A 144,179-nucleotide genomic window follows, 5' to 3' on the forward strand; every position below is an offset into this window, starting at 1 on the left:
CAGTGTGTTTGCATTGAAAGGAGTTTGAGTTTTATTATTGTGGAAATGAGGAGCCCTTGAGTTTTAAGCAGGGAAGTAGCATGATTCTATTTACGTTTGCATCAATGTGTATTTATTAAGCACCTATTATGTGCCAGGCACTGTTCTAGGCATCAAGAATACAGGAGGAAACAAAACAGGCATAAGTATCTGGTGGCATAGAGATTTCCTTCTAGTGTTTTAAAAATATCCTAGTGATTGCTGATTGGAGAAGGAAGTGGGGCAGACAAGATTATGAGAAGACCAATAAGAATCTGTCACAGAAGTCCCATGGAGAGATGATGAATGCAGAAGTCCAGCTGAAAGAGCTACCTACCCTGGGATGATTTTATGAATAAGAAGATTGGAATACATAGCCCCTGTCTTTTAAAATCAAACCAAGGCAAAGTTGAAAAGTACAAAGGTAGAAAGTAATGTACAATGAAGAATGTACACTGGTCATCAAATCAAGATATACTATATGCAAATATAAATTCCAGATGGGCTAAAGGTCTTAACATAGATAAATAAAACAGTGAAATATAGAGGAATATTTTCCCAATCCTGGGGCCGGGAAAGACTTTGTAAGCGTAATGTGAAATACAAAAACAATAAAGGAGAAGAATGAAAGGTTTGAGTACATAAAAATAAAATTAAAAAACACTTCTGTTAAGCAAAAATACCATAAATATAGTTTAAAAACAAAAACCTGGAGGGCGAGATGAGCTGGCAACACACAAAGGGTTGAAAGATTAGACAGAAAGACCTCCAACAAAGCAATACAGAGCATTGCATAGAAACACATTTTAATTTCTGTCAGCGTTAGCAAGACATATTCCATCCAACCTCAGTGCCTGCTACTGTGCTCATTCAACAAAGTTCCACAAATACTTATTTAATGCCTAACATGTGCTAAGTGCTAGGGAGAGCAATAGGAACAAGACAGAGTGTACCACTCTCTCATGTAGCTAACAGTTTAGATTTGATACATTTAATTTGACTAAAACATTTAATAATAATCATAGATGCTACAGGATCATTTCTCTACATCCCTAATAGTAACAAACAATCTCAGTGTCTTTGTTTTTCTTCCTCACAGTTCTGTAATTATTTCCGTTGTTCTTTGGAAATATAGTTCTCACACTATGGAGTTCCAAAATGGGGTTATGGGTATTTTTTGAAGGAATGCTTCCTGTTTCCTAATTAATCATCTTTTTAACAAATTTATTAAGCTCATACTTTGTACCAGGCTGTAATATATGTTAGGACTATAAAGGTGAGTAGGTATGGTTCTTGCTTTCAAAGAATTTACAGCTTAGGGAGAACATCGACTAATAAATAAGCAAGTACACAGTGGCTGGTACACGCTATGATAGAGGGACATATGGGACTGGATAGGAATATAGAGAAGGGACATCTAAATGAGACGCAGGAGATGAAGAAAGTCCATGGAGGCTTCTAGGTTGATGTGGTAAAATTTAGTCAAAATTTTGAAGGACAAGTAGGTTTCAGCCAAGTGAAGAAGCTGGGGACATCCTCAGCAGAGGGACTAGAATGTGCAGGGGCCACAACAGTGAAACAACATGATGTGTTTGGGAAATTGCTAAAGAGTAAAGTGCTCATGACAATGAGGGCAGTAAATGAAGTTAAAAGGCAGGAAAGCTATGTGGAAGATTTTTTAAAGTATTCTGAAAGCTATGGGGAGCCAATGAAGAAATTTAAGCAGGGGTTTGATAAGATCCATTTAAACTGAACAATAATTACCCTGGAATTAGTGTGGAAGGCTAATTAGGTGGCAGTTGCATAAATTCATCTCAAAAGTGATGGGAACTAAATGAAACTAAGGCTGGATCAGCTGTGACGCATATGAGAAAATCTTAAAACACAGTCAATGATCTATTGGATGACAGGGAGGGAGTATAAATGAAAGAGAAGGGTTTGAAATGACTCCATTTTCTAGGCTTGGTGCTGCAGTGAATAATGGCTCCATTCATGAAAATAAAGCATATAAGAAAGTTTGGAAGTAAAGACAATAAATTCCATTTGGTCACATTGGGTTTAAGGTAACTTAACTATTTAACTGGATATTCAGTATTTGGGTCTGGAGCTCAGGAAAGATGACTAGACTGAACATTCAGATTTTTTATCATACAAACGGTAACAGAAGTCATGGGTTAATACAACACCACCTAGGGAGAATATGTCTTGATAAGAATGGATATATTAAAAGGGAGCCCTGAGAAGTCAACTTGGAGTGAGTGGAAGAAAAGAGTAGCCAGAGGAATAGAAGAGTCAGAAACCTGTAATAACACCAAAGCCAGTGGAAGAACTTTAGGATGTGTCCCTGATACAAGGTAAATGAAAATATAAATTTGTCTTTTCTTTGTGATTTCTCTGAGCAATGTCACTTACTTTCATGGATTTAAGTATTCCTTGTATGTAGATGATTCCCAAGTGTTGATCTATATCTGATCCTCGACTCTTTTCTAACCCTCTGCTATGCATTCCAATTACTTTCTAAAATTCTCCATCTATTAGTCCCAAAGCATCTAAAAAGCAATAGGTCTCAATAATAAGACTGTGGACTCAAGAACAAACCGCCCTTATTTGATCCCTGTTCTTTCCATGTAGAGCTCAGCTCAACTATTTGGCCTTTGTATGCCTTGGTCCCCCGTCTGTATAATGGGTATAATTATGATACCTAATTCACAGGATTGTAACAAGGATTAGACAAGTTAATACATGCAAAGTGATTAAAACAGTGCCTGGCATAGAGTGAGCACACAATAATTATGTACAAAAGTAAATATATCAACTTTTTCCTGAAAGTTCCTATTCTTATATTTACTCTCTAATTAATGGCCTCACCATCTTCAAATCACTCAGGTTGCAATTTTGATGTTACCCAGTGAAATGTGAGCTCTGTGAGGGTTAGGAGCCTGCCTGCCTTGTCTATTGCTCTGTTGGCACCATCTAGAGTGTGCCTCATTCTGATTGCTCGATGAATATCTGTCAAATGAATGAATGACTCAATTATTCCTACCTTCCCTTACTCTGAACACCTCAGTTGTTACAACCTATTGATTCTGCTTTTGTAATATCATTTACTTTTATATCTTCTTTGTTCACTGTCTCTACACTAATTCAGATTCTTGTTACCTTTAGGTTGACTACTATAAAATCTTCTAACTGGCCTCCCTGTGTCTGTTCTTTCTCTCCACCCAGGCTCCGCTTTCTCCTTTTTGCCCTTTCCTCTCACCACACACACATCTCCATGAAACACACTACCACTAGTTTACATTCTTAAAACAGTTCAGACTCAAACACAAACTTGTTACCCTAGAATTCCAGGCCTTTTCTGATACCATTCTAATCTATTTTCCAGTGTTAGGTCCTGAATTAGATCAGAGAACTAAACTGGAAATAAATAAGTACATAACAAATCTTCACTGCAGTGTATGTTAAATGACAAAAACATGATACAGAAGAGAAGTATTATCGTATCTTATGGGAGAGACTCCTGTGGATTCATACAACTGGGGAGTGTTTATAAGAATAGGGAGTTCTGGATTGAGCCTTTAGGTAAGGGTAGAACTCAGGTAACCAAAACAGTGAGAGAAGGGTATTCTAGGAAGACAGAAAGACTGGGCAAATGTAGGAATTCCTAGGGCATGTACATGGACCATTAGCAGATTTGAGATATTTAAAGAAGGCAAGTTAGAAAGCATGGGGTCTGAACCATGATGATGATCAAATGGGAGGTAATTGAAGACGTAAGTAACAAATCAGAGGAAGAATTCATTGATCTTAGTGGTGTATCTAATATCAATAAAAGGAGAAGGAGGAAGCTAAAATGATTTTGAGTTAATGGGAGTACTGATAAATATGGGGCCATGTTGAGAGAATGTTTTTTGGAGGCAAAAGAAGATAAACACAGATTCAGAAGTGTTAAGTTCCAAGAGAGAAGAGCCCAACAGAGATATTCAATGGGGAAGGGTTTGAGCTCAAGTGAGTATTATGGGCTGGCCCAGGAATTTTGAAGACATCTAAACATAGAGGGTTGTTGTGACCATGAAAATAGATATGATGCCTGAGAAAAAATTTAAGGAGAAATTTGCAACAAAAGATGTGCCCATCTTGAGGACTTAAAAGACAAAAGGAATCTCTTTTGGAAGACACATCCATAGCAGTAGAAAGAGAAAACAAAGAGAGAGGAGTTTCATCTATATCAACGGAGAAAAAGAGCTTTGAAAGGAATCATCAACAGAGTCAAAATTATTGGGTAGAGGTGGAAGAGAATAAACATTGGATAGGTCATAGATTGAGAGCCTACTGGTAATCTTGAAGAGAACAATGTGCACAGAAACTAAGTCACGTTCATTTATTTCATAAATAACATTGAACATCCACTAAGTGAAAGACACCCTGAGCTGAATATTAGAATCATAACAGGGAACAAAGTATGTGAGGTCCCTAATTTTGAAATCTTATACTTTAGAGGCTGAAATGGACAGGTAACCAGATAATTAGAATATTATTATTTTATATATATTATATATATTACATTATAGATAATAAAAGGTAACTCTGGATTGAGCCTTTAGAGAAGGGCAGAACAGAGGTAAGAGAACAATAAGAGAAGGGCATTATCTTGTATATACAATAATTAGAATGTGATAGGTGAGGGTTAAGGTAGGGGGAAGTCCATGCCTATGAGAGCCCACAAAGGCTCAGGGAAGTTGTTAGTGTTGTGGTGTCGTTGCTGTTGTGTTGTTTTTTGGAGGAAGTGATGCCCAAGCCAGACAGTGGAGGATAAATTGGAAGGATTTGAGTGCTGAGTTGACAGAAGAGAGAAAAAAATAATCCAGGAATAGGAAAATATGTTCAAAGACCCTGAGGCATGAAAGGACATGATAAGAACACAGAGTGGAGAGACAGGACATTAGTAGAGGTCAGATTGATCAGGGCCTTGTGAACTGAGTTAAGGATTTTCAACCACTTTTTTGTAAGACTAATGAGGAGCTATTAAGATAGAAGAGTGCCACAACTGCACTTGGAGTTCAGAAATATTCCTCCTGATGCAGTATGGCAAAATGTTTGCAGAAGAGTAAGACTGGACAGGGGATGAGAAGCGGTGGAAGGAGAGGCCACTGACTGAGGGCAAATATCGGATTGGATTGAGAATAGAGGTGCATGTCCTAAAGACTAAAAGTTTCAAATAGTGATGGTGGAGAGACCATTATGTTGTCAACAAAGATGAACATGGATTGTATTCTGCTCAGTAAGGGCCCAACGAGTGTTAGGAAACCTGAATGTATAATGGGCTAAGTCAACAAATGCTATAAAACTTTATCCAGCAATGCTAAGTGACCTAAGAGGACTAAGGCTTTAAGCATGCTCTGGGGATAGGGATTAGTATGACAGTCAGAGTGGAAAGTAATGAATCCTCATAGATAAATAATTGTTGGAACTGCCCACCTTTAGCTTCCACTATAGAAAAATGAATTATCTAATAGCTTTACCTGGAATAAAGGTCAAAAGCTGATTTGGGGGAGAGAGGCAAGTGGCAGAGTAGAGCCAGAACAGTATATTCCAGGATGGAAATGGAGGTAGACCAGCAGGACAGAACACGGACCATCAGAGCTTGGTCACTTGAATGTGTAGAAGATCCTGCCATATAAGTTGAGATATCTAGAAATATATAAATGCAAAATATGATGAGGGTGGCAGGGAATTTTATCCGTTTTGTTCACTGATCCATTCCTGGAACAGTGGTGGCACACAGTAGGTTTTAATAAATCTTAGTTGAATAAACGACTGAATTTATTGATAATACTTGACAGAACGTATCTGGGTAAAAGAGCAAAATTACTGGAAAAAAGATCGAGAAGAAGGAAATATTATTTTAATTTTAATTTTGAAAGATAGTGTTATGGACTTTGCTTAGACATGAAGATCTAGGACAGAGAATGAGTCCCAAGGAAATGACTTTTTGAAATAATAATACACAGAATGTGAATACAGCCCAAGAGCCCACAGTTTATCGACACATCTTCCCTTGTCTGTTACGTCAATGCAGAGTATTGAGTATATTTAATCTGAAAGGCACAGAACAACCCAGAATATCTTCCTCTGCAGCCTCATGTGTGTCAATAGACTTTGGCTTTAATCCTTAGTTTTGTATTTTAGCACACAAGGCCTGTTAGGAGACATTTGGCCACATGCAAACAAAGGCTTACCTGTTTCACTGCTACCTGAATATTAGGAATTATAAACATTGATAGTAATCCACATTTCTTTAACCCTTTACATTTACAAATATTCTTCATTTTTATTACTTTATTTGCCTGTTGGAAAAACTCTCTATTTAGGCAAGACTGAGGTGCTTTATAGATGAGTAACGAATACTTAGGGAGCTTACAGGATTTACTCTGGACAACCTGATTAGAGGCTGAGCTGGGACTAGAATTGAGTGTGCCCAACCCACACCAGCATTCTTCCCAGTACCCTGCTCAGACAGATCTCCAACCACAGTTGAGTCACATGTGAGAGTATGGCTATGGCTCGTGGTGCACAAACTTTCAGTCTGGTGATTTAAACGCCAGTTGGCTTCAGTGCAGAGCTTCAGCCCAGTGACCCAGTGCTGAGTCTCAGAGTACGTTGTGGAAATCTGGGTATGAATCCTGAGGCAAACATCGCCCTTTTCCAGAACAGTAGGCACTGGCATCCCTTAGTGTGCATTTTGTCCAGCGAAAGTAATTGCTCTGAGGTCAAGACAGAGCGTCTAAGCCGTAGACTTCTACTGGCTTTCTTTCATAGCACTGGTTCCGGGTAAGATCATCGGGAAACACCAAGCAATTCACCTGTAGATGAACAGTATAAAAAACTGCAAGTAGCCACTCCAAAATTGCTTTATAAAGGACTTTAAAAAATACTATGATACAAAAATAAATCCATTTTTCTATCCTTCCGTTACATATCACAGAAAGCTGATTCAGTCTGGTTTTATAAAGGAAAGTGCATTTTATCCTCTACTGGGGGGCTTGGTTTGTAGTTCTTTGCCAGCCATGCGATTTTGATCGAGGCACATGTTTTCCTGCACCTCAGTTTCCTTATAAGTTAAAAAAAGAGATCTCTTCCAATTCTGTGATGTCATCATTTGGGCATTATAAATATTGAAATTTGATTGAGATATATTTTAAAATTTGAACACTGAAAATATCAACAGCAGAAAAATAAGTCATAGAAACACTGAACCGTGTTAATACCTGTCAAAGCTGGGAGTTAATAGAAATACATTTGGAGGTATGACTTTTCATATCTTTTCTTTTCCACTCTGAGGTTTCTTGGGTCCTCATTCATTTACCCAAGAAAGCTTAATTTAGAATTGGCCTGGTTCAGAGTCTTTAGGATTGGTTAGGAGAGTCTTAAGTGCCACTTAAATGCCACCTTCCATTTCCTGGGCAGGAGTGCCTGGGCTGGCACAGCCCCACAGCCCAGCAGGGCACGGTGGTTGTGGTGGAGCTGCAGAGGGGTTGCTGTTTCAGCCCCTGAAATTAGTGCCTAGAGAGCTGGAAATTCCAGTAGTCTCTGATCAGATGGTCCGGAACTGGAAATAACAGGAGTGAGAAGTTCATGAAAGAGAAGGCTACAATCCCAAGGGAAGTCCACACAAGTGCCCACACTGCTTTCGGCAGAAAGCATTACTACTCCAGCCCTCCCTGGTCTCTACCTCCAACCGGACCTGCCATCTTCTCCTGGCTCTCGATATTTCATATTAAATCATGTAGCCCCTATGTTTAGACCCAGAGAGAATACTGACCCTGTCCTCAACCCAACTCTTCCTGCTTCCTCTTTCCTCTTCCTCACCGTCTTTCTCTCTGTCTTTCTTTGTCACCTCCTCTCCTGAATAAAATATTTACATACCCCAGCAATTCTCACACACTTTTCGGAATGTCAGGCAAGGAGTAGTAAATATAAAGCAAAAATGCACAAACTGAATCTTTAGTTTCTACATTGCCAGAGAAGGGGATATAACTTTGCATAGCAGTTGTCAGTGTCTCATTCCCTAATAAGACCCCAGATAAATCCTACACCTCAGCAGGTAGAGCAGGCAGGTAGAGAGATTCAACCCCTTAAAAGCCACAGGAGACTTCTCTCCCAGGCCCTGACATCTGATGGTCACTCATTCAATGACTGCTCAGGTGCCTTGTGAAAGTGTGATGTTCAAGTAAAAGGGGAAAATATATATATATTACATGTCAGTACCCATAGTCAGTTTCTGCTGAAAGTACCTTTTCTTTTCGGAAGTAAAATAAATTATGAATCTCTAAATTGGTATTCAAAACTGACATACAACCAGCTCTATCAGGAAACTAGCAGCTAGTTATTGCTGACACTGAGGCAAGGAGCTGAGACAAACAGGGGAGACTCTGATCATCTGATTGCCCAGGACTGAGCGGTCCAGTAAGAGGAAGGCTTGGGGTTATCTACATCACGATAAAGAGCTCCAGGAGAAGATTAACCTGAGTCAGTGTTTAAAAAGGGAACATCACTTAACTGACTTTCTTAACTATTTTGAGAGTGTTGGTACCAAGCAAAAGAGTGACAAAGGCAGGAAGTATATCCATTCCTACCAATCTTCAAGCTGTGCCTATACATTCAGGAAAGCAGGATAATCTATAATTATTTACATGACAATGGGAAACTGGTCAAACATTTTAGACTCCCTAGTCATATATCTTATGCTCCAACCGTGTCAATCCTCTTACCTTCTTCAAACCAGCCTGGCCTATTCACGACCCTAAGCTTTTGAATGCACTGTTATCTTCCCTTCTGAAATGCCCTTCTCCTCTCCAGGTTGTGGGGCGCTGTCACCTATTCTTCAAAACCAACCCAAATGTCATTTGTAATGCCTTTTTTTCAACAGACTCCCCTAAGTAGAGATAGAAACTTCTCCATGGAGGTGTCCCACAAAATTGATTTCTTTCCTCTGAGAGAATTCAGCACATTCTGTTATAACTAAGTGTGCACATGTCACCTCTCCCCACATCCCCCCTCCTCACGTTACCCCAGAACTTGAGTTTAATTGGAGCAGAGCCATTTCTTAGCTATCTTGTTGTCTTAGCACAAGTCTGACACATGGTAAGCGCTCAATAGATACTGAAGAATGAGTTGAGGTGCAGCTGAAGTCAAGTTAGAAATGAGGTTGGAGATACCACGGACCCAGCAAGTAAATTCACAAAAGTTCATGGAGCGGGGAGGCCTTGGGGAAAGCTCTCAGCTCTCCGCAATGTATTAAACAATATCTAAGAGGTAAGTAAGTTGTTTGCTTGTGCTGTGAAATTTTGAAGACTATTGTACTCAGCAAAATGGGATGAACATTCTATAACTGTTTAGAAAAATAAAGGCAAAGAAACAACTCCTGAAGATGCTTCAAGGATAAGAAAAGAAAAACTTTACTAGCTGCAGTCTTAGATAAGGACTAATCCCGACTAGTGAATTCTGGGTTAACCCCAAGTTTCCAAAATTCAGGAATGGAACATTTAAGAGGAAAAACAAATCGATAACTGCAAGTGGAGCAGTGATGAGCACTTCACAAACAAAAAAGAATTGTAATCTCTAGTTTTCTGTCTTTTTAAAGAAGGCTTGCAAATGCTTCCATTCTGCATAATTAATGTAATGCCATGAAAAGCTACTACTTCTCACTTCCCATAGTTGACAAGATGGGGAGACGTCCGGGAAGGCTGATAAAAGCCCTGTTGTTACCACAGAGATTCTGGGAGCAGAGCTCTCTAACCCTGTGACTTCACACTTTGGACTTGAGTCTCAAGAGAAGCCTAAGACAATTTCACAAGAGATGAAATTTAAAATTTTTCAGAGAATGGAAAGTAAAACATCATCCTTGTCGAGGCAAGAACACTGAGGCAGACTCAACATGTGTTTATGAACATGGGAATGATAACTTATGCATATTTGGAGGAGGCAGAAATATATTTATTTTCCTTTGCAATTATCTCTAAGTATTTTCTAGGTACGGGGATTTCTGAGCCCTGACACACAAGCAGAAAAAAAAGACATCGAGAAGACAGCAAAACTACACCCCATTCTCCCACTGAGGTATGTGAGCTGAAAAACTGAAGCGAGGACCCCAAGGAGCTGAGTTATCTGCTGAGAGGCACAGGCCTGGCTCTCTATTTGGCTTAGCCGCTCTAACAAGCACTGAGGCAGAACTTGGGAGGAAAGACATCAGGCCTTGTATTCATAAATCCACCCTGGGAAGACGTAGCTAGCTGCAGACTGCTGGTTCATCAGAGGACACGAGGAGGAGCAGGTTTGACAGGAATGGCATTTGCGCTACTGACAGTTCTGTTGTGCTCTGTGCTGTTGCGAGGCTATAAGGGAAGCAGAACAAAGGGGCATTGATGCTTTTTTGGCACTGTCTGAATGAGAGAAAGTTGTGTAAGGGGCCAGCAGGCGGGTAGAATGAATGGCATCATTTAGAGCCAGAAGTCAAGCAGAAGGGATGGGGCAGGAACGTTTTCATTTCTATGTTCCATCCACACAGTCCCTAGGATTGTTTCCTATATACTTGGGAATTTGGTCAATATTAACCAAGAAGAAGGAAGAAACACACTTAGAAGCATGAAGTCCCATTGAGAAATATTGAACGTGAGTAGAGAGAGACAGAAAAAAAAATGGGGGAAGGCATGATCATTTTGAAAGTTGAGGTCAAATCTGTAAACTTTCAGCCCAATTGAAAAGCTGAATCCAGGCTTCTCGCTTTAGGATCTTAAAGCAGCCAAGATTGAGTCAGTGACTGCAGCAAATAAAAGTTTTCCTTTGCTTATTTGTTTGTTTGTTTTCTAATGGAAGGAAAGGGAAAAGATAAGGTCCAGAACATCAGGCATTGCTGAAATTCTATGTTATTAATGAACCAGGGATGTGAAAGGCAAGAAGCTTGTTAGTGGCTTCTGTGGAGGAGTCTGGGGCACTTGATGCTAGAAGGAAATGGAAAAGCTGCCAGTTAACAGCAGGAACATCTAAATCATCACACTTAAGAGGAGAACTGGAAAAACAAGACAGCATTTTACCCTCCACAGAAAAATAATAGTGAAAGAAAGCCTTCATTGAGTATATACACGGAATATCTTAAGTCAGGCTGCTAAATAAGTAGCTCCTGTTGATGAAGGCAAGAAGATAAACAGGCACTCATAATGGTCAGAAGGGCAGGGAGCATTGGCTGGGGGTTAGAGAGCACCTTCAATTCTAGATCACTAAATCTAACATATCCTGGGTAGTACAGACTCAGAAATGGCTGCCTGAGTGCCCCAGAGTCTGTGGCAGATACTAGGTTCTGCCTATTAAAATACAACACGGCATGGTGACCTAGATCATATCAAACAATCAACCCATATTTATTAAACATTCACCATGTGCAAGGTACATGCTCATCACTGTGAGGGGCATATGGAGGCATGCTTCTTCTCAAAGAATTTCCCGTGTATTTGGAGAAACAGGATCTAAACACAGAAAAAGATAACCAGCAGTGCAGTTCCCAGCATAGCACTGAATGGTCAAATGATAAATATTCTAGGGGTTGAAAAGAGGGCAAGATTGCCAGAATGTGAGGTGTTTAAATAACTGTTCAGAGACGGAAGTACATTTGAGCTGAAAGGGAGTTTACAAAGCAATACAAGGGCCGGCCCCATGGCATGGTGATCAAGTTTAGCAAGCTCTGAATCAGTGGCCCCGGTTTGCCAGTTTGACCTGGTTTGGATCCTGGGTGCAGACCGACACCACTTGCCACCCATGCTGTGGTAGCGTCCCACGTATAAAGTGGAGGAAGATTGGCACAGATGGTAGCCCAGTTCAGTGCAATATTATATTTGTGTCCAATACTGTGTACTCTGAGAAGCAGGTCTGTAGAAACCCTAATTCTGAGTGATTGACAATGTCATAAGTAAAAGGATGGAAAAATGTGAAAATAGTTGAGACTAAACATGCCTGCCCTACATGGTTCAAAGGGCATGTTTGCAAGGCAGGAAGACCCAACTCCAGAAATGGGAAGATGTTAGGATGGAAACAGGCATGGATGATGGTTCCCTCCAGACTGTTTAATGGGAAGATTATGTGTTGTACTCGGCTTCATAATGGAGGGAATCTAAAGGGCTTGCTGATGAAATGCTGATGGAAGTGCTCGGCTGCAGACCATTATTTACCTCCTTTGATTCACTAAAGTATAAATAATCAAAATGATACATAAATTTAATTGCCGGTGTCGTATAGTTATTTTTGAGGAACAGCCACAAATCTGAGATCTGGTATTTCACAAACAACTCAGGCTACCTACTCAGACTAAACACATAGTGTGTTTTCCAGGCTGTAATTTTATAAAAACAAAATGTCTTTAGAGAGAGAACAAGCTAGTACTATTGCTTTAAAAATCACTTTAGGAAAAGTTTCCTTAGTAAACTAAAATAAAACGTAGACAACCTAATCCATTTTGCTGGCTGGCCCTGATCCGCCCTGTTGTGCCATGTTATTACCTTCATTTCATTGACATCCCACACGATTGTCCTCCCTCCAATAGTCTCTGGGAGCAGATGAACTTCTCTCTCTTGTGGGCTATGTTTCCCCAAGAGCAGAGGTTTGTAGATGTTTGGGTTCTGGACTCCTTTATAACCGTAACAATTATTGAGACCCTAAAGACCTTTTGTTATGTGCATTGTATCAATTGATATTTAATGTATTGGAAATTAAACATATTTTATAAAATAGCTATGTTTCAAAACAAAATTTAGGGAGAAGAGTAGCATTGTTTCTTATTTTTGCAAATCTCTTTCATGTCTGGATTAACAGAATAAAGCTGGACAGGAGAAGGCCGGATGCAAATTGTAATATTTACATTTATGTTCAGCCTGCTGGGATATGCTATTTTAGTTGAAGCATATAAGAAAATCCAGCCTCATACAGATATGTAGAAAGAAAAGGGAAGAGTATTCTAATAGTCTTTTCAGAATTATGGATATTCTTCTATCTTTCTACTCAAACTCAACTAGCAGTAATTTCTTAAAGATTAGTTCCAGTGTGGAATCTGAAATATTAGCAATAAACTTTTCATATTCTGTTACATTAATACCCATTGATCTATCTTATATTTTGAATGGACCTTTTACTCAGGTATGATTTTATAAAATCATGCCTTGGTCACTTGCAGTTGTTATTATACAATATCTAAAAATCACATGCATCTATGAGATCTCAGTCTTATAGAAAAGTCTTAAAGTATTAGGAATCTTTCAAGCTCACGGTGGTGGATGTGTTTTTCTAAGTTTTGGATTTTGCTTTAAAAGTTGCATTTTATCATTGACAACAATGTCAGTTATTTTCCTTGAAGAGATAGGCTCACTTTGTTCATTTTTGAGAAAATGTGTACCAAATTCTGAATAACCATGGTTTGTCTACCAAACATGCTTTCAGATAAAAATGGTGTTCCATGGAAAACCCAGCTAGTTCAGCCTACAACCCAAATAATTGCATAAGTCCTTTCCCTGAAGATAATCACCACACTTTGATATGTAGCAGAAGTGATCTATGTGTACTTCCCATTAAAAAGATGTGTATTGAAGGGTCAAGACAATGAATTTAGTAATTTATGCTGTTTCAGCAAGGGCAATTTAAGTGAAACTGCTTTAAAAAATATATTTATTTATTTATTTATTTATGTGTTTATTTGTTTCTTTATTGTGAATATTTGGTGGTGAAGAATACAATGAACACTAGCACAGTTTGGAACCACAGCCTTGATTTGTGCTAAAGCACGGACAACATTACCCACTATTGTTTTTGCCCCATCAGTGCAAATGTAACACAGAGAAAAATGCAAATAATGTCTCTGTATTGTTATGAAAATAATTTTGACCTGCCAGGCACCCTAAAAGTGTCTCAAGGTTCTCAGGGGTCCAAGGAACAAAGTTCAAGGACTCCTGTCCTAGAGTACTTCAACTAATTTTATGAGCCAACACAATTAAGTGTAAAAGGGAGACTATCCAAATGGATAGCGATCATTAAAAACATCTTCTTCATAAGTGCTTTATAATAAAGCCAATGAGAATCTCAAGATACAGGAATGTTATATTCTCAAAACAAAACCGGTTTCCCTTGCCCCACAATTCTTGCCCATAACTCTTGATTACTTAAATTTATCTGTGCCTCTGATCTTACAACTGTACAATGGAAATAATAGAACCTATCTTATGGGAATGTTAGGAAGATGGGATAACTTCAAGTCAGGAGAGTACTTAGCATAGTGACTGGCACATAGTAAGTGTAAAATAAATGTTATTGGCTGTTATTTTTCTTTAATCCTTCATTAGCCTTAACTTCTCTCATTGTTGCTCAAAATGGGTATCTTCTCTTACGGACATTACAGACATTTCTTTTTTTCACAGTTGCAAGCTCTTCATTGAGGACATCTCTGACTCATGAGTGCAAAGCTCTTTACAATATTTTTCTGTGAAAAAAATATAACTGTGCTTCTCCTTCTAATAGTGTTCTCACATCACAATGCTGTTTGATAGTTTCTTCCTGACAGATTTTTAAAAATAAACTTAATACTGTCAAAGCAAAACTTGAAACAAAAAGCAAAGAGCGTATACAATTAGTAACTACTATATTTTATCTATAGGCAAAGGAGAAAGGGTGTTTCTCAGCCCTGGTTTTGTGTGACTGCTTACTCAGGATGATGAAGGTTATGGTGAAAGAGTTTGTGAGTTTTGTTATGCAGTTCAAGATTTTAATGGCTGAATGGCATAAAATATTACTTTTGACATGACTTGACATTTTCCTTTATTAGAAACTATTTTTAAATGGCTAAGGAACAACACCATTAGCAAAAATATTTAATTTTGCAGAATATTACTCTGGGGGCTGGCTGGCACAGGATGAGACATACTGCTCAGTACAAATTCCTCGGGCTGAATGAAGGCTTTGAATTTGAATGAATGTTCACATACTTCACAAAAATGTTGCCTTCCTTCTGGCACGGACTTTGAGAAATAATTCTGTCGATGTTTACACAGTTTTAGGAGAGCTCCATGGTTTATGATCAGATTAGCCTATTTTTCTGCTAGTGCATGGCTCCCAAGTCCACATGTGGAAATGTTTCTCCAAGAGCAGTAATAAGCCTGTGCTTCAGGAGTCCCTGCGTCATGAATAATCAAAAGTCTACTAAAGGCAATCAGTTTGAAAGATACTAGATTTGAGATGGGATCTTAGACGATAGGGAGAAAGACTTGGGTTCTTATACTTAAACAATATTTGAAAAATAAATCCCCCCTACCCTACTCCTCTGAAGACCAATAAAACACCTATTTGAGTTTTAGGCAGCAACTGCCGTACTAAAAAGGAAAAGTAGATTGGGTTAGTGCAAAATGTGGCTAAGCCAACTTCTGTGTCTCTGCTACTTGCTTCTGAGCTGCTATTGGCCTTGAAATGGGGCAAAACTGAGTCAATGGAAAGATCCCCAGAGGCTGAGTACCTGTGGTCACATATGAGCATGATGTGTTATCCAATCAGTTAATGAATGTTGAGCCAATGAGGAATACCTTTGATAGAACAATACGATGACGAGCTAAAAACATCATGGATGTCAATGGCTAGCAGATAATGATGGGAACACATCTATGTAAACAGAGCCTGTCAATCACAAAGTCTTAATATTCACTCGGCTGTGATCAATGCTCTTACATACTCATCACCAGATGATAATGTTCATTTCAACAACATTGCTTTGTGCAGATTATGAGGCAAAGGGGGAGCCGCCACAAGAAGTAACAAATACTAAAGGAAGTATGACCCACTGGTAGGGTGCTCTTGGCTAGGAAAGAAAGGGCGGTCTGCCCCATGGCCGAGAGGTTAAGTTGGCACTCTCCACTTGGGCTGTCCAGGCTTTTGCCAGTTCAGATCCTAGGCGCAGACCTAGCATCGCTCATCAAGCCATGATGAGGTGGCATCCCCACATAACAGAGCCAGAAGGACCTACAACTATAACTACAACTATGTACTGCGGGGCTTTGGGGAGAAGAAGAGAAAAAAGAAGAATATGAAGCTTTGCCACCCACCTTAGAAGCAGCAACAACATGTCTTCAAATATATACATGAAGACAAGTAAGTAAGCAGATGAGTTGACAAAGGGATCACAAATAATCCACCAGTAGAAAACCCAGGCATCTTCTGCAACTTGTATAGGTACTGTAATGAATAATTCGCTTTCTTTTTTAGTTTTTACAGCCCCTTGAGCTCAACTTAATCCTTGCGTAAAGTGACAGCTGGAAGTAGTATTTCACTTTTATAACTTTCAGAACATTTCTTGCAGTCAAGTATTTGGTTTTGTGCCCATGTTTGTTTTTGCACCTCCTTGTGCTACACAGCAACCCTGCCTTCTCCAAGCCAAGGCCAGACAGAGTCTGGGAGGCGAGTTCCAAATGGCTGACAGTGCCAGTTTCCAGATATAAGAAGGCATCTCTCCTCTGTGTCTCTCTTTTCTTTCCTGATGATAGGGAGAGTGATCTTTCTGCAATGTGATATTTGAAATTATGCCTAGCTTTCGCTAACGATAAGCAAGCTGCTAGCCCTGAAAGAACTGGGAGGACACAGGATTCAAGAGCCCAGGAAGTGTTGAGAGGCTTGTTCTTCACCCACTTGTATGGTTCTGGTAAGAGCTGACCACCCTCAATCACCCTTTCTCCATTTCCAGGAGCTGGGTATTCCAGTGAGGCAAAAAAAAAAAAAAAAAAAAAATGCAAAAGTAAAATAAAATAGTTGAGGATAATTGATCAAATAAAAGAAGTGGTTAGACTTTCCAGTAAAGAGAGTAAGAAAGAAAACCAAAGACCCATTAGGCTAAGAGTCTTAGGCTGTGTCATAAATGTCAAAATTAAGGTAATATTAATTTTAAAAAAACAGTTGAAGACTCTGTTAAGATTACAGTTTAAAGCTTAAATGTTTACCTCTTCAAAATAAGTTGGCTTCCCTTCTGTTGAATTTACAAAGTATTTAATAACTATGCTTTTGACACTTTATACTGGCATTAAACATAGTAGATGTGAGTTACACTGAGAATTGTGAAAAGTTAATTTCATGAAAACCAAAAGCCATAGTCCTACTGCTTCTCATTTCCTCCCCATTCTTACCATCAACAACAGACTTTACACCATCTCTGATAAATTTCAAATGCCTACTTCCTCCATTCTAATTACCCTCTGCAAGTATCATTTGGATATCATCCCCCTCTTAAATGTCTATAATGGCTTGCAAAAGTTCATCAGTGAAAAGCAAAGCTCATAATCATGGGTCTTCCAGATCCACCAGCTGTTAATTCATTCCTCAAACATTTATTTCATGCTGAATGCATGTCTGGCATTTGAGAGGTGTGGGGAATATAGAGATAAAAGACGGGCTTATAGTGTTGAGTGACACACAGTTTTGGAGGAGAAACCGATATGTGAATGGCCTCCCACCAATCAGTGTTATAAGTGCCATGGGACCATGCTGACAAGATCTCCAAATCCCAGAGGTGAAGAATATGGAAGACCTTCTGGGAGAGATGATGATTAGGTTGCTTTTAAAATAGAAAGTAGACTTTATCCAGGTGAATAAAGTCCATGTCCAGAGGACAGCATGTACAAAGGCACAGAGGTAAGAAAGAATATGGTTCAAGGAACCAAGAGAGGAACAGCATGGCTGGAGTGTTAAGCATATGTGGCAGGTGATGAAACCAGTCAGCAATAAGGTAGGGGACAGCTCACTAAAAGCCCTGGAAAGAGTCCAGATATTAACTCTAATGTAATGAGGTGACATCAAAGATTTTAAGTAAGAGGACAAAAGCATGACAATTTTGGTATTTTATAAAGATTTCTCCAAAAGTTCCATGAAGAATGGATTGATGTAGGGAGACTAATCCAGAAGCTATTAAGGAACCTAGTAGATAAATAACGAGGACATGGATTATAGCATTGACTATAGAGAGGAGAATGTGGAAAGAAAGATATGAGAAAATGAAATTTAGAAGCAGAACTAATCGCAAATTGTAATGGGGACCTATCATTGAAGGAGAAAGAGAAATCAAATAAGATTCTCAGTTAATGATTTTGTGACTTTGCAGAATGACCAGGTCCGGGAGGAGAGACTCAATTGTGAGCATGTTGCTTTTGAATGATCATTGTATGTACAAGTCTATGCTGTAGGGAATGTACCTATGCAGGAGGTACACATTTAGGAGTCATCAGCATATTAGTTACATACATATTAATTAAAAACTGGGAGAATTGATGAGATTTATTTGGGTTTTATACGTAAAACATATGATGAATGATCTAAAAGGTATGTCAAATGAGTGATGTCACAGAAGCCAGAGGAGAAAAGAGTTTAACAAAGAAGTAGTCAGGCGTATTAAATACAGCAAAGGCGTGCAGTAAGATAAAGCCTGAAACCATCCTTGTACATGGCAGCTCTGTGACCTTTCCACAATAGCTTCTTTCAAATGTTAGGGGTAGAAATCAGAGTTCAGGGAGTTGAGGAGGGAAAGAAAGTCCAGGCATGGAGAAAATATAATATTTGAGTTACCTAGGATGAACTAAGTCATGCTGCAGGAACAAGCAACTCTCCAATTTCAGGGACTTAACACAACATAGGTTTATTTTTCATTGTGCTACATGTCCAATGCAGGTCTTCAGGGGACTCTGCTCAACACAGGAGGCTCCACGCAACACATGCATTTACAATTGTTGCAACAAGAGAAAGAGAACTGCTGTGTCTCACATGGCAACTAAGCGCTTTCTCCTAGAAGCAATACATGACACTTCACTCTTTATTTCACTGGCCAAGCCAAGTCACATGACTACACAAGGCAGAGAAGTACAATGCTACCATGTGTCCAAAAAGAGGAGGACTAGCATATCTGTGCACAGTCTTCAAGAAGGGATTAGGGTGGCACTAGCTACAAAGGGTTGTTAAGTTTGAGGAGAGATTTTTGTTTGGTTGGTTTTTAAGATGAAACAGACAATGGCACTGGTGAAATGAACTTGCATAGCTTATACTTTGTGCTCTCAACCCACCCAATAAACACCATTCGTGTCTAACTTCTCTGCAGGAATATCCTTCCTACTATACTGTATTGGATATACCTTCAAAACTCTGCTCAAGAATCACTTCATGCATGAAGCTGTCCCTTGATGAGGATACTTGGCCACTTGTGTCCAATTTTATTTGGGTAAGTAGATTTCCTCATGTTTTCATTGTTCACTTATTTATATCTTTTTCACATGTTTGGAAGTCCTTTCCCTAACCCTCGAAAAGGCCTTTGTTTCCTTTCTTTCCATGGGGTAGCTAGCCACAAGGTAGATACTCAATCCATGATGTTGGCTAAACAATTGGTTTCTCCATGGCCAGAGAAGACTTTTCTGCAAAGTTCTTTGGATCTGACCACCCCTGAGCACATAGAGTTATTTATACAATGGTTTATGAAGAAAACTGCTGCTTGTGTTTTTCCATGGCTGAAGAGGCAGGAAATTGAGCAGCAGTGGCCTAACTCATGGAAACTCCACCCCATGTACTGGCACCATGGTAATTTTGCTTAGTCTGCTTTCTGGGACTTGCTCAAACCTGTTAAGTTCTCACTTTAAAAACTTGCAGATGCATCCACCGAATATTTATGCACTCACATTCATATGCAAAGAAGTTGGTACTGAGATGAGACACCTCATCAAGAAGGCTTACAACTGACTTGTGACAGATTTATTCAGATTTGCCTTCATTCTCTCTTCTGGTCCTCCAGGATCATGGCCATACACGTGCAGGGATCCTCTCTGGGTTCAGAGCACAGTCTGGTCTGTGGGACCTGTGTACTGACTGGCATTCACACATGAAAACCACAGCCTAGGCCTCATTAGCACAATCTAATCTACTGAGCTGAACAACCACAAATATGCAAACTCAAGAGGACTTTGGACGGCAAACAGGTGCACATGCATTTTGGTAAGGATTTCCATTATGCTTAGAGCTGAAAATTTAGATTCAGTCATTAAATTTTTGAGCTGGAGGAGTCACAGAAACCACCTACACACAAAGTAAATAGGTCACTACAAAACCCAGACAGACCGTAAGAGGCTTTTTAAAGAAAAGGGAAAATTTGTGAAGAAATGTGTTTAATCGGAAGATGAGTTAGACAGCAAAGACAGTGTATGATTAGGGAAAAGCTCAGCAACAGCTATTTGGGTGTGTCCTGAGGACAAGTATCTATTGTGATCCAGTGAAGCTACTAAATATCTTTTCCACAGAGGTGAGAAAACGCAATTTTTGGTTCTGCTAATTTCAATTCTTGATTCAGGGCAGCAGAAATACTAAAGAAGCCTTGCAGCCAAATTGTAATCATAAATAATTTTCCTCTCAAGTGAGTTAACTCCAGTTGGCACTTATCAGCTTGCAGGTCAGCAAGCTGTTTTTATAATGAGCCATAAAAGGGGAAAGTGTAGTCTAGACTGGCAGTCAGAAATCCTGCTGCTTTCTCTCAGCAACTCAGCCGAGTCTGACTCTGGGTAACTGGCCCAAACTGATAATACCAGCTCCCTGACACATTAGGTGGGGACAGGATCTTACCTTTAAAGTGGTGTGCAATGTTGTAACAATGGGCAATGTGTACTTCAGGGCTGGGTGGTCTGGGCCACTGAGGGGTTCCCAGCACAATCGCTGGAGCCTCCCTCCCTATCTCTACCTCTACTCACTAAGCACACATCTCTTTTTATTCTTTTTTTCCCCTCCACTCCCACTTGTTCCTATTCTCAATTTTTCTCCATTCTGATACATTTTAGTCGTGCTACTGGTACGCACTACCAAGCTTCATGGAAGGGTTGAAGAGGCTACTGTTACATTATTTAGTGAAGATGCTGCTGAAATGGAAGCTCTGTGAGGACAAAAATCATGTCTGCCTTGCGCATAGTAGGCACTTAATATATATAGACATATAGTGTTCATTATGTTTTCAGTAGCTGAAACACATTTCTCTTAAGTTTTCTGTTGACAATATGTGTGAACATTGTCCAGGTGCTATATCCTATCCCCATTCCCCAAAAATCCTAAAGCACAAGGAGCGGAAATCTGCTTGCTATGGATGAATGTTTGTATACTCTCAAATTTCATAGGTTGAAATCTAATGCCCAACGTGATGGTATTTGCAGGTGGTGCCTTGGCCACCCCGTCTATGGTACTTTGTTACAACAGCCCAAACAGACTAAGACACTGTTTATGGAGTATCAAGTCTCTGAATATTTCCAGCCAGCTTCTCAATCAGTGGTTCTATTTTAGCAAAATCAAGAGAATAGAAATGAAAATAGAATCAGGAAATGGTTTGGATGTCCCAAACTCCTTCACTCATTTAGAACCAAACTTCACAGAATTTTAGAAACTCATGTTGTCACTGTTGTCTTTCTAACATTTTCCCCAGCAGCTAAAAATCTCATGCCATTTAAAAAAAAGGGGGGTGGGGTGTAATTACAATGTGAAGTCTGTAAGAAACTCTGAGGAATGTGAGCCTTTTATCAGAGAGGTGCTGGGTTACAGCTCCGCAGCCTTGTTGAAAGAAGGTAGGTCTACACCGTAATAGAAGGAAGCAGACAATGTTTAGCACTTCTGGTGTATTAACAAGGGGAAATATTTTCCTATTTTACTCTTCCAGTTCCTAATGTCCTCACCCGTCCCTCCAATCTATTGACTGGAAACCACTTACTAAGCACTACTGTGGCCAGTGAAACCCTCCAACCCAATATTTAATTTGTTTATTCCATGACACACTTTAAACTTAGAGACTAACATAGTAAAATCACCTACTGTAAACTCAGACTGTGATTTTAAATTTGAGGCTATCTTTGCCAAGCCCAACAGAAATTTCAGAATAAATCATCATTAGGACAACCAGCATTCTACCCTCCAAATCATCTTTAGGAAAACCAGCATTCTACAGTCTTGCTGTTCTTTGAAAACAGAAACACAAACTCCTTTTATCCAGGAGGGTCTTTGCAGATATACGCCATCCTACAATTTGAATCTAAGTAGAAGAAAATGACTTAGGAAATACAAAGATCTACACTGTCTTATAGTCCAACCAGGTGAAACTGAATCTCCCACCATGTACCAATGGGATGACAAAATATTTTAGCTTAATATCACAACCTGATTTTGTGACGTACTTTTTGGGTATTACATATTAACACAGGTGGTCCAATGGTGCTTTTTCCAGTTCCTGTGTTACCCAGGTATGCCCATCAGAGCCTGGCCCTCAGGGTGAGAAGTTAGTGTTTTCCAAAAAAAGAGAGCCCAACAAAATGATGTTGTGATAACTTCACCCAGTCCCAACATGCCCTCTGTTCAACATTAGATAAACCTTTTAAATCGAGAAATGTAAATGGCCACCTCATATTTTTGCATATTCAGGAATCTCTGAGCCAAAACCCAAGAGCCAAAATTACAAGGCAAAAAATAACCCTTTGTGCAATAACATGAGACCAAATTTTATCTCCTTCAGGCATTATAATTTGAAGAGGAAAAAAACCTAGAAAAGTATTGTAATACTCTAATCCACAGATAAAACATCACCTAAATCATTAGACTTTTCATAAGTAGACATAATATACCCTGAACAATATAATTTTTTAAAAGAATTCTTTTTAGGAAAACAGCTAAACTGATTATTCTGTTTTGCACCCAAACCATTCACTGTGATAAAGACTATGGAATAGCCACTTTCTATTTTTTTAAAAAGTGAGTTCTCTGATTTGGGCAACCTGAAAAATCCCACCTCTCTCTCTTTCTCCTAAATAAATATATTTGCTTATTCTTTTAAAGACTAAAAAACTAAGGGGCTGGCCCCGTGGCCAAGTGGTTAAGTCTGTGCTCTCCGCTGCAGGCGGCCCAGTGTTTCGTTGGTTCGAATCCTGGGCACGGACATGGCACTGCTCATCAAACCACGCTGAGGCAGCATTCCACATGCTACAACTAGAAGGACCCACAACGAAGAATATACAACTATGTACTGGGGGGCTGTGGGGAGAAAAAGGAAAAAATAAAAAAATCTTAAAAAAAAAAAAAGACTAAAAAACTGACATTTTCACTATTAAAACACTTTTTTTTTTTTTTTTTTTTTGCTAAGGAAGATTCACCCTGAGCTAACATCTGTGCCAATCTTCCTCTATTCTGCATGTGGGTCACCACCACAGCATGGCCACTGATGAGTGATGTAGGTCTGCACCTGGGAACCAAACCAAGGCTGCTGAAGTGGAGCACACTGAAGTTAACCACTGGGCCATCGGGTCGGCCCCTAAAACACTTTTGTTATGATTAGTATATGGAATAAAGCACATGCAAAATTGGTTTGAAAATTTTCAGAAAAAATTATATCTGAGTGGTATACTTTTCAAGGAAAGGGAGAATAATTTAAAGCAGCTTAGACTCACTTGCCTATTAAAGATAACCCCATTGAATTTTTAAAATTCTACAAAATCATGACACCAAATTATTAATCAAAGTTTATCAACAGCCACATGTAGTTCATGGCAACATCCTGGTCTATCCTAGACAAGCTTGTAGTTTCAAAACAATCAACAGTAAGGGATGAAGGAGACTGTAATTGCCATTAACCACAGTGAACACTGTGAAACTTTCGTCCACGTCAAGGCAAGGCATGTGATGGCAGCTGAAAGAGCAAGAAGGAAATTACTAGTTGTGAAAGGCTTAATACGAATTACGAACATTCTCAAAAAGTAATCTTCACACCAAACTTTAAAATACATACATATTATTATCCCCATGCAAAATAGGAGGACATTAAAGCTCAAAGACATAAATAATTTGTCTGTCAGTGAGTGGTCAGCAGGGCCTTAATGTCCGTGCACTGTGAACTGTACCACACAGCCTCACCATTATAGGTCTCATCTGTGTTTCTGAGCCCACCCTGCCAACACCAATGGCTCTGTTAGCAGTACTCACATGCTGCAGAAGAGCTCAGTGAGTTTGCATCCAGATCCTGAAGCTCAGCTTTGCACATGTGAGTAATAAAGCTAGCCAGAGGCAAAACTGGGAAGTTGGCAGACATGGTCTTTACTGCCTCCACCCTCCTTCCCCTGAGGCACCCTGATGCCTTGCAGACGTCTGGCCCCTTCAGCTGCCGGAGCACTGAAATGGAGCGCCCCCTCCAGCCTCGCCTTCTCCTACCGAACTGCAGAATGCCCTGAGTTTCAATCACCTGAGTGCCCGCCTCACCACACTCTCCACCAGATTGTGAACTCCTGAAGGACACAGAGAGCATCTCCTTTCCCTGTCTTCTGTGGTACTTACCCCAGCATGGCTGCTCTGTGAATATTTGTAGAAAAAACTTATGAACGTGTCACAACACTAATCAAAATATTCTAGCCCTGCATTTCCACCCTACCATTCTCCAATCTTTGCTTCTTAAGTTGACAAACAACTAATAATATGCTCTGTTAACTTGTTAAGAAATGACTCACTGCTTGACCCAGTCAGATCCTCTGTATCAGCATGGTTGTGTGTGTGTATGAGTTTAGAAGACTAAATTCTCAGTCTTTGCAGTATATCCCCTGGTTACTGTAAACTTGGGCATTTTGACACAGTTTATTAGAGAGGGCACTATCTCAGTAAGATCGACCATGGAACAATAACGATGTCTAGGGGCACAGCCAACATGCCAACGCCTAGGGTGGTCTGGTTAACAACTGTCGGAAACAACAGGCAGAAAGCAGAGTAAATGCTAATACTACACACTTTACATGTTATTTAATCCTCACAACATTCTTTGAAGCAAGTACCATTCCAATTTTAGTGAAGAAAAAACATGAGGCCCAGAGAAGTTATGTATTTTGCCAAGCCCAAACGTGGAGTTAATGGTAGAGCTAGGATTCCGATTTGGCCTGGCTATAGCTCTCTCTTCCTCCGCCTGAATCCCCTGGTCCTCAAAGTTATTGTCCAAGCAGCAGCTGGAGGACTGAAGATTTAATCTACTCCAGAGAAGTTTACTGTGAGGACTAGAGCCCTCAACCCTCTTTTCGTATGACCGGAGAAATCCTGGGGTAGAGAATAAACAAAACCCATTTGGGGCACAATTGCAAAACTCTTGGCAAGGAACCCACCTGACACCCCACCAAAAGCACCCCTTCCTTTTCCATAGAGGTCCTTGCCTGTGGGAACCTCAAGGCTTTTCCCAAAACTGCTCCAGCCAGGTAGCCCTAAGAAACCCTCCCAGTGAGGACCTGGGGGGTTTCTATAGCAATAATCTCAGGAAAGACCCTATTTAATAGGAAATTTCTTTAATACCCCCTCAAGATATTTCTATTCTATCTAAATGTCACAGCATAAAAGTAAAAATTCAACACAATCTTATGGATGATTAAATGGAGACAGTGGAAAGAATGAAAAACTGAAAGACAGGAGAAGGACCTACGTCTTGCCTCCAACACCAACTATGAAATCTTGGGTCATTCCCTAATCATGCGAAACCTCAGTTTTCTCAGCAAGAAGACTGTGATGATGGCACCTAGGTTTTTGTGTTTCTTTTTTAAAGATTGGCACCTGAGCTAACACCTGTTGCCAATCTTTTTTCTTCTTCTTCTCCCCAAAGCTCCCCAGTACATAGTTATAGATTCTAGGATCCCAACCAGCAAAACCATGGGCCGTGGAAGCACAGTGCATGAACCTAACCATTCAGCCATGGGGTGGGCCCAGCACCTAGTTTTTAAGATGCTTGTGAAAATTATATGATAATGTATATAAAACAGATAGTAGAGGTTCAATGAATTATGGCTCTTATGTTGGAAACTCCTATATTTTAAAAAGAGGTTGTTATTGTTCAAAGAAATCTGTGAATACTAAAAGCCAGCCTGAGCTTCACTCAGAGGAATTCATACTAAAAGGGCCTCAGTTATTTCCTGGTAATCAAAATGTAGTCGGAGCCTGTGAGGAATTTCACAAAGTCCCCCATGATTATCCTGCGGGCATGAAGACAACAGGGCTTGTCCAGCTAGGGGGACGCACCGCTGTTTAAACAGCCACATTGAAGATTATTATCTATTAGTCTAATGGCAAATTTCTAGCACTCTGCAACGGTCCTGCTCAACTTTTAGAAATATTGTCTTTTTTAACAATGCAAATAACACATGTTCATTCTTGAGAATTTTAAAATCTTAAACATTATAAGGAAGAAATAAAAATCCCAATATTAACATTGGATTTATAACCTTCCAATCTCTTTTTTACCAATCTCCAAATGTGTGTGAATAAATATATATACAACAACAAATTGGATTTGCATTCCACACAAACTTTTCATAATGTGTGTTCATGTGAAATCTTTCATGACTTTTAAACATTCTTCTAAAACATAATTTCTAATTGCTGCCTCATGTTACATCTTATAGATTTAGTATATTTTATTTAACCAAATTCTTACCTGAAATTTTAATTTTGTTTTTAATATTTTATCATTTTAAATATTAGTGATAAATATAATTGTAGATAGATATTTGTGCATTTTTTTATTATTTTCTAAAATAATTTTATTTTCTATGACACATTTATAAATTTGCTGGTGAAAACAGAATGCACATTTTCATGGCTTTTGATATATATATTATTTCAACATTGTCCCTCAATGTATCAGTTTTGCTTATGAAACTACCCTTTTTACTCAAATCCACAAACTCTGGATATTGTGATAAAAAGACCTACCAGTTTGATACGTAAAAATTTCTACCAAATTATTACTTTGATTTATATTTTCTTTCTGACTTGTGAGTTTGAGTATTTTTCCTTTATTTATTGAACATTTGTTTTTCCCTTTTTAAGAAGTATATGTTCATGAACTTTTCTCATAATTCAGCTGACCCTTATCCATAATTTCAAATGATTCAGAATAGCTCCTAAAAGACTAAGGGTGTAAATCTTTTGGTGGTACCATACACTGAAAATACTTCTCTCAGTTGGTCACTTGAGTTTCATCTTTGCTTAAAGTGTTTTGATTTTTGACATCTATATTAAGACATTTTTCGTTAGTCAAATCTAGCAATCTTTTCAAAATACAAGAAAGAAATAAGAAGATCTATCTAAAACAGATAACCTAAAAAGTAGCAGAAATTAAAAAATGCATTTCAGTTATGACAAAAAATTTAAATTGTTTAAACTTCTTTATTAAAAATTAATAATCTCAAAAGGAGTCAAAAAATCTAAATCCAAATTGATAGGAGACAGTCATCAAAAATACTATTTATTTAAGGTAAAAAGATAGTAAAAAATGCATCAGTTAAGGGCTGATAACAAGCAAATAATGTTTGCAATATTGGTGTAAGAAAAATTAGAATTCAAGGCAAAATAAAAGGAAGAAGACAAAGAAGCACATTTTATATCAATAAGGATACAATCCATAAGAAATATAAAATAGTCACAAAACTCTATGAATTGAATAGTTAAGAAGCAAAATACATAAATCAAAAACTATTAGATATTCAAGGAGAAATCAACAGAAACATAATTTTATTGTAATAACAGAAACTACCACTTAGTCTTTGACAGTTCAAGTAAGCAAACGACAACAATAAGAAGCGAAAGATAAAGAAGATCTGGATGAAATTATTAGTAAGGATGAGTAAGTAGATACAGTCATGTGCTGCATAACAATGTTTCAGTCAACAACAGACAGCAAACACGACAGTGGTCCCACAACATTAGTACCATATAGCCTAGGTACATAGTAGGCTATACCATCTACGTTTGTGTACATACACTCTATGATGTTCGCACAATGATGAAATTGCCTAAGGACGCAGTTCTCAAAATGTATCCCCATCATTAAGCAGCACAAGACTGTCAAACTTTGTGGCCAAAATAAAGTACATCTTTTTCTGCACCCATTTAAAACTTATAAAAAACAGCATTATATTCAAAAGAAAACATAACTTCTAAAAAAGTCGTTAAACTATATACAATCTGATCACAAAGTAATAACACTAGGCACTACTAACAACATATAAACAAACAGAATGAAGTGGGTTGGAGTTTTCTACATAAATACTTCTCAACAAGTTATGTCAAATCAGAAATTTAAACTTTGTTTACCGATTAGATCCAAATTATTGCCAGAGTCAAATCCAAGACTTTAAATGCTTTAATTAGTAACAAGTTATATTAAGCAAAAAGATAAATTTTAATCCTGAATTTGTGCCTCAAATGGCGATTGCACAAGCATAGAAAGGGAATTTTTCATGGCCACAAGCTCAGTAAGAACTTGCACTGTCTAACAATGGACAAAGAAACCAACGCAATCTCGGGCTATATTAAGAGGCACCAAACGACCAAATAAATGCCAGAGATGATCCCCATTCTACTGTGTACAGTGTCAGCCTCCACTCCTCTTCCTAATCCCACCTCAGTGGTAGAAGATATCATGTGGCTCAATGGAGGGAGAAATAAGGAGGAGATACTAAAAAGACTGAGAAGAGAAAAGCAATTTCTCACTTTCCTTTTGCTGCCTGACTTTCAGGGTCAAGACAGCATAAAATATGGTGGGATGAGGTGAAGATGATAGACACCTTATCAAAAGACATAAAGAGATTATCAGTGCTTTCTTCATTTCTTACTGTTATTTCTCTAAGGGATGGTGCTTTTATAGAGACATGCCTTTGAGGTTGGGGGTCCTTCTTATCAGGAAGTTTTGTTGACTTTAGGCAGAGAGGACCATCAGGATAGAGACTGATGAGAGAACACACGGAGAAGCTGGTTACTTGTGAAAACATCCTGGACCTGCTTTTAGGAGTGACAGGGAGAGGGTGTGCTCAAGTTTCCTTATAACTAGTTTATCACGGTGGGAAAGTTAAGAAGGGATTCAGGATAGAAACACAAGCAAAGAAGGAAGAAAGTGCATTCTGCTGAGGTGAACTTGAGCTGCATTTTCTGGGTACCTTGAGCTCAGTAGGTAGCGGGGTGGCAGACAGATGCAGACAAGAACACCCAAGTCATTGGCCAGGCCGTGTCTCAGAAAGGTATTCAGGGCTGGTGCTACATTTTAAGTAGAGAATGTGATAAATCAGAGAACTTCTAGAAGAAGGGGACTGGGGATGATGAAGGATGAAAAGAATGTGGGAATGAAAACCACATTCTATGAGGAAAGGTTAATGTTTAGCCTGCAAAAAAGGTGAATTGCATCAAAGGAGTTCATGTCTATAAGCATATGAGAGGCTTCTATGTCTCTATAGTTTCAAAAGGGTAAAAGAAGGGAGGAAGTGGTACAAATTATAGGGTGGCCACAAATGGCTCCAGATTAGGAACATTGAAACAATTCTAAAATGAAAGCATTGCCTTATGGATCTAATGAGGGCCCAATACTGGAGGTGTCTAAGCAGTGATTGGAAAAGGTTATCTTATAATTCATAAAAAGAAATCAGATCATTCCTACCTTCCTTCGTTCACTTTATCCAGAATCTAGTGTGGGCTAGGCCTAAGCGAGTTGTTGGAGAGACTAAGAAGAATAAAACATGGACTGGCAAACAAGGAGCTCTCATCTTCTGCCTCCAGAAACCAGCAAAAGAAGAACCCTCACAGACTGGCAGGGCTTAAGTTAAGAGGTAATTCTAGGAGATGGGCCATAGAAGAGATGCACCAGGCCTCAAAACCAGCATCAGTCCACCTACCCTGCCTCTGCCATGTAGCAACTGTACAGGCATTCAGTCTCTGGGGAGCAAAGCTCTGCCAGAGGTGGTGGCTCACCAGATCCAGGAGGGTATTTCTGAAAATGGTGAGCTCGTAGGCCTGGAATCTTAACTGAGGTCTCCTCTCAGGTCTCAGCGGTATCGACATATAAATAACCAACTTAGGTATTTAAGTGCCGATGACCTTATAAAAAGTGGAAAATGATATATATGGTGTTGTAAATGTAAGCTCCATTAGATGTCCCTATAGTTTACACTCACCAAAGTGCCAGGCTGCCATCCCAATAACAGTATCTGCATGGGTGCAAGAGGGAAAACAAAGCCCAACTTGATTTTTGACCTTGGAGTAGCATAGGAGGGTACTCTGGCTATGCCAGCATCAGCCTCACAAAAATAACTACGGCCATACAGAAAAGAAAGAAAAAAAATAAGTAGACAGAAAAATAAAAGAAGATAAGGTTAAGTACATATAACCAGCATCTACTTTGAGTCACTATAATATATCACAATTGTTTTCCGTTAATAACATTTTCCAGTCAGATGGTACCCCCAGGGTAAGATGTTAACATCAACAACATGGGTAGATGGAGTTAAACCCCACTGAGTGAGGGCACTCCAGCCCTCTGGGTTCTTGCTCTCAATAGATAGATAGATAGATAGATAGATAGATAGATAGATAGATCGCTCAGTAAGAGTTTGTGGCCTCACATCTTTACACCACTTCTTTGGTCACCATTAAAATGCATAGTATTTGGAAAAGTAACATATTATTCTATCAGACATTGATACTCAAGGGCTGGTAGCCTATGGAGTATCACTGCACTTCGAAGCTTGACTTGAGAGGTGTTGAGGAAACGAGGAGAGAATCTATGTAAACTGATGAACATGGTATTGGCCACATAGTAGGTGCTCAATGGAGGCTAGTTTCTTCTTTCCACAAGCCTACCTCTTGTACCTTGCTTCTCCCCTAAATACGGTAAAAGAATCACATTGCTGGAGTCATGCTAATTCTCCAACTAAGTGGTCCAGGCTTGAGGCTGATGACATGTACAAACTCCTCATGTGCCTGTATTCTTTGCCATAACACATTATCCTGGCAACTATCCTGCCTCTTGGCAAATGACAGGTGTTCAAAAAATACTTATTTCCTCTGTTTCTCCTTCTTCAAGAGGAAATGATCTTTCAAGCCTTGGTTTCTCTTCTATTTAACTAAACTTCATTAAATTCAACTCACAAATATTTAATGTCTTTTGAATACAATATGCTATGCTGGGCTCAGCTACCTGAGGTTAGAAAATGCACAACCATGGAGTTCCTGGACACCAAATGATCCTGAGAGCCGAGCTAAGTGTGGTAGGAGGGTTTCTCATAGGTGGGTCTCACTGTACTCCTCGCTTTTAGCCTGAGGTCCAGCGGGGATGCTGTGAGTCAGCCTTCACTGGGCATGACAGAGTCTTACATATGTGCAGAGTGCTTTTTTGGTTTTATCACAATTCTAGATTTGAACAATACAGCAACATCTTCTGGGCAGCTTTGGAGCCCAGATTAACCCAGTTTGCTGCAGCCATGACTAAGTTTATCTGATATAAAGGATTTGGCAATAGAGACTTTAAAAGGTAGTCTTTTCCCATAAGCAAAGGGTGTGGCTAAAGCTAGAAACCTGCTTTATTTCCAAACATGACTAGCATTTTGACAAATGGGCTCTTGCTTACAAAATTGTCAGCTCAGGGAAGCTTCTTGCCATTCAGGCATCTTTTCCACTGGCCTCCAAACATGTTTTAACTAATGCTTCACTACACATCTCTCATTTTGAAATGTCTTAAAACAATGACAATGTGATTAAGAGAGAGATGCAAGACATTTATCTATGGCAGTTCCATAGTTTTCGACAATATAAAGGATGTGTGTATTCTAATGCAATCTTCAGAGAAGTTAAGAGGTGATAGGTGCACGAGCAGATGGACTGGGCCTCACAAGATCACAAACTTCTCTCACATCACGTACGTTTCCTAGCCTCTCATTCTTGTGGAGTACTTTTCCAGGAAGGCAACATAACACTGATGCCCTATTCCCAGAGCAACATGCCTGTGCCTGTGAGGGGAAAGCTACCTTATTAATTCAAAGATTTCAACTCTTACTACCTAATGCTTACTGAGTCTGTGCCATGTGTCTTGCACTGTGCTCAGCACTTTATGTGAATTATCTCACACGAGACAGATAATATTACTATGTCTACCTTACATAAGAGAAAACTGAGGTTTAGAAAGTCACTGAAGCAATACCACCAGTAAAGGCAGATCAGGGATTTGACCCAGGCCTCATTGAACCTGGAGCCACATTTCTAATTGCTATGTTGGGGTTCATGGATAAAGTAAACTATTTAGAGCTGGAACAGCCTGGCCCTATGATCCCCCATATGACCAATCTCTTTTCTTGTGCCCTAGGCCAGATTTTTTTTGATCAAGTGGAATATAATGTATTCACATCCTTACACATTCGCTTTTCACATAGAAAGTCCCCATGAATGTATACTAACAGCCATATCTTTGAAAAAAATTATACATCACCATACAGGCCTAGTCTAAATGTGAAGTGATAAGATGATTACCAATTTCTCACAATTTGAAGAATTCTGGTAAATCTTTTCTCCCTTCTCAGAAAACTTCACATACTGATGTTGGAAAGTATATTGTATGAGGTCCATTCTTTTCCTGAACATTGCCCTTTTTGTGGTACTCCTCTTTAAATTTCAAATATTACTGGAAGAGTAACATATTAAGTCATGAACAACTTTTTGTAAATAGTTTGACTGTAACTCTCAGTTCCCGTGAGCCAAAGAAGGCATTTGGGGTGCCTGAATGCACAGGGGGCCTCAGCAAAAACCAGAAGAAAAAAATCCAATAGGTATCTAGGATTTGTCTCAGAACCTGTGAACAAGTTTGCAGATTGACCAACACACAAGGAGTGACAGTACATCTTCTATTTTAGGGGGAGCTAGATCTTTCTGTTTTCCAACATAGCAGTGACTTTCTTAATGTGATTTTGATATCTAAGTTATTTTCAAATGTTATTTGTGGCCTCTGGGTATTCTCAACATTCTAAGATTCTATGACGAAAGACTACTTTGCTTGTAATAAAACACTCCATAATATTTCCTGAACTTTCCTAGTGAATAAAAAGCTGGACTTCCACTTTTGGGAGGATGGAGTAGACATGCCTTTCTCTTTATGTCTCACTAGGTACAACTAAAAACCATGGCTATTATATATAAAACAAACAAGACTCTGAAAGGTAGAAAGAAGAAAGCAGACCAGCTATGGGAATTATGACCCAAGGAACAACACAGCAGTCAGTTCTCTGGATTTTCTTTTTAATTCTTATGTCCCACACTGGAAGCTGAAAAAGTCAACAACCCAGAAATGCCAATGGGTACAGATAAAAAAAGCCCCCCGAAAGTTTGCTGTCGCTAGCCAAAGGATCATAAAAGGTAGAAGAAAAATAAAGATAGATAACCTATAAAGAAAGAAAATTTTACGCTTTGCTCTATTCCAGCCAAACATTATAGAAAAACCTGTAGCACCACCCACCCAGCAAAGGCCAAGCGGGAGCCTAGACTTCCACCCTTGTGAGTCTGTAACAAGGCACCTTAATACCCTACCAGGATGCTGTCAGAAAATGCTAAATAGGGAGCTTGAGTTTTCAACTCTACCTGCTAGTAATGAGCTGCTAAGCCCATACAATGTCCATGGAGACCTTGTGGGAAGTATGGACTGCCACCTTCACCAGACAGTAATGAATGTTCCCTCCCTGCTGGGATGGTGTCAGAAGAGGCATAATGGAGTCAGGTCTTTCACCATTGTCCAGAAGTAACACAGTCACCAGGGGTAACAAAATACTGCAGTATCAGTGGAGACCTCATGGGAACCTAAAACTTCCATCTCCATCCAGAAGTAATGAGGAGTCCCCTTCCCCTCAGTTCAAGAAGGATAAATGGAAAACCTGGACTTTTAACTCCATTTGACAACAACAAAGACAGATTTCCCTGCTGGATCAGTGTCACAGAAATAAATAAACAAACAAAACCAGCTAAAATAAAATGTTTATTTAAGATCCAGAGTCTCATAACATAATTCTGAAAATGTTCAGATTTTAAACAAAACCCCTCAACTTATCAACAACCAAGAAGATCTCAAATTAAGTTTAAAAAAATCAGTAGATGCCAACACCAAGAAGACAGAAATGTTAGAATTATCTGACAAAGGTTTTAAAACAACTATGATGCTTCAACGCTTCAATGAGTAATTACAAACTCTTAAAACAAATGAAAAAATAGAAGCCTCAGCAACGAATAGAAAGTCTCAGTAAACGAATAAAAGATATAAAGAAGAATCAAATATAAATTTTAGAAATAAAAAATATAATGACTGAAACTAAAAAGCTCAGCAGATGGACTCAACAGCAAAATGGAGGAGACAGAGGAAAGAACCAATGAACAAGAAGATAGACCAATGGAAATTACCCAATATGAACAATCAAGAAAAAAAACACTGAAGAAAAAAAAAGGAACAGAGACTCAGGGACCTATAGGACTATAACAAAATATCTAACATTTGGTCTTTGGACTAGGAAGGGGAGGAGAAAGAGGGTAGTGCTGAAAAAGTACTTGAAGTGATAATGGTTGACAAGTTCCCAAATTTGACAAGAGATGTAAACTAACAAATTCAAGCTTAGCAAACCATAGACAGAATAAAGGCAAAGAAATCCACTCCAAGACGCATCAGAATTAAACTTGAAGTGGTACCATATTAAAAAGTTCTGAAAGAAAGCAGTTGTCAACCCTGAATCTTATACCTAGGAAAAATATCCTTCAGGAATGAAGGGGAAATCAAGACATTCTCAGATGAAGGAAAACAGAGAGTTTATTAGCAGCAGACCTACGCTAAAAGTACAACTAAGTAAAATTATCTAAGAAGAAAGGAAAACAGTAAAAGAATAAACCTTGGAACATCACGAAGGAGGAAAGAGTACAAGAAGCAGAAATATGGGTGAAAAAATACACTTTTTCTCTCCATTTGAATTTTCTAAATTAGTTCGATGGCTGAAGACATAGTATTAACACTGTAAGATGTGCTTCTAAATGAATATAGAGGAAATATTTAAGACAATTATATTACAAATGGGGAGATAAAGGGATGTGAAGGGAGGTAAGGTTTCTGTACTTCAATCAAACTGGTAAAATGACAACATCAGTAGATTGTGATGTTATACATATATAAAAGAATATTTAGAGTTATGTGAAAAGTTTTTTGAAAGTTATACAAAGAGATACGCTTAAAAATACTATAGATAAATAAAAATGGAATTCTAAAAACTGTTCAAGTAACCCACAGGGAGGCAGGGGAAAAAAAACACAGGGAAATGAAAAACTGAGAGAACAAATAGAAATCAAAAAATAAAATGGCAGACTTAGGTCCTAACATATCAGTAATTATATTAAATATAAATATACCAATTAAAAGACAAAGGAAACTGAATTCATAATCTAAAAATTCCCCAAAAGAGAAATCTCCATACCTAGATGTTTTCAGTGGAGAATTCTAACAAATGTATACAGAAGAATTGAAACCAATCCCACACAATCTCTCGCAGAAAAGAGAAGGGAACACTTCCCAAATCATTTGATGAAACTACTGTTACCTTGATACCAAAAACCATACAAAAACAGTACAAGAAAAGAAAACTACAGACTAACAATGCTCATGAATATAAATGCAAAAATATTTAACAAAATATTAGCAAATAGAATTCAGCAACATGTAAAAAGAATTATACACTATGACTAAGTGGAGTTTATTCCACGGATGTAAGTCTGATTGACTATTCAAAAATCAATTACTGTACTCTATCATGTAAACAAGCCAAAGAAGAAAAATCACATGAAAATATTGATTGAAGTATAAAAAGCATTTGACAAAATTTAATACCCATTCATGGTATAAACTCTTAAAAAAAATAGAAATAGAGGAGAGATTCCTCAGCTTAATAAAAAGCATCTACAAAAAATCTATAGCCGATATTACACTTAATGGTCAAAATCTGAATGCTTTCCCCCAAATATCAGGAACAAGGCAAGGATGTCCACTCTCACTATTCTTATTCAACACAGTGGTGGAAGCTCTAATCAAAGCAATAAGGCAAGAAGATGAAATAAAAGGCACATGTCAGGAATGAAGAAATAAAACTGTCCCTATTTGCCAATGACATGATTATCTACACAGAAAATCTCAAACAATCTACAAAAAGACTACAAGAACTACTGAGTCCAGCAAGGTCACAGGATACAAGGCAAACATACAAAAAACAATTATATTTCTGTATAATGGCAAAGAACACATGAACACCTAAATTACAAACACAGTACAGTTTATAATTGCTCAAAAAATGAAGTACTCAGGTATAATTCTACCAGTATATGTCCAGGATTTATATACTGAAAACTACACAATGCTGATGCAAGAAACCAAGGATTTAAATAAGTGGGGAGACATACCATGTTCAGGGATTGGAAAACTAAACATAATTAAGATGTCGATTCTCTCCAAAATTGATATATAATTTTAACATCACTCCCAGCAAAATCCTAGCAAAATTTTTTTGTAGATATAAACAAACAAAAATATTCTAAAATTTATGTGGAAAGGCAAAGGAACTAGAATAGCTAAAATAATTTTGAAAGAAGAATAAAGAGGGAGGAACCAATCTACCTAACTTCAAGACTTGTTATGTAGCTACAGTAACCAATCCTGTGCTGTTCATGTAAAGGATAAATACACTTATTATCAGAACAGAACCCAGAAGTAGACCCACACAAATATGCCAAACTTATTTTTGACAAAGCTGCAACAGCAATTCTTTGATGGAAAGGTAGCTTTTCCAACAAATGGTATTGAAGCAATTGGGCATGCATAGGCATAAAGAAAGAGAGAGAGAAAGAGACAGAGAGAGGAAGAAGGAAGGGAAGAAGGAGGAGGAGGAACTGAGTCCTAAGTCTCATATCTTATACAAAAATTAAATAAAATGATATCACAGGCTTAAACATGAAACTGTAAAATTATTAGGAAAAAACAGGAGAAAATCTTCAGGATTTAGGGCTAGGCAAAGAGTTCTTAGACTAGACACCACATAATCTATAAAAAGAAATTGATAAATTGTACTTCATCAAAATTAAAAACTTTTGGGGCTGGCCCCGTGGCCGAGTAGTTAAGCTCTCATGCTCTGCTTCGGTGGCCCAGGGTTTTGCCGGTTCGGATCCTGGGCGTGGACATGGCACCCCTCATTAGGCCATGCTGAGGCGGCGTCCCACATGCCACAACTGGAAGGATCCACAACTGAAATATATAACTACGTGCCGGGGGGCTTTGGGGAGAAAAAGCAGAAAAAAGTAAAAATTAAAAAAGAAAAACAATAGCAACAGTTCTTAGCTCAGGTGCCAATCTTTAAAAAAAAATTCAAAACTTTTGCTCCATACCAGACTGTTAAGAGGATGAAAAAACAAGCTACAAACTGGGAGGGAATATTTGCAAAACACATATCTGACAAAGGACTAGTATCTAGAATATACAAAAAAATCTCAAAACACATCAACAAAAAAAGCCAAACAACCCTAATAGAAAATGGACAAAAGACATGAAGAGATATTTTATCAAGGAAAACATACAGATGGCAAATAAGTACATGAAAAAGTGTTCAACCTCATCAGCCATTAGGGAAATAAAAATTCAGACCACAATAAGATATCACTGCACTTCTATGAGAATGGTTAAAATAAAAAATAGTGACAACATCGAATCCTTGCAAGGATGCAGAGAAACTAGATCTCTCATACATTGCTGCTGGGAGTGCAAAATATTACAGCCACTCTGCAAAACAGTTTGGAGGTTTCCTAAAAACATTAACTTGCAACTACCATGTGGCCCAGCCATTGAACTCCTGAGTACATTTTTTTCCCAGAGGATAAAAAGACTTGTTCACACAAAAACCTATACACAAATTTTTATAGCAGCTTTGTTTATAATAATCCCAAGCTGGAAATAACCCAGAAGTCCTTCAACAGGTGAATGATTAGACAAACTGTGGTACATCCATACCATGAGATACTACTCAGCAACAAACAATCTATTGCTATACAGAACAATCTGGATGAAGCTCCAGAGAATTATGCAGTGTGGAAAAAGCCAGTCAGAAAAGATTACATACGGCATAATTCCATTTCTATAACATTCTGGAAATGATGAAATTACAGAAGTGGAGAACAGACCAGCTGGTTCCCAGACGTTAAGGAAGGGATGGGCAGGTGAGGAGTGGGTGTGGCTGTAAAGGGCAACCAACGTGGGAGATCTTGTGGTGATGGGAATATTCTGTATCTTGACTGTACCCACGTCGACATCCTGGCTGTGAAAATTGTACTCTAGTTCTACAAGATGCTACCATTGGGAAAACTGGGAAATGGGTACATGGATATCTATGTATTATTTCTTACAGCTGCATATGAATCTACAATTTTCTCAAAATAAAAAGTTTAATTAAAAAAAATACCCAGAAGCCTCTCAAATAAATAAACAAACATAAGTTATTTGAAAAATACACATTTTGAGTTGTACCAAAATGCTATTTGTTGTCTTCTATCAGATGTTTAGACATTGTGAGAAATGAAATCACAGAGACTAAATAACTTATGTTAATTAAAAATAAATAGAGGAATGGAAGAGGGATGGTAAGCAGAATTGAACTCGGGGGCATTCCTGATGGGAAAGGGTGCTGTGGTGAAAAAGCTATGTCTGTCATGGCCTTGGAGGGGTGGGGGGGGGGGGGTTGCAGCCTATGTTCCCTATAATTGCTATTCCTGACTTGGACTTTTAACCTAAGGGTTTATCGGTAGGATCTCAGCAGCTTGGGAGCTTCAGAGACTGGAACTTTCCAAAACAGCACCCATTTTAGTTTCACTCAAACCCTAGAGTTTAAAAGCAGCTAAATCCCCTGGGCTGTCACACTGGCTGGACCAAGTGAAATCCCTGGGCTCCAGAGTTGGCTGTTTAGCTGGTGTTCCACAATGGTCGTTTGCTGGCCCACAAATACATTATGCAGTTCATTGCTCAGGAAACTTTTCTCTTTGTTTGAGTTACAGGGATTAAAAGCATTACAGCTTAATCTGTTTGATGCATCCAGGCCATTTTGAAATTGAATGTTTTTCTATTAACTCTCCTACTGGGAACCAATTCACTGCCACTGTAGCAACACAGCCAGGCAGTCCTGATTAATTACAGAATTTATGCCCTTCTGCCTCCGTGAGTCTTTCTAAAATATCTAATAACAACAGCACTTCAATAAATCAATGGGGTGAATCAATGTTTCATGTAATTTGGAAGAAGAAACTTCAAAGCCTTTCAATAAAAATAGTAGGGGAGAGAGATGCGAGTTAGCAGATTAAAGAAACCAGTATTTAAGAATTCACATGTATTAAGGGCTCAAGTTACGTCAACCCTCAAACTAACCGAAAAATGAATCCATGTTAGAAACTCAGCACACACTTGGTTTATGACAATTCTTGAAATGGAGAACATGAATTTATAAATTATATTATACATTCAATTCAGAGCTATAATGCTGCTGTCAGATTTACAGCCTCCAATTTACAGAGACGAAAGCTTAACAGACTGTCAGAGACGGAGGTTGTCTGCTCATCAGATCTGCTCTCAGTAGATGGATTAGACTGAACATTCTCTGTGTGAGAACCACAGAGATGAATGAAGCCTTCAATTTTGCTTTCCTTTGTCAGTGGTGCCCGTGGAGACAGCTATATCCGAAGGACATGTCTGATGTAGAAAAATGAATATATTTGACTTCCCATGCTACAGAAAATGGAGGAAGTTGGTGGAGGGGAAAGTTTAAGCATCTCAAATGTAGGCTAACACCTGTTGAGAAATAAATCTGCCCACTGAATAATGAAAGAAAAAATGATGACCCCAGAAGAAAATTAGCATTACAGGAAGAACACAGGATGGAATGTAGGTTTCTATGCTTAAAAACCAGAATTTATACAGACTTAAAATTCACAACCTACTTCAACGTATTTCTCGCTGGCAACCTCATTGCCGTTTGGCATAAAATTTATCTTATACATCAACGAGGATCTGCTATATTCATGGCTATTTTTCACTGTATTATCTTATTTTCTTACACTCTAAGATGGATTCACTTCCCGAGGTCTGCGTCATAGACTTCCTCTAAAGAAGAACAGAAATTCTGGTGGATCGTTCACAGTTGCTCAAGGGCAAAGCATCACGCTAAATACATCATGAAATTATTACATCGTGCCCCCACACAGAGTCCTGAGAAGTGAATTCAGCTATTTTCATGTGTGCAGTAAGATACACCTCTTTGAAATTTGAAAGCTCAAATTCCTTTAAGAGGTGTCCATGTCAGTCTCATAAGAAAGTCATCATCTCTGTTTTTCCCTAAATATTTTCCTAAATACTATACTCGTTTCTCAAGATCATCTGTGCATTCAAACACTGTAAAATTTATTTCTTTTACATAGCGAAATTGATTCCTTCGGGGTATCATAGACGCTGCACAGGTTTTCCATTTTTATTTTCTAACAATTATTTTCCTTCCCTTTTCCTTTGTATTTGTTGTTTACTTTTTGTAATTTGAATTTAACCATTGTTACCAGTGTTACTGGGCTTCTGTTTTTGCAAAGGCCTTATGCTCAACGCTGGCAGAGAGAGACAGTCAGGGGTCCTGGCTTCTGCCCTCAGGTAGCTTGCATTTTAGTGGGAGAAAAAGACACATAAACCATGAGGGAGCAGGCCTGAGGGCCTTGGTGCTCAGAGGGTGGTTCTCAGACTAGAATACTCGTCTGGGGGTTTGTTAGAAATGCAGTCTGAGGCCCCTCGCCAGTCCTGTTGAATCAGACACAGCATTTTAACGAAATTCTCGGATGATTAGAATTCCCGGTACAGTATGAGGATTGGGCGATGGGGTTGGTGTTGAATGTGAATTGAGTTTGCTAAAAAACCATCCTCAAAGTTCCACACGGTAGCATGGGCAGAACAATTGTGGAAGAATTGTTTCACAGTCATTTCCTAGGGTTATATTGAGACTTTGAATCTTACCTGGGTCTGAAGATAGCTGAGCAAGGTAGATGGATGAGCATCCATTTAAAATTAATTTAAAGGCTTTAAGAAATTTCTCAAATAAAAGGATGCCCCCGTTCTACTTGTATTTTTATGTATCAGATTTTTTAATGTAATTTAGAATTCTCCTGACGTCACTAGCTTACAAATACAAATAGGGTCAGGTTTGCTTTAATATTCAAATTATATAGATTTGTAGCTCCCTTATGATCAGAGGAGCAATAAATGCAGCTATCCAGCAACCCAATCTCTAACACCTTACTCTTTTGAAAATTTTTTGTTGTAAAATATAGATAACATTAAATTTACCATTATAACCATTTTTAAGTGTACAGTTCAATGGCAGTAAGTACATTCACATTGTTGTGAAACCATCACCACTGTCCACTTCCAGAACTTTTTCGTCACCCCAAACAGAAGCCCTGTGTCCATTACATAATAATTCCTTCTGGCTTCTCCCCCCAGCTGCTGGCAACCATCATTCTACTTTCTGTTTCTATGAATTTGACTACTCTAGGTTCCTCATATAAGTGGAATCATACAATATCTGTCCTTTTGTAACTGGCTCACTTCACTTAGCATAATGTCTTCAAGGTTCATCTATGTTATAGCATGTATCAGAATTCCTTCCTTTTTAAGGCTGAATAATATTGCACCATACATGGAATAATATTCCATTGTATGTATGTATAAAACATTTGTCCATCCATTCATCTGTTGATTGACATTTGAGTTGTTTCCATATTTTAGCTTTTGTGAATAGTGCTGCTATAACACCTTACTATTTTATTTTACTGAGTATAAAGCTATTAAAAGCTATCTTAGCCTTGCTGTTAAGCCGGGCAATTTAGGCACCTTTCACAGAAGCTGTCACCACATGCACAATGGAGCCATTGGGGGAAATATACTGCTTTTTACTTTATTGTTGCTGAAGTGCAGCATCACTGTCAAAACCAAGACACTGCCCTGCACGTTCTAGTCACCATTGCTGCTGACGTTTTTACAAGACACAGAATTCCTAGTGGGAAGGAGGACACACCCTCCCCCGTGTTATGCTTACACTCCAAGTTGACCTGGCTGCCAAGTGTACCGTCCTGTCAGCCGTTTCCTGTCATTCAGAGGCAGCCACCTTCCTCAAAGTGCTTGTTGGCTCTCAATAGGTGGGTTAGAGGTGATCCCAGGACTAATCACAGCCTTCCAGGATCAGTTCTCTCTGCCAACAACCCATGCCCTGCAATGCAATCTAAGGAGCCAGTCTGGATCCCCTTTCCTCCAGTTTTCCTGGGCTATCTCTTGATGACTTTATTTTCAGAGAAGTTCATTAGCCTTTACCTGCCATCTCACCTCAGTGAAGGTTACTGCCAGTCCCTTGAATGTGTTTTTAAAATTGAATCACAAAGTGAAAGAACTGAGATCTGAAGGGTTTCCATCCATGAGCCTCCGTGTAGCAAGCACTTGTTCAGCATGTTTACATCATAATCTCCAAGATCTACAGAGCACTGGGCTTCATGGAGAGGTGGGAGGACTCCATCTGACTAGAGAATCACAGCTAGGCCCCAGCTTCTTCTAGTCCCATTAGATTTGCTTCCAGAACAGGGATGACTACTTGCTCTACATCTCTATAGAACTAAAAGATGCCATTCAAGTGGTTCTTCCAAGACCAGGGGAGTCCACCCAAAGGAGAATAGACAGCTCCTCTTCAACGCAGTGGGAAGGAGAGCTTGTTTCAAGTGATTTTCCAGCCTACAAAAGAATTTAAATCTGATTTCTTCTGGATATTCTGTTATACACATCTGCACTTACCTTTGAAGGTCTGGTGGGATGGGCCCACAAGAACTCTAATTAAATCAAGGAGTAGCCCTGGGAGGGAAAAACTCATCCTGGGAGAAAGGAGAATCAGCCAAATTAGCTTGACCCAATAACTTAACCTCAGGTATCCGGTGGGGGGGGGGGGTGGGGGGTGGCAGTTCTGAATGCTGCGTGGCAACTCTCTTTCAGGTCTGACCCCACACCCAAACAGCTGAGTGCTGGCAGCAGAGGTGTTCCGAGAAAAAGTGGAAGGGCCCTCTTCACTAAGAACTCTGTAAGGCATTGAAGCTTATTTAACAAATGCTCTGGTGGTGTCTATATGCCAGCATGTGACACAAAAGTGGTGGTCTGGGGAGAGGGATCACTCCAGTTCTGTAAGGACCACGGTAAAGTTTTGGTGCCTGCATAACTTGAGCACCTTGACGGACCAGCACATAGGCTGCAGTGACTGGAGGAAGCGTGCAGGTGGAAGTCAGGCGCTGGGCAGTGAAAGCAGCGTTGGTTTTGATGCCTGCACAGGTATTAGTGCCCACACAGCTAGCGATGCCAGCTGATGGCAGCTTCACGTCTAGTAAAGGCAGCTGGTGGGGAGATCATGAGGAGGAAATTTTATACAAGTTTGCTAGCCATGGCCTTTGCTTAAAGGGACTGGGGCAGTAGAGCAGAAAACGGCACATGCCGTGGCATGTCTTACAGGATCTGTGCCTGAGCACCAGTGAGACATTCCTGAGACTCCCAGAAGCAGCCAGAGGAGGCCCTCAACACCAGCGTGATGAAATTCTGACTCCTCCTGTCACAGCGCTCCCATGAAATTACATTTCATGGATTTCCTTGGACTTCGGAGGCACGTGGGCCCTTAAATTAGGCACATATATGCAGATGTGAGAATGTTTCTTTAGGATAATCAGATGATGAGATTTTCATTTCTTACCTTATTTCCTAGACAGGATTTTTTTTCTTTTACAATACTATTGGTTTCTAATAGTTTCTAAGAGTGAGGAGTGTTTAACTATTCACTGCTTTTAAACTTTTACTATCTCCTTATAATGTACAGCAGAGGTCACAACCTCAAGGACAGTGGGGTGATCAAACAGGTAAACGTGTGATGTGTGACAAGATGGCGATGAGACAATAGGGAGGTTGGAAAACTGCAGGCCCCATCTAAAGGCACGCTATTTCACTGAAAACAAAACCGAAACCAAAAACCCCGCTTAGCCAAACAAAATCTGTCTATGGGCCCCAGGAAGCCAAGAAGCCACCGGGATCATCACTCTATCCTCATTTTTCTAATCCTCACCACGTAGACGGTTGATCTCACCCCCAACGTAGCTGGAATCAACCATCTCTTTCATGGTTAACAGGGATGAAAACCAGCAGAAGCACATACTAGTATCACTCCAGTTATCCCAGGAGCTGGTGAAAAGCAGACTCCCTACTTCCCTTGCCTTGTTATCTGTGCACCTAGCCAGTTTGTGAATACTAGACACTAGGGTCTCGTGGGAACCAGTCAGTAAGTGGGAGTGATAATACCGACAACCACTGAGCGCTGTTTCTTGCAGGCGCTGTGCGCAGAGTTTTTCGTATGCTGTTTCGTTTGCTCTTCCCAACTGACCTATTCCGTGAGTACTATCATTATCCCAGTTTTACAGGGGAGGGAACTGAGGCCAGAGTCACACAGGTAGTGAAGCGAGGATTCCGTGACTCCAGAGTCCATGATTTAACAAAAACGTAAACATGATCAAACAAGTGAGTCAGCAGTTCAGGGACTACACAGTCGGGTGGAGGGAAGATACTGGACATAGGTAATATTTAACAGGGAATTATTGCTTGCAAAGATAGCCCTTGGGAGCGGTATCGAGAAGGTAAGAGCAGTCGGTCCTGGAGAGCTTGGCCAGCAGCTTTGTTGGGGGAGGGAGGGCGGTGAGGGCGGTGGAGGGGGGCGAGGGCGGGGTGGGGCAGGTGGGGGGTGGGGGTGAGTTGACCAGGGCGGTATAGATAGCCGCTCTTTACGTAATTCCTCTCTCTGCCACTCTCCCCCTCCACCCTTCATGGTCCACTTACACAAGTTCCAAGTAAGAACAACTACACTAAAACTTAGAAAAAATACTCTATTTCCTATATTTAAAGCACATTTGATTTTTCCCTGCATCTACCACCCCAACCATGGGAGTCTGGCGTCTATGAAGTTAGGAAAACAGAAAAATGCAAACTTTAGCAAAGTGGAGAAAAGGAGAGAGACTTTGCCCTTCATAGCACACGGGAGTTATGCTCTAAGGGACAGGCTTGTTTGTATCATGGAAGTTTCCCTCTGAGGGAAAGTCTGGAAGAGCTGAGAGAGGATGAACCCCAACCCCCACAGGAACTTAAGAGGCAGAGAGAAGTGCTCTCTGCCCCATGTCTAGACTCTCTGTAGGGGTGATTTCTAGCACTAACATTTCTGACAATGAACAGAATCTTCCCACACTTCCTAATGTCACTCTGTGATGGGTCATTTTGTGTATCAACTTGGCTAGATTACAGTACTCAGATATTTGGTCAAACATTATTTTAGATGTTTCTGTGAAGGTATTTTTTACATGAAATTTACATTTAAATCAAGAGAATTTGAGTAAAGCAGATTACCCTGCATAATGAGGGTGGGTCTTATTCAATCAGTTGAAGGCCTTAATAGAAAAAAACTGACCTCTCTGGAAAGAGAGGAAATCCTACAGGCAGACCAGCTGTGGACTCACACTGTGCCTGCCAGGGCAACTGCAGGTTTTGAACTTTCTGAGCCTCTAGAATCCTATGAGTCAATTTCTAAATAAATGTCTAGACAGGTGAGAGACAGAGAGAGAGAGATACACATCCTCTTGGTTCTGTTTCTCTGGAAAACCTTAGTGAACACACACCCTATTTTATCAATTCTAAGATGTACATTTTTGGCATTTTAATGTCTCTGAAATCATAAGGCATCTTAAATTGATATTGTTTAAATGAAATATGCTTGTTCATAGTATTTGAGAATATTCAACATCCTCTCAACTACATCTTAATTTGGAATATGCAGGCCAATAGTTTGCTGTATTGAGCCCACTGATTGTAGGGTAACCACCATCCATGATTTGTGTAGCCATACAGTGACTTCTCTCCAAGGATCTAGGAACTCTGTGCAGTTTTAAATAATTATTTTCCATAAGCCTGTCATTCAGCTACCATCTGTAAGCTCTGGAAAATATATTTTTCCCTAGGGGATGCAAAATATCAACCTTAGGCAGGAGATAAAGCCTAAAAGGAATGTTTTGAAGAGGAGAATAGGAAAAGAGAATGGAATATACTTCTCCTCAAGTAAGCCTCATGGCACCACCTTAGCCCCGCTTTCCTTTCAATACAGGTTTATAGCATTTTGGCCAATGATTGTACCTTCTTTCTTCTGTTGCAAGTTGCAGTTTGTTTTTCCACTTGGTACATTTTCAAAAGAACTCAATAACTAGCCAATGCTGCATTAGGTTTTTTTTTGATATATCAGTTTCTTGCACAAAACTAAGAGCTCCTTGAAGGTAGGCCTGGGTCTGTGGTGTGTGTGTATCCCTAGCACTCAGCGTATGCACAAGCTGTCAATACACGCATGTCACTGAGCACGCAGCCTCTGATGTGAAGTGTGGGCAGATGTCCAGGCATCCGAGGGAACCCTCAGAATCTAGTCACTCAAGGCCATCAAATGAATGAGAGCATTTGTCTCTCTTTTATGTGTTTACATGTGACATTCTCCCCCATATCCTAGGCAGGGGGGTGTGTGTGTGAGAGAGAGAGAGAGGAAGGAAAGTTGAGTAAATAAGAGATTGTCTCTTCTAGGTTATGAATACCTTGAAGGTGGCTTACTCAAAAACCCATAGGTTTGATGCCATCAAGATACTGGTTTACAGACTGGTCTTCAGGCTATGTGACTTTGGAATATTACTTACTTTTCTAATTTTCACTTTTTGCACTTGGAATGTGAACATTATAATGTCCATGTTGAAGACTTCTGTGAGGCTTAAAGACGACTTTCAAAGGAAGCAGACACTTCCTTCTCCCATAGAAATGGCAGCTCTCATTGTTCTGCCCCCTCTCCTGCTGTTCCTGCTGTAGCTCTAGGCACAGAGCCTTGCACTTGGAAGACAATCCTGTTTGTTGAATGAATCACAAAGAAGTGTCTTGACAAAATACGTACACTGTTTTTGGCTTTCTATACAACAGGCAATAAATTTTACAGCCTGACTCTTATAAATACAAAGTAAAGCATAATATATGTTGTGATCTTTTTTTTTACCACAGATTTTCAATATTTTCAACTGAAGAACCATCAGTTCCATTGTATTACTCATGTTCTAACCTCTCTCTCATTTATAGATATCGTCTTCATGTAAATAAAAACAAACAAACAAACAAAACTACAGATACTTTAGTTAAACCACAGAACTTACCTCAAGTTTATGGTATTACTAGTTTGAATTTTCATGAAGGACCCAAAATGCTTATTTCTAGTTTTTAAGAAATAATCACCACACAGACATCTTAGTGTCAAAATTATTGCCTCTCTCACTTCTTGCTTTCCTCCCTTTCTCTCCCTGTCTTCTTCCCTACCCACCATCTGTTTGTTTGGGAGATGAGCGAATGAATCATCCAACAGACGAACGAACTCTGGATGACACATTACTTTAAGCCACATCTGAAATGAATTGAAAGTTTAAAAGGCTACATAACATCAATGGTGTGCGTGTTATTCCTGCTGAAAGATGATCGGACGCCAGAAGGGCCTTTTGTAACACTCTGTCCCGGGAACTATCAATTCCAGCATCCACACAGTATGTTCCTCATGTGAAATGTTGGCAGCCATTTTGTACTTACTGTTGTCCCTCCATAACTCTTCTTCAGATAAATGATTCACCATGTTATGGTAGCCTTAATTCAGAGAATCGAAAGTAATAGCTAGGGGTCTCAAAACCAAGTTTCAGGTGGCAATGGGAAGAGCAAAGCCTAGACAGCTGACAGCACAGAGAGAAGGGAGACAGGAAGGAAGGAAGGAAGCATGGGTGGATGGATGGATTTAGGGCCGGACTAATTCAAAAGGCCAACTCAAATTTCAACTCTAAGCTATGGAAATTGAGTGGAAGCTGAAATCCAAACAGAAAGTGCATTTATTCAATAGAACCACTTAACAAATACTCCATGTCAGAAGATGTTCTAGACTCCTGAGATGCATCATTGAACAAAATAGAAACTTGTGAACTTTTAGAGATTTTATTCCAGTGGGGAAAGATATAATAAACAGTGTAACCAATAAATAAGTTATAAAGAATATTGAGGACCAGCCCTGATGGCCTAGTGGCTAAAGTTCAGCGTGTTCTGCTTTGGAGGCCTGGGTTCGGTTCCTGGTCACAGAACCACACCACTCATCTGTCAGTAGCCATGCTGTGGTGTTGGCTCACATAGAAGAACTAGAAGGACCTACAACTAGAATATGCAACCGTGTATCTGGGGCTTTGGGGAGAAAAAAAAAAAAGAGAGAGAGGAAGATTCGCAACAGATGTTAGCTCAGGGTGAATCTTTCCCAGCAAAAAAAAAAAAAAAAAGGCTATTGAAAGAGAGACAGAAGTGCTATAGAGGAAAGAAAGAATCAGAGTTAAGAGGAGTGGAAATGCCTGAGTGCCAGAGTGGGAGTTTCTGTTTAAATGATGTCATCTTAACATGAGGATTATTTAAATAATTATTCACCACAAAATGGCAGAATCACAAAAGTAAAAAGAGAAAGATTTTGTAACATGACACAAAGAGAGGAATTTTATAACATATATAAAAGAAAAACTACTCTCAATTTTCATCAAACTTAAATAAAATATATACTATGCATAGAACACCAGAGAAGCTCTGAAAACATTTCTCTACTGTTAAAACAAAGAACACAGATATGTGGGTTTTACTTCACTGTCAAGGTCAAAGTCCTTTCAAAAGTTTCACCACATTGTTGTCCATGTGACCGATACTATTATCCCTATTTTACAGGTGGGGACATTGAGGTCCAAAGAATGTCTATGACTAAACACAATGAGTCAGTGGTAAGGATTACGGAAAATGCATGTCCCAGGCAGCATGCAAATGACTTCATCATATGTGGGTTTGGCCATGTAAGAAGTTAAATTATCTCAGCAATTTTGTGAACTTGACTTTCTTCATGATTATCCCCCTTCCTGTGTGGCTGTCCCAAGAGAGCTGGTTGTTGAGTAAAGCTCTGTGAGAGCTAAGGATGAGTACAGATGCCTAAGAAACACTATACCAGGGTGCAGAATGTGCCGTGCTACAGAATTTCCCTAATGAAGGAATTCAGGAAAATTCTAAAGACTGTCAGAAAGTTTAAGTTCCAAAGTTTGTTCCTCCTCCCAGAAAAGTGCCTTTTTGGATCTCACTTCAGAGGAAAGTGACAAAGCTTTTACAGTAAGTCCCTTATCTCCTTTCACTTTTTAAATCTTAAGAACGTGGTTAATACTACTCATTTGTGGTTCAGCTAATGAACTCACTGATTTACACTTGGCAAGTGGTAGCAATGGCAGCAACCCCACAAAACTCAGGCGATAATGATAATTTCTTTAAATTTGGAATTAGAGAGAAAATTGGGAAATTCGTCAAGGAGGGGTGAGCTATTTAGGTTGTCCTATCACATAACTTGAAATTTGTGGCCAAGAGGATGCAGCTAAGTATTTATTTTATATCATTTGATCATTCTGACAGTTTTCCAAGTTACTTCAGACTAAACTTAAAGCAGGATATTGTGTTAATCAACTCTTGAATATTAATACGGCCCTGCCAAACTGGTTTCCTTGAAACCTCTTTTCTTTGGGTTACTCTATTTTCTCATGTAACAGATGAAGATAATTGTGGTATACTGTTAATCGATTTGGCTACTTGAATTATTTTGTTCACACATTTACACACACACACATACAAACACACACACACACACACACACACACACACACACACAGAGGGATTGTCTAATTATCCAGGGAAAAGGCCACTGAATATCCAAACTATTTTTGCCTAAGGTGCTTTAATTATTCAATTGTCACTCCATAGTGGCCGTTTTCCTTCCCTTGAAAACTGTCAGGAGTAAAACCCCAGGAATTCCAAAATAAACAACTCCTCCCTCCCTCCCTCTGTTACCCTTGCCCTGCTGCTGCTGACCTTGACCCTAAAACCCAGTCGGGCCATATCAGAGCCAGTCAAGCTGACCTGGGTTAAGGTTGACTCAGTGAGAACTTGAGTGTGCCATCAGGTGTGTGAATTATTCCCCCTTCCAGAAAGAGGCCGGACACATGAGGATGGAGCCCTAAGTGGTAGGCCAGCCTGGTTTGAGAGAAAATAAGTTGGCTTCACAATGACCACTGTGACGCCTGGTCATCTAGTCTGGTAGTCGGATTACAGCTAGGTGTCCTACATACGACTACACAGTAACTACACAAGGCTAGCAGAAGGGAACTTTAACTGGTGAGAATGCTGGAGCTGCAGCTGTCCAGGAAACTGGGAATAAGGTGACATCAGCTGGGCTCCAGAAATTTTGAGGACTTCTGTTTGACGTCCAGGAACAATTCAAGGTGTTAATTCTGATTTATAAAACTGTCTGTGTTTTGGACGTTAGTTACCTTAGAAATCAACTCTAAGGTTGTAGTTAAAGAGTTCCCAAATTTACACTCCAGACACCCGGAAGCAACACCCTTCCAGGAAGAGCCAAGATGGCTGGAATTAAAGGCTGCCTTAATCTGGCAGAATCCCACTTCTTAAATTCAGACATATCCCCCAGCTTCCCTTAGTGAGTAGAAATATGAATGTGGAGGGGACAACTTTGAAAACTTTGGCATTAACAGCATAATCTTGCTGAGTGTTAAAACATTTAAAGTCTAATTTTAAAAGAGTATAACAACAAATTCCAATGTCTGTTTTAATAAGATCCCTGTTTATGGCTCCATACCACATACTTATTTGTATTAGATCATATATTTAAACCATTATCTTCTCACTGGCAAGCACACATTCCCATGAGCAATGAGATTTGAGTAAATTAGGTGTCATCCTCTGTAAGTACATTTTTTTTTTAATCTGCCTTTTATTAATACCAGGTTTTTAAAAGGTTTTGGCAGATTTTTTTTCTTAACCCCTTTATGAGATTGATTTAACCTGCATAAACCTGCACCATTTCTGCTATATCCTAATTACTTAACCATCATCTCCTTTTTTTAAGAAAGTCTGAACATTCTTTGAGTGATCCAGGAAACTGTTGAAGTTGTCTGGTAATTTACGATAAGAATTCCCTGTAACTAGCGGCGCCATCCATGCTCAATGTTACTCCATTTTAATATTCTACAGTGTTTTAGATCATTCTGTAACATTCCCTTCATCTGCAGGTTGTCTTCATAATATTTTTTTTGCAGAGAAGAAAAGAGAAGCAGAATGGTTAAGAGGCTCGTCCAAGGCTATCCAACAGAGGAATAGTAGAAGTAGGCTTGCCATGCTGCATCTCCTTGAAGAAAGCTTTTTCTTTGTGTGCATTTCTCTACCAACTAAATTACCCCATATACTATTAGCAGTCAAAGTCAGTCTCAGGACAAACTGTTCTTGCTATTCCTGTTAAAACGTGGATATGGAGCACACCCATATGAGAAGGCCATAGAAAAGAACAAGAAATGAGTAGAGTGAAAGCCAATTCAACCTCTAAGTGTGAGTAAAAAAGTGCATAACTGAAATTATGTACAATTGAAAGCACGTAACTTTGAAATTGGGCAGCTACTGACAGCCTCAAATGCTCTTACACTGGTATCAAAAGCAGAGAACTGCTGTGCTAAACTGCTGGGAAGACCAGCAGTTACTCATCCCTTTCATAAACTCACCAGTACAGTCACTAGCATAAAAAATGAAGATTGTTAGCAATGGCTAACCACCTAATTGCCCAAGTAACCGTCTTTTCTTTTACAGACCTCATTGTCTTGAGCATGAAGGAAGTGGGAAACCATAAAGATTGTAATCTATTATCTGTTACCAGTGAGAGTAGTGATGCATTGTGACACCAAGAGAGAAAAGGGCCCTGGAGATAGAAAATGGGAGACTCATTCAATAAAGGCTATACTAGATGCTGCCTTCATCTTAGCTTCAAATGACTCACTTATAACTGTGGGTACACTGGGTGTGTGTGTATGTGTCTGTGGGAAGAAGGAAAAGAGAATGATCTGATAGAAAAGCTTGAGTAGAGTGGGCAATGGGGTGCTTACACCATGGTAGGTAGTCTCCTGGTCCTGGTTCACATGCCTGTGCATCAATTGCAGGAGCACACACACACACACACAAACAAACACACACATATGAATTAGTTATCCTACAGATTATTGAATGGAGAAACCCATACACTGGTGGTAGAAAACATAATGAACCCACATGCCAGGACCTCAAATAGTGCATACAGTGGAAGCTGGGTAGGATATGTCAAAGGCACACTTGTTCTAGTCACTAGAAACTTCATGAATAAAAGCAGAGGCAAAAGGAGCTGGATTGTTTTGCTCAAACTAATCTCGCTGCCAAGTATGGTCAAAACAGCTTCTTGTTTGCTTGTCTTAAGCCCTAGAGTTTGTAGCTGTTAGCTTTTATGATTAAGACATCAATTTTAAGAAAATCCTTTAATTGTTATGCTTTTTAAACTTTAATGCCTGGGTACCACTCTAAAGGTTTCCTTGCCTCCCTTCTGTTCTATGCTTTGTAATATGTCAGCTCCACAGTTCTTCCCAGATGCAGGGCAAAGCTGAGTAGAAAGATCATACAACTAGATGGCCAGAAACATTAAAATAAAATAGTTTTCTTTTCCCATGAATTAGAAACTACGAAAAACTTTTAGTTTAAACTTAAATGTCAAATAACCCAAGAATCAGTGAATATGAATTATGGGATAATAGCAGTGAACAAATCATGTTTTTGTAAACACTTTGGTTATATAGAAAAGAAATTTTAAATATTCTTAATGAAATGTTTGAGAACCTAGATTGGATGAAAAAGAAAAACTTACTTCAAGTACTAATGTGAAGCCTGGTTGAATTATTTTGCTATAACTTAGAAATTAAATATAGATATTAGATATCGATTAGATATAAAATTGGGTGCCTTGTAAACATATTTTGATTGGACCCTAGAACATCTATAGATGGCCTTCAGACCGTTAGCATGTCCCTTAAAATCAGGGGAAAATTGTGTAGCTATATGAAGATATCCTTCATCAGGATCTCAAATCGGTTCATGATATATATATATAAGATAGCTTTAAAATCACTGATCCAAAGGATATATCTTACACAAGTAAAGTCATTTTAATAACCAGTAGTGCTTTGCCTTTTTTAATGGTTCTTCCAATATAAGATTGTTGTATTTATCCAACTGGTAAAGCATTATCTCAAACTTTTGTAATATTTGATCTGTGCACTCATTGAAAAATGGAAATTCCTTTTCATCATCCATGCTGTGCAAAGAAGTGGAAAGAAGTGCCTAACAGAATAAAGACTATCTTATAAACTAATAAGAGTGGAATTAGAACCTTAGAGGATCTATTTAAAAATCAAAATGAAAATGCATATATATTGCCAAATTTTATTATCCATAAGTTACAAAGCAGTTTATTTTTAATTATCTTTCAGAGAGAGAAAAATTTTTTCCTCTGCATTTTAAGGTACTCATGGGTATTATAAGTACATAAAAGTTTATTTGGCAATATGTTTAATGATTTGAATACTAAATAGTAATCTTTAAACTGTACAGACTTTCCTTACTTAAAGAAATAACAATCTTTTATTTCCAGAACAATTGCATAAAAAACTGAATAGCCTGTCTGCTTTACTGTCCAGGAAAAATGAGCAAAGGCCAGGACGTCTTTGTTAATCCAAAAGAATATGTTTTTCTTCTTCTCCAGACTTCTATGCATCAAAAGCTTCCTGACTATGGGGGACAAAAAGAAAGTTTTCACAAAGCTGATAGACAGTCCAAAGTTCTCTATGCGATGGCAAACAACTTGTCAACACAATTAAGAATAAATACTCAATTGTTGTCAATATGCATCATGCAGAGGAAAGGAAAGCATGGTCCTTTGACAATTTGTTTCAACTTGTTTTGTTAACTTTATATAAAGACAATTCAAGAGACGTTTTGAAGAAGCCATAAACTCCCAGTATTGAAGCCTTATCTTTGTGTATTCTGATTAAGTGTCATCAAGTTTTGAACGTTGACTACAGACTTACCTAACTTGTTAGGCATTATCTCAAACTTTCGTAATATTCAGCTTTTACAGACATTATGTCCCAGTTAGTCATGAGTCAACTCTAAAATCAGAAGAGAAAAAATATCACAGGAGGAAAGGAAAGGGTGTTTGGACATTTCACTTTTTGGTCAAGTTTTCAGGGATTTGGTTGTTGGTTTTCTATATGATACTACCCTGCAGGACAATGTCCAAATTCCTTATTCTTGATATTCAAAGTTTTTATAACTTCACCCTAAGAATTACATGTCTGGATTTGCTTCCCGGTTTAGCAATGTGCTTAAGGTCATGGACTCTGGGACCAGATAAACCTGAATTCTGGCCCCAGCTCCACTGTCTACCGACTGACAGCCCTTAGTCACTCATTTAATGTCTCTAAGTTTTAGTTCTCTTCTTTGTGAAATACGTACTGTCTCATTTAATCTCCAACCACCTGACTCATGGTGTTTCCATGAAGATCAAATGAACTAATCTATCTAAAGCCATGCACACTATCTGGCACAGAATAACTGTCCAGTCACTATCAGCCATTGTTATTAAACTACATATGTAGAAATTCTCTGCTACTGCCCAGTTGTTTACTCATTGTGTGCTAAAATGTATTCTGCCTCATCTCCGTTACTTTCTCAGAGGATGCTGCACATCCAAATGCCCACTGACACATCTAGTCTCTTTCATATACCTTCTCATAAAAACTCCCCTCAGAATTTCTTCTAACTCTTTTCTCATCAGGTAATTATTGCTGACATATCATTTGATAGCAAATTCTTTATTGACTATCTGTTATCTATGTGTATTTTCCTAAACTAGTATTTATACTATTATTTCAATCTTTTGTGGTTTATGATGTCAAGGATTTATGTTCAGTATCCCAAACCAGACTATAAATTCTTTCAGGGCAAGCATTATCTTACATCTTTTTCTATTCTCTACAATACCTAGCAGAATGTCTTGTCATTGTATGCACTGCATAGTGTTGATTTAATTTTTTAAGTCTGTAGCTGAGAGAGAGAGACTATCTAAAATTATCTCAAATACAATTACTTCTACAAAACCCAGGCCTATAGCACTGAGCTACACAACTGGATTTGGAAGCATGAGAAGTTACCATAGCCAGTGGTGTGCTGGAGCTAGATTGTACTATTGCAAGAGCCAACGGTGTGTGTCTCTTTCCCAATGCTCATGCCCTCATGTTTCATTAGTAGCTTGAAACAGGCCATGCGGGGAGTACTGATACTGTGGGAATTGGCAAATACTACAAATCAGGGCTTTTTCTTTCTCTTCTTTTTCATTCTTCTCTTTCTTTCATCCACTCTTTCTTAGCAAGTTGTTCTGTACTTACCAGCACACCACTGGTTATAACCCACAAAGATCAGCTGAGAGTCATCCATAGGGTGTATAGGGACTTAAATACATCTTAACTATTGAGTAAACTCAGATAAATCTATACTTCTCTGCCAAAATCAGAGAGCATTCTGTGCACATAGAAATAACATGTTCATATTATTAGTGGAGAGAATCTATAGTTATAATTTAACATTAATTTCCTTTGCAAATGATCTCCATGTTTAGCACATAGTCTATGTATTTGTATAGTGCAGCTATGGCCTTAGTTATTTTCCAGGGATTTTATGTATGTATAACTTGTAATCGTTCCAAACTGTGAGTTCTTCAAAGGAATTCACAGGATTAAAGACAATTGTCAATCAAGGACTATACTAATGACTGTCGTGGGCTCAGAGTAGTCACTCAGGAAAAAATATATCCATTTATTGCTTAATTTTAAAGTTTAACATTTCTGAAGATGAGAGAGAATTTAAAAGAAAAATAATATGTTCTACAAACTAAACAATTATCAATGTACGAGGATATCCTCAGACTCGGAGATGAAGATAGAGATAGCAGCAGCTATTTTTTTTTTAATTGTGTCTTTTTGTCATTTGTTCTGTAACTCAAGGTTCAGTTTTTAAAAGATTCCATTGTCTGCATCAGGTAAGCAATACAATCCTTGAGAAACGCACATTTGTTCCTTAAAACCAAGAGTTTGATAGTTGTTTTCTTAAAGCACCTCTAATTCAGGCCCTGGGGTCAGCCCAGAGCCTCCCAGTACTGCATCCAGGAGACTCGTTCTTTAGGTCATTGTGTAGAGGGGCAGGCACAAGGGGAGGGCACATTAGTTAACATCTTGGTTTGCATGAGATAAATTTTTCTGCTATGAAAAGATTTCTTGTGAAAGTAGATATAAAACACCTCTAAAGATAAAAACATCATTCCACACCAAAATCACATACTGAAAGTCCGGTGATCCATCAAACGCACTCAAGACAAGACTTTATTGTGTGTGAGCATAGAGATGCATCTCCCATTTCAGGAAAACCAGAAACTTTCTCTTACCACAGAGGAACTGCAGTACGTCACCTTAACCAAGAAATCCAAAGGAAAGCTGAATCCCCAGTGTACCAATGGAACAGACACAGGGTTCTAACTCCCTCGCGATAAACTGAACTTTAGTGATCGAATTTCCTCATTGTGCAACTTCGCAATTTTTCCAGGTCAGGTTTTTGGTTCTGGAATGTTCCCCGTGCTCCCCGCCAGGGCTGAGTGTCTGTGCTCCCCTCCACAGCAGCAGCTGCCTGCTGACAGACCAAATCCAGGGCCCACCTCTGTTAAAATGGAGACCGACAGGTGTTAGAGACATATTAGGATTTAGAGAGGCTCTCACCCAGACGTTCACAGAAGAAATTACAGAATATTTTTGGACAGAAATTGTGCATCTCTGGAATATATTTTGTGACAGGAACGAAGATTCCAAGTATTTGCCTCTTGTGGGAGCCCTAGAACCTACCCGTTCACATTCCGAATGAGGAGCGTATCCGCTACGGAACGTCTAAATAGAGACCCAAGATTATGGTGCTTACTAGGGCACAGCAGCACGGAAAAACATCCAACTAAAAAGGCAGTTTACTCTGTAAACAGTAATTTTAAATTGACATTTGACTTCAGATAAGTTGAAACATCTGAGCCTGCATCCCATGCCAAATTAAAACATACGTAAAAACCATATTTTGGGGTTGCAAGGACTTCAGCAGTGGAGCGGAATGTAAGTATATTCTTGACACAGACCTGTTCCTCATCATGTCTCTAATGGGTTTAAAACACTTCAGTTGTTTCCTATTACACTGTGGGCTCAAGTCCAATGCCTCAGAATGGCGTGCAAAGCCCTAATGATCCGACTTCTCTTGCCTCACGGTTCGCTCCGAGCCTCCTCCCCAAACATTCTCTGTGCCACTCATACTGTGTTTCTTTCAATTATGCAGTCTTCAGCCTTTCCACAAGCTGTTCTGTACCCAAAGCTCTGGCTAACTCCTAAATATTTTGGAGGTCTCAGCTTAGATCTTTCTCCTTCTGGGAAATCTTTGCTGACTCCTAAAGGCATCCTCAGGTGCCCTTCGTATTTTCTCCGTACCATGGGGACTTCTTCGTGTAACACTTAAAACAATGTATTTCCAGAGTCCATTTACTTGTCTGTCTACTAATAGGCAGCGAGCTTCAAAAGGGCAGGGATCCTGTTCATTGGTTCATGCTGTGTCCTCAGCATGCTGCCTTCATAGTAGGTTGTCAATAATCATTTCCTTACTAAATACATAATCTCTTGAAACATTATTCCATTATGATTAATGACCACAAGTACCTAAGTGGTTAGTGTCATTTCACGGAAATTCATGAGAGAAGAGAACTTGTCTCATCCACCATTCTATCTCCAGCACTAACATTATACCTCATACACAGCAGATGCTCAATAACTATTTATTGAAACAAAAAAAAATTTGGAATACTGAATAACACTTAAAGTATAATACATTGTCATAGTCATTAACATGATGTTAATATTAATATCTCTAACAAGAATGCTAAACATTTTCATATCTGTTAAAATTGTAATAACCCAGGAGAAAAAAGTTACCATTCTTGTTAAAGCAATCATTACTACTGTCAACATTAATAATTGCCTATTACCAGTCAAGAATTTTTCCCCTCTCAAGTATTGTCCTGAATAAATATTTCCTGGTCTATTCAATAGTGTTTTCAGATTTACGTCTTTGAGTTTCAGTAATATCTAGTCTCCTTGGAATATATTTTCCAACTACATAAAAGTGCTTTCTGATTTCCACCATAGAAACATAGTTGAGTTTCTGTATTCCTCAAAGAGAAAAGTAAAAAAGAGAAGATATTTGCACACATCTTCCCCTAGACAGCTTTTGCAGGAAGTCAGAACATCTAACTAGAATGGTGTCTGAGAGATGACCTGGTTCAGCACCACGCTTAGGAATGATGGTTTCTTCCTCTTTTAAAGGAAGAGGATGACAACTAGTATTTGACTAGTCTGCTCCAAATAGTTTTAGGTTTTTTTTTTCCTTAAAAATAACACTGTTATAGGGGCTGGCCTGGTGGGTAGCAGTTACGTTTGTGCTCTCTGCTTTGGCGGCCCAGGGTTTGCTGGTTTGGATCCCAGGCATGGACCTACACACTGCTCATCAAGCCATGCTGTGGCAGACTGCTACATATAAAGAAGAGGAAGACAGGCATGGATGTTAGCTCAGGTCTAATCTTCCTAAAAAAAAAAAAAGAAGAAGAAAACTGTTACACACACATCGCTCACAGAATCATTACCTCTATACATAGTGCAAACAATTTTCATAACCAGCATAAATGATGCAAACACTCTTACCTATCTGATCAAGGAGCATCAAGTTGAGTATACATAGACTCATGATAATCACATCATATCCACAAAAACAACGCCCTCCACCACTCCCCATCCCTCTTCCTACCATTTTAGTGAAAAAATCCTTTTTTCAGTCCTAAATCAAGAAAATAAATTGAGTTAGACTGAATATTATGTTACAAATCATATTACAATGGAAATACACCCCTATCTTATTTGTGAAAAGGTAAGAGTAAAATAACAAAAATTATGTGGAATTTATTTCATATCCTGAGAAGTGACTAAAGGTTGAACTTCCTATGTTAAGAAAAATGAGCAAATAAAAGGAAAAGAAAAATAAGCAAATTACAAAGTTGGCCAAGTTTGCACATTTCTCTTCTCTCTTGCATAGCACTGCCTCACCTCCATAGCCTCTGATTTGGTCCTGATTTCTTGAGACTTTCTTTTCTCTGTTTCAACTCAGGAATCATCAGGCAAAACTAGTACCATCAGAGTTGTCCTTTGAGTGGCTCACATTTGAGAAAGAAAGATACAGGTAGGAGAAGGTTTACAAGCTGAACATGGGTCAGTATTGGGTGCGGTTGACTCGATGCTGAGCCACCAAGTGTTAGTCTAAACAGCTCATGAAGATCCTGGAAAAAGGTGTTCTTGGCCCTGAAGTAGGTTTAGAGACACAAGACTTTCAGAGTGAGAAAGGCAGAGGCTTGGAATTGATTTCTGGACTTTTCTCTAATCTCATGATGTCCATCAGAATTTCCTGCCCTGGCGCCAGGGCTTTACTTTGTATACAAATTAATCCTTTCTGTTTATATAATCTTAACTAAAAGATAGCCCTTTACTGGTTAAGACTGTCCCTTTTGCATCTTCAGCAGGTCCTTACAAGTCAAGGGGGAAGCAAATGCTTGCAAAATTAGCTCCGGCAACAGAGGAAATATTGAAGCTGGCTGCCTCTGCTTCTCAATGTTGGTCTTGTCTAGGGTGGCAGCCAGATTAGAAAAGTACACTGGAGGAGAAAACACATAGCACTGATAAAAGGTACAAATGCTGCCTCAGTGTTCTTAGGGTAGAAATAACCATAGCTGACCATGAGTCAACTAGGCATCACCGTCACTATTATTTTTAGTCCCTGTCACACCCAGTCCCTCTTTCCTCTTAGCTGCCATCTTACTTGATCAGGCCTTGTTATTGCTCAGTTGGGTTTTTAGTGTTCTCTCTTACTCACTCCCACAGCAGTTGACTTCCCCTGCTCTAAGCCCATCTATATATCCAAGTCACTGTGATTTTTGTCACTCTGCTATTCCATATATTTCAGTGGTTCCATATCACCTACCGAATTAAGTTCTCCTTTTAAAATCTGACCTAAACATTGTTCCAATATTTCCTTCTGCCATTCAATCTATGTCCAAGAAATCAGTACCCTTTGATTATTCCTGGTTTTCTGAATACATTTATTCCTTTCTCACATCTGGGCCATAGTCTTCACTGTTTCCTGCCTAGCATGTTCTGCCTCCATCTCTACCTGACAAACACTACTCCTTCCTTAGATGTTGCTTGAATGTCTAAAGTAGACCTCAAGGATTTCCTCACCCCTTTAACTTCCTATAGCCCTCATTCTCTCATGCTTACTATACTCTGCGTGTTCTGTGCTGAGTTAAGAGTTTTCTGTGTCCGTGGTCATAGGTCTTGCTCCTGGTGATCCTTTAATAAATGTTTGTTGAATTTAAAAGCAAGCATCATTCTTGTATATACAAACACACACACATACGCACACACATGAGCTACACACAAAACTATTTTATAATAGAGTTGTATGCCCAATTAAGAAATTCAGGATTAAAGAAAAAATGATACCCATACACTAAGACTCTGTAGAGAAAGTACATAGATTGAAATCTAATGGAGACCTGGTCACCACGTAAAGGTCCTCTCAAGTTTAGTTTTAGCCACCGTCTTCTTGAAAAGACTCATATCTGCAAATATTTTCAGAATTTTTATGAAAACTAACATGTGGTCAAAATAGGAGAAGAGAATTGAGACAATCAGGAAATCATATAAAAGTTGTATTTTGGCCATTCAGTCATTCTGGTGAAGCCTATTGAAGCTGAACACAGTAGCCAGGGATTTTTTTCACTTTATCAAATCATGCAGTTAATTCGGAAGGAAATCTCCATGGCAAGGTTTGTTTTGTCTTTTCAGTAGTGATTTCATAAATAACTTAGAGCACCAGGTCAGAATGCGGGTGAGTGCTAATGCCCTCTTAACATAGAAACTCTGGCCTCTGGCTTCTTGGTATCCAAATAGTGCTGGGGACGTGGGGCAGGGAGGGAATGATATATTCCTTATGGCTCTGAAAATAAGTATGATTAATCCCCTCAAACCCAACGTTGACATGGCTTTCGATTTTAAATGAAAGCATTATAGTCTTTTAAAAAAATTATTCATGCCCTTCCCCTCAAAAAAACCCAAAATACATGCCTAAATCATTAATCTTGATTCTGCCACAGCAAAACAAGTTTTATAGTGAAAAGAGAAGAGCTATGAGAATGAGATTTGGGTTCCAGTTCTAATTCAACCTCTGGCCACATAAACTTGGGCAAAACACCTCACCATTTAAAAACTCCATCACCAGTATATGAAATAAAGGACTAACGCTTTTCCCTTACCTGTTTCATGGTAAAAGAATGAAACTAATTAAAGAAAATCACTTGGTAAATTTAAGCACAAAATCTCTGATGATGCTGATGCCAGTTCCCATTAACCCTCCACAAATCTCCATCCAGCAACACTGCAGTTAGGCTAGCTGTCTTCCTGTCCACTTCACTTGCAACTCACCAGGGAGATTCTGTAGTTTTCTAGGTGTCCATTCTTGTGAAGTCTTCTGGTTCTTCCTGTCGTTCCTTCTGAGTCTTGTATTTCCTTCAGAAACTTCATTTCCCCATGAAACATTCATCCCTAATCAACTCACTAGGATCTTTGTTTTCAGAATTCTTTTCACACTTACACCCTACCTTCAAATAGAGCATTAGTTTATGACTTTATATAATTGAGTTATTACAGTTTTCACAGCTTGGTGCCACTACCAAGTGTGAATCTCTGTGCACGAAGACTGTATCGTCTAGGTCTTTTATATCACTCAAAGTGCCTAGCTCGGGGCTGGTACAGATTCTTCAAAAGAATGAACTATTTATTTTCCAACTTTATTTTCTAAAAGTTATTGACTGAAGGACACTTTAACTACCTAATCTCTGACATCTAATCACTCATTAAGCCCTCTCTGTTTTATCTTTAAAATAAAGTCTCAAATCTGCCCACTTCTCTCTATCTCCTCTCTCACAGCCAAATTTCACCTGCAGCACTTCAAAAACTTCTTTATGGTGATCTCATTCCAGCAATGGCTTTCAACTAATCTACTCTCTACAGACTGCCAGAAAAATCTATTTTTAAAAATGTAATTATGCCTGCTTTCTGCTTAGAACCCATAAGTGACTTTTCATTACACTTTGAATAAAATCCTAATGCCCAACAATGGCCTCCAAGGCAATGTGTGGTCTGGCCCCCACCAACCGCTCCAACCTCATCACTGTGCCGCTTTTCACTTCTCCCTCTATCCCAGCCACATGGGCCTGTAAGCTCCTCTCAGAGACCTTGATAATTTGCTTCAAGACCTTTGAACTTGTTATTTCCCACTGCCCAGGGTGCTCCTCCCTGGCACTTGGCATAATCAGTTCCTTCTCTCCATATACAGAAGCAATATGCTTACTTTTTAGCTCAATTCCTTCTCTTCTTTAGAGAGGACTGTTTAAGCAATTCTCTCTCTGTACCCTGTTTATTCCCTTCATCTTACTTATCATAATGGGTAATTATTATTTTCTGGTTTACTTCTGCATTATTTCTCCCCTCTCTAGATTGTAAGATGCATGAAAGTAGGGACCATGTATGTTTTTTCCATCATCATGTACTTAGTACCTAGCACAATTGCCTGGCACATAGAAGGCACTCAAAATTATTTGTCAAATGAAAATCTAACAAATGAGATTTGAGTATTTAATACATACCAGGTGCCAGGAATACAAATTAAAATAATTCCAGGCCTCTACCTATTAGCTAGTATCTCTTCCTAACTCCATGTTCAGTGATATCACATTAGTAGCTTGAATTTGGCCGTGGTGAGAGTATTTAGACAAGAGAAATCAGCCAATGCTAAAAATCAGGGCTTCCCCCTGACCCACCCCATACCTTTGCATGAGAGTCAGTTTATAAACACATCACTCTGGATAGGAAAATGCATAGTTATAAATATATGTGCAAAATGTTATGGGAGTTTTCAACAAATGGTCCTGGGATAACTGAATATCCACGTGCAAAACAGTGAATTTGGATCCTACGTTATACCATATACAAAAAGTAACTTAAAATGGACCAAAGACCTAAACATAAGAGCTAAAATTATAAAATTCTTAGAAGAAAACATAGGGGAAAGTCTTCATGATGTTGGATTTGTTAACAATTTCTTAGATATGACAACAAAAGTACAGGCAACAAAAGAAAAACAGATAAATTAGACTACGTCAAAATTAAAACCTTTTATGCATCAAAGTACACTATCAACAGCTTGAAAAGGCAACACATAGAATGGGAGAAAATGTTTGCAAGTTACATATCTGATAAGGAGTTAATATCCAGAATATGTAACAACTCCTACAACTCAACAACAAAAAAATAACCCAATTAAAACAAAGGGCTCAAACAGATGTTTCTCCACAGAAGATATACAAATAGCCAATAAGCACATGAAAAGATACTGGACATCACTAATCATTAGGGAAATGCAAATCAATCAAACTTACCATGAGACACCACTTCACACAATTAGGATGGCTATTATCAAGAAAGCAGAAAATAATAAGTATTGGCAAGGATGTGGAGAAACTGGAATTCTTGTGATTGCTAGTGGGAATGTAAAATGGTGCAGCCACCATGGAAAACAGTATGACAATTCCTCAAAAAATTAGAAATAGAAGTATCATATGATCCAGCAATTCCACTTCTGGAAATACATCCAAAAGAATTGAAAGCAGAGATCTGAACAGATGTTGGTACACCAACATTCATAGTGACATTATCCACAGTAGCCAAAAGGTAAAAGCAACCCATATGTCCACCAATGGAGGAATGGATAAACAAAGTGTACTTTATCCACACAATGGAATATCGTTTATCCTTAAAAAGGAACAAAATTCTGACACATGCTGCAACATGGTTGAACCTTGAAGACATTATGCTAAGTGAAATAAGCCAGTCCCAAAGGACAAATATCGTATGACTTCACTTATATGTGGCACACAGAAATTAGAGAGTCACTGAGGTGTGGGAGAAGGGGAGAATGGCGAGTTATTGTTTAATAAGTATCAAGTTTCAGTTTAGGAAGATGCAAAAAGTGCTGGAGATGGATGGTGATAATGGTTGAACAACAGTGTGAGTATGCTTCATGCCACTCAAGTGTACACTTAAAAATGATTAAAATGGTAAATTTTATCTTATGTTTATTATATCACAATAAAAACTACTTATAAAAATGTTATGGGAGCATAAAAGAGCAAGCAGCTTGATTGGGAGAGATTCTAGTGAAGGAACTAAGGACTTTACAGAAGAGATCACTTCTAAATAGAAAGAAGGGAAAAGATACTTCTGGACAACAGGAAGAGCATGTACAAAGGAAAGAAGCATGGGAATGCAGGGTATGTTCAAGAGATGGTAATTTGGTGAAGGCTGGTCACAGAGATAAGCCTGAGCTGTAACCACCAAAAGATCCCAACAGCTCTGAACTCAAGAAAAATTGTTACATTCTGCTTACGTGATACTTGACAACACACATGTGTTGTGTTTAATTGATCACCAGACCGTGTACTTAGCCAGAATATCCACTTTCTCATTCCCACCAGATTTCACAGTTTATTCAATTTAACAGTGAACTTGAAGGTGAGAATTTTATCCAAGAACTAAAGCACCATATTTCAGAGATGGCAGGCAGAAGAGGTGCAACCTCTTTGTATCAAGCCTGAATCCAGATTTCAACCTCCAAAGGCTACAGCGAGCAGCACTGATGCCAGTGCATTCCAAAGCCATCACACCTAGCCTAAGCTTGGGGAGGTCTTAATTCTCTGCTTAAGATGCTTTCAAGAATTATTAAAAGTCTCATTATACTTTTTTCTCAGTATTCTAAAAAAAAAAATTGTTGTTTTAAGCCTAAGGTCAATGCTTTCTCTTGCATGCTTAATTGTACAGCTCTATTATAAAGTAGCCAAATAAATTTTATCTGTTGTTGCCACTCTGACCATAAAGAGTTGCCCAGAGTGAAGAGAAGTAAAAATCACAATATTCTGTCAATATGGTTCAGCATGAGTCATGTCAATATGACAAAAGTGTGAAAGAGTGTTTCCAACACCAAGAGCAATCAGATAGGTAGGCCTAGGAAAACCTGCTTCAGCTCCTCTGAGTGGACTGGGATGGTCCACACCTCTCTCAGAGACCTGTCCTAAGACCCAAAGTTTCGCGATATATGAACTCGCCGGGATAAGGTCCCATACACCAGAGGATCTAAATGAAGGAAGGAATGCATGATCAATGGAATGGATTTTAAACAGAAAAAGGCTTCGAGACAGTAGAGCCTCTTTTGTTTCACTGGATTAAATATGGATTAAATACCTTCTGAGAAGGTAATTTGCAGGCTCTCAAGTGAAGAGCAAAGACATTTCTTCTGGACAAAGGATTTGTCAAGTTTGATCATTTTTTCTTCCTTTCATACGTCTTCTCACTCGACCTTGTTTTGGTCTTTTTTTCTCTACTCCTTTATAATCTGCAAGACAACCTCATTTAAACAATCTCCACCCAGTGCCTTAGGAGAATGGAGCTTGCTTCTGTCTTTTGGCTTTGGTTTTTCCTGTAAGTATGTTGTAAAAACTGTATTCTTCCTTCATATCAAAACCCATGCAGTTTCTTTCTAATTTTAGTTTCCCTCTGTGAACAGCAACCTGCAATCAAAATTTTGGCAGATAAATATATTATATGGCTTTTCATTTTATGAGTGCTGCTGTTGAACTTGGGTGTATAATATGGGAAGTTAAAGAATATTTTTCATACCAACCATTAATCTCCTCCTCCACTTTGCTCCCATCACTTTGTAACTCCACCTCTTTTACTGCCTGTACCAATTCCATATGTTCAGTATTATATTATCTGCTCTGTGAAGGTAAGATGAAATTTAATTTACTCTCTCATTCAACAAGCATTTATTGAGTGGTAGCTGTGAGTCAAGCACTGGACTATGGGTTGGAAATATAAAGAGAAATCAAATATAGTCCCACTCCTTGAGGAGCCCACTTATTTTTCTGTTCCATCACGTGCACCGTATATATGTTTGTTGGATTAAATTAAATCACTAAATAATGCCTCAACTTGAAGATGGCTGAGGGACTTTTGCCTAGTCAAATAATCAAGTATTTCTGTAATGCTCTTGCCATACAACGTCACATGCCTCTTTCCTCTCAAGGGTCTCCAAGAGCAAATAGTAAAGAAACTGTGGCCACAAAGATGGCAGAGGAAGGGAAGGGAAAAGGTCTATCCAGGCAACACTGGAGGTGAAGGGGGAGCCCAGGGGGAAGTGGACAGCAGGAACTGACCTTGTCTTTTTGCATCTATATCTATATTAAAGGGCAGCCTTGTCAACTTTCAATGGCTCTACTTCACACAGGGTTTTTCTACTTTTTGAAAAAATAAACTTTGTTTAATCTGAAATACAACCAAGAGTACAAACAAACTTTAAGAGGCCTGTTGAGACTGTAAATCCTTATCAATAGATTATTTGTTGTGATATTAATTGGCCAGAGTGGTGTTACCACTTAGTCAGATAGTCTCTTTCTCCATCTCTGTCTAGATACCTGTGCCTATGGTATGTTTGATCATAAGTCATCGACATGAAAGAAGCATTTTAGTTGATGACTTGCCAAAATTTTGTGAAAAGCCTAAATTATGAGCTCAACTTTAACTTCTTTTGGATTCTGAGTTTGGTTGAGTTCAAAATGGTAGCAGGGGAATGAAGAGATGAAGAGGCTAAATCAGGATACTCACAGAGAAAGAATGAAGTAGTGGGATAAAGAGAAAAGTGGCAGGAAACTAAAGCTGAAGAGAGGATTTTGGAGGCTCGTCTTTAAGCAACTCTGGAATATAAGGGTTTACAATGTGGAATGTAAGAAAACAGAAGAATGGAGAAAATAATTCTGAGAAGAGTTGTTCTCAGGTTGGAGTTGAATCTCCTTTGTTGTTTGGTTGAGAGAGAAAAGTAAAGGTAGAATATATTATGAAATCGTTTTTGGCTTGCCAGGCCATGCTTCTTTGTGTGTGGTTCTTTACAGAGACTGAGCCACATGGGGCCCCAAGATTTAGTGAGCACTTGGAAGGCAGGCTCTATAATTGGAGTGTGTAAGGAGCATGAACATTGAGGTTCACAGTTGGGAACACCAACACTGTTTAGCTAAGCAGAACTTTTCTCAGGCTGAAGGGTGATTTATTTCAATGTAGCGTTGTCTTGCAGTGTCAGAGAAGGCTCCAGGAAGCAGGTGATATGTGAATGGTTGAGCTGCATTAAAAAAAGAAAAAAGCAAGGTAGGTATCTAACAGTAAAAATATGGAAAAGGGATGGGAAGGAAAGAGCAGAGCAGAAATTCAACAGCTGAATGAGGTTGGAGGAGGTGGGGAAGAACACAAGGAGTGGCTCAGCCTGTGAGCTTATATTTGTCACCCTTAAACTCTATCATCAAATACTACAGCCCTGATGACACTTGTTCAACTTCTCCCAAGAGAAAATGCTCACAGTTTGATCTTTTGTTTTGATGAAGAGGAGGTCACTTTTATACTGTGACATTAAAAAAAAAAAATCTATCATGTTTGTAACAAATACAGGATTGTTGGGTTTTTCTCCTTTGGAGAAGTTAGTAGAACATGTTTCTACCCCATTCTTTCCCTGGTGATACAATATTATGACAGTAGAGTATTCTAGACCAAAGGCAGGTCAACATGAAATACCATGGCGTGTCCAAGAAATTGCACATTGTTCCTTGGAGCTGTAACAGGAGATGAATGAACATGTGTAGAGCACTAACTATGGGCTAAGTACCATCCTGAGCCCCTTAATTGTATTATTTCATTATCCTAATAACAACCATAAAATAGATGCTATTATACTCCCTATTTTATAAACTCAGAGGGACTAAATACCTTGCCCAAGATCACACAACTAGCAAACAACAGAATCAGGATTCAAATAAGCAAATAAATTCCAGAGCACGTTTCTAACCATTTAACTATACTGCCCCTCATGAATGTTGTATAGGGAAGTCTGAGCTTTATCCTCCAGGTCTGTGCATCTCTAACTAGAGCATGTGTTCAGGAGGACAGGACACCAGAGACATATGTGGCCATTTGCCTACCAAATCAATTGTATTCAAAGATCTGGGAGGAAATTTCTACTCAGATGAGAAAATGTTAAAAGGTAAGGATTCTAAAACATCTCATAGAAAAAAGAAATAAAGACATATTGTGGCTTAATATACAATATTTTATGAATTATAAAGGTAAATCATGAAATTTTGAAAAGAAATCTCACACTTATGGTCATTTTAGCCTATACGCCCTTTCCTCCAAGCTTATTCATCTTCGCTCACTTTTTAGGGTTTCCAAAGAGATTTTTGTGAAATATTGCTGTAGACATGAGAGCCATGGAGAGTTTCAATAGCATTGTGGTCACATTCACATTTTGGAAAGCTTTTTCACAGGGGAAAGAGGAATGCCAGGAGAGAATCAAGCTTCTCTGGTAGAATCGGGGCATGGATGATAAGACACTGAGCCCACTTTTATACAGTGATTTTGAGGACCCTGGGGAAACTCCAAGTGGGCATGTCTGTGAGGACAATTGTAAGTGGGTCTGGACCTCAGGAGAGAGATCTTCCACTAAGATCTTCTATCAGCTTCTTGTACTATCAGCACTCAGGATGGAGTTTCCAGCTAATCCTAGAACAGTGTTTGGTACAAAGTAGGCAACTGAAAACTATTTGTTGAATGAAGGAAGTGGAAAAAAGAGGGCATGTGCTAATAATGTGTTTGATAAAAGATTCTGCTTATGCTAAACTACAAAAAAAATGTTCAGAATTAAAGAACCTTTTGTATCTTTATATATGCATATTAAATTCATAAACACTTTATAGGATCCGTACGGCATAATGATATTTATTCCTCCAAGAAAACTACTTTCAAGAGCGCAAAGTTTCCATGTAGTCCTATGGCATTATGAAAAAAAAAAGCTCTGGCTTTAAAAATGCCACTTATTTGATATTTCTATAGAGATGTTACTAAAGGTAAATGCTCACAAAGAGCTTTTAAATAAGCCCTTCCGTCAGAGAATAGGAACTCTTGACTAACCTCTGTGGGGCTTCTTGGCTGCCATGGCCACGTGCTCTGCCAAAGCTTGGCCTTTTTAAAACAGCAATTGAATATATATGTATCTCCAATTTTTATATGTAGGATATATATATGTATATATGTATGTATGTGAATATTCTTGGATGCATGAATTACATATGTATGTGTGTATGTATACGTCAGAGAGTACGTAAAGCACAGAATGCTATTTCCTGTTTTCCAGTCTGACCTATGCAGTACAACAGATCATTTGAATGTTTATTTTGCCTCAAAATTTTCTTTCAGTGCCTTAATTACTTCTCTATTTTTTTTTTTAACTCTAGAGCCACATTTCCTAAGAGACTTCTTTACTTTTGAATTTCCTAGTTACGGCTTTATAGAGTGCTAGGAGTTCTGGGGCCTTTTGTTACTAAGAGATTGAGTTCCTACTTTATGACTTACTTTCTGGAAATCAATTTTCTCAACCCAGAGTCCATTTAATTTCACTGGCCATGATAATTTTGAAGTCAACTCGTATATGTCCATAGATGGTACTTTAGAAACTATTATCAGCTTGGGTTTTATGTTGAACTCCATTTTAATGTTCATTGTGGGTTTTATAGTATTTGCTTCCTTTAAATGCATTTTTAGTAGGGAAATAAAATTTTATTTTGTAGTAAACTTTTCATAAAAGTATGTAGGTATATGTATGACTGAACACTGCTACTGTGAAGTCTTATAGGTTTTAGTCTGCTCTCCTTCTATAACAGTCATTAAGTAGCTATGTGTGCTTAGAGAAGATGAACAAGCCTGTCATGATTCCCCTCTGAAGCAACCAATTATAGATGCGTGTTATGATAATGTTCTGTGACTTCCTTCTTCTTACCCCAACTTCTAACTGTCCTCCTACTCCTGATACTTTCATTATGCTTCCTGGAGCCCTTGATGCCTGGCCCTGCCACTAAACTCACTCCACCTTCTTGCCTTATTTAAAGCCTCACTCTACCCTGGGACACTTGCTTCCCCAGAAGTCTCGTCAAGTCCTCAAGTGGAGAAAGTGGCTTTTTCGACCCTTGATATCTCAGAATGAGGAAGGAGAGCTCAGGTACTCCACATCCAGTGGTGCTTCAATCCCGTCCTCCTGTAAAATCCCCCTCTCCTTGGAGGTTCAAGTTTTCCAGCCAAAAATATTCCACCCTCCCTTGTACTCAGAGTACCTGTAGGTTCCATGGACAATTCCCCCATGTTCACTAAACACTTTAGCACCTTATGCGGTCTTCCTCCCATGGCACTTTCTGCCATCATTCTGGGTGACATCCTTTTCATGCAATATTCAAATATCACAATTTCTTGACCTTCTCATCTTCAGTTACCTTTTTCTTCACTTTATTTCAGCCACTTCTGTTATGACAAACCTGGGCTGTGGCATCACTGCTCCAACTCTGAGAAGCTAAACTCAACCATCTCATTCTATGACCACAACTTCTTGCCCTTTCCCTCCAGCTCCCTGAGTGATTCCTCAACACGTGTTCTTCATATTCATTGAGTTCTCCAACCACCTGACAACTCTACTTACTCCCTATCTGCACCTTTCTGTCTTCAATTCTTTCTCTATCCATCTAAGAATCCATGGTTTATCACATCAACATTGTCTTGCCAATACTCTCAGTAACATTAACCTACTCTTCTTACAATTGCTCTGGACTAGCAAAACCCCAATCCTGGACTCATTCCTGTGCCTACCCAGCTGTAGTCGAAGGCTGAAGAACACAGCTGAAGAAAATCCTGAAAACACATCCATTGGTGCCAATGCACATTAGTGGTCTTCAACCCCAACCAGATCCACAGTGCTGCCTGGCAATCCTTCCATGCTATTCCAATTAAGTCTCTCGTCCTTTACCCATAGTGGATTTCACATCTCTGCTTTCCTAAAACCTCCTCTCCCACCACATCACCCCTGTCAATCTTAGCAGATGACCTCACCTAGTGCTTCACAGAGAAAACAGAAGCCATCATTGAAGAAGTCCTTGAGCTTCCATTTGTCTTTGTCCCTGCCCTTTTTATCTTCCCTCCTGCTTCAATAGGGGAAGTATCCATTCTCCCATTTAAGGTTAATGCCTCCACCTGAATCAGGATCCCATTCTTCTCACACCCTCAGAAACTTGCTTTATCTATTATTCCCTTTCTATTTTAATCTTTCCCTATCATTGGTTCCTTCCCACCAACATTAAATATACTCAAGCCTTTCAAAATTAAAGAAAAATTTTTTCAGTGACCTCACGTCTCCCTCCAATTTAATTCAACACCACAGCGTTCTTTGCCTTTCTCCATTCCATATGTATAGGGAGAATTCTGGTTCCCAACAAAAATAGCAATATACTTAATCATTTGCTTTATCTTACAATATATACAAATTGTTTTAGATCATTGCAATCTCATCACAACAATGAACTTACTATGTGAAGTTCAATATTTATTTGCAAATTTTTGTCTTTAGAATATATCTATTTGAAAGTGTACTGTCAGAGTACAGTGTTCAAAGTTACTTGAACCGATTCTTTTTATGTGCATGGTTCCATTATCTCTGACAAAAAGACCAATTTATTTCTGCTGGTATTCAATTTTAGAGTTTATTTTCTTCATTTTTAAAAATTTTACTTTTTGATATGTGTAAACTTTTACATGGTTTAAATTAAAAGGTAAACTCAAAAAAGTCTCACTCCCACGTATCCATCCCTCCCCATTCCCACCCACCCCCTAAGGGGTAACCATTGTCTAGGTTCTGATACATCTTTCTTGCATTTCTTTTTGTAAAAATTACGTATCTCTCTTCTTCTTTCACTCATATTTCTTCACAAATGTTACTGTTACCTTCTTGCACCTTGCTTTTTTCTCTTAACAATACATCCTGGCTCAAGTCCGTAATATGTTGTAATTACTATGAGTTAATAATTATATTTACTGTATTTCTTTGTGATATTTCTTTGCTCTTTTTTTACTATTTCTTTTGGCACTTAAAAGGTTTTGCTTTTCTTCTAGTGGTTATATTTTTTTCTAATGTCTTTTGTTAAAAAAAAAGTCCACTCTTCCCTTTCTGAGGTTTCTGCTATTTCGTTTGCCAACTCTAAATGATACGTTTTGACTGCACACATTACCTGTACACAATGAGTTTATCCTACTCTCTACCTTCTCTCCCTCCTTCTCTCATCATTTTTGTGAGGGGTTGGTTTATTTCTATTTTGTCAGGACTTATAATGCTTACATACTCTGCCATACCCTTTGTTTTAATGTTAGATCTACATTGAAATATATTCACTATATACCATCAGTCCATTTGCCAGAGTTTCTCCAGTCTTCTTTTGCTTGGGTAAAGTTCACCCTCTAGTTATATTTGTGAATACAGTACTCCTTGAGTTTTCACACTTTCAAAACTCTTTTTATATAGCTTTGGTACTGGAAGGGCAACTTGTCAAGATATAAAATCTTTGACTCCCGCTTTCTATTCTTGCTTTTTAAAAATTTTTGCTCCAAAGTTGTCTTGCTTTGTATCTTGATTTCACAAACTGATTTCAACTTGATTCCATTCCCTTGCAAGTTATTTGGTCTTTCAGCACGAAGGCCCAGAGATGTTTTTGTCTTTATTATTAAAGTGTAAGAGTTTTACCAGGACATGGCTCTGAATTAACCATCTGGGAAGTTTTTTGAATTACAACTTTAAATAACATTTCAATTCCATCACTTTGTCTTTCTTATTCAAGGACTCCAATTATATGTATGTGAGATCATCTTTGCCCATCTGTATATCTATAACTATCACTTTCTCTGATTGTTTTTCTATTTTATTTTTATACTCTTGATAATCTTAATTCGTTTCCTCAATACCCCCTTGTTATCTTTTCCATTGATTCTGTTCTTTCTTGGTCACCTTGTAGTCTTCACTCCTGAGACGATTTTGTATTTTTATTCTGTTTCTTTCAGGAGTTTGCTTAATTCTCATAATCCTTCCCCCACCCTCCTGAATTTTTGAGATTTTTATTGGGGTGGTTTTTTAAATATATGCAAATGCTTATTTAATGATGTTTAATTCAGTTTGCCTACCCTTCATGGTCTTTAAGAATTTCATCAACAGAAATGTTTTGATTCTTATTTTCTATCTTCTTATAGTTTTTATGGTTGTTGTCAGCCATTTCCTGTTTAAAATGGCTTCTATTTTATTGGATTAGCAAAAATAAATAATTGTATGTAGACAGGTATGAGACATTTGTTGGCATACTAGTTTTCTTTGTTCAAGAGCACCCTCTTCTGTTGGTATAATGAACTGTAATTTCTTTAATAAATGGCACATTTTATGAGGAGAAGAATTGGTTTGTGTTTTTATTTAGTGGTTCTCTTTTGTTTATTTGGATCTTTATTTTTTCACTTTTTTATCCTTTATTTTTGTCACCTCCAAGCTCTTTCAATTCCTCGCAAGTGGAAGCCCATCCAGATTTCCATCTTAGGTCCCTCACACTTTCGAGCCATTTCCTTTTGACTTTCAGGAGTTAGTGTTCTGACACACAAGGGGATATTTTTTTGAAATCTATATTCCACCACCACTAGACTACATTGCCTTCTCTATTCCATGAAGTCTCCACCTAACTCTACTTTTGCGTGTGCTCCAGAGTTGCCTTTGCAACTATCTATTTCCCTTATTCTCTGTAAATGAATTTATGGAATCCTTTATCTCCTAGTTATGTTGTGGGCATGTGGCTGTGTGGTTTCACTTACTCTCCCTATCTGTGTAGTTTTTGGAAGATGTATGTAGATTTTAGATTCAGGTGGCTGCAATTTTCCTTAAATTTTTATGTTTCTCAGGGTTCTATCCTAGAATTTTTCTCTTTTCACTTTTCACAAACTCTAAGTGACTTCAACCACTTCTGTTCCTTTAATTAAGACTTATAGGCTGATGACTATCCAACTTTATTTTATTACTGGACTGCAAAACAAAAAGAAAATAATTTTGACATGAAGACTAAATGACGTCATGCATATATTATGCCTGGTGTATGATAGGTATTTCACAAATTATATTTACCACCATTCTCATTTTTCAAATGAAGAAACTGAGACACGTACAGATATGTAGAACATTAAATAAATTTACCAAGGTCACATGGCCAGTAAGAGGTTTAGCTGGATCCACCCTAAGTCTGTCAGTCCTGAACGGGTGTGCTCTGCACTGGACTCATCCTTTTCCTATTTCACCCTTCGGCATTCACCCATTACTTGCCTTTTGCAGTAATTCACACTTTTAGATGACAACATAATTGAAATGCAGGGAGAGAACTGAGAAAATAAAGAAGAAGATGTTATCACAGAAAATTTAATTCACTGAATAAGGAACTATAAACGAAAGTATCATAGTATTATAGTGTACCTGTTGGCTGGAGAGTAAACAATATTTGCATGTTATAAAAATTTAAACACTGACTTGATCTAACCAAAATTCTGATGTTACTATGCCAAGGGGGAGATGGTGCTGAGGGGAATGAGAGGTATTTCAGAATGAAAGGCACTCATCTGCCATGATATGAAACCAGAAATCAATTACAAGAAGAAAACGGAAAAATTCACAAATATAGGAAGATGAAAAAATATGCTCCTGAACAGCCAATGAGTCAAAGAAGAAATCAAAAGAGAAATGAAAAACTGTCTTGAGGCAAATGAAAATGGAAGTATAGCATACCAAAACTTGTGGGGTAGAGCAAAAGCAGTACCAAGAGGGAATTTCATAGTGTTAAATGCCCAGCTGAAGAAAAAAGAAAGATCTCAAATAAACAACCCAACTTTACACCTCACAGAACTAGAAAAAGAGGAACAAACTAAGCCCAAATTTAGCAGAAGGAAGGAAATAATGAAGATCAGAGAGGAAATAAATGAAAGACTAGAAAGATAATAGAAAAGATCAATAAAACTAAGAGCTGATTTTTTGAAAAGATAAAATACACAAACCTTTAGCTAGACTTGTCAAGAAAAAAAGAGAGAGGACTCAAAGTTATAAAGGAGATAACTTTTATAAAAAGAGGAGATAGTACAGCTGATACCACACAAATAGAAAGAAGCATGAGACTACTATGAATAAATATATGCCAATAAATTGGACAACCCAAAAGAAATGGGTAAATTTCTAGTAACATACAACCTACCAAGATTGAATCATGAAGAAAAAGAAAATGAACAGACCAATTACTAATAAGATTGAATCAGTAATCAAAACCTCCCGACAAACAAAAGTCCAGGACCAGCTGGCTTCAGGTGAATTCTACCAAACATTTAAATAAAAATATACCAATCCTTCTCAACCTCTTCCAAAAAGTAGAAAACACTTCCAAACTTATTGTATGAGGCCAGCATCATCCTGATACCAAAACCAGACAAGGACACCAAAAGAAAAGAAAATTACAGGCCAATATCCCTGATAACCATAGATGCAAAAATCCTCAACAAAATATTAGAAAACTGAGTTCAGTAGTACATTAAAAGGATCATACACTTTGATCAAGTGGGATTTATTGCAGAGATACAAGAATGGTTCGACATCCACCAATCAATTAATGTTATACATCACCATAGTAAAGTGAAGGATAAAAATCATTTGATCATCTCAATAGATGCAGAAAAAGCATTTGACAAAATTCAACATGTACTCATAATAAAAACTCTCAACAAAGTGAGTATGGAGGGAATGTACCTCAACATAATAAAGGCCATACATGACAAACCCACAGATAATATCACACTCAATGATGAAAAGTTGAAAGCTTTTTCTCTAAGATCAGGAACATGACAAGACTGCCCACTCTCGCCGCTTTTATTCAACACAGTAGTGGAAGTCCTAGCCAGAGCAATTAGGCAAGAAAAAGAAATGAAAGTATCCAAATAGGAAAGGGGAAGAAGTAAAACTGTCCTTATTTGTAGATGAGATATATCATATATAGAAAACCCAAAGACTCTACAAATAAAGACTGTTAGAACTTATAAACGAACTAGTAAAGTTACAGGAAACAAAATCAACATGCAAAAATCACTTGAGTTTCTATACAATAATAATGAACTATCAGAAAGAGAAATTAAGAAAACAATCCCATTCTAGTTGTATCAAATAGAATAAAATACCTAGAAATAAGTTTAACAAAGGAGATGAAAGATCTGTACACTGAAAAGTATAAGACATTAATGAAAGAAATTGAATATACAATAAATGGAAAGATACTCTGTGTTCATGGATTAAAAGAATGAATATTCATAAAATGTCCATACTACCAAAAGCACTCTACAAATTCAATGTAATCTCTATCAAAATTCTAATGGCATTTTTCAGAAATAGAAAAAACAATCCTAAAATTTGTGTGCAACCACAAAAGACCCTGAATAGCCAAAGCAATCTTGAGAAAGAACAAAACTAGAGGCATCATACTTCCTTATTTCAAACTATATTACAAAGCTATAGTAATCAAAACAGTATGATATTGGTATAAAAGCAGATGCATAGATCAATGGACTAGAATAGAAAGTCCAGAAATAAATCCACACACATATGGTCAATTAATTTACAACAAAGTATCCAAGATTATACAATGGGGGAAAGGACAGGCTCTTCAATAAATTGTGCTGGGAAATCTGACAACCGCATGCAAAAGAATGAAACTGGACCGCTATCTTAGACCATACACAAAAATTAAAATGTATTAAAGATTTCAATGTAAAACCTGAAACCATAAAATTTTTAGAAGAAAACATAGAGGGTAAGTTCCTTGACATCAGTCTTGGCAATGATTTTTGGATTTGGCAACAGAAAAAGACAACAAAATCAAAAATAAACAAGTGGGCCTACATCAAACTAAAAAGCTTCTGCAAAACAAAGGAATTCATCCACAAAATGAAAAGGCAACCTACAGAACGGTGGAAAATATTTGCAAATCATACCTCTGACAAGCATTTAATATCAAAAAAACACTAAAAACTCATACAACTCAATAGCAAGAAAACAAATCTCCTTTTAAAAAAAGCAGAGGAACTGACTAGACATTTTTCCAAAGAAGACACACCAGCAAGTATATAAAAAGTTGTGCAGCATCTAAATATTAGGGAAATGCAAATCAAAACTACAATGAGATATCATCTCACATCTGTTAGAATGGCTACTATCAAAAAGACAAGAGATAACAAGCTTTGATGAAGATGTAGAGAAAGGGAACCCTTGTGCACTGTTGGTGGGAATGTAAATTGGTGCAGCCACTATGAAAAACAGTATGGAGGTTCATCAAAAAATTTAAAATAGAACCACCATATTACCCAGCAATTCCACTTCTGGGTATTCATCTGAAGAAAATGGAATCATGATATTGAAGCGATATCTGCACCCCAGTGTTCACTGCAGCATTATTTACAATCGCCAAGACATGGGAACAACCTAAGTATCTATTGAGGGATGAATGGATAAAGGAAATGTGATATATAAAATATAATATTATTCATTCATTAAAAAGAAGGAAATCCTCCTATCTGTGACAACATGGATGGACCTTGAGGGCATTATGTAAGTGAAATAGGACAGATAGAGAAAGACAAATACTGTGTGATCTCACTTATATATGAAATCTAAAAGAAAAAATGAATTCATAGAAACAGAGGACAGATTGGTGGTTTCCAGAGTCAGGAATGAGGGGAGGGAGAAATGGGTAAAGGTGGTCAAAAGGTACAAACTTGCAGTTACAAAATAAATAAGTCCTAGGGATGTAATGTATAGCAGGTGTTTACAGTTAACAATACTGTATTGTATATTTGAAAGTTGCTGAGAGTAGATTTTAAAAGTTCTCAGCACAGGAAAAAAAATTGTAACTATGTGAGGTGATGGATGTTGACTAATTATCGTGGTGATCATTTCATAATATATACATATATCAAATCATTATGTTGTACACCTTAAATGAATACAATGCTACATGTCAATTATATCTCAATAAAACTGGAAAAATTAAATTAAAAAATAAAAGTAAAGAAATAAAGGCTCAGCATAGCTAAAATTCCTCAAAGTGGATGCCTGTGGGTTAGATGGAAGGTAGAAGAGAGGGCGAGTAAAGAACTAATATTTCCATTACAAACTTTCAAGAAATATTTGACTTTATAAAAATGAGTATGTATTTGATTTAAAATAATTAAAATAGATTTTTTTCCACCTGGAATTTATATTGGTGAGTGGAGTAAGATAGAGATCTAACTTCATAGTTTTCCAATTGCCTGTCCAGTTGTTTTCTAGGCCAATTTTAATTACACAGAAAAGAGTGCTTTTTTTTCTCTCTTTCTCTCTCTCTCTCTTCTCACATGATTGTTATTTCATGGAGCACCAAGAAACGCAGAACTAGGGAGTCATAGACACACCCCGTCCCTCTTATTCTTCAAGGTCAATGTCATGCCATTAGATAATTTATACCTGCTTTTATTCAAGTCACACATGAAATGATCAGAGAGAAAAGAAACATCAGGTGCAATATAATAACTAAGTTTTTAGAGGATTTTGGTGATGGACACAATTGAGAACATTTACTTCACATAAATACTTCCTGGGGGTCTTCAAGTGCTCTCTATTTAACGTGAATTAAAATAGTCTAGCACACAAATGGCCAATAAGCACATGCAAAAGTATTCTACATCACTAGGGGGAAATGCAAATTAAAACCACAATAAGATACTATTATACACCCATCTGCATGACTAAAATGGAAAAGACTTATAATGCCAAATATTAATAAGGATTTAAGCAACCAAAATTCTCATAAATTGATAGTAAGAATGTAAAGTGGTATAACCTCTGGAAAAATTTCTGGAAGTTTCCAATGAAATTAAACATACATCTACTCATTTGACCAGCAATTTCACTCTTAAGTCTTGAGCCAAGATAAATGAAAATATAAGTTTGCAAAAATACTTGTACAATAATATTCAAGTCCCTTCATTCATAATAGCCCAAAATGGAAGCATCCCAGATGTCCATTAATGGAATAAATAAATTGCGGTATATTCATATAATGAAATACTACTCAGGAATAAAAAAGAACAAGCTACTGAAACAAATAACATTGATGAATCTCAAAAACATTTTGATGATTAAAAGAAGCTGTTACGGGCTGAATTGTGCATACCTCTCCCAAAAAATTCATATATTGAAGTCCTCACCCTTAGTACCTCAGTATGTAACTGTATTTGGAGATAGGGCCTTTCAAGAAGTAATTAAGGTAAAATGGGGTCATATGGGTGGGCTTTAATGCAACATGCTGGTGTCCTTATAAGGAGAGGAAATTAAGACATAGACAATACAGAGACAAAGGGACAACAATGTGAGGACACAGCAAGAATGTGGTCATTTGCAAGCCAAGGAAAGAGGCCTCAGAAGAAACTAAATCTGCCAACACCTTGATCTTGGACTTTTAGCCTCCAGAACTGTGAAAAAATAGATTTCTGTTGTTTATACTTCAGTCTGTGATTCTTTTTATGGGAGCCCTAGCAACCTAATACAGAAGGCTTACACAAAAGAATACATGTTCCAACCATATGGAATTTTAGAACAGGCAAAACTATTTTATGGTGAAAGAAAATGAGAACAGTAGTTGCCTCTGAAGGGTGGCCTAGGGCATTAACTAATTCAGAAGAGACTTGCCAGAAGTTTCTGGGGGTGATGATAAAGAGGTTTGGGTTACATGAGCATATGTGTTTGTCAAAACTCATAAATGTTCACTTAAGATTTGTGCATTTCACTACATATAAATGCCATGCTAAAAAAGAAAAACCATAAACAATCAATGGGCCCCTGCTCTGACATTAGAAGCCATACTGTTCCCATTTCTTCCTTTCCACTGCAATTATAAATCCAAGCACCGCAGTGCTGTTATAGTTTGCATTTTTCACTCGGATGTTTGCTAAAACCTATCAAGATGAAATTCACTGGCTGACATGCCTCTGCTGTGCTCATTAGCCAAGAGAGATTAGTTGAAGAATGAAGCGGAGTTTAGAGGAGACTTAACATTTTATTCCAAGTGGGAAAAAAAGCTCAGTTCTACCACTGGCCAAAAGTTTTTTGATCCTCAGCCAAAGTGAATTTGATGGGTTGAAAAACATAAATCCATAATATTTAAGACCCTGAGTTGAACATTACTGGACTGAGAGGGGCTAATTCTCAAAGTTATTTGAGGGGCAAGGAAATAGAAATTTGCAAGAGACTAGGTGACAGCAGCTGGACCTGTTCATAGTAAGTGGGTCTGGCTTCCTTCAGATGTAAAATGAGGAAGCCTCTGGACTTTGGGTCAAAGTTCAGGTACATTTTGTTTAAAGAGGAAGACAAACTCCAGTGCTTTACCTGTGTCCTCCTTCCTGTGGGGCGTCTAGCCTGTAATGTAGACACTACTATTCTATTTGTTGAGAAATTCTACCCTTTGTGCCTTTTAGGAGATTCATATTAATTTCTCAAATTGCCTTAGGGCATCAGCTACATAGTCTCCTTGGCATTTTGACTCTTTTTGATCCAGATATCATTTGCCTCTCAGTGAGTCAAATCTTTCACATCACTAAGGCTTCTCATTCAACCAGAAGGAAGTGGTTGGAAAGCCACAGCTAAGGATAGCTTGCGGAGTTGTGGCTCCACAAATCTAATCTTAGAAGAGGGAAACAAACAGTGGTCCTGAATCTATGAGAGTTGGGATGAGACACAATAGTAGGATCTTTATTTCTATTACTAAAGTCCTTCTCACTATTGTCAGCTTTTGGAACAAACCTGAAAAACTTTGTCTAGCTTTCAACATAATAGCACTTCTGAAGAAATCTCTTACTGTCTGATTGCCTCACTTTTCTATTTCTTCTCCTGTAAATAAGAAGATGTTGCCTGGAATTGGCTAGAACTTCATTATGGTCTTTAGAATGAAGGCTGTGGGATTATCTCAATCTCTAACTAGAAGAGTCTACCATTGGCTGTGACAATTGATACCTAGTTATAATTCCAAATACTCTTTTTGAGGTCCCCCCAAAATACAAATCCTCCTTCTTCTAGACCCTATCCTTCTATAAAGGATATTACAGAGAGGTATACTCTGAATCCCTTTTGTGACTTTCTAAGAATAATAATCCATAAGTACATAAATAGATCCTTAAATAAAACCCTTAAAAGTCTTACAAAACTGACCAATATGTAGGATGTAAGTAAGAAAACTTAGGTGAGCAATACTATTATTGCTCCCTGAAGTTTCTAATCACTACATTATCCTATTCAATTTACCTTCAGCACACACCAGATTGGGAATTTTCCTCCATTTGTGAACTCTGATGTGACAGCACATCGAAGACAGTCTATTTTTCCATAGATTTTTTTCAAGTTTCCTTCTGATTGGTCATTCTTTGCTTCACACAGACTTTCATTAAACATCTTTTTCTTGAGTATAGATCATAATTAATGATGCCTCAGCTAACTCCTTTTCAAATCTATCTGTTCCTTAGATGCAATAAATATGAAGCCCACTATTTCCCCCAATAAAATAACTGTGCTATGATGCTTTACCTCAGCCCAAATCAATAGGGCCTGGAAAATTCCAGAAATAGTACTGCCCCAATCAATAATGTAGGGCTTTATAACCCAAGCCCAGAGAAATAAATAGATATTTTTCTAGCCTTATTGTGTTCTTGATCACATTTTCATTAGCTAAATATTATTTCTCAGGATATGGAAAGTAAATGAAAATATCTTAATCTCTGAAGAGTCCATGAAAAAAAGCTTGCCATGTCTAATCTCTCAGACCCCCTTTAAAATCCAGGCTAATAGAAAAAGAATAATTTGACACACACCAAATTTCAGCTAACCTAACAAAGGGAGATTTGAGCTGTTGGATCAATATAAGACCGTATACTTCTCAACCCAAATTCCAGAAGACATTAATGCGATAAATTTCAGTGTGTATATACTGACAAGATACAATTCCTTTCTGTGTGGAATCAATTTAACAGACAATGAAAGATTATGTTCTCCAAATATTCGTTAGATAATAAGACAAAGCTGTGTCCGTGGTTCATTCAAGTTTTCATCTATAGAAAACCTAAACTTATTAGCTCACTCTGCACATATTCTCTCCTGGCCTTTCTCTGCAGAGTTGGGTGAAAAAGGAACGTAGGTTGTTAAACTCATTCCTCATCATAACTTCACAATATTAAATGCAATCTCTGTGATGAATCTAAATGTAATTTCACATATATTTTAAGGGATCAGTATTGTTAAATATTCAAAATCAGTCCATTGCAGGATCCTCACCCGGAAGTGCTAAAATGTGAAATGACTTCCTTCTAAAACCTAATCTGAACTTCATCAACACTGCTGAAACTGTGTCACTACACATTTATCAGAGCAAGCAATATAACAGACATAAGCTGGTTAGGGTGGAATGACAATTTCCACCACTAAAGATTAGTAACAAGGAAAGAATTGACAGCACTTTATTCAAAATTGTCTGCGGAGGATAAAAGTTTCTTTTAAATACACATGTCAGATAGAAGATAGACTGTAACCAGTCTTGACCATATCTATTCTGGGGAAATAAAATTGGCAATTCTGTGTCTTGATTTAACAATACCTGTTGGGAAAAACACAGTCTTCCCCTTTTCCCCGAGCTTCTCACCTAAAGCTATTAACCTTATTTATACTTAAATCACCCAATGACTCATAAAGTTCATATCTGTTTCTAAAAGCTAGATCTAGACAGAGGCTCGATAACTAGTGACAACAATAAGTAAAAATATTTGGGGAAATTGCCCAAGATAAAATTTTTCTTAAGAACATGATAGAAGCATAGATATCCATTGAAAACTAGAGAACTCTGGGACATCACAGCCTGAGCACAAGGATGACAAGCAACAAGAAAGCCCAAATAGAAATTTCCCGTATACCCAGCCATTACCAGCTAGGTGACAAACCTATATAGCTTAAGTATAAATGAACATATGACAATAAAAATCTCTCATTATTTCAGACATGCCAAAGACTATTAGGGGAAAGATGTCAAGCTGGCAATTTTATTTATTTTTAATAGCTTTATTGAGGTATAATTAACATACAAAAAACCACACATATTTGATATATACAATTTGATGGGTTTGAAATATGCATGCATGCATGAAACCATCACCACAATCAAGGTAATAAACATATATATCATCTCCAAAAGTTTCCTCCTGCCAACCTGGTCATTTTAGACACCAAAAATTTAATTACCTTGGGGAATTCAGGTAAATAAAGGCACTAAGAAGGGCGTGAGCATTTATATAGCTTCACAGTACAGGACAAGTTCTTTACATTTTGTAGATTCCAGAGAGCCCCTCAGTTGAGGAGATAGGGGACATGTACAACGATAATATATGGTCAACTTCATAAAATAAAAATGTCCCCAATATATTTTGATATGGGTGTGTTTTGTATCTGCCCAAGATGGGTAAGCAAAGCATTCCCAAGCCGGCTTAAACAACTAACCCTAAAGGGACTGTAAGTATAATTTCCTGCCTGATACCAAAAAGTGAATTCCTTTATCTTTGCAAACTTAAGAATATTCAATCTTTAAACTTTCCATGAAAGAACAATCTGTGAAAATTCAATGTCACGATTTTAATTTCATCATATAATTTATATGAAAATATAAAGAAAACACACACACATACAATAAAAACTAAGAATACCAGTTAACCTGTTGTCTTCATGTACAAGAAATTTTAACTAATTGCAAAGACAATGGAGCTTGTTCAGAAACAAGCATTCACCTATCTGTGTTTTACCTCATTAAATAGAACTAACCTGCCAACTTGGAAGTAGGCAAAAAGAGTCTGACGCACACCATTGGCTCTCCCACAGCTCAGAGAGGCGCACTCTCCATCAACCTGAGAAGCGATTAGGGCTTCTATATCAATGTTAGACAAATTTCTGAATCAGCCAAAACATGAATTCCCAACCTTCTCCACACTCCCATCCAGTAAGTCTATAAAAATACTAAGAAATTATAATGTGCATCAGAGAAACAGTAAGACAGAAGATGCTTCCAACAGAGCCTTGTTAGAGAACCCCTCTTGGACTAGGCATTTTGCAGATTGCACTGTCCTACAACTAGAGATCTGGGAATTTACAACTCCCAAGTGGACAGTCAGTAGCACACATGGTGGGTTGGCAAAAAAGAAGAAGGAGAAGGAGGAGAAGAGAAAGAAAAAGAGAGAGAGAGAGATCCTTGAAGCTCAAATGAATGCAGTCTTATCCTCCTGAATCCTAAAAGAATAAATAAACTCTAGAAGCCAAGGTATGATAAAAACCAGAAGAAATTTCTAGCAAACTGCTTGGAGTCCTCAACGAGATAAAAGAAGACATGGGTTATACGATCAAGAGGCAGAAAATAGTAAGGACTGAATAGACTGAGATTTAAAGATAATGAGAGAGAATATAACAGATTCAGGTAAGAAAACTTAATATGCAATAAATAAAAAGTAGAGGCAGAAAAAAACCAGAATTTACACAGTTTAAGTCTAGTAATTGATGAGAAGAATATACTTGAGATGCTATTTCAGATAAGAGTAAATATTAAAATGATTTAAAATATTAAAATATTGATATTAATTTAATTAATATTTAATTATTAATATTCAATTTAATATTAATTTAATGTTAAGTTAAAATTTTAAAATATTAAAATAAGTAAGAGCAGAAAAGAGTAAATATTAAAATATTGGGTCAATATGGAAGAAAAAGAACGTATCCATCATAAGAAATCTAGATGAATAAAGAAGAAAGATGTTCAGAAACAAGATACAAGAGTAGGAAGAAACAAGAAGTTAGAAACAAAGCAGTAACCAAAATACAGTGAAAAACAATCTTCTCAAACTAAAGCAAAATAATGTATGAATATACATTCATTTATTACATACATATACAAATAATTATTGGGGTACCATTCTATAAAATACACTGAGGATAAATAAAATAAAAAGGGGCATCTGCCACATCTTTGCCTTTGTGGGTTATTGGAGCGACAAACAATCGTATGAATAAATATAAACTTACAACCAGGCAAGAGAGTAGATGGTGCATGAGAGCATGTGATGGGGGATTTGACCTAGTCAGAAGGTCAGAGAAGGTTTCCCCTGAGGAAGCTACGTTTTATACGAGGCCTGAAAGACAGGGGGAATTAACTGGAACTGGAGAGTCTGGGCAAAAAGAACATCATATGCAAAGCCCTTTAGTAAAAGTGAGTGTAGCATGGTTGAGGAACTATAAGGAGGCCAGTCAAACTGGGACTGAGAAAGTCAAGAGAAACATGTATGAATGACAGTGAGGATGCAGGGAGGGACGAAAACATCCAGGGCACTAGGTCAGAGACCTCAACCATTTTTTTTTAACCGTGACCTTCAGTAAGAAATACTTTCTACATCATAGCCCGGTACACATACCTATATGTACATATATAGAAATCAATTTGCTAGATCATGAAAGCGTTAAAAGTAAAACACGAAATGCAATAGAACAGAGTGTTTTTCTCATAGTAAGAGTAGGCAACAGTTCCTGAAATCTTTTGTTTAAATTTATGTACATTATATGTTTTGTATATGTGTAAACATACATTCACATATGCATATTTTGTCTATATAATTTTTAATACTCATATGATCTAACAAAAATTGATTTCATGACTCATCAATGGATCCCTATCTGGAGTTAGAAAAATTCTGTGGTAAATTCATGTTAGAGATTTTTCTCTGTATCTAAAAGCCATTGAGGTAATTTTAGCAGATATGTGAGATGAACAGGTTTGAAGTGGGGAGGAAAACAATTTCTCTGGCTACATAGTGTAAGTTTTTTAAAGAAGCAAGTCAAAGGCTCTTCTAGTGAGAGTCCAGCTAAGAGATAGCAGTGGCTTGACCTCGGAGGGTAGCAGAGGAGAATAAGAAGGATTCCAGAGATGATGAGAAGGGAAAAAATCAACAGGACTTTGTGATAAGACAAATATGGACACAGTTGTCAAAGATGACTCAGGTTGAAAGCAGTCTAGAGTAAATTACTGAAAAGAAACCCAAGAGTGACAAAATATTGGACTTGCAAGAATAAACAAAACCATCTAACAAGAGATACTCCAGAAAACACATGTTACTAACAGAAATCGAATTGAGTTGGCTTCAGACTGTTCTTTTGCAATGCGAAATGCCAAGAGGCAATGAAAAAGTAAACCACAGAATTTTGAAGGAAAAAAGTTGGTGAGCTAAAGATGTTATGCTAAGCCAACTTGTCATTCAGGCATGAAGGAAATAGAAAGTTATTATAAAATACAGACATACTGAGAAAAATGTATCATCCACAACCTTGGCAAAAAAATTACTTGAAGATATGCTTCTACTGAGAGATAAATCGAAATTCAAAAATCAAGAATAAGGAGGTCAGGGTAAAAAAAAAAAAAAAAAAGAAGAAGAAGAAAGAAAAATAAAAGATTAACTGTTGATACTGAAACCAATTAAAACAGAATTGAATTTAAATAATTATTAAAAATAAAATGGAACACAAAGTAAGAAAACAATTCCTGAAAGAAAATATGCATAATATAAAAAATAATGAAATTACAATAGTGAGAGAATAAGACACAAAGGGAAAGAATAACTCGAAAGATGCAATTGCTCTAGATTTTGATGATTAGAAAAGAAAACTTGGGGCATATTTTTGAATAAATATAAGTATAGCCTTGAGTCAAACGTAAAACACAATGTAAATCTTCAAAATTAGTGAATTAAAAATTTATAATAATATCAAAAATAGTTCAAAATAGTAAAACCCAGAAAAAGAGAATGAGCTCATTAAAAAATAAGGGAACAAGAGAACAAAAATGAAACTTAACACAAGACAGAAAACATCAAACATCACTTATGAAAATAAGAAAGTTGAAGCCCCTATTTTAAAGACAAGGACTCTTAGGTTGTTTCAAATTCAATTATAAACTCCTTACAAACTAACAAAAATGAAAGTTTAAAAAGTTACCTTTTAAAAATTACTTAGGTCCAAACAGTTTACCAGAGAGTTCTTTCAGGTATCCAAGTTATAAGGATCAGCTAATTCCTATGTTACATATATTACTTTACTGTTTAAAAAAAGAAGGAAAAGCCCTTCAATAAATTTCCCGAAGCCAACACAATTCTTGTAACACAGTTTAATGTATCAACATTTTTCAACATGTCAGGACACGTAACTTGAGAAACACTGATTTAGAAAGTAATCAGAAAAACAAGAAAATCAAAAAATCAGAAGAACAAGAAAGAACCTAAGAAAAGCTGGAAGAAAGAAAATTTAGAATAATTGAATACATTTGAAAATAATAGAAATTGATTTTAAAATTTCAAACGTTGCTTCCTTTAAAAAATAGTACCCTTTCGCAAATTTAGCAGAAGAGAAAAAACACAAACATAATTAGTAATCAGAAAGTATATATAATAAACATGGGAATATTTAAAATTATGAGCATACTTTATCGCATATTTTATACAAATTTCTGTATAAATATTTTTAAATATAAAAATTCTAAACATTTTATGTAATGGGCAATTTATAATAAAATATAAATGATCAAGATCACTCAATAGGAAGAAAACATCTTAATAGGTCCATAGTTCTGCACATTATTTTACTTTTTAAATTTTCATTTATTTATTTTTTGTGTGTGAGATCATTCTGGTGCTAAGGAACTGATATTCCCCATGCTCTATACAGCATTTTAGAGTATTAAAAAATGTAGAATGCTATTTTTAAAACAATTGATGAATCCAATATATTCCCAATATCAAAAATTCAGACAAAATATGAGATAAAGATGTAACGAGAAGGCTACACACAATTTTGGTTATAAATACTGGGTGAGGGGTAAGGAGGGAATCCTTATCAACTGAATGTTAAGAAGACATTAGCAAATAGCATTTCAGATCAGGGGCAAAAGGATAATTTGTTAGTAAATAGTGTTGAGACTGAGGCTCATTTTGAAACAAAATAAACCATATTTCAGTATATAGGAAGTTAAACACTCCAAATGGGTAAAATGTAAGTGTAAAAGATGAAACTTCAAAAGAACTAGAAGAAGATTTAGAAACATTCACCAAATTTTGGAGTGGGGAAAGCATTTATAAGTATATTAGCAAAGAAGCAAACATAAAGGGAAAAGTCTTGCTAGGAAGACCTGGTACTTTACCCTTTGGGTATTTGGTATCCTTATTTATATTCTCTCCTCTTCACTAAAGTTATTATCCTTCTGACTGGAACTGTTATATTATTCTTATTAAAAATAATAATTTGCCTACGTCTAGGATTTAGTAAGGACAATCTCTGCCCTAATTAAATTTCAGCTTTCCAAAGCTGAATAAATAACCGAATTTGAGAGAAAGACTTTCTAGGCAAAAAAGCAAGAATAAAATCATAATGAAGCAGATCAACTAAATAAAAATTAAAGCTTCCAACACCCAAAGGCTAAATTTAAAGGCAAATCATAAACTATGAAAATATTTGCAATAAATATCATGAAGTGATAATATGCTTAGTAAAATAAAATCCTTTATAAATTTCCCAATGACCAAGAAACAGTTGAATGAATTATGACTTATTCACGTAAAGAATTATTCACTATTAAAACAGTTTTTATGAGGAAATGTTAATGATTTATTACTAACTGGAAAACTAATACAAAACTATACATTGATATAGACAGATACAGCTATAGATGTAACTCAATTCTAAAAGTTTCTGTGCACTATATGTACACTCATATTTATACATACATACATCTGTGTTATATATAAATTTATATTCATAGATTTAAATGAAAAGCCTTCAAAAAGGTGGTAAGTTGGAGATGGCAGAAAGCCTCTAAATTCATGAAGTCTTCGTTTTTGTTGTTAGCTTATTAAGGCTGGCTTTCCTGTTGAACACATCGCCTTGATATCTTCGATGCTGGATGCCATCAGGTAACCCTTTCTTAAAGAGTTCCAAAAAAGTATATACAACAAAATCATTATCTGCACAATCAACACATCCACATTCCATTCCACAAATATTATTAAGCACCCATCATGTGTGGAGACGTGCTGGGCAAGGGGAACAGCTGGTGACCCAGGCACTGCCCCTTCCACGGGAGAGCATCTTCTGGCAGTTCTGCTCTCTGTTCTGGCAGGGAGCACGACCTTTGTTCGAGTTTGCTCCGCCATGCCTTACTCTCTCTACTAGGATGATGGCTAATTTCTGGATCTAATAGGAATGAGATTTCAGATCATTCCTTAAAGCAATCTGCCAACCTTGCAGTAAGAACAATTAAAGGAGTCAGAAAAGTAGAATCTTGCTTTCATTTTATTAGCACAATAATGTTAATTTTATTAGGTTCATTGGACAAAGTGCAAAAACTACACTGGATAATTTTTTTTCACTTTGAAGATTTCACACTTAAACTTTTAAAATTTCTACTGCTTCATTCCTCACTAATTGCCCATCTCTTAAAATAATCTGGTCCGGCTCCTGCTGATTTACTGAGCCTGCATTCCCAAGAACCACAGATCAGCTCCTCATTGCCATCCTCAAAGGCGCTTGCTTCAGCCCTCTTTCTCCTTGCACTCCCTGCTGCTTTCAATATGCAGCCTCTTGAAGTAATCCTGTCAGCCTCTGGGACGAAGCAGCATGATCTGACACTTTCCCTCCTCCGTCTCTTTGGTGGCTGCTCTTGTCGATCATTTCCCCCCAGTCACAGGCTTCTCACAGGGTTGGACCCTTTGCCCCTTCTCTTCACTGTTAGTACTTTCTCTTCTGCAAAACACACTGACGCTTATTAATACTTCAACTGTCGTTACCACAAGGATGACTCCCAAATCACTGACTCTTCTTTCAAGATGCAGTCCCACATCTCCAAAGGCCCAGTGGATGGTTCACACGAACATCCCACCATCGCTCCAAACTCAAGAGACTTAAAATAAAATACCCCATCTCTCCTAAACACAGGCTCACTCATCTTACTCCGTTCCAGTTCATTGGCCGCTCAAGCATCCAGACCTGACACCTCTGGGTCACCTGTGACACTTGCTCTTCAAACCTTCGAGTCTAGCTCTAATCCTCATTTGGATTAGTTAGCTTGGTTGTTTGGCTGTTCTTAAAAGTCTTGATTCCTCATCTGTAAAATGGAGTTAAAGTGAAGCTCAAGTGAGAAGGTGAGATTATAGACGTGATTGTGATGTGTAAACTTCGCTTTGCACACATGAGGTATGATTTTTTTTCTCACTCAGCCCAGAACATGGCATATTATAGACATTCAGCAAATATTTGCTGACTGAAACAATGAATGAATAAATGGTTGAATTAATGCAACCTGTGCTTGCTTTGAATGCCTATAGCATTTATTCTATACTGTATCACCCATCTGGCTCAGATGAGCCAGTTTTTTGTAAGGTACATTTTCACTATCTGTGCCCTGGCTTCCTAAACAGACATTTACATTCTTGGGAGTAGCTGCCTCCCTTATCCTTCTTTGTGTTTCTCACAGGGCCCAGCAAAGTCCGTATACATAGCAGGTAAGCACCAGTATATGACTTTGCCTCCCGTTTATAAGTCTTAAATGTACATCAGCTGAATTTTTTCCATTAAAGGAAGTGGATGCAAGTGATTTTGCAAGCTCATATTCTTGAGGCTTTATTTATTCATTTTTAAAATCATGACTCACATCTTATTGGTTCAGAAACTAACACCAAGCAGTGATTTTAATGGCGTGGTGAAAGAGGGTTTAGTCAGGCTCCTCACTTTTCAGATTTGCTTCAATTCAGTCATCAAATTCCTTCCCTGTTAAATCTCAACAGCCAAGGGCATCTTCCCTCTGCTATATATGATTTCATCAAGCTGCTTCTGGCTCTCTTAAACTAAGCTGTGCTATGGAATTGCAACTACAGAATGTACCAAAATAGGAGCAGCTTTTAAATTTCCTTATTCATGATGGCATTCTACTCAAGCAAACAATTTTACTGTCTCTCCTCCTCCTTTCTTAGGAAAACTTACTCCCAGAGAGAAAAACAAAGTACCCACGCACTGGCCAGCAGGGCAATTACAACAGAAGGGGAAATAGTACGTGTCAAACGGCACAGCCTTTAGGTTATCTGGTCTCCAGGAAGAGGACTTTTCAGCTGGATTTGAGTGAGTGAAATTACTCTATCACCCACAAAAGTATTTTTATTACCAATTTCCCAGCAGACTTTTACTCACAGCTCTATCTTTATTTCTCTGAATGTTGGCACATTAAATATACTGAGGTTTAACGAAATAGAAATAAATAAATGATGGACACTTCCCTGTCGTGTTTGAGCCCAACAGGGTTTTACATCTCATAAGTTACAGGTAACTGCCACGGGCCAGACATAAAATACAGATGATACACATTGAATGCAGATGTCATAGGCCAAGAGGCTCAGTATATTTATTAGTCTGAGTGACTCTTTAATTTCCCTTTCTGGAATAAACTCCTCCAGGGATGTGGCTTAGACAATTCCCTCACTTCTTTTTAAAATCATGCAATATATAACTTTCAATACAGAGAGCTCAAGGGGTGACTCTGAAAAGTATGGGTTCCTAAGCTACAGCCCTGTATTGGTTTTCTGGGGCAGCTGTGACAGAGCACCACAAACCAACTGGCTTACACAACAGAAACGTATTGTCTCCCAGTTGCGGAGGCCAGAAATCCGAGATAGAGGTGTCTGCAGGGCCATGCTCCTTCTGCAGGTGCTAGGGAAAGAGCTGTTCCAGGCTTTTCTCCTAGCTTCTGGTGATTCCATGGCTCATGGCAGTACAATTCCAATCTTCTCATGGTGTTCTCCCTGTGAGCATGTGTGTCTGTGTCCAAATTTCCCCTTTTCATAAGGACACTAATGACCTCATCTTGATTATCTGCAAAGACCCTTTTCCACATAAGGGCTATCAACAGTGTTTTAGGGGACGTAATTCAACCCATGACAGCCCCACATAGTCACTGCAGTAGATGCCCACACACAGGGCAGAGCAACAGAAGTCAGCTTGAGACTACAGGCAACCTTAGTATTTGAACCCACAGAAATAGCAATGTCTTCCACTCTTCTCAATCATAATGCATACTTTTAGATTAGATCACATTTGATTTTTTTTTCTAAAGAGTAAGCAAAATTGTCTAGAATGGAGAAATGCCAATTTTTAAATAACATTACAAACTATATTTTCCCATAGGAGTCACGATGAGAAGAAATATTTGGGCATTATCAGCTACACCTGAAGATTACTGGACATTTCAGAAATAAAAATAAACAGCAAAGATGAAGCTCCACCTGACAAAATTGTCACACATTTTTTAGGGGGAGGGAAAAAGCCCTTTAAGTTTACAGGATGAACACCAAAGTAATAAAGGACAGCATTTTGAAAAATAAGCTTTTGATATTTCACAAGAAGAGGCTTAACACTTACAATTGTGCAAGCTTTCTCCCTTGAAATTTGCACATGGAACAATTTCTTTTATTTTCTTTTGGATGTTCTCTAGAACATTGTATTCAATTCTAACACCATATTGGGATTCAAGTGGTTTCTCAAGCTAAGTACATTTATGATAATAAACAAAATAACAGAAAATAAAATAATAACTAACATTTTGTTCTTCCTGTGTGCTACGCTTTGTCCAAAGTGCTTTCACATATTAACTTGCTTAGTCCTCACGGCAGCCCAGGGATGAGGCATTACTGTTTATCACCATTTTCTGGAAGAGTCAGAGAGAGCCAGCTTGCCTAAGGCCATGTTGCTACTAACAAGTGGAACAGAAATGTGAATCCAGAAAGTCTAGCTCTGGAGCCTATGTCTTATATTATTAATAACAAATCTATAATTTTTAAATGTTCCAGTAAGCCAAACTATAAAAATGGAAGTTCTTTCTTTAACTAACTTTTTGAAGTCCTCTGAGATATTACTGCCACCTAGAAGTTGTTGTTCCCTGAACCTGACATTTTCATTTTTCACTCACCACAAGTATATGGTCTCTATTTGTTTATCTTCACTGACTTTGGGTTTTGTTTTGTTTTTGGCTTTACGGTGCTCTTTACTGGGTAGGCCTGACCCAAGGAAGGCCTGCTTGGGGAGTAAGCTTACTCATATAATCCTCTGGTTTTGAGACATATGTGTACACACACATACGTACACACACATATACATATTAAGAGATTTATTGCAAAGAATTGGCCTGTGTGGTTGTGGGGGCTGGCGGTCAGGAAAGGAAGAGCCCGGAGAGGCTACGACTCACAGGGGGAGACTGAAGCTGCTGTCCATGGCAGAATTCTTTTTCTCAGGGAACCCTCAGCCTTACTTTTAAGGCCTTTCAGGTAGATTGTTCAAGATAATCTATCTGAGGTCAAGTCAACTGATTATAGACATTAATTACATCTGAAAACTCCCTTCATGGCAACACCTAGGCTAGTGTTTGATTAAATAGCTGGGGACCGTAGCCTAAAGTTGACACATCAAAACACACAAACATATGTATACACTTTTTTTACATATATATTTATATAATTTGTATCTGTATGTATATATATACACAAAGGGAGAGAGAGACTACATTTTCCATATGGAATTAGATTCTCAGACAACATAATTAATAATATAAAAAGACACCTTTGGACATTGTCAAGCAGAACCAATTCTGAATGAGAAAAGGGCTTTTTTTGCTTTGAAAAAGTTTCCAAAGAGTAACTTTTATACAAAACTTTGTTTTCAAATACAAGTATTCGGATAAAAACGACCTAGTTGTAAATTTTTCTGAGGTATAAAAATCTTCAAGCTTCTCATCTAGTTTTACTTACAAAATCTTTCCAGGAAAGTATACTGTGACACAAACAAATTCAAATACTACCAGTTTTTGAAATAACCCGGACTTGGTGGGGCTCTAACAGAAAACCACGTTTCTTCCACACAGCCCTTCAAATGCTCTCTTCTGGATCTTCCTTCTGCACCAGTGGGTAGACCTCGGGCAGATCGCATCGCTTTTGCAGTCACTTGCAGTCGCTTTTTCTGGTATTAAGAAAGTCACTCCAACCTCCTGTCCTCTCACTTCTTAGCTGCCTCTGGGAACTTCTGGGTGAGAAAGGGAGAGAGAGGAAAGGTTTGAGGTGACTGGTGCTATTGTTTCCAGATGTCCAGATGCTAACTCTTCCTCTCATGAGCTCTTTCAGCAAGTCCTTCAGAGACCCCTTACTTTCTAGGGACTTCTGATGCTATGCTCTTCCAGGTCACAGGCTGCACTCTCAGGCTAGCTTATTTGACTCTCCCTCACTGCTGCTCTGAATGGTGTAAATAAACTCTCTCAGCGGGGCTGCCTCCCCTCACCTGGCAGTCCTCTAGGAGAGTGTCCTTTCAAGATCACTCTAGCTCAGGCAACTTTCATAAGATCTACTTAGCTCATGGGGACATTCAGCATCTGGGGAAACATGTCATCTCCAAGGCAGCCCTTTGTCCTTACTTTGCCAACAGCGGCAGCTCCAGCCCCTGGACAGTAGGCTACTGCAGACAAGTGACAAGCCCCAGACTCTCCAAATCCTGGGGAACAAGAGTAGGTGCTCCCAAATGTTTCCGAGAGCATTCTCTTCCCACCTGCTCTTAAGCCCAGAAAGGCGCTTACCTAGATGTGACTTCATTTAGAAGGTGAGCTGTTGGCTCCCTTCTTGTAGACAATCTCCATGCATGGTGCAACTGAAGCGTCCACTCTTTAGGCTTGAGTGGGGGTGATAAGCATGGACCTTCCTACCAAGACTATACCTTGGTTCCAAGAAATCCTCCCCTCATCCATCACCTCCATCTCACTCCCTTTCTTATCATTAAACTGGAGGTGAAGGATAGGTCACAGAACCACTCTCATCATCTCTTAACAAGCCCCGCATGGATAGTCTAGCGTGATTCTTTATAATGCTTGGGTGTTTGGCACCATTGTCTTTTGCTTGGAGCCTTAGGCAGTACTATAGACTATGGGACATTCCCATTTAACATCCTTCTACAACAATTTAAGGAAAAATTATATTTGGGGTAATAAAAAATATTCTTTAACAATTAATCTTTTATTTATCAATACTTGTTGCATCCACAGGCATAGTTCTCATGTAGAAATTCTCTTCATTATCTTATGAGAAACTTCTGTCTATTCTTTAGGAATGAAGTCTGTTCGCACTTTGGGGATTTGTTATGAGACGTCTGCATTTGGGCCTTGTTATGGACTGGATGTTTTTGACTCCTAAAATTCACATGTTGAAGCCCTAACCCACTGTGTGGCTGTACTTGGAAATGAGAACTCTAAGGAACTAACTAAGGTTAAATGAGGTCTTAAGGGTGGGGCCTTGATCTGATAGGATTTGTGTCCTTATAAGAAATGACACCAAAGAGATTGCTCCCTCACTCTGTCTCCCTATGTGCACAGAAGAGGTCATGTGAGCACACAGTGAGATGGTTCACACCTACAAGCCAAGAGAAGAAACCTCAGAATGAAAGCTACCTTGCTGATTCCTTGATCTTGCACTTCCCAGCCTCCAGAACTGTGAGAAATAAATTTCTATTGTTTAAATCACCTAGTCTGTGGGGGATTTTGGGCAGTCCTGGGAGACTAAAACAGAACAATCCACATCTCCACCCAGCCATTCATATTTTCTTTCAACAATTGTGTTTCCTAGATCACTAGATTAAGAGGGCTCCATCAATACACTAAGTCTAATCCTAAATATTTATCATACAAATATAATCTTTGATGACACATTATCCATAAGAATAAAATATACATGTCACAGCAAGAAGAACAAATGCCAAAGTGTCATTTCAGCAAATACCTCACTGGCCATTTAATATAACTTTGCTAGCAGCATATGAGAAACGTAATTTGGGAGAAAAATAGAAGCACTAGGAAGAATAGAGTCAGGGCCTCCATTAGGCACTGTGCATAGTCTTTGTAAGAACTCAAAAAGGCAACCCTTCCTTGAGTTAAAAAAAAAAAAAAAGTTAATTTATTATTGCACAACCAGACCCATGGCACATGGTCTAGGGAAAATGCGAACGTAGGCAGCTGCCTCTGTTAGCAACGTTACGTGACCCCTAAGGGTTAGCTAAGCGGGGTGGTGAGTGATTATCTCATGTCATTATTTCTCTTCATCAAAATTAGTCACACTTATGGTTCATCATCCTGGATGATGATTCTAAGATACTGTCAAAAGAGAATGTCCTCTACTGCTTTTTGAGAATACTCTTCATCTTTTCTAGTTATTCAATGCCAATTCAATTCTGGTTCAAGACCAAAGCTAATATTAGAAGAAAAAAAGTTTTCAAGTGTTTGCTTATTTTAAAAGAACAAAATCTACCCTAGGGAATAGTGGAAAGTGTAATCCTTCTTCCCACAGGGGTGTGGTAGGGGTGTTATGTGAGGCCAGCCTGCGAGAAAAGACAAGGAAAGGGTTTTTTCCCATTCTCACATCAGCCATCTGTGACAAAAATAAAAGTGAAAAAAAACAAAGAAGAAAAAAAGTCTTGGGGAATCTTTGGCTTCCCTTTTGCCAATATCTTTGAGAGTTCACTTTCTGTTCAAAATGTGAAAGGGACTTAATTATTTCCACATCTGAGTAATATTCGCTTGTTTGTGTAGGACCATAATCCTGTAACCCATGTGGATCATGGTCTTCGTGTGTATTGAAAGTAAAAAGAAGGGCTGTTTTCATCCTGGCTCCTCCACTAACTGAGTCACCATGTCCTTGGGCAAGTTATTTCCTCTCTGTGTGCCCGCTTTTAAAAACAGAGATAATAGTGTTCCTGACCTCCTTACCTCACTGGGATGTTGTCAGAATTAACAAGCAATAGACCCATATTTTTAGAGCAGAAAGGAAGAAAATTGCTTAAATTTTTGAATATTTTCCCCCTCGTAGATCTATTTTGTACATCTTGAAATTCCTAAATAGATCACAGTGGAGAAAAAAGGGCCTAGAACACTCATAAAGGCAAGGTTATAGTTAACTTCATACATAAAGTCAACTCTAGGGACATATGTCCTTTATAGGGACAAATTTTGGAGTCTTTTCAGTTTCCTCATGAAAATGACAAAGACCAATGACATTTATTTATTTCAGGGCCTTTTTACAGAAAGTAACTTACCAAGAAAATAAAAAATCATAGGATGAACTAATAAGAAAATTTACCACATTATAGTAAAAATAACATTGAACTGAGAATTGGGGAAAAAATCTAGATTCTAGGTATTAATTACTAACCTATTTAAATCAATTTACTCAGCCTTTATGAGCCTCATTTTATTAATCTGAGAAATGAGAGCATGCGATGATAGTCACAAGGTCTAGGATACTGGATTGAACAAGATTCAAGTGAAATAATATACGTGAATATTCCTTAAAATTATAAAACATTGTGCAAACACTAGCTTTTATTGTTACTGCTAAGCCAACCAGCCCATCTCTCTGGTCACCATAGCGTCACCTCTTCTGCTTCAAGGACAGCGGTTACACCAATTTTCTTGGACATGAAAACAGTGCCAGCATGTTCCACATAATTAGAGCTCCCACCCAGCCATTTTTCACTTTGACAGGGAAAAAAAAAGGGAAGGGAAGGGCTGTGTTCCATGGTTAGGCCATCCTTTGATTCGGATGTGAAATGAGAGCTTTGAAGCGGAGGTGATGGGTCTGTGCTGACGAGGGAAATGAACTGTCTCCTTCCAAGGAGCCTTAAGTTTCCCCTACTTCAGGGTGTGTCGGCAGAGACACAAACAGACAGTCAATTTTCCATACAATAAGGTTTGGAGTGTTGCCAACCTAGTCAAGGGCTGAGGGAAAGATTTGTGGAAGGCAGCTTTCAACATTTTCAAACACTGGATGACAAGAAAGTGACTTTTCTAGATGACAGCTAAGGTCCCTTCCAACCCTGAAGCTCAACCCATCTATGAATTAGCAAGCTATAAAAAAATTAAAGAAACACATAGAGTCTCCTTGACTCCTTTGCCCCTCTTTGAGACCCAACCATTCTGAATCATCTCAGAAAATAACCTATATTTTTAGCTTACCAAGAGTTTGTCAGCCTTCCTTAGCCACCCCAGGCCATCCTTATAATTCTTTGTTCTTTACTGTCCATTCCTTCCAATTGTGCACTTAATCACCTCTTTTCTTATGTCATTATCTGTTATTCCACCAGGACCTGCCTTTACAACCAGACTGTAAAGTCTGTGGGTGTAGGAATCATGCTCTGGCTTTTCATGTCATTTAGTAACCCAAATTCCCTGAGACTCATACTTGGTGAAGTCAGTCATTCCAGGGTAGCTCTCTGTGTGTTTTGCCTTTCTTTCACTGGTCCTTGAAAATCACTCCTCATGACTGGCAGCCACAGCATTTCCTTCTGATGCTTTGCCCTGCATGTCCCCTCCTCCCGACTCTGCTTTGTGTTTCCAGACACCTAAGTAACATCCACAGACCACGTGCAAAAATGCCCTCTGGGAAGTGAGCCCTGGGATGCTGGCCATGGTGGGCCTACATGCTACAGAAAGACGAAAAGAGGACTCAGTGTGGGAAAAATTTTGTAACAACCACTCCATGGTGAAAAATAAATATTGGCAATAGGAATTAGAGGGCAGAAAAAAAGAGATTCATTTCTCAAAACTGAATATCAAGTGACAGTTGTGCATTATTTTAACTGTAGGGTGATTCCAAGAGCAAACAAAGAACAGAGAACTTTTAGAAGTTGGGATTTTACTCCCCTATTTTTGCCCTACCAATCTCTGCATTTGCTTTACAATCTTCAGAGTCAAAGAGATCACTCAGTTCAAATAACATTCAGTCGGGGTGAGAGAATGGGAGAAAAGGAGGAGCAGAGAAGGAGGAAAGATCAGACACTCTCACCTGTTCACAACACTGTGTGTATCTTCCTGTCCACTGGAAGCAAAAAAGTAGTTCCTTAAATACTGTAAAAAGCCAATAATTTTAGCCCCTTGGATGGAATACAGTGGATTAATAACTCAGCTTTGCATACCAGTGACTGAGTCAAGGATGCTGGAGCCTAGGGATAAGGACTGACTGAGGATTAGGATGTGGTAGATTGATGGCCCCTAATGTTTACAACTCCCCATATCCATTCCCTTTGCAAAGTGCCTTTGCACATCTTCCCTTTAGTAGGTGAGGTCTATTTTCCCACCTCTTGAATCTGAGCTGGCTTTGTGACTTGCTTTGGCCAAGAAAATACTACAGAAGCATGGCGCTAGTTCTAAGCCTGGGCCTCAAGAGACCTTGCATGCTTTCCCTCTCTCTCTCAAACCTGGCTTCCACCATGAGAATAAGCTTGGGCTAGCCTGCTGGGTGAGAAAAAAACACATAGCCCAATCCTCCACACCACCCAAACTGACAGCCAGCCACATGAGTGAGACCCTCCTAAAAGAGCTTATTCCCAACCAACCAACAACAGACATAAGACGCTTAGTGAACTTAGAACTAAGCGGAGATCAATTAATCAGGGCCCAGAACTACCTAGCTAGTCCAGAGACTCATGAACAATAACAAATGCAGAAAAAGAGAATGATACAGAGTCATTCAATCAATAGTGCAGCCAGGCATTTGCCTGCAAGGAGAGGCACATGCGTAAATCTGGAGATAGCTAGGAGCCTGAGCCAGTGGCTTTCAGAGTTCACACTCCTACCAAGATTATTTGGAATCCACAGTGGGTTGTTCCAAAAGCAGATTCAAAACTCCAGAGAACATTTTAAATAATAATAATCTTAGAAGCTAACATATGTGAAATACTTATTTCAAAGCCACCATCTCCTGTGGTTTCTACAAACATGAGGTATTATTATCCCAGTTTTATGGAGCAGAAGCTGAGGGTGAGAGAAGTTAGGTAGGTACCAAGAGCTAAGATGAAAACCTTGGTTGAGTCTGACCCAAAGCCCAGGTAATGAACAATACACAAAAGTGTCGTACTGGGGAGGTGGCCATATCGTCACAGCTGGCAAACAAGGACCAAGGTGCGAGGCAACTCGCCTGTCCACAGTGGAAAGGGGTTTGGGGTAACTAGGCTAATTTGGAGGAAAAGGAGGCGAGGGGCGGCTAAAGAGAAGGTAGCTGCGTAACACCTGTCGGATGTTACTGCAGCAATAACCAAGCCCAACAAATCCTGCTGCCCTCCAAGAACATTTGTCTCCATGGTGAAATAAAGCAAAACCGGGCAAGAGTGGGTCACAACCTGGGAGGAGGGAGGACTCAGGGTCACAGAGGCTTAGCTGATTGCTCTCCACTCTCGCCTCTGACTCATCAATCCCCCAGGAGGTAAGCACTTACTTGCTAACGGCTCTCCCAGTCATCTCAACAGGCCACAGAAGAGGAGGACAAAGCCGCAGGAATCTCATTCCACTGTAAAGCTCTTCGATTTGATTGGGGATTTCTCAGTCTCCCAGGGAGTGTGGCAAAATATTCTTACCCATTCTACATATGGCAAACCTAACCAATCCTCATGAAAATTACCATACTGAGTGCTTTGAAAATACCTTGTTTTCAAGAATCAAGTTATAAATTAATCCCTCTGTACAGAATTAATAATAACTAATTTCACTCTCACAGCAACTATAATACAGGTATTAGTATTCCCCCTCTACAGATGAAAAACATGCAAGTTTGGAGAGGGGTGAGCAACTTGCCAAAAATCACAAAGCTGGGACCCAGTCAAACCTAAGTTGGCAACCACCAGAATCCACACTTTGAACCATTCTCTAATGTCTATTATGACCAGTATGCTAATAGGACTTTTGTTTTTGTTTTTCTTTAGTATGCCAGTACATATTCTGGCTGTCAGAGTCAAGGACAAGACTCAATTTGAACTCTTGCCTATCTTCCTTTAACTAAGAACTTGGAAATGGCACTGCAGATGGAATTCCAAAGTTGTCAGCACCCTGACAGTTAAGTCCTCTGCATCTTAAGAATGCATTCTCTTCCAAGGTTACCACACTTCCAGATTCCTTACAGCACATTTCAACTCTGCTGAAACTTAACAGCAAAACTATCAGAATTTTCTTTTGTTGTTTATAGTTTATTTTTCAAAATGAACACTCAGGACACAGCTCCTAGTTTTGAATCAACCCTACCAGTGTTTCTCTGAGCGATATTGCAGGTCTGGGATATGTTCCCACCCAACTGACCCACTGTGGTTTGGGACACAAGGACGAGGTAGGGCGCACTCAGCTAAAAGGTGCCACTGGGGGGCCAGTCAAGAGACTGAGATGCTCTGTGAATTATTTTCTTACACTCAATTCTGTTATGGTGAATTTTTATGTGTCAGATGCCTGGATGACAGATGGGGGGATATGAATGCCAGATCTCCAGAAAATTCATCATTTTCTTATCATTTCCTTCTTCCTATGCCTTTGCATTTTTTGACAGAGTGTGTTTGAAATTCAGGTTTCCATGCATCACAAGTCCCACTGCAGATAACCCCAGCAGAGTGGACCCTCCCCAACGCATGGAGTCTATCTACTGCACTCTTGAAGGGGATGTATCACTTCTGCCCAAATATTTCTAATGACAAACAACTCATCAACTCACAGGACAGTCCAATTAATTCTTTGAATAGTTCAATTTACTAGTACTGCAGATATTAAGGTTCTCCTCTATCTGTCAGACATTGCCTAGAGATGATAAAACATCCTACTCTCGGGAACTGACAGTCCACCATTAGAACCATCATCAGCCTCCCTTTAGCATCTAACCCTTGTTTCTTGGTTCTCTCTTTTAAACTGTCCCTGAGTAAGTTCAGTTTTAGACACCCGTCCCTGGAAAGCAATGATCCTTATGAAATGCCCTTGGGAGAAACACAATGTGAAATTGCTATCAGTCAGATATACCCTCCTGACAATGAGTTGTAAGGCCCTTCCTTTTGACAGGAGGGAAGAAGAGAGTAGTTCTGACAAGGAAAAATAGGAAGGAGGGTCCACTAGTGTTTGAAATATTTATCTGTGGCTAGAGGTCATTGATTTAGGATCAGTGTTTACTGTGCTAAAGAATGTGAAAAGAATGCGGGATTTGTTACCAGCAATTCCTAGATGCTAATGACCAACATTTTGTCTTCCATGACTCCTATTGCCCACTTTCTACTTCTGAAAACTTTGTCTTGCTTTGCCTCTATGATTGCTCCTTCTCTCTATCCCCATCTTTTCTTACACCACAAGTTCTCCAATGTGGCTCCTGTGGCTTCTACCAAATCTAAAAGCTGACCACTCTACTCAGTCTGTATCTCCAGCCCTCATCTCTCTCCAGGTTCCACAACTATATTGCCAGTTTCCTAATGCATTGTGTTTGGCTTTAGGTACATCAAGGTAATTACTCTCTTTTCCAAACCTCTTTCTCTTCCCATATTCCTTACATCTCTTCATTGTGTCAGCATCCACCTCATCAACAAGCCACCAAATCCTGTCTGTTCTACCTCAGACCAATTCCCTTATTTCAGCCCCAGCTGTTGCAACCAAATGATAACTTGTTTTCCAGCCTCCATTCCTTTCCAGTTTAGTCCATCCTCCACAGTGTTCCCATAATGATGCTGCTGAAACAAATGAATGGATAAACAAATGCATCTGATCATATCGATCCCCTCTGCTATAACCTTTTCTGGCAGCTGTTGCCTTCAGAAAAAAGTCTAAAATCATTTCATAACAAAGACATCCTTCCCTGCCTGTCTCCCACTGCACCTCTTCTACCTAAACCCGCTCCCAGGCCACTCCCACAGCACACACACACAGACTCTGCTCCAACCACCATGAACTTTTTTCTTGATCTTCTCCTTAAACATAGGCTATAGTGATTATCTTTGAGTATGCTGGTCCGCTTTCCTTGATGCCTCTCCCCTTTTCAATCTGGCAAGCTTAGATTCATCCTTCAAAATTCAATCCAAGTGTTCTCTCTTCTGGGAGACATTTTCTGACTCATCCAGACAGTTATTAATTTCTTCCTATGCATTGGTGAATAGTCAAAAATACTATTTTGCATCAGGCACCACACACACTAGACACTGTGCTGGCTGATGGGTGTACCGTGGTTAGGAAGATAGAACGTTTCTACTTTACGGGGCATTATAATCCAGTGGGGAAGACAGAAGCTGTACACATAACTCAAGTACATTTACTGTTATGAAAGAAGCTATGTGTTAGGGAGATCTATAGTCTAGTCCAATAGAACATTCTGTATCTGCCAAATGTTTGGTATCTGTGCAGACCAATATGACAGCCACTAGCCACATGGGGCTATTGAGTACTTGAAATACAGCTAGTACAACCAAGGAATTAAATTTTTTATCTTATTTAATTTAAATGGGCTTAAATTTAAATATCCAGCTAGCGTCACCTATATTGGACAGCGTAGTTCTGGATGTTAAGGAAGTCTGCTCTGAGAGAGCGAGATTTACTCTTGGATCTGAAGGGTGAATAGATCTGAAGGGCAGGCGAAAAGGTGGACAGAGATTAGAATGTAGCATCGTGAAGGCCCAGATTCACAAGTTCACTTTCTTCTGTGAATCCTACACCTCCTTAGCTCCTGTAAACTCAAAATAGTTCCTGACACATAGGAAGTGCTCAACATAGATTCACTGTTATTATAATTAAGTTAGTCCTGTTTATATACTTCTTCATAAGCTTTATTAAGTCATTTTCATGTGTGTGTACCTTCAGTCTCCATCAGTTTCACCGAAGTGGGAACTGTCTCAAATTCTCTTCTATTCTGCCTCAGTATCCCTGACAGTGATGTGCAGGAAATTAGCTCTCCAACTGATACCTTCCACATTTCAGGGAGGTTAAAAGTCAGTGAGGACATAAACAGTCAAGCGATGATGATCTCAGCACACTGTGATTCTGAACCTTTCTGCTCCCAAAGTCAGAGCACGGAGTTAAACTCATCTATTATGAGAATTTTCAGTTTGTACTGAAACTAAGTCTTTTGCCTCATGTCCTCCATAGTCTTAGATTCATCTGCAGTCACTTTCCAGTGAGGATTTTGCCTCTTAAATGAAGTATGATCCCGCCTCAAACCCAGCTTCCCATTGCCATCAACAGGAAAGCATTCCCATCCCTTTTGGAGTTGTACAATTTTACCTTGTTGCAATATGCTTTTATACACCCCACGGGAAAGGTGTGGGCATGTTTATGCATGTTTATCAACACATGACAGGTGTGCTGAAAGACTGGGAGGAGCTGTTTTTAACATAACATCACAAATCCCTGAGAGAAGCTGGCAGAGCCAATAGCGCAGGTGGGTTGGTGAGCTGAGCAGCTGACCCCACCACCTCACTCCCAAACCTAAAGGGGGCTTCAGTTTATTCTTAAACAGCAAAAGCCACCCAGATCTCTATATAAAGTATGAGGAGCTATGGGGAGATGAGAAGAAATTGGATGCAGAGAACTGAGAAAGGGAAATGAACTGAACGTTCACAAAAAAAGAGGGAAGCAGAAAATGACTCACAAGACCAAAGCAGTTCCTCTTCACTGACAAGTCTGATTCTGCCAGTTTTTGGTCAAGAGAGCCTTCTCCTCAAATTTTATCCAATGTTCAAGGCCTAGTTCAAATCCCACTCTCCGCACAGATCTATGATGACCTGTTACTGCCGAAACCCCAGGGTATTTGTCTTGAATTCGTAGGTTGGCACTTAATTGTATATTGCCTTATGTTATTAAGATTTCATGCTTGGGTTTTATCTCCCCAACCAGGATGTAAGTTCTACAGGGTAAAATAGCTGTGACACAACTACCCTGAATTGTATCCCAGTGTCCCAGCATGGAGAAGGGTACCTCATGGAGCCCTTGACAAATATCTTCTGATTTATTCAATAACATGCTAGAGGACACACCATTGCCAAGAAGTGCAATAAAGAGAAGCACGGGAAAAAGCAGAGCAGGATGCAGAGCTATGCCCCAATGAAGGCAGCTAAAATTTCCTGAAGTGACTCCTACACCAGGAATGCCAACGCTGCTGAGCAGAAGAGGGGTAAATGGCTTGGACATGTGAACTCTGATGTTCTCTTGTTATCGGCTGACATATGGATTACATCTTCCCCAGACAGTAGGTAAGAGGTCAAGTTCTTCGGAAAAGAAACTTCTATTCTAGGTGTTAAGAAAAAGTCTATATAATAGGGCTTCCCATTCCAAGGGGTTGTGAAAATTACTAATCAGGCAAATCATCTCACCTGTGTCCCAGAATATTAGAACTAGAAGAGGATTCAGATATCATCCCAGTCCCATTTTACAATTAGGGAAACTGAAGCCCAATGCATGAAATGACTTATTCAATGTAATGTACCTGGTTAGTGGCAAAGCCTTATCTAGAACACAGGCTTTCTGGTTTCTAAGGCCAGTGATCTTTCCATGTTAGTTTCATGAGAAGTATCAGAATTCTACCAGTTCAGTTGGTGAAAATTACTAATAACCAGTCTGTTTTCCTCCTTGATTTCTTTGTTAACCAGCCTGGACCCCAATTACCTAAACTGTTCTCCCAGCAAAACTGGGTTTCAATTTCCTTACCTCTGTGTCCCTCTGCCCTTACCCTCCAAACCCTGAACACAGCGTGAATGCAATAACCTACCTTCTCTAGTCCTCCCCCAGGTCACTAACAACAAATACAAAAAGATATGTACAATCCTATAAAAAACTTAGGATTCTCACTTCAACGGTGAACGGTGTTCCTTTTACTTATTATTGATCAGCTCCCTCTGCAGTGCTCTCAGCACAACCTGCTCTCTCCTCAGCCTCACCTGTTACCTCAGAGAAGCAATAAATGCTTTTCGCGTCAACTTCCTCAACCTTCCACCCAGTCTGCAAAGTTACGTTCATTTCCACTAACGCTTACTTCCTTCCCTCCATTTTCCTGTTTCCTTCTTCAGGGTCTGGTTCTATCAGCTCCCTCTTTCTGCTATATAACCCCTCTCCTTTTTTGCTTACTTCTCTTTAGCACATAAATATGCCCAAATATTTCAATGTATCTTCAGGAAACTCTCTCTTGCCTCTGCCTTGTCCCTATAGCCATCATCCTACCTGTCCTCCTTTCTCCAACCAAACTTCTTTGGAAGAGGCTGTTCTCGAGGACTCTAATTCCTTGCTTCCCACTTTCCCCATAGCACACTGTGAACTGGTGATTCTTGACGTGATGTCCTAAAACTGACTAGAAAAGGTCACCTATGACATCTTAACCCACAGCAGTCATTTTTGTATTTTTTATTGTTGTAAGTATATGTAAATAAAATTTACCATTTTAATCATGTTTAAGTATACAATTCTGTGGCGTTAAGTACATTCATAATGTTGTGCAAACACCTCCACTAACCATTTCCAGAACTTTTTTCACCATCACAGGCACAAACTTCATACCCTTTGTACAATAACTCCCCAAGCCCCACTGTCCTCAGCCCCTGGTAACTGCTATTCGACTTTCTGTCTCTGTGGATTTGCCTCTTCTAGGTAACTTATTTAAGTAGAATCATACAATATTTATCCTTTTGTGTCTGGCATATTTCACTTAGCATAATGTTTTCAAGATACATCCAGGTTGCAGCATATATCAGAATGTCATTCCTTTTCAAGGCTGGATAATATTCCATGATGTGGAGGGACCACATTTTGTTTATCCATTGATCAGCTGATGGACATCTGAGTTGTCTCCACCTCTTAGCTTTTGTGAACAATGCTGCTATGAACATTGATGTCCAGTATCTGTTCTGCTTTCAATTCTTTTGTGTATATACCCAGAAGTGGAATTCTGGATCACAAGGTAATTCTATGTTTAACTTTTTAGGGTCTACCAAATTGTTTTCTAGAGCCACTGCACTATTTAATTCCAACTACCAATGCATAAATTTACCAATTTCTCCACATCCTGGCCAATGTTTGTCATTTTGTTTTTTGGATAGTAGCCATCCTAATGGGTGTGAAGTATTATCTTATTATGGTTTTGATTAGCAGTTCCCTAATGATGAGTGATGTTGAGCCTCCTTTCACGAGCTTATTGGACATTTGTACATCTTCTTTGGAGAAATGTCTATTTAAGCCCTTTACCCATTTTTGAATTGTGTTGTTCAGTGTTTTTGTTACTGAAAATTGTCATGTTCAACCCTTTTCTTATTTGATCTCTCTGTAGCATTTGTCCCTGTTCTAACTGGAAGGATCTCCCCCTCTGACCACGACTTCACTCTTTCCTACCTCTTCTCTCCCTACTCTGATCTTTCCATACTAATATCCTCACTGGCTCTTGCAACATTTAATCCCTACTCATTTATTGAGCACTTTGTATGTGCCAGACACTATGCTAAGTGTTTTATTGCTTTCTCTCCCTTTGTGTCTAAAGCTGTGCATTGGTAGGCGGGATTACTAGAAATGCCATTCTATAGAAATGAAAATTTAGGTTCAAAGAAATAAAGTGCTTTGCTTAAGTTTACTAAAGTAATTAGTGAAAGAGCTAGCATTCAAACCCAGAAAACTGATACCAGAGTTTGTGCTCTTAAGACTTTTCTATCTAGTCCTATAGCATTAACCACTAAACTAAGATGATACAACCCTATATAGCAAGTTATATAACTGAATTATATGGTTGCAAGCAATGGGAACTGGGTTTGACAATTTAAACTGGAAAGGAATTTGTGGTCAGAGTAAGAAGTAATTCACATAACTGAAAGGAAAGCTAGAGAATTGGGCTTAAAAGAGATGGATTGCAGCACCAGGGCCGTAAGAACGGAAGAGCAGTTTCATTAGGGCCCAGCCACTTGAATGAATTGGTTGCCAATTGTTTCAGCAACTTGGTCAAGGCTGAAATTCCAGAGCGTGAGCATCATATCAGTCTGGCTGGAACACATGCCAACCCCGTGGGTAGGGATGACAAGAATAGAACATGGTTATTGGCATACAAATCTGACTGTATCTACGGGGACAGTTTCACAGCCCCCAGAGCAAAAGAAACAATGAATAAGTGGATGCAAAATGACGAGTCTACTATACTCCCTATCTTTAATTTTAACCCAGACCTCTCTTTAGCTCCAAACCTAAGTATTCAGTGATTGGCCATCTCTACTTAAAGTCCTTAGCACATTGGTAATCACTTGCTCTTCTCTAATTGGGTAGAAGTCTACCTTACAGATACTTCTGCTGCATTTCTCACTCTGGACCAAAAATATGTGTCATTCTCTCTCTCCCTCGTGAGTCTATGAACTCCTCCACGGTATTATATTCTTCTCTACCCTTCAGCACCAAGCACAGTGTCATGCATGCAACTGGTGCTCAATAAATGTTTGCTACCTGATGAATGAACCAAAACTACAGACTTGAGGGGAACTAGAGTATCCGACATTCATGTAACAAAAGATTTTGGACAAAAAAGACCTTGAAGTTTTAATTGAATGCAGGTACAATATGAGACAAAAGTGTTTTATAAGCTGTCAAAGAGTAAAGGTAATCTTAATTGTATCAATAAAAGTATGGTGTATGCAAGAACAAAACAAAAAAAACAATAGGTTTATGGTACCTGACACTGATCAGACCACATCTGGAGTATTATTACTATTTCTTGTCACCACGTTATAAGAAGAAGATTGAAAAACTTGAAATGTTTGGAAACTGTATCAAATTTAAAAAGCTAACTGAACAAGGATTGTTTATACTGGAAAAGAGAAGAATTAGGAGGTTTGATCACTGTAATTATTCAAGAGGCCCATGAAAAACAGAAATTACACTTATTCTATGTAACACATAGAATCAGAACGAATAGGTAGAAAAATAATCTTCAAAGAGTTGTTCATAAATGGAGTAATCTGTTTTATAACATAAGAACTCTATGACTGAAAATACTCAGACAAAAGTTATGTTAACAATCCTCAAAGTGCTGTTTAAGTGGTAACTTCATTGCTTAGTAGGTTGACTAGATGAGATATCACAAACTCAAATGTCTTTAGGAACAAGGTGACAAGTAGTCTGCATGAATGAAGGAGGTGGGGTGTAAGACAGTAGAAGACGGTGGGGCCTGTCATGGGGACTAGAGAGCATATGCCTGCCAGAAGGTATTTGAATTTATGCATTTTTATAGCATGGTGAAGGTCAAATAAAACAAGCTTGAGAGCTAAATTCTGCACTTGGACTGCCAATTTTTATCTCAATGGATTAAATCTTTAAGATAGTTTTCAAGTTAAAGACTCAACCCTAAATGGGTAATATGCTTCTTAAACAGATTATTATTGATATTCACATGTGCAAAGAGGTGTGAGGAAATGAGATCATTAAGAAATTTAGTGGTGAAAAAGAAATTATTAGGATCACTATTGATCTAATGAAATTACTAAGAGTTTAGTAGATATAAAGATGCTGTGATAGGCAGAAAAATGGTGGAATCTGTGAATATGTCACTTTAAATGGCAAAAATGACTTTTCAGATGTGAATAATTTGCATCTGAAATAATTTGCAATCAATTCATTCAAGTGAGTGAACCTTGAGGTAGGGAGCTTATCTTGCACTACCTAAGTGAACCCAATCTAATCACATGAGTTCTTAAAAGCGGAGAAACTCCGGGCTGTGATCAGCAAGAGGGACATGTGACTAGAGAATAAGGGTCAGAGAGATGCAACATTGCTGACACTGAGATGGAGGAACGGGGCCACAGGCCAAGGAAGGAAGGCAAGGAAGAAGATTCTCCCTTAGAGAAAGGAATGCATCACTGCCACAGCGTGATGTTAGCTCCGTGAGACCCACGTGGGACCTCTGACCCACAGAATCTATGATGATCAATTTGTGTTGTGTTAGCCACTACATTTGTGGTAATTTGTTACAGAAGTAATAGAAAACTAATATAGATGCTTAAAGTTAAAAGGATAACGTGTGAGAGGAGAGTCACTTATTATCTTGTACAAGTGCCTGAGAAACAACAGGATTTCATGTTATATTTAATACACTATCTTTATATGATCTATTGGACAATGGAGACACACCCTGTGACTGGCATCATGCATCTGGTTGTCCAGAGAACATTACTCAATGAAAAAAAATAAAAGCATGACCTCTGCCCTCCCAAAGACCAAATTTTTAGACAATAGAAGAGCATAAAAAGAATATAATCAAGGCCAAAATATATATTATAGCAAGAAGAGAGGGCTATAAATGACATTATTTCATATATCAGATTTCTAGACCTAGCTAAATTTCAGATATCCTGTTCAGCTGTGGATATAACCATAAAAAGGACTAGAAATTCATCCATTTTAGATCTAAAATTTATCTCCTACTCTAGAAATGATAAATCATTTGTCAGACAACATGTCCAGCTTTTTGGCTCAGAAGCTGTACTCATCTTGATGATAGAAAAGTGAGGATGGGCGAAGGTTAACAGGGCTAGAGATGTTCAGAAGTGTGTGTGTGTGTGTGTGTAAAAGAACAGAACTTGAGTGCAAATTAAAAATTAATATTCTAGAATAGGAAATACACCTCTTTGCATGAAACTTTTAGGGAACAGCTTTAAATGGCTATAAGTGGAAGGTGGAGTGGGAATAGAGTGAGAAGGAAACATCTGGTACAGTTTGGCAAGTGAAGAAATAACTAAAGAGGCGTCGGCTCTGTGGTGTAGTGGTTAAGTTCACGTGCTCCACTTTCGTAGCCTGGGTTCGTGGGTTTGGATCACAGGTGTGGACCTACACACTGTTCATCAAACTATGCTGTGGAGGCATCCCACATACGAAAAAGAGGAAGATTGGCATGAATGTTAGCTCAGGGCCAATCTTCCTCACCAAAAAAAGAGAAGTAACTAAAGAATAAATAATGTTTGTGAATTTGCAGTAGTTGTTTTTTTGTTTTTATGAAATAGGTTTCCTAGGATGAGGGTTTATAGAACTGAAGTTTTGAAATAGCTGGTTTGGATTTTTGATTAGGGGAACAGTGAGTTTGAGCAAAATGGAAGCACAATGATATGAATTTGTAATGGGAGAAGCCAGTTGATATTATACACTATAGGTTTCCCAAAGAGTTGAGTTTCTTTGACAGAGCTGATGCTGAGCCAAAGGCATCAGAGAGCATACATTAAGGAGGGCACAAGGACTGAAACTTTGGAAAGTGAATGGCATTTGGGAGTTCCGTGATCTCTAAACCTAATTTTAGAGGAGAGAGTTCAGTCAGATCAAGGCTGTTAAGATGGACAGGGTAGCATAGGACATTTTCATTCACTTTAAGCTGGAGACTGTGCGAGTACTTGCAGTGACTTCAAAATTCTCTTCTTTTTAGTTCAATGATCCTTTGTGTCTGTTTAATGCCCATAAAATATGGGAGCAGGATAGACCCTAATTTTCAGTGAATGATTAGCCAAGGACTATTTTACCTTGGCTTTCCACTGCGTCTCTAGCTCTTATATTTGCACAGTCCAGTAATGATAACTCAGCCTTCGTGATCAGCTAGATATCCCTGAATCAATAAATCTAATTTTCATTTGGTTGCTGTTGATCTTTTCCTCCTCCCCCATCAGCTACAACCAGTCCTCATCCAGGTCCCATTGCTGATTTACTACTCCTCCAGGACTGCGGCTGGACCACTGCCTGCACGCACTGCCCTCTGCTCCACCATCCATCTCAGCCTTGATCTGGATGAACCCTCTCCTCTCAAATTAGTTTTTAGAGATCACAGGAGTGGAGAGATAAAAGCTTAAAGTGAATGAAAATGCTCCAATTGACACTAAATGAAAAAGGCGTGGGCTCAGAGTCAGAGAATTTCCTTGAATCAATCTAAACTTATGCAGCTAGAAGGCTTTTTCAAAAGTGCCCTCCTACTCAACCTTCTAAAAAGATGATTTTTTTCTCTTTAATGGGAAATTCATATTTGACTAGAAAGATGGAACACAGCATTCTCAATTTAATGTTTCCCAGAGAAATTTGTCATTCACTGGATCATATGCTTAATATAAGTTCAAAACACAGATTTTTGATAATTTATTTCCAATAAGGAAGATGAATTTATATGAATCAAAGAACAAACTAATAATGACAACTTTCCTTTGAAGTGCACCTTAAGGTATTATTCAGTAAACATTTATTGAGCACTTTCAATGTCAAAGCACTATCTTGGGAACTTAAAAAATATCGAAAGATGTTATGACATGGCTTCTTCCTTCAAGAAGTTTACAGCCTAATAAGAGAGATGAACACACAAATATCTTACTGTGTTTTTTATCGTAGCAAACGTCAAAAGAAATGTCAAAATTAGCACTGGGGATTTGGAGAAAACTACAATCCCTTCTGGATGATAAGAGTAAGAGCATATTGGAGGAACCTACATTTGGCTAACTTTTAAAGGATAAAATGATTAGGAATAGAGATGAAGAGGTGGGGGGTGTGGCCATAGGGAGAAGAGCCACTGAAAAAGCAAAGACAAAGAGGAAAACACCATGGAATGTGTTCATGATCTAGCAAGTAGGACAGTTTGTTTGAAACATTTACTACCCAAGGAGGAAAAATGGAGAAATGAGGCTTAAAATACCAAATCATGGGGAGTCTTGAATGCTAAGAGTTATTGAAGGTGTCTTTAGAAGACAGTAACATGAGCAGAGCCGTGCTTCACCAAGGCGAATCTGCAGTTAGTGTAATGAATACACATGGAGGCAAGGTAAATAGGAGGCAACTGAGATAGTTCAGGAGAGCTGGCAAGGGTCTTAATTCTCAAGATCTTCATGTCCTGTGGGTGTAATATCTCTTGATGCTGTGTGTTGACAGAGTGTCTGCCCTCTCTCTGTACACCTACACCTGACTGGCTGGGCTTTTTCCCGGGATTACTACTGGATCTGTCCCTCTGAGCCTGGTGCTCAGTGAGAATGCACAACTCAAGGTCCCAGTTCTTCCCAGTCTTCATCTTTCAGCTGCACTTAACAGAGCCACGGCTGGCATTGTAGCGAAAGGATCACACAGAGAAGTGTAGGCTGTGTCTACATATCAGGGGCAAAACTAGTGGGGAGGTCCAATCACCAATGAAAGAGGCAGAGGAGTGCCTCCAAGACGTGAGAACAAACCTAGATAGCGCAGTGCCACGGAAGATATAAGGCAGTGTTTCCAGAAGAGCAAGGTATTCAAAGCCCTCTCTTTCCATAGAAATGAATAAAAAGGTTATAGGGCTTGGGAATCGCCATATCTTGCACATACCACATCTTTTCTAATAGTTCTACTGCAGGGCAGATGTTCCCCTAAGGCATGGATTGGGGGTCTTACTCCAAACCTACTATAGTGCCTGACACATAAAAGTGAACAAGTAACTGTCTCTTAAATAAGTGAATGAATCAGTGGGTGGTCACTCAATATCAACTTCAAAAGAAAATATTGCTAATTATGAGATCAGGGAGAAGGTTAAAAAGGGAATGGTAAGGAATGAGAAGCAAACAGTGCAGGCTGAAATATTCTGAAAGGAAATAGTGAGATAAACTAATAAACAGCATAAGAAGTTAGCCGGGGTTTTTGTGTTGGTGGGGGTTGATGTTGCTGTGTGTTTTTGCCTCCATTTTTAAGTGTGAAGGAGATTTTAATCCCTGTATAGGTTGTGGGGAAAGGACAATTAAAGGATGATAGAATTCAGAGTGGGGATAGGGGGAGAGAGAACATGGTTTACGGAACAAACATCCAAAGAACATCCACAGACATGGAAGAGAGCAAGTCCTCAGAAAGGAAAAATTATAATTATTCTAAGAAAGGAAGAAAGGAGACATCCTGTTATGTAACAATCAATAGATTTTTGGAACACAAATCTTGAGCTGGATACAGAGAAATTCTGAGCTAAACAATTATGTTGGCCTTGTCCTGTCATGAAAGAAGAGAATGGGAGATTGTGTTGACTGGAGGTTTCATGACTAAAAAGAGTAGAGAAGGTTAGGAAGGGCTTCCTTGGAAATACATTTAAGAGATATAACACAGTTACTAGCCCTGACGGCCCCAGGTGCTGGCAGAGGGCTTTGTGAATTAGGAGGTTCAGTCAATATGGTTTGTGACTTCCTCCAACAGCTCAGGAGTTTGTTAGACAGGTACAAGCAAAGGTCACAGAGCGAGGGACTTCAGATTACCAGTGAGAGAAATCCAGTTGGTAACAAGCAAGAGCCAGAATTTCTCATAAGTTAATTTTCATAATTTGGTTTTTAGCAACTGTCTCTCCCACTTAAGTGTAAGCCCCAAGAGGGCAGGGTACAGTGAACAACTCAGAGCTGGCCCTCAATAAACAGGTGCTGAAGCACAGAAGAGAGAAAGGGAAGGAGAGAGAGAAGGGAAGGAGAAAACAAGGGAGAGTAGTAGGACTTCTAGAGCCTCTGTTTAGAACCAGTGGTTAAGCGGTCCTTCACGTTATTTGAAAGCATGTTCCCCTTTATCGAAGGATAAACACCCACTATACATTTAGAGTATATAATAATGTGCTGTGGACTGTTTCCAATCTCTCGTTTACTTTAGAAGAAGATGTTAAAAGCATGTTGATTGTATATTAACCAGAGAAAAGTCATATAAGCCAGTCAATAAAGTGTCTGTAAAGTTTCCATTCTTAAGAGAATGTGAAGTCTGTTTCTGACAGCAACATCAGATTAATCAAAAAGTCTGTCAGCAAAAATGATAAGAAAAATGGCACAATTTACTATCATTAGCAAGGATATGTTCAAAAATAAATCTATCTCACCAGATCTTTGAGAAATGTCTGATGGCTACTAAAGCAATCTGCAGGAATGGATAAAGTATATCTCTACCTATCAAATATGTTCTCAGATCATTCTTCAGAGGAAAATGGTGGTAGTTATTCAAATGATAGATCATCTGCATGAAGGGACAGTTCAGTGAGTAACTTTTTTTTAAAATTCCCTTTTGCCAAGTTTTAAAAGAGAAGTGTAAAAATAGTCAAGTTAAATTGATATTCAAAGCCTTGTCCAAGCCAGAAGGGGTCCTGGTTAATAGGTCCTGGTTAAAGGACCTAGGAGTAATTATGACCATAGGATCAGAGACATCCTGGGGGCACTTTAAGATTTCTTAGGGTGCCTGCATTTCCCAAGGTTGATATCTTCCAGAATTTTATGAGGGCCAAATGTCATTTCTTTTGATTCACTCCCTGGTCCTAGAGTCTCCCTGGCAGGATCTATGGCACATACAACTCTAATGAGTAGCTTTGAGTCACCCAGTCCACAATTTGATGCTAACAGATGCAAGGGAATTAATGCAAACAATCAACGGTGACTTAGAAAACACCGGCAAGCTCCATCCCAGCTGAGTTCCCAGATTAAGGAATACAGAAACAACCTTGGCCTCCCCCATCATCTTGTCTTCCTACCACACCACACCACACCATGCCTTCATCCTATCTGGCCAGAATTAAACTGCAAATGCTCTGCCCAGCACCCTAATCACAGTTGAACTTGGGCTATGGTAAGAAAAGGCTGACCCCTAAGTGACCACTACACTGCTTCAGTCACACCTCTGTACACCTAACAGATCTCATTCTGATCACACAGTCCCTGAGCTCCCCATCCTAGGTCTGTCCATGTGACCACTTCGTTATTTATTCTGATAGCTTCCTGGGATTCTAGCTCCCCTGAAAGGCCTGTGGTCCTGCCTTTGTCTTTCCAAGATTCCTTCTCAGGGAGTAAAGATCTGATGCTCAACACCAGCCAAGTGTCTGTGTTGTGTATTGCCTACCTGGATTGCCAACACTCAGCACAGTGTCTGGCACATAGCACCTAACTGATCATTGTTGAACTGAATTGAAGCATGACCTACTCTGGGTTCCCTGGCACCAACGCCAACCATTTGCCTAAATAGTATTTGAGGACTGCCACTTCCCACCCACCCTCTGTGCTGTTCCTTGCTTGCCCAGCTGCAGCGCTGCTGCCAATCAGGCTATCATCTGATATGGAGGGCCTAGTGTCACGTTTTAATCATCTGGCTGCCACATCCTCCTTTAGATAACAGCAGGCCTGGCTAATAATTTCCAAAATATGACAACAATCTACTCCTGGGTCCAACGCCTCTTACGGGTGCCTTAACATTGACAGAGCACCTATTTTAAACTTAATTTATTAAGCCAACTCAAATTCTATGTAATGTTCCTTAAACAGCTAAGCCCTGGGTACTTTGCTATATCATATATGGAACTTACTTTCTCTAGCATGGTATACAGTTTCACAAACAACACATAAGACAATGCAGATAAACTCATACTTTGGTATTGACCTACATTCTGCCCTATCTAAAATTATCTAGTTAAAATGTACTAGGCTATTCTGGGATCTTCTGAAATTTTATCAGGTAGACACAAACCTTCATTTCTTGCCAAGAGAAATTGTAGTCAATCTTGAGAAAAGGATGCTTACAGAAAATATTCAGTGACTGATCCTTGTGTCAAGTAAAAATTTAAGAAAACATATGTGATAATGGTAGCCACCCATCTATAGAATGGAGTATGTATCAAAAAGCTTTTATTATTTCACAATGTAAGCATACTAAAATGTAATTATTATCAGATGTTTGCATAGAACTTTAAACTCATGCTTTCACCTTCTATGTCAAGAAGAACAATCTTCAGCCTGAAAAGGTCAGAAAAAATTATGATAAGAGGGAATGCAAACCAAGATAAGTGTAGAGATTCTAAGACTGCAATTGTAAAAGAACTAAAGTCCCATGATCTGGACAAAATACATATGAATATTTCAGGGAAGGGGGCTTGGAGGATGCAATTGAGTTCTCCGAATTGAATCTTTGAGGAGCTGGAGAAAACAGAAGATGAGCCATTGTGGTTCACGTTCCCAAAGAAGAGAGACAGATTCCACAAAGCATAAACCAAAAGATTTGGTATGGGTTTTGGGCAAGATTCTTGACTGAATTATTAAACACTTGGTTTATAACACATGGAAAGAAAGTAGGGGTAATACAGAATAAATTATCCCAGATTAAATTAATTGTTAGTAGAGTTACAAAATTGGCAAGACAGAATGATATCAACATGGCATATCATGATTGCAGCAAGGTGTTAAAAAATGTCTTTTATAATATTTTGTCTTGTATTCAAAATAAAGAATTATAGATTGGATAAAGAAAGTTAGTTGGGTTTTGAAATAAGTAGAACAACTATCGTAAAAAAGTCAGTGTTGACCTGGAGGGAATTCCAAGAGTTTCTATTGTATCTTATTCAATGCTTTTACCAGTGGTTTGAATAAGCATTCTCAGCAACTCAGAGAGTGTCTAAGCTGGGCCAGATAGCAAGTACCCACGTGATGGAAACAGGACATGAAAGATCTCAATTGGCTTAAGTAATGAGCCAAATCAAACAAAAACGAAACTTAAAAAAAAATAAAGAGCTTTTCACATGGATTGGAAGGACCAGAACATTATTACAAGAGAAGGGAAAGAAAGATTACAGAATGGGGAATAAAAAGCAGGGAGCTTTGGTGAAAGGACAGTGTATTACCTTCCTAGGACTGCCATAACAAAGCAGCAAGAACTGGGTGACTTAAAACAACAGAAATTTGTTGTCTCAGAGTTCTGGAAGCCAGATGCCTGGAATCAAGGTGTTGGCAGAGCCATGCTCTCTCTGATGGCTCTAAGGGAGAATGCTTCCCTGCCTCTTCTAGCTTCTGGTGTTTGCCAAAATTCCTTGGCCTTCCTTGGCTTGTAGATGCAACATTTCAGTCACATGGCTGTCTTCTCCCCGTGTCTTCATATCATCTTCCCTCTATCTATCTGTCCTAATTTCCATTTTCATAAGGATACCAATCACATTGGATTAGGGCCTGCCCCAGTGACCTCATTTTACTTAATTACTTCTGTAAAATCTTGTTTCCAAACAAGGTCCCATTCTGAGGTTCTGGAGCTAGGATTTCAACATATCTTTTGGAGAGAACACAATTCAACCCACAACAAACCACTCCGCGTGAACTGTGCCCCACATGAAAAGCACGGCTGCATAGACAAGGAGTATAGGGCAAGCTCTGCCACTCTGGTCAGGGTACACCTGGGGAGCTGCAGTCAGTTCTGGGCCTTTAATAGGCAATCAGGATGATGAGGGAACTTAAAACCAAATTATTGGACCACAGTTTGGAGGAAATGGGAATGTTTAGCCTGAGGAAGAACAGGCACAGGGGGAAATGAAAGCCGCTTTCAAATACATGATCAGCTGGCTGAAAGGAGAACTGGAGTTGTTTTCTATGGCTCTGAAGTCAGAATTATATTACCGAGAGAGACTGATTCAACTGGATGAAAAGAAGATTCTAAAAAGTAGTGCGTCCAGAGGCAGTTGCAATTTCACAGAAAGACCAAATTCCCCATCTTTGGATGTCTTCAAGCAAAGACTTAACACAGAGGGAGAATGTTTGAAAGGGGATGAAAGCATCGTAAATCTGCTCAGATCACGAGTCTTCTGACCTCGATATTCAAGAATTCTATGAAAGAAGTTCTTCTTTTAACTAAAGAATATTAATACCCAAAGTAAGCCATAATCTCTTATAAGGAAATGGAACGTGCTAACCAAAATTTAGGATTGTTTTCTATTAAAGAAAATGTGAAGGAAAGAAAATCACATATTTTAACTTCACAAATAAAAAATAGATGGTCTAAATAAGCATAAAATATACTCAGTAGGAATATAGAAAAACCACAAAATCAAATAAGGGAAAGCAAAAATCGTATCCAAGGCATAGGAATTTTAAAATAAAAGTAGCATTTCAAGTTTTATGGAAGAAATACGAGAGATGAACTCTAGGATGGGAAATAGAAAATTCAACTAGGACTAACATTTTTCCCCCCAATACCCAGGAGCATAGAGGAAATAGGAAAGGCAGATACTATCTGGTGAAGTGAACTGACTTCTCTGAAAGAGGTGTGGAGGGAGGAAGAGGTCAGTGAAGATGGACCAATTGAAAGAGACCACATGGGCAGTGGAAAGGGCACCAGCTTTGGACGGAAGCCTGAAGACCAGTTGGTCTTGGCTCTGCCACCAACCAGCTGCATGAGGTCACATACAACACTTCCCTGCTTCTAAGTTTGGTCTGTTATTAAAAACAACAACAACAACAAAAGGAATCAGATCATGTTTTAACAGTTCCATCCAACTGTAAAATTGTAACTCTGATGACTATCACAGGCAGGGAGTGAAGAAATACTTTAACGCAATAAAGGCATAGGAATGTTCAACTTCAAAAGGCCTAGAGTAAGAAACTAATGTAGCTGCTTAAAAGACTGGAACCAAAAGCAAAGGATTAAAACGGTAAGAATAGGTACTGTAAACGGAGACGTGCTAGTAAGCCAAATGTCTACATACAAAGATTGTTTGAGTTTCATCAAAAATAAAAGCCATTAAGCAGTTAGCATATTAAGTATTACACATGAAGCACTAGCTTTGTATTACCAATGAAATTATGAAGACCTTATAGGAACTATTTACAAATATTTCTGTAAACTCACTCATACCTAGAATATTGCTTGGTATGGTCTGAACTATAATATATCCCTAAGCTTGAGGCTTCCAAGTCCAATAATATCACATGCTAGGCAACACGATTTAGGATTAAGTTCTCAGGTATCTTTTCTGCAATAGCAATTTCATAGAAATTCTCTACCATATTTAACTCGACACGTATTTAACAATTACTATAAACCTTGTCAGACGACTTTTAAATCTAAAGACATATATAAAAGAGTTAACATTTATTTATAATACAGAAGAATACACACAATAAAACAAGATGATTCAACATACAGAAAAAAGTTTAAAGAGGCAGCCATGCCTGAGTAGGGTTTTGCAGGATAAGTAGGAGTGTTTTCAACACAAAAATGGAGAAATATTCCCAGACGACTGTTCAGAGGTGTGGAAGCAAGAAACAAAATGAAAGATTTGGGAAATTAGAATTGGTTAAATATTTCTGAAACAAAGTGCTAGGAGGAGACAATAGCAAGAGGTGAAACAGAAGAAGGAGACAATTAGCTCACAAAGGGCCTTCTGGGTCATTCTAGTAGCAAAGGCTTTTTCTTATGGGCAATAAAAAGCCACTGCAAGATTGTGAGCATTTAAGTTATAGGCTCAAATTGGCATTTCAGGAAGATGATTCCAGCTGCCGAGTGAAGGGCGGATATGAGCGGGAGAAGAAGTGAGGAGACAGGCAGGGAAAGAGATGGAAAGGAACTGAATTAAAGCCATGGCCGAGGAGATGGAACAGAGAGGTTTTGGAAGTGGAATTGGTGGGACTTTGGTGACTAATGAGACATTTCAGACCTGCTATACAGCCAGTCACAGAGAGGGACCCCAGAAAGAAGAACAGGTTTGGGTTTGGGAGGTCCACTTCTGACGGTTATGGAGTTTGAGATGGACAGAAGATAAATAAACCCACTTCTATATCATCCTTTTCCTTTCCAACCTGTGCACATTTGAAAAGCCTATTTTTAGAGAATAAAAGAGCTGAATATCTAGGTTGTTCTTTAATTAATTAAATTTCTCTTTAAGACAATGAAAGGGAACTACGTTTTCCCCCAGAGTAGAATCAAGCATCACGTAATTCTCGAAGGAATTACAATTTATAAAAAATACCTGCCCTACAGGAAAAAGAAATAAAAGGAATCCAAATAGGTAGTGAAGAAGTAAAACTCTCGTTGTTTGCAGACGACATGATCTTATATATAGAAAACCCCAAAGAATCCACAGAAAAACTATTAGAAATAATCAACAACTACGGCAAAGTAGCAGGGTATAAAATTAACGTGCATAAATCAGTAGCATTTCTATACACTAACAATGAACTAACAGAAAAAGAACTCAAGAACTCAATCCCATTCACAATTGCAACGAAAAGAATAAAATACCTTGGGATAAACTTAACCAAGGAAGTGAAGGATCTATACAATGAAAACTACAAGACTTTCTTGAAAGAAATTGATGATGACATAAAGAGATGGAAAGACATTCCTTGCACATGGATTGGAAGAATAAACATAGTTAAAATGTCCATACTACCTAAAGCAATATACAGATTCAATGCTATCCCAATCAGAATCCCAAGAACATTCTTCACAGAAATTGAACAAACAATCCTAAAATTCATATGGGGCAACAAAAGACCGCGAATTGCTAAAGCAATCCTGAGCAAAAACAAAGCCGGCGGAATCACAATCCCCGATTTCAAAACATACTACAAAGCTACAGTGATCAAAACAGCATGGTACTGGTACAAAAACAGGTCCACAGATCAATGGAACAGAATTGAAAGCCCAGAGATAAAACCACACATCTATGGACAGCTAATCTTCGACAAAGGAGCCGAGGGCCTACAATGGAGAAAAGAATGTCTCTTCAACAAATGGTGCTGGGAAAACTGGACAGCCACATGCAAAAGATTGAAAATTGACCATTCTTTTTCACCACACACCAAAATAAACTCAAAATGGATCAAAGACCTAAAGATTAGGCCTGAGACAATAAGTCTTTTGGAAGAGAATATAGGCAGTACACTCTTTGACATCAGTTTCAAAAGAATCTTTTCAGACACTGTAACTCCTCAGTTGAGGGAAACAATAGAAAGAATAAACAAATGGCACTTCATCAGACTAAAGAGCTTCTTCAAGGCAAGGGAAAACAGGATTGAAACAAAAAAACAGCTCACTAATTGGGAAAAAATATTTACAAGCCACTTATCTGACAAAGGGTTAATCTCCATAATATACGAAGAACTCACACTGATTAGCAACAAAAAAACAAACAACCCGATCAAAAAATGGGCAGAGGACATGAACAGACATTTCTCAAAAGAAGATATGAATATGGCCAATAGACACATGAAAAGATGTTCATCATCACTAATCATCAGGGAAATGCAAATCAAAACTACACTAAGATATCACCTTACACCCGTTAGATTGGCAAAAACATCCAAAACCAAGAGTGACAAATGTTGGAGAGGATGTGGAGAAAAAGGAACCCTCATACACTGTTGGTGGGAATGCAAACTGGTACAGCCACTATGGAAAAAAGTATGGAGATTTCTCAAAAAGTTAAAAATAGAAATACCCTATGACCCAGCCATCCCATTACTGGGTATCTATCCTAAGAACCTGATATCAGAAATCTCAAGAGTCCGTTGCACCCCTATGTTCATCACAGCATTATTTACAATAGCCAAGACGTGGAACCAGCCTACATGCCCAGAAACTGATGATTGGATAAAGAAGATGTGGTATATATACACAATGGAATACTACTCAGCCATAAAAAAAGACAAAATTGGCCCATTCACAACAACGTGGATGGACCTCGAGGGTATTATGTTAAGCGAAATAAGCCAGTCAGAGAAAGACGAACTCTATATGACTCCACTCATAGGTGGAAGTTAGTATATTGATAAGGAGATCTGATCGGTGGTTACCAGGGAAAAGGAGGGGTGGGGGGAGGGCACAGAGGGGGAAGTGGTGTACCCACAACATGACTAACAAAAATGCACAACTGAAATCTCACAAGGTTGTAATCTATCATAACATTAATAAAGAAAAAAAAAATACCTGCCCTAAATACTGTAAAAAGGTGCTATCCAAGCCAAGGCCAGTCAATCAAATGCTTTGTCAATAGACAGTAATTGCATATGTCACACCTGGGTCATCAAAGTTTAAAGAACGGAAATGCAAGAGATATGCTTAACAGCAACACTGAACACAACCTTATCTTCCAGGATTCAAAGACTCTTGAGTTATCTTAACTGTGTTCCTGTGCACCTCACTCAAAACTGCGCATACATGTATGGAAATGTTCTTGCCTTTGCTGGATGCCAAGTCCACTATCCTGCTCTGTGTAATGGTCTGCACTTGGTTTGGACAGAAGAATCTGAGGGGTGACAGCGTCTGTAAAAAGGCAGAGGACAGTGGGCCAAGTTTGCATTCCCCTTCGGCAACGTAGGGCCAGACTCATAGGAATGTGGTCAAGACATAACGCTAAGTTGAACTGATATTTAACATGCTGCAGTTGGGAAGGCCACAGAGTTGCTGCAGTGTGTGTCAATAAGCCCTATGAGAAAAACAGACTGTGCAAATGGTATTTCCAAAAGTCACACATTGGCAGGCTGACAGACGCTAACACATTTGGGTAGCAATAGCCAATCCAAAGTTTTCTTGCATAATTAGTAGATTTGGTACTTTTGAGAAAGGACATTTTTCCATGAAGAGCTTGCTTTGAAGGCAGACTTTCACTGCCAGGTCTCCAGGGAGACTCATTTTTTCCAGCTCTCACTTTTGCTATCTCTGACTCATCTCTCAAAGTTTAAGGGAAAACATTCTTATGGGGGGAACATGTGGGGGTCAAGATGAAAGTTTTTGAGTGTCTCCAAATGTCCCTATGATCAGAGCTTCACAGAAGTTTGCTCAAGTTCCAGTGTGATGACCCCAGCTCCAGACTCATCCAGCAGACGGGAGAATGGGTGAGACACACAGAGGCAGTGGTCCCCGAAGTCAAGAAGCCCTGTCATTCTTGGGAGGAAGTAATGATTTACTCTTGAGAGAGGAGGTAGGAATAAAGTTCTAGACACTGTCGGGAGGGGGATCAGGAGTGAGAAGATGAGGGGAAGGTTATCCAGACGCTAAAGAATAAGGAGAAGATACCAAACAAGCTTGAGTGGCCTTCCTAAGCCCCTGCAAAAATAACCTCCAATGACAGAAACAAACCGGCTAATGATGAAAACAAATCCCATCCAGAAGAACGGGCTTTGACTGGCTTTGCCTCTTGGATGAAAGCATTTGGGGGAAACAAGTTGACCCTGATTCTGCAGCGATAAAATATGGCAGTATCTTTGACTTACTGTTGCAACTGTTTATTCTAATCTTTCAAATTCTTTTCAGTTTCCTATTAACACCTCAGGATTAAGTTCATCAAAGCATGGGTGGGTGCAGATAGCAGCAGCCAGTTTTTGTCTGGTTTGTTTAATATGACCCACACTTCTAACCAGTGGACTCTGCTTCATACCACTGAGCAGTAAATTCTCGGGATCTTGATTCAATCTGTCAGTGGCCTCAGCTGACAATGATTTCTTCACCAAAGTGCAGGGAGAGAATTAACGCCATCTCTGACAAGTGAGCTTGGCAGAAGACTGGCCGTATGCCTCGGCGCTGACAGTGCAGACGGTCTACGCCTGCGGAGGCCCCATCACCAGGGTTCACGCAGCTTTGGCATTGCATAAATTATATAGAAGAAAAATAAATGGCTTCTCCTTTGGGGGGGCTGAGATGTTCTGATTTTTTTTTTTTAAACATTTTACTGTTCTATAAACAGTCTCCCATGGCCCGGTTTTAATTACAAGTATGCATCTTTATTTTTTTCTTTTCCCAAACCTGGGCAGTAAAGGATTGCACATTTAAAAGAAACCACATACAGAAAGAAACCACATTCTTGGAATGGAACACCCTGAAACAGCATCTACATGTTTCCTGGACTGACGTTGATGGCTTCCATATATGCAGGTTTAGAATTACTCTCAGCAGTTGGGGCAGCTTTGAGGGAGCTGGGAGAAGCGCCCATCCTTCTTCTGTGGGGTCTGATAGGTTTCTGACCTCTTGCCTGGGAGCAAGGCAGGCCCCAAGACTTTCTTGGACTTCTGGTCTATTTCCTACCAAAATGTAAAAGATCCTGATGTCACATTTGTAAGTCGTAAGAAGATGCATTTTCTTATTGGTGGCCAAGATTTCAATTATGGATTGAAAGGCTCTGTCCCCTTGAGTTTGATTTTAAGTAAGAAAATTTACAAAATCAAATACATATGTACACATACATATATATACACACACAGACATATATACATGCGTATATATACATTTGCTTTTATGCTACCTTTTTGTTAGAGTTTAACTTCTTAACTCCTCAAAGGCAACTATAAGAAATATTTGATGAACATATTATTCTTGTGTAATATAAAAATTATAAATTTGAAATCAGAAGACTCTCTCATGTAACTGTTGGAACAGAACAGTGAGTGCACAGAAAAGGTCTTTAAAGATAGCACTTTATTGGGGCAAAATCCTTGGAGAACCAAATCACAGAGCCTTGTAGCAGACAACCACCAGAAGCCCCAAATCTCCATTTGGATCACAGTATCCATGGCACAGGGTAGAGTAACCCTATACATTGCCAAATGGCCCTGGAAGAACGTGAGACTTTGAGCTGTGACACTGTTGTACCTCTGGAGAGATGCCATTTCTAAGTGATGGCCATGACCCTCCACAAGAGACAGCCTGTGTCTCCCAGACCACCGCAATTATGCCTCGCCTCTCCTGGCCTCCGCCCACAGCATGGGTCAAGATGCCACTACCCACTTAGAGCACTCTCTCCTTTAGAGTCCCAAGGGGATGTTCAATACCACATATGTGAATTTTGGGGAAATGCACTAGGAAAAAAACCCAGCATGATTCAGAAATAGTACAACAGTAAAACCCAATGTATAGTCAGTATTTTTCAAGGGTTCTCTATATGTGGATGTTACAGAAAAACAAAACTAATTTTTTAAGTATCAAAATGTTTTTAAATATGATTGATTTGAGAAAATAAAATCTAAAGTACCATTACACTGTTCCTTGTCTTCTCGATTTCTGAACATTACCATAATAAATTGGCATCATGATTTTCTACTGTTGATTAAGAACATCCCCGGTTCCATGCACGTCCTGGTGCCATGTGTGTTCCTTTTTGATCTCTTACTTCCACCCTCACATACCCTGAGCTTTAGCCCAAATGGGCCATTCCCTAGTCCCCTTTACATCCCTCACTTCTGGCACTTGCAGCCTATACTCAGGCATGTTTGTTGACTGAGTGACTGTGACACTTCTCTGGTTCCTGTTTCCACAGCCCAAGCTCTTCCCATCTTTCCTGCACCAGGCAGCCCCCTCTGATCTCCGTTTTCCCTCTCCTACTGCAAATAATATTTCCCTAATTAGACAGTATTTTTTTTTATTTTTGTTCTGACATTTGCCACTCTTTCATTTTGAGCTGTGTTCTTATTTTTGTGAATATACGTTGTTGAGAGCCATATCTTACATACATTAGTTTACTCCGCTATATCTTAAAACAATGCCTGGCACAAATAGATATTGTTATAAAAACACCTTTAAGACATTTGTTGAATGAATTTATAGTAAGGGTCCTGGCTGGCCAAAACTGAAATTCCATACAGGTGGCAAGTGAAGCTAAGTGCACTTTGCCCCACTCCCACCCCAACTCCTTTGTCAGTTCTACAATCATCATCTACGCAGAGGCTAGGTCTCCTGGGAAAAAGCACTGTGTCCGCAGTTGAAATCCATGCCTGAACTTCTAGTGCATGGACTAGAACCTGGTGCATAGTAGGTGTTCAATAACTAACTAAGTAAACAGGCCTAATTTAACTTTCTCTTGGCTTGTTTTAATGGAGCATACCACCTCATCTTGGAGCAGCTTCAGGAGGGGTAAGGATGTTGGTGATTGCAAAGATCAGCAGGGAGCTGAACTCTGGTGGCCAGGAGAGGCGAGGGCCGCTGCGTCGCCTTGGCTCTCCGTGGCAGCTGCATCTTGACTCCTCAGGCTTCAGCTTAAGGGAGATAAAAGCTCTTGTCGAAAGGACTCTCAGCTTTGAGAGACAAGGGCAGCAGAGCTGGGAATGTGTCTCACTCCACGTCTGGAACAGCAGTGGGGCCGGGGGTAAGCCACACAGATCACGGACTCAGGAAGACACCACCCAGTGTGTCCTAGAAATGTACGGGTGGGATCTGCAAAGGAATGAAGTCCCTACATAGAAGGATGTCTGTCATTAGCTGGTAAGATTTGGTTTTACTGTTTAATGTGACATCATTTTGCCCAAGCGTAGGCATGGTACTATTTGGGAAATGAATGAATGATCATGCCTAGAAAAACTGAATTCTTAGGAAAATAGTTATTTCTCCTCTAAGATGTTGAATATTTTAGTAAATCCTAAGAAAAATAATCAAAATTAAAGAATGTCAGAACCAATGGGGAGCTTAGCAAGCTACCAGTCTGAACCCCTAGCTTTGAGGAGAACGTTCCAGTCCTCTGGCTTGTTGTTGCCTGAGCTGGGACCAGTACCCAGGCCTGCCGAGGACTGCAGCCTCCTCAGTACCAGAACAGGCACTCCCTAAAACCCAATGTGGAAGTCAGTTTTGCCTGGAGCCAAACTGGAACAAGGAAAGACGTCTATACTGAAGAGAATTGGGCTCTGAGCCCTAACGTCCAGGTCAAACGAGTCAGCACTAACGGCTCCTACCAATGAGCGAGCCAACTATTTTCCATCCCCATTACAAGAAAGTTAGAACTATAGAGTGTCTCAAAAATTTGATCTTTTCTTTAATAAAAGCCACCACAAAGAGCATATTTCTTTTGAACCATCACATTTCTAAGCAAAATGACTTTAAATTGCATGGACTCTCAGAGGCATTTATTTCCATGATCGTTTTTAAGTTTTTTTTTTTAAAGATTGGCACCTGAGCTAACATCGGTTTCCAATCTTCCTTTTTTTTTCTTCTTTTTCCCAAAGCCCCCCAGTACACAGTTGTATATTCTAGTTGTAGGTCCTTCTGGCTCTGCTATGTGGGACGCTGCCTCCAAATGGCCTGATGAGTGGTGCCACGTCCACGCCAGGGATCTGAACCAGCAAAACCTCGGGCCACTGAAGTGGAGCACGAGAACTTAATCACTCAGCCACAGGGCTGGCCCCTGTTTTTAATTCTTTTTAATACAGGGGGAAAAAAGTAAAGAGAAAATTAATGATTAGCAATAGGATAAGGGTAAGTGTATCTGGAAATTTTCATCTGGCAGCTGAAATCTTGCTTAGAAATCAGAAAAATATCAGAGAATATATATATTTTTTTAATTACAAAGTCTATTTAGTTGTAGTGATAATCGGCCTTTCATCCATTCAACGAGCATTTCTTAAGGGCCAACATCTCGTCAAGAATTATGCTAGAGATAGAAAAACCACAGGGACCTAACAGAGCTAAGCACAGGGCGTAAGGAGGTGGAGATCAGGAAGGACTTCCCTGAGGAGCTGAGTCCTGACAGACAATAGTTGTTACCACACGAGGCCTGGGGTAAAGCATTGCAGACAGAGGCAAAAGATAGCATAGTCTCCCAGGAACAGAAAGCAGCTCAGCGAGCCTGGAGTGCTGAGTGTGGAGAAGGGATGCAGAGATAAAGGGCTGGAGGGAGAGGAAAGGCCATCTCAGGGGTTTGAGCTGTATCTCAAAGGTGATGGGGAGCTATCGGAACAGTTAAACCTCAGAGATACTACTTTTCACCTATCAGATTAGCAAAACACAGAACATTGGAGCAAGGTAGAGAAATAGGCATTTGCCCATATTTCTGGCAGGAGTGATAACAACTTGTTAACATGCAATAAAATTACAAACACCTTCCTTTGACCCAGCAATTCTAATTCTCAGACTCTATCCTGCAATTACTCTCACACCAGTTTGGAGTGACATATGTACAAATTTATTTATTGCAGCATTGTTTGTCATAGCAAAATATCAAAAACTATTAAATGTCCATAAAAGCAGGTTGGCTAAATATATTTTATTAGCTCAATATGGTGGCTTTTTTTTTTTGAGGAAGATTAGCCCTGAGCTAACATCTGCTGCCAATCCTCCTCTTTTTTGCTGAGGAAGACTGGCCCTGAGCTAACATCTGTGCCCATCTTCCTCTCCTTTATATGTGGGACGCCTGCCACAGCATGGCTTGACAAGCGGGGTGTGGAGGTCCAGCACCTGGGATCCAAACCAGCGAACCCTGGGCCACCAAAGCGGAACATGCGAACTTAACTGCTGCGCCACCAGGCCAGCCCCTAGCTCAATATGATGGACACCTTGCACTTTAAAAAAATAAATAACTTCCTTATACAGAAAGGTTACCAAGATACACTGAGTATTTAAAAACTAAGTACAAAACAGTGTGTACAGCATGGTATCTTTTTGTAAAGGAGGAAGACATATTTTATTGTATAAGTGTAAAATATCTCTGGAATAACACAAAAAATTCCCCACCATGACTGTCTGTGTGGAAGGGAACTGGGTGACTGGAAGTGGGGCTAGGAGGGCTCCTTTCCAATGATTCCATCTTCTGTCACCTTGGCCCAGAGTTTCATGGAATGATGTGGGCAGAACCCAAAGTGAGGTTGAGGACTAGATGGATGAGGAGTGACGGACCCGAGACCGGTTTCAAGAAGTCCAGTTGTGGAGGGAGAGAGCAACAAGGCAGGGTTTGGGGTAGGGGTGGAGGAGCAATGTCGGATCGAGAAAAGTCACTTTTAGCCTGGGAGACAGACTGGAGCTTGTTTTCAGATACCGAGACAAAAAGATAAAAAATGCAGGATAAAGAAGGAGATATTGATGAAGTGAGGCAAGGGAGGAAGTGAAACTACTGCAAATTCCCAAACAAGGCTTAAAACTGCAAGTTCAAACATTATTTCTTTTTTCTTTCTTTTCTTTCCTACCCACCCTGTATTGCCTTTGGAATAGTGGTTTGTACCAAGCAGGACTCACTAAATGTTTATTTACCACCTGATGTCACGAGCCCGAGCTTATGTTTTGGAGTATCTCCCTTCACTGAACATTAGCTGCCACAGGACACATCCAAAAAGATATGCTAGAGCAGACAGTGTCTGCACACAGCAAAGCAGGAGCCGAGCGGCAGGCACCTGCTTTCCAAAGGGTCTGCAGGACTCCTCCCGATGCAGGAGGAAGAGATGTGGCTCCCCTCCTCCTCCCTGGCATCCGCTGTCCGCCCTGCCCCGAGTCCTGGCTGCAGGTGGATCCTCACAGAGGGCTGCGCTTCCAGCAGGCCCACCTCACGCTCAGCGAAAGAGTCAGGACGCAGCCCCACAAATTCCTTTCTAAGTGTTTAGTGTTTTCTATGTCCCAGCATTCCAACCCCCCTTTCTGGCATTTTCCAAGTGAAAAATTTGACTCACACTCCCCCTAGTGACAGCCCCAGGAATGCCTTTCAATGACCTAAACGAGAGCTCATTGAGAGCAGAGGAGAAAGAGCCGGCCCTGAACGTGCAGCCTCACTTCCCCACGCACTGCCTGACACGCTTGCTGATGTTGCTTCTGTGAGCAGAGAGAAATATTTGACAAGCTGAAGATCTAGAAATTAAGAGAATGGAGCGAATGAGTTTCAGTCACGGTGTAATGAAAACATCGCCAGACCTTCCTTGTTTTGTGAGGAGGCGAGTGCTAGCAGCAGGAAGGCTGGATACATGCAAAGGAGAAGAGAAGAATATGGAATATGCTAGACGTGTCCAGCCTGCACTGGTGACCCCGGACCTGAGGCAGTATGATCAGCACCACACTGAGGCTCAACTGCTGAAGACAGAAAGCATAAAGCTCAGTGCACTGAGAACATATAACCTGTGGGAAAGATGGAGTTAGGGGACACTGATAGCAGTGATTAAATATTTGCAGGGGCTGACATGGAAAATTAGATTTCCTTGCTCAGAACAATTCCAAATTAATGGTTCCAAACTGGTTGTCAAATAAGTTTGAGAACTGATGAATCTATGGACTTTCTCTCCAGAAAAATATACTTTCACATTTCACAGAGAGTCATAGGAAAAAAATTTAATAGCTAATAAACATATGAGCAGATGCTGGATCTCACTTAAAAATCCAGGCCAGACTAACAGCGATATACTATTTTTTACCTGTCAATTTGGAAAAGATCAAACTATGCAAAGTATTGTCAAAGGTGGGGAGAAACAGACACTCTTACACTATTGATGCATTAGAAACTGGTGCCATCTTTTTCTAGAAGACGCTGCATATGTTAAACCATCTCCCCATGCCATAGCCTCAGTTCCCATCTCTAGACTTACTTTCCAATTTATATCACCCATCCAGCTCAGACCTCTCCTTGAGCTTTAAACACGAATAATCAACTGTCTTCACTTGACTGTCACAAAAGTTGGACAAATCCAACACATGCAGTACAGAACTCAAAAACTCCCACAAACACGGTCCCCTGATAGCGTTTCCTGCTGGTACACAGCGCCTCCATCCATTTATTTGTGTTAGTCAGAAATCTCAGAGGCATCCTTGACATTTCCCTCTAACCACTTCTCCCCATCTGTCGTGTCACCACACCCGTTTAAGCCATCATTGTGTCTCACCTGGGTAACTGTAATAATATCCTAACTGTGTCCCAACACCCACTCTGTTCCTCTCATAGGTTACCCTTGTTGCAGTCAGAATAATCTTTTCAAAACTTAAATCTAATCATGCCAATCCCCCTGCTTAAAATCCTGCAATTGCTTTTAAGATAAAGACAAAAATCCTAAATGCAGTCTGCAGACTCTGCACCATCTCACTTCTGATTACCTTTCCAGGTCCTGCTACCCTATCCTGTCCTTCGTTGTCACACTCCAGTTCTCTGGCTCCTTTCTCCTTCTTTAAGACTACTTTTCCCTCCTGCCACGGGGCTCTTTATATGTGTTTCCTCTGTTTCGAATTATCTTCTCTCTCTCTTCACCCAGTCAAGTCCTACTCAGGACATAATCTCAATGCTCTGAGGAAGGCGTCCCTGTCACCCCAGTTCAGCTCTGGGTTTTTTTTTTGTTATTTTGTATAAGAAGCATAAAACTGTGTCTTTTTTCATGGCATTTACAGCAATTCGTAATTATGCCCTAATCTATGTGATTATTTTAGTTCTATCTTTTCCTGCTACCAGACAATAATCTTCATGACAGCAGAGACCTTGTCTTTCCCAAAATGTGCTAGTGTGTCTTGAAACAGCAAGAGGTAGGCACTGTGTGTGTGTGTGTCTGTGTATATTAGAAAATGTGAGGAAGCAAATACACAAAAATGTTAACAGTGTTTATTTCTAGGCAACGGGCTTACAAGTGATTTTTTCCTTATTTTTCTGTATTTTACATACCTCATACAGTGGGTATGCATTTATTTATAAACATAAAATCAATAACTGTTATGTTATTAAACACCTAATCAACTGAATTTCAGAGGAAATGCCTGCCAGCCACCTATGCCGAATATGAATGGACCACAAAGGATTACCAGAAAAAGTAGTGGAAACCGAAAGGGAGAGTCTAAAAAGAAATCGTAAAATAACTGACCTTGGGGTAAACGACAGAACAGAAGAGGTCTTTTTAAAAATCTGAATTAGCATCCTCAGAGACATTTGGGGAATGCTATTTTTATCATAACAAACTGCTATGAAAAAGAAGGCAGAGAACAAAAAAGAGATTGATGTAATTAAAAATACATTTGCAAAAAGGCAGTGAATGAGCTGCATACTAAAATATACACAGCTGAAGGTAAATCAACGCAGTCTCCCGAAACAGGGAGTTTAAAGCAACAGAAAACAGGAGAAAGAAGTTACAGGTCATGGCAGATAATCTAGGTTGTCCAACCTGCATCCAAAAGGCATTTGAGGAATATCTTGAAGGGACTGGATAGAATAGAGGAACAAAGGAAAACGGCAGAAGACAATTTCTTTGAGCTAGAGACGAAAACAGGTCTTCAAATAGGAAAGACCCCCCAAGCGCCAAGTCAGGGGCGAGGGAGTTCAAGACAAAAACTGAGACACACTCTCTAGAAAATGAATTAGCCAAGGATTTAAGAAAATCCTAACGCTTCCACTTGGGAATACAAATTATCTGAAAGAATCAGAATTTTCCTCAGTTTGAAAGGATGATCGTGAACAATAAAGCAACGTCTTCAAATTCCTGAAGGAAAATTATCTTGAACTAAAACGTTTTAAACAGTCAAATCATCAATCCATTTTTCAGAACAAGTAGAGATTTTCAAACATCACTACCCATGTATCTCACATGAAAAAAATTTCCAGCATGTATTTTAACAAAATGAGAAATATATGAAAGTAGACAACATAATTCACTCATTTAGAGCCTTTTTTTTTAACCAGGCACAACTCTAGGTGCTGAGGACATAGGGATAAACAGAAAAGACAAAAAGCACTTTCCCACATAGAGCTTACATTCTGCTAGACGAGGACCAGGATAAACAAGCAAAATATTAGACTGTTAGATAGTAATCCAGCAGGGATGCGGAATGTTGCAGGAATGCAATTTTAAATAGTGTTATCAGGGCAGCCTCACTAAGAAAGTAACATGAGTCAAGACCTGGAAGAGGTGAGGGGTTAGCTATTCAGATGTCTGTGGCAGAGCAATCCCAGGGGTGGGGGGGAGGTGTTCATCATGTGCAAAGGCCCTGGGGCAAGAGCATGCTTGTGTTCTAGGAACACCAAGTGAGCCATTGTGGTTGGAGTAGAGGAAACAAGGAGGAGAGATAATAGGAGACAAATTACAGGGAAGCTATTAGGCCAACTGACAAACGTTAGTTTTTACTCAGAGTGAAACAGGAAGTTACTGAAGAGTTTCCAGCAGAGGGGTGACATGATATATCATATGAGCTGATGTGCTAGAAATAAACTGAATGGTGTCAAGGGAAGGCTCGGGGAAACTGGGTAGGAATTTATTACAATAATTTAGGAGAGATGTATGAGAGAGGGTGGGACCAGGATAGTAGCAGAGTACGGGATGAGAAGGCTTCACAGTCTAGGTCCATTTTAGAGGTAAAGCTAATAGGAATCAATTGTGACGCCAATGCTTTTGACCCGAGGAACTGGAAGACAGAACTGCCATTGCCTAAGATGAGAAAGGCTGAAAGCAGCAGACATGAAGGGGAAGACTAGGATTTCAGTTTGAGATATGTTATGTCTGAAATGCCTATTAGATATCTAGTGGAGTTATAGAGAAGGAAGTTAGATAAACAAGTCTAATTTCAGGAGAAGATACTAGATAGATAGATAGATATTTATATATTATACAAACACATATATACATACATACATATATATATATATGAAAGTAGAGATGATATTTAAAAATATGAAACTGGATAAGGTTCCAAAGAAGTGGGTGGAGATGGAAAAACGGAAGAGATGTAAGAATTGAGTTCTAGGATGTACCAACGTTTAGAGGTCAGAGAGATAAGGTGAAAGGAGCAAAGAAAATTGAGAAGCAGCAACCACAGAAATAGGCAGAAAATCAAGGGAGTATCATGTCCTGGAAGCCAAGGGAAGAACATGCTTCCAGGAAAAGAGTGATCCAAACTGCTGCAGGCCAAGTAAGATGACCACTCGATTCAGCGATATGCAGGCAATCAGTGACTTGATAAGAGTGCTTTCTGTGGAACCATGGGAAGAAATTGGAGACTGTGAGTATAGATAAGTCTTTAGATTTTTCTTACTATAATGGGAAGGAAGAAGTGGAAGGTAGCTGGAAGGGAAAGTGAGGTCAAGAAAGAATTTTTTTGTTAAGTTATCAAAAATAACAGCATCTTTGAAGGTTAATGGAAAGATCCAGTAGAGAAGGAGAAATTAAACATGATGGAGCAGGAATGAAAAGGGGACATGCTGGAGCAATGTCCTTGCCTAGGCAAAGGGGAGGAGATGGGAGGTCGAATGCGAGGAGCTGAGCTTGGCTGGGAGCACGGAGAGTTCAGCTGAGGTAATGGGAGCAAACGCTGCTTTGAGAGACGCAGGGGCCAGTAGATGGGTAATGGGAGCTTGTGGAAGTCTTCAGACCTGCTATTTTCGCGGTGCCATCTACTTGAGAAGGAGGATAGAAGTCAGGAAAAGAGGAAAGAGTGGCATCTATGTATGACTCAAAAAGGTCAGAGATAGAAAGAAAATCAATTTAACCTTGATGCTTAAAATAATCTCCTTTAATGAAGAGGGTGTTTGTTTAAAAACTTACATTTTCTGTTCTGTGGGTTTAACCACACTACTTGCTTCCCTAGTGACACATATATATCACTATACATGTAAGGTGATATAGTGATATACATAATAATATATACGTCATTTAATATATATACTAAATATTATTCATTAGTTTCAACATTTAGAAACCATATATAAAAAACTGAAGACAAGTATGATTAAAGAACATAACGAAAATATTTTAAAGCTTGACAATGTAAAAGCAGTATTCAGCTGGTCTCCAACTTACAATGGTTCAACTTACAAGTTTTCCACTTCAGGATGGTGAGAAAGTGACACACATTCAGTAGAAACTGTACTTTGAATTTGAACTTTGATCTTTTCCCAGGCAAGTGATACAGGTATTCAAAATATCAAAAATTTTAAGGAATTTGAGAAGCCATGAATACCATTTTTCAATCAAGTGGGACCTCCAAAAAATCATATAAATAACCCCTTAGTGAAGTCTAGCTCCTGTCAGAATTGACTTTACCAAGAGCCAACATTAACGTGCTAGGTTTCATCAACGGTTGCTTTGAGAAACAACCATAAAAAAATTTTCCTGTTTACCAAAAACCGTTGTTGAGGACACTGTTTATTACATGACTCAGCATTTGCTATACCGAGTCCTCAAGTGAGTCTCTTTTAATCTCAGTGCTAAATAAAGCTTTGCTTCTGCTGAAGGACTGTCTCACTTTCCCTTCTCTAATTAAGAGAACTGTTCACTTGTCTTGTGCGCCTCTTTGACCAAGAGTTGGACTTGGAGGCCCAACTCACAAATTGTGTTCCCCTATATAGGTTGCATATTTGTATTTTCTTTCCCCTTGGTCCTGGTTTTCTATTTATATCTTATCATTTAATTTTACCTATTTGGAATATAAACTGTGTGGTGTAAAATAACTTGCAAATTGAGGTGGGGCATAAATAGTTAAAGTTTGTTACATAGTAAAATACACTATTTATGACCATTAATAAAATGCAAAATACTTCTATTCTCCCAAGCTGCCACATCTTATTCAAGACATCCTTCACCCATCACCCTGGAATTACATTCTACTGGCTACATTTAGATGCAGTTATACAAAATGCAGACCAGAACGTCCTCAAAGTTTCTCAAATAATGTGGGCAAAAGTTTCAAGCACACACCCAAAAGAAAAGCTTGAATACAATAAATATAAATTCCAAATATAAAGGACCATTTGCCAATGGCTATACCGAAGATGAGCATGGGCCACCCTATCCCCAGGAATTCGTCCTCTCATGGGACTCTCAATGCTTTCTGATGGAGGTGAGGGGACAGACCATGTTCAGGTGTCCCTCACCAGCAACACTGCCCAGTATCCTTGCCTCTGACCATCTCTGTTTTAGGAAACTTCACTGCATCTATTGCAAATGCTCAGGGTGGGAGACTTGATGCCTAAATCTCTCCCTCACCCCTCCTCTATCCCCAGACTGAGGGTAAGCAATAGTCCCACTAGCTGTGGGCTCTGTCAGTCTCAGTCTCATGGAGAAACATCCGCTTCCCCCATAGCCTTGGTCTCTTTGGTGAGAGTTTATTTTTTTGGCTTTCACCCATTACATGAATTAGTAAGAAGATGTCTGAAAGGAACAAAGTGTTAAATCAGCAGCCCTATATGTAAGGAAAGCTTGGGGTACTGTAAAGAAAATATGTAAAACATTAAAACTGGCACGTGGTTCTCCATAAACTCACCTCAATTTCAGATTCAGCTGCAGATCAGAGACCTAATACTGATTCCAGCGACTTTGCAAGCTAGTCATGGTATTCATCTAATACTCATGACCATTGGAACAATTTGTAATCTTCTATTTTCATAAATTGCTGACTCATATACAGTACCCATTTTTCTAGTTAAGCAGACATGGTTACTTGGCATTACAGACCAGAATCTCTTCTGAGGTTTTCATGAATTGGGAAAGACTCAGGGAAGAATTTCAGAGGACTTGAATCATTTAAAGAATTATGCAGAGCAGTACCATATAAGGTCATAGAACAGAAAGCAGCTAGACCACCAGTGACTTTAATTTTCTCAGGGTGGAAACTGTAATGACTCATTCAGACCAAAAGGGGCTCTAGCGTCTGAGAGCCACAATATCCACTCAGAGCTCAAATTGCACCCCTGTCCTTGGGGAGGAGGAGTGGGAAGCCAAGGGAGGAAGAGAGATGAACTGTGGGCTAAGACTGAAGTGAGGGAGGGAAACTGAGGACTGAACAACCCATCAATTGCACCACCAAACCCAGACACATCTAGACCTGTGTTCAGACTGCATCAGAAAACTACCGTTTGTAAAACGTCATGCTTTTCCATGGTTTTCTATGGTCTTTCTATTTTTCATTTTTCCTTAGTTCTATTTAGAAATATCATGGTAAAAACCTCAAAAATTATAGATGTTACATAAATCATAAATTAAAGGGTGATTCTCTATTTTACAAAAGGATCCTTGGCTTCACAAAAGAAAAAGTCATAACATTTTTTAAATGACTACATCCCTTTTTACACCTAAAACATATCATTTTGTATTAGTCAAGGTCCCAACAGGAAACACCACACTCAAACAAGGATAATTTATTATGCAAAATCTCTGTAGCTCACGGTTAGTTCATCATTAACTAAAGTCTTTACCTAGAATATGCTGCTATGCTAGATGCTGGGGGAGATCCAGAAGTATAAGATATTCCTTTCTTTAAGCAGCTTAAAGCTTAACAAAGCTTAAAGTCTTGTTAGAAAGACAATACATATACATATGAAGTAACGATAAGCACTGAAAACAGAATTTGTTCTAAATTTTGGGGTGTGGTCTGCAAAAGCTTTAGGAAACTGCAGGAGCAATGACAGCTACAATGGTCTAAGGGAGACTTCACAGAAAAAATAGAAAGTGGGTAAGCAGGACCAGACACTTTCTCCAGATGGAGAGAAGAAATGCAAAGTATGCAAGGTGGGAACAGGTGGAGAAGGTGACAAGGTAGTGTGAAGACTGAAAAAGTAACTTCCAGAACACAAGGCAGATCCTCAACACTTGTGCCTCTTTTTAAATGTTGGGCTATATTTTTATTTTAGATATAAATAGATCTAAGCAATTTGAGACAATCCCTTCCACCTCTGCTCACTCACGGAGACCTTCCATCACCAGTTCTGAAGACAGATGGATGAAGATAGAAATTGAGAAAGAAGTTAACGGATAGCTACTAGTAATCAAGAGGACAAGACTTCAACTATTGACTAGACAGATGTTAAAGGCTGCCTCACTTTTCACCAGTTACATTATTGTCTTCCTTTTTGTCCACTAGCAACCAAATCAACCCTGACGGCCATTCACAGCAAGTTTCCTGTTGACAGTTCACAAAGATTAACTTTAGAGGTTTTTAATTTGATTGTGTGTGGGTTGAAGAGACACTAAGTTTGAAAATCCATAAAGTTGTTTTTCCATTACCCATGACATCAATTTAATGCTAGTTTATGTTTGTCCCAATCGGATACCATTCCTTACTAGTTGAAGTGAGTCCTTATTGACCAAGGAATTTTTAAAAAAATCACATCATCAAAACTGTCCCATTAAAAAGTCCGCTGACGCTTCTCTCCCTCAGTGCTGTCGGTAAAAGAAGAAAGAGAACATTTTGACCTGGAAATCAGTACTACACAAGCCAAATTGACATGCAGACAAATGGTAGGGTGGCAATGTAACTGAGTCACTGTCTTTCTTTTGCCCTTCCTTACCTATTTTTTTTTAAGTGGTCATGCCATTGCCAGTAAAGGCGAGAATGACCTAGAAATCTCTGTGGGCTCCTCAATTACCGACATCACTGAAAGGGAGTAGGCGGGGACACTGCAAAATATGTAAAGGAGAACCTCGTCGTCCTAAAGGCATCTCATCCGCCCCAAAACAAAAGTTTGCGTGACTCACCAGAGTCAAGATGAAACCTCCATCTTCTTTCCATAGCAGACGTAGTCACACAGGAAACTAATTGAACTAAGCACGCAGATAGGACAGAGATGTTGATGTTTTGTGTAGCAAGGTAAGGTCTTGAATAGTGATGAATCCTTGTGCTGTTCTTTGTATCCTGAAATCTCTACTGTTTTTGATTCCTGCACTTCTCAACCTAGCTACAGAAAAGAATCATCTGGAAAGCTGTTAAAAAAATGCTGACTCCTGCACCCCACCCCAGACCAATTAAATCAGGATCTCCAAGGGTGGAGCCCAGGCAACGTTAGAGGCCAAGCTCTCCAGGTGATTCCAAGGTTTAATCAGCATTAAATACCAGTATAGTCAGAGGCACCCACTTGGCTTAAATTCGAATCACTTGGTCTGGGATGGAGGGTGAAAATGGAAGTGTCCCTGTTTTGTGGTTGGAGCAGTGAGTGTTGGTAGAAGGATACCTAAGGTTGTAAGTGGTTCTTGGAGAAAAATGGAGACTTAGACAAATTAATCAATCCTTGGACACCCAAGCAATTTGAGGCTGAAAGTACCACCATTCTTTTTATATTTACCAATCAGCATTCTGTTCTCACAAGAGCTTTCCCATCTTCCATATTTACTTAATTAGCTGTTTGTTATCAGTGTGGACTCATAGATTCTTAATTTATTCAATGGGTTATAATCCACTGATGCTCAAATTGTCCTAGATTTGGCTCAAACTGTCTCCTTTATCTTTTGTGACATGACCTCATCGTTTTATTCTGACTTCCTTACTTTCAGTTACCACACAAAGTTCCAGATTCATCACGAGTCCTCCCAGCCCTAGCCCTGGACTCAGCCATTTCTCCAAGCAGCTTGGGCTCCTTTTAGTGGAGAATGTTATTTAGGAACAAGGACGGGTAATCTATGTTTCTTCATTGCAACTATGGTGTCATTGCTTCTAAACCCTATATACATATATATGTATTTAAATATACACACATATATGTTAATATATGTATAATCTATATGTGTATTATAATACAAATGTGTATATATATATATATATATAGTGAAATCTGGAGTTTATGTAAATAACCCTAATTCCAATCCAACCTCACAATCTATTACCTCCCTCCATTTCATATTTATATCTCCCTTATTTCACAGTGAGAAGGTTGCCTCACAACAATCTCAATATGTTTGCTCATGTTCTCAGTCCTACAATAAAATCATCTGAGTTTCAGAATGGCCATACTCATACCACTATTTTTTAAAAATCTTTTTAAAGAGATAAAAATTTGTTCCAATTCTTTTTCTTTTCGCTTAAGCCTGGGGGTATATAAATCAAAGTAGAGGGTTCATTGTGACTGTGTTATTTATTTGAAATGTAAATGGAATCGTTTGTTTCTACTTCCATTTAGTTTTAGGATATTTTCCCCCCATGCTTGTTGATTTAAGTTTATTTATTGAATATGCAATACATGAATATGATTCCGAAAGTCAAAACCGTATAGTAATATACTCAGAAGTTTCCCTCCCTTTTACTCCGTTCCTTGTACTCCACCCCTTGAAGGCAAGCAATTTCATTCGTTTCTGGTTTCCGGTTTCATTCGTTCCTGTGTTCCCTTTTACAAAAGCAAATACATGTATGTTTTATTTCTCCTTTTTTTAACCAAAGAGTAGCATATATATTTTGTATTTTATTAAGACCTTCTGAAGAGAAGTTGGGTCTAATTCTTCTTTTTTTTTTAAAGATTGGCCCTGAGCTAACATCTGTTGCCAGTCTTTTTTTTTTTCTTCTTCTCCCCAAAACCCCACAGTATAGAGTTGTATATGATAGTTGCTTGCCCTTCTAGTTCTGCTACATGGGACATCACCTCAGCATGGCTTGAAGAGTGGTGCTAGTTCCATGCCCAGGATCTGAACCGGTGAAACTCTGGGCTGCCAATGTGGAGCTCACAAACTTGACCACTGGGGCACGAGGACGGCCCCAGGTGTAATTCTTATCTTTGTTCCTCTGTATGTAAGGTGTTTTCTCCTCTAGCTGCTTTCAGGTTTTTTCTTTATTTTTGACTTTTTAGAGTTTGAAAATGATACGCCTAGATGTAGTTTTTTTGTATTTATCCTGCTTGGTGTTCTCTAAGCTTCCTAGATCTGTAGTTTGTTGTCTGGCATTAATTTAGGGATTTTTTTCAGTTACTGTTTTTTAAATATTTCTTCTGTTCCTTCCTATATTTCTTCTACTTCTGGTTTTCATTCCCATTATGCATATGCCACACCTTTTGAAGTTGTCCCACAGTCCTTGGATATTCTGTTTTATTTTTTTCCCAGTCTTTGTTCTCTTTGCTTTCCAGTTTTGGAGGTTTCTATGGAGATATCCTCTAGAGCAGAGATTCTTTCCTCAGCTGTGTCCAGTCTACTAATAAGCCCATCAAAGGCTTTCTTCATTTGTTACAGTGTTTGTTTTATTTTATCTCTAGCATTTCTTAGGATTTTCATCTTTCTGCTTATATTGCTCATCAGTTCTTGCATGCTGTTTACTTTACCCATTATAGCCCTTAGCATATTAATCATAGTTGTTTTAAATTCCTGGTCTGATAATTCCAACATCCGTGCTATGTCTGGCTCTGATGCTTGCTCTGTCTCTTCAAGTTGTGTTTTGTGTCTTTTGGTATGCATTGTAATTTTTTCTTGAGAGCCAGACTGTATGTACCAGCTAAAAGGAACTGCTAAAAATAAACCTTTAGGGGTTTGATAGTGAGGTGTAGGGGGAGGGGACGCCTTCTATAGTCCTATGATTAGGTCTCAGTCTTTTAGTGAGTATGTGCCCCTGGACTGTGAACTTCACAAGTGTTTCTCAGTTTTTTCTCTCCACTTAGGTGGGACAGGATGGGTAGGGCAGGGTGAACTGAACTTGGGTATTTCCCTTCTTCTACATGAAAGGCTAGAGCTGCCTGGAGTTGAGTATTTCCCTTCCCCCAGGTCAATTAAACTCTAATAACACCCAGCAGGTTAGGCTCTGCTTAACTAGTTTCACATGAGGGCAGGCTTTGTTAAGAAAAATAGAGTGCTCTGGCATATTTCAAAGTGATTCCTTTCCCCCTCCTCCTGCCCGAAGCCCTAGGAGACTTTTCTCCGATATTTACTGTGGGAACCTAGTCAGGCTCCTAAAGGTAAATCTCACAATGTTATGGGAACTCCCTTAGGACTGGGTCCCTCTGAGTGGTAACTCTCAAAGTTGTCCACGTTGAGCCTCCAGCAATTCATTAATTACAGTCCAGGTTTTCCCACCCCAAGACTGGTTCCCTCAGGGTTTTTCACTCAGGAGTCTCCGCTCTGGGAAAGCTGTGATGACTTGTATTCACTCAACTCTTCAATCTTGGGGTCAGCAGTTTGCCCTGTGTCCTCATCTCTCTTACGGAACCAAAAAGAGTTCTTGATTTTTCAGTCTGCTCAGCTTTTTACTTGTCATTAGGATGGAGTGGTGACTTCCAAGCTCCTTGCATGTGGAACCTGAAACCAGAAGTCTATTTGATACTTTTTTAATGTAACAATATATCTTGGAAATCACTTTATATCATAGAAATCTTTGTCATTCCTTTTTAAAGCTGAAGACTATTCCATTCCGTATAAGTACCATGGTTTATTCAGCCAGTTTCCTGTGTTTGGGCATTTAGGTAGTTTCCAACATTTTTGATCTGTAAGCAATGATGCAATGAATACCCAATTGCATATGTATTTTTGTTTTATTGGAGGTGCGTCTCATAGGTACTGCTATGGTTGAAATGTTCATGTCCACCTAAAATTCACACGTTGAAATCCTAACACCCAATACGATGGTGTCAGGAGGTGGGGCCTGTGGGAGGTGACTATGTCATGAGGGAGGAACTCTCATAAATGAGATTAGTGCTTGTATGAAAGAAATCCCACAGAGCTCCATAGCCCCTTCCACCATTTGCGGATACAAGAAGTCTGCCCTCACCCAACCATGCTGCACTCTGATTTCAGACTTCTAGTCTCCGGAAGAGTGAGAAATAAATTTCTGTTGTGATAAGCCATCCTGTGTGTGATATTTTGTTATAGCAGCCTGAACAGACTAAGACAGATGCATTCCTAGAAGTGAGAGTACGATATGAAAGAATAAATGCATATGTAATGTTGTTAGATAATGCCCAATTCCTCACCATAACTATGTATAAGACTGTTTTCCACACTCCTGCTGTCAGGTATAATATCAAGCATTTAAGTTTTTGCCAGTCTGATAGATGAGAAACAGCTCATTGAAATTGCAATGTGCATTTCTCTTATGAATGGCTAAACATCTTTTTTGTGAACTGTCCATGTTTTTTGCTCATATTTTAATAGGATTTGGCTTTTCTTTTCCTCAATTTTTCTTTTATTCTGTTTGAGATAAAATTCACACGCAGTTAAATGCACAGGCCTTGAGTGCAATACTTCAATAGTTTTCACAAATAGATACATCTGTATTATCACGACCCCAATCAAGATGCACAACAGTTCTATCACCTCAGAAACTTTTCTCATGCTCCCTGCTAGTCACTCCTCACATCCTATAAGCAACCACAGTTTTGACTTAACTCGCATGATACGTGTTCTTGTATCTAATTGCTTTTGCTCAAAATAATGTTTTTGAGATCCACCCACAAGAGTACATATGTAAGTCATTCATTCCTTTTAATTTTTAGTGTACAATTCAGTGGCATTTGTTGCATTCACATTATATGCAACCACCACCTCTATATAGTTCCAAAACATTTCCATCATCCCAAAAGAAAACTCTATACCCATTAGACAGTCACTCCCTGTTCTCCCCCCCTCCCCCCCAATCCCTGGCGACCATCAATCTGCATTCTGTCTCTATGGATTTACTTGTTCTGCACATTTCATATAAATGGAATCGTGCAATATGTGACCTTACGTGTCTGCCTTATTTCACTTAGCATAATTTTCAAGATGCATCTGCATTGTATCATGTATCAGTATTTCATTCTTTTATGGCTGGCTAATATTCCATTGCATATATATACCATATTTATTTATCCATTCATCAGTTGATAGACATTTGTTTCCACCTTTTGGCTCTGGTGAATAGTGCTGCTGTGAACATTTGTGCAAAAGTATTTTTTAAGTACCT

The 144,179-nt window shown here is 38.8% G+C and overlaps 1 long non-coding RNA gene across 2 annotated transcripts; it reads left to right on the top strand.

Annotated features, from left to right (window-relative positions):
- The first annotated feature begins 10,525 nt into the window (after window positions 1-10,525).
- On the top strand, window positions 10,526-92,967 carry LOC111775301 (uncharacterized). 2 transcript variants are annotated; one of them, XR_011422564.1, is made up of 5 exons: window positions 10,526-10,689; window positions 19,172-19,291; window positions 90,317-90,522; window positions 91,351-91,495; window positions 92,555-92,967. It is a non-coding gene; the product is annotated as an uncharacterized lncRNA (long non-coding RNA). The 2 variants fall into 2 exon arrangements; XR_011422565.1 differs by lacking the exon at window positions 90,317-90,522.
- Window positions 92,968-144,179: the final 51,212 nt, after the last annotated feature.

Source organism: Equus caballus, chromosome 10 (assembly GCF_041296265.1).
Source record: "Equus caballus isolate H_3958 breed thoroughbred chromosome 10, TB-T2T, whole genome shotgun sequence".
Taxonomy (NCBI): domain Eukaryota; kingdom Metazoa; phylum Chordata; class Mammalia; order Perissodactyla; family Equidae; genus Equus; species Equus caballus.